Here is a 134,159-nt window from a genome sequence, read left to right as displayed (position 1 = left end):
TGCTGGAATAAAGAAGCCGAAGAGAAGAGAAATAAATCCTGAGACATGTGCAGAGGCTCTGAAAGGAGGAGTGGAGATCTTCTCACACTCATCTTTTCACCCATAGCTAAGGATGGATGGCCCTCGATCAGTCTTAAACTTGGCCTGTCTCGGTTACTAAAACATTTGCATGTTTACCTTGCTAGATTTCTATTGTTATTCAATAAAGCTAATACATTTAATATACAATATCATTTAAAATATAAAAATAGAGAGTTTTTAGCATTAATTGTTTTAGCATTTTTAAAACCATGTCATTTGAGGACGTCCCAAAAAAGAAGTTTTGTTAGAATTTTTTTTTTTTTTTTTTTTTTTTTAGGAAACATTTTTGGGCACTAAAACATTAGAAACAAACCTGATGATTTAAAGGAGTAGTTCACTTTAAAAAAAAAAATGCTGATAATCTACTCTCCCCCATGTCATCCAAGATGTCCATGTCTTTCTTTCTTCAGTCAAAAAGAAATTAAGGTTTTTGATGAAAATATTCCAGAATTTTTCTCCATATAATGGAATTTACTGGTAAGCAAACGGTTCAAGGTCCAAAAGACAGTTTCAGTGGACGATTCCAGACTATGAATAAGGGTCTTATCAAGCGAAACAATTCATCATTTTTTTAAAAAAATAACAAAGTTTAAGTTTTATAAGCTCAAATGGTCGCCTTACTCTGTTCTGTGATGCGCGTTCATGACTCTCCTATTTGAACTCGTTCATAAAAATGAGCGAATCTTTTTCCGAGTCAATACATTAATTTCGTTTGTTGAATGAACCAAATGACACGAAAAAAGATTCATTCATTTTGATAAAAGAGTTCGAACAGGAGAGTCAACTAAAACTTAAACTTTTTTTTTTAATGAGCGATCGTTTCGCTTGATAAGACCCTTATTCATCGTCTGGAGTCGTTTAAAGCCCTTTGAACAGTTTGCAGTTTGCACTGAAAATGTCTTTTGGACCTTGAACCGTTTGGTTACCAGTAAAGTCCATCATATGGAGAAAAATCCTGGAATGTTTTTTATCAAAAACCTTAATTTCTTTTTGACTGAAGAAAGAAAGACATGGACATCTTGGATGACATGGGGATGAGTAAATTATCAGCAAAAGTTTTTTTTAAAAGTTAACTTTTTTCAGCATACATTTAGATTTGAACATGTTCGACATTTTTGCCTATTTGTTCTAAGATTTAAAATTTGTATATACGTCAACGCATTCTCACCCCAAGGCGTCACCTTTGACCATGCTTCAATATTTGACGTTTTAGGCGCCCTTTAGCGTCACTTACATGACGCGATCCTATGGCGTCATCTAACTGACGCTAAAGGAAAGCGTCAGTTAGAGGACGCAGTTAGGTTTAGGTGTGGGGTGGGGGTAGGGTACACGCGATCCTAGGGCGTCATCTAACTGACGCTAAAGGGCGCCTAAAGCGTCAGATATTGAAGCATGTCCAAATGCTTCCCAAGGCGTCAGTTAGGTGACGCCTTGGGAGTGAGAATGGGCTGTATACGTTCCTAAAACGCTTAATTAACTGGTTTTACAAAAATGAAATTTTTGAAATTTTGTGAATTCACAGTACAGATGTCAGATATTCTCTTTTCAACACCCAGTGGTTGTTAGGGCCATAGTCAGTGAAGTATAACCAGGACACATTGGCATTTAGTGGTAAACAATAGGACACCCCGTTCTACTTTCTCTTCTTTTGTCTCACTTTGTTTTGGCTGGATTTAGCTGCACTGATGAGCTGAAGAACGAACACAAAGAGAGAGCAGACCCCTACATTCTTCTCACAATACGCCTACCATCATCAGAGAGAAAGTTATCACCTCAGGAGAGTACGACAGGGGAAGATGGCTTTAAGAAAAGCACTGAAGTGAGGTGAAATTAGTGAGGTAATCTCTTCAAGTTGTCAGCGGACATAAGGCAGCTATATGTAAATGTAAGAGGTGGCAAGTTAAAGTGAGTGTGTGCGTCCTCGCAAAGAGAAGGGTTTTAAGTCGGAGGGTCTTACTTTGATCTTTCCCACTTCTCTGTCCCACCTCTCCCCCCTCTGTACTTCTTTTTCTTTTTTTACCTCCTTGTAAGAAAATCAAGGCCTATTAACCCTAATCTCACTTAATGGCATATACCTCTCCTTTTGTCCTGGGCGATGGGCAACAGACTCTTTCCATTCAGCCTCTCGCCCTCTTTCACGCGCCTGGCCGGACTAATCCCCTTTTTGCCGCAGGGCCGATTATTCCTTGTATTTTATCAGTATTCTTATGATTATAATCTGCATTCTCATTCATGCACCCCTATCCACAAGATGGAATTGCTTTTCCCTCTCTTTCATGGCTTTCACCGTGCCCCGACATTGAAAGAATTGCTTCTTCTTTTTTTTCAACTGCCCGGCCTTCGGAGGGGTGGATGTCAGAGTTTGGGTGCAGGAGAGGGTGTTGTTTGTAATTTAGGTAAGTGAACTCCTTTGGTAGAAACACATTTTCTGGCCGTTTGAATGTGTTGTTCACGGAGAGTAATGAATGGCGCCACACTGGCCCGTGTAAACGCATTTACCTCGACAAGCAGCGAACGAGGGAGTGGATTATAGGCGGTGAGGTTGGAGAAAGAGTGTGGGCTAATTATTATGGGGTTTGTTTGGGGAGTTGAATGGGGTGGGTTCAGGCAAGGCTGGGGTGAAAGAAAGGCTCCGTCCTTGTGCTGCAAAAGGGGTGCACAATTAATTATTTCAATCCGTTTGGATGCAGCCGAGCACACAAGCATGCGCAAGCTTACTCTGATAGAGAACAAGAGGGAAAAACAGGATATGTGTTTAAAGATTAACTTTTGCACTAGTTTTAAACAACAGGCACACACACACACTGTTTCAGTATACTAGTTTAATTCTAAGCAAACACGAGACATTAAGGCTAGAAGATTTTGCAGAAAGATAAACTGATAACACTTTACCAAAAGTTTCAATTTGTTTACATTAGCTAATGCATTTTTGCACATTCAAGTTTAAAACACTTGAAATGTTCAACATGTATTAGTATATGTAGAAATTAACATTGCTTTAAAAGAATTGCTCAAAGATTGTTTAAGAACCTTTTTCTTCTGTGGAAAACAGTAAACGGTGGGTTGGTGGTGATGGTGCAGTGGATGAGACACATGGCTTGGGTGTGAGAGACCCGGGTTTGAATCCACTGTGAGACACCAATGTGTCCCTCAGCAAGACACTTAGTTGCCTCAGAGGTGTGCGACCTCTGACATATATAGCAATTGTAAGTCGCTTTGGATAAAAGCGTCAGCTAAATGTAAATGTAAGATAAACTATCCCTAAGGTTAACAAATTGGACCTTATTGTAGAGTGTTACGATACAATTAAATAACCAGACACCTCAACCTCCTCAGACATTAAAAAACTGCATGTCGTTGTATATCGTTCTTTTTTAGTCTTTCTCCTAGGCATGTTGGAATCACTTTGGGAAACGTGTGGCGGGATTAACATGCACCACACGTGGGGTCCTGCACACCCCACACTGGCACACCAGGCTCTCCGTCATGCTGCTTGACCCCCAAGCCAAGGGCTCCTCCTGGGCTCCCTGAGGCAGGAGAGGGCACTTTGCCACAACCAGTTGCTGCTCAGGGGAGGAAAGCAGAAGCTGTCCCGGCCCGGTGAGAAATGGCCACCCTCCTGTTAGCAGTAGACGTGGTACAGTTCCACTGACGCCCATGCCAATGCTGACCTCGCCCAGCAGACGCCGCATCTCCTGCAAGGAAGAGCCAAGGAGTAGGATGTAGTTACGGGCCAGCACCAGCGTGGAGATTTTGGACAGGCGCCTTCCAGTCGGAGGGGCTCCGGTCGGAAGGTAAGGGTGCTGCAGTGCTCCCCCTACACCGGTGGGAGAAGAAGAGTAAGGCACCATTACTTCCCTTAAAGCATCCATAGCCACGTTGAGGTCCTGCATTCTCTTCCTCTCACGGCTGTTGATCTTTCTCCGCAGCTCCTGTTGCTCCTCCACACTAAGCTCACGAGGGGGTTTCGAAGATCTGAGATGTCCATGGAGACCCACAGCATTGGAGGTCGGTCCTCCTGCTCCGGTTACTCGTACCATTCTTGGCATGAGTTGCTGTAAAGAGTCTTCGCCCTGCTCTCTGCACCTTAAACCAGGCACAGTCTGCATTCTGAAGAAGATATTGAGAAAACATGAGTAAGATAAGTAATTGAATCGAAATGAGGGATTTGAAAATACCTTTGGGATATATGGATTAAAGTTTCTGTTCATTCAAAACAAAAATATAAATTCCATCATTATTCAACCTCATGTCGTTCCAACCGTGTGGGACTATTTATTTTGTGAAGCATGTGAAGAACTATTTTTTTTTCCAAATAATAAAATCAATCAGGCACACTCAAAAACTCAAACACTGGGACATTTTTCAAAATATATTATTTTGTGTTCAACAGAGGAAAGAAAGTCATACAGATTTGGAATGGCTTAGAGGTGAGTAAATGATGACATTTTTATCTTTGGGTGAATAATCTCTTTAAAGTTCAGTTGTCATATTGCTCAGTCTTTCTAGTAGGCAAAGACTTTACCTTCAAGCTTTTGATCCACACACTCCAGATCTTCTTCTGGGATTCCGCAGTTCACTTCTTCAAGTCCATATTCTAGTCATAAGTTAATCTTCCTTAAAAACAATAATAGTTAAAGGCTCAATTAGATAAACTAGACTGTAGTTGTCCTTTATAGAGATCTTTAAACCGCGGCTAACTAACACGCTCCTAACTATTGGAAGAATATGAGAGAAGTACTGCTATAATGAGCTAATGAGTTACTCTGTCACTCTCTCTCTCTCTCTCTCTTGACGCCCCCTCATCTGCCCTCCATGCTAATGATTTGATCATCATTTCCAATGGTTGAAAACCCTGATCGTAAGCACATGCCTCATGTTTGTTGAATGGGATATGATGATGTCTTCATCTCAATGCAATACTGTGAGATTTTCTTGCATGCATAGGACGCATTGTGACATTGATTTTCAGCAACTGAATGGGGAAGCAGATGAACAAGTGAGCCAACAGACAGAAGGCCTAATGATTCTCGTCACAGGTGGCACACCGGACATACCCAGGGCAAGACTGATTGTAAAACATATAAGCGGTGCAATTGTCTCTTTTACCAAACTATTGACACACTTTCAATTAGCCTCCCTCTAACTGTGAGAGGAAGGAAGAGACGTAAACAGAAAGCATGTTGTTCACGTTGAGAGCGGGAGGTGAGAACATAGAATCTCCTGTTTGTCTCGCAGGGGTGAGAGGAGGGTAAGAAGGTTGCGGCACCCGGTCCTGGTGAATGGTATCATGGCATCCATGCGCACATACTCATAGGCTCAGACAGGAAAGAGAATTTAAAAGAGCAATCGCAACGCCAGGCACCTGCAGGGCAACAGAACACAACCTGCCAGTGTGTCGGTGTGTGTGGAATTGTGTGTGCTTCTAGCTGACCTATAAAAGACAGCCTGTGATGGATTAGAGCTGGGATGTTCGTCAGCTGTATGTCTGTGAACGTGTGTGTGAAAAGAAACGGCAACCGAAAGGAGGGAGGGTGAGAAGAGAGGGCCGAAAGGGACACCTGCTCTGACACAGAGACAGAGAGAAGAGATGAAAAAGAGAGGGAAAGAAAGAACCTGGTGTCCACCCGCAACACCGCCCCCCTCCCGCTCACTCCGTCCTTCCTTCCAGCTTGTGGGGGGTTGAATGGGGTGGCGCGGTGCCGGGGGGCTCACATCCGTATCCCCTGCCCCCAGCGCCCATTGCCTCCGTGGATTTCAGAGCGAGGCTGGAGCAGGTCAGGGACCGGTGGAGACGGGCAGCGGGGGAGATGAGGGCTGTCTTTGTGGGGCCCAGAATGTTTTCCGTCTGGGCCAAGCCGGCGAGCTTGGGCTGGGTCTCTGGAGCTGCACCTGGGGGTTCAATCAGCTCATTCACACCAAGCCTGTTTCCTGTAGTTACCAGTAAAACGCCTGGCTTAGGTGGTGTCCACTTGGCACCGCTGGGGTTCCCATCTCTGAGACACACACACACACGTACATACGATAGCTTCATTATGCTTGTAATAAAAAGCTCAGGCTGGGTCTCTGGAGCTGCATACATAAAAATAATACACACACACATTCACCGGCCACTTTATTAGGTACACTTTGGTAATATCTTGTTGGACCAATTTAGTGAGCCCATACTAATTGACAGGAGTGACACCCGGTGTGTTCTTCTGCTGCTGTATCCTACCTGCTTCAAGGTTGACGTGTTGTGTGTTCAGAGATACTCTTTTGCACAGTTGCAATGAGTTTTTATTTAAAATGCCGTTGCCTTTATATCAGCTTTATATCAGAACTGCCGCTCACTGGACATTTTCTCTTTTTTGGACCATTCTCTAAACCCTATAAACCCTATACTAGTTGTGCCTGGAAATCCCAGTAGATTAACATTTTCCAAAATACTTCGACTAGCCAACAAACATTTAAAGTCACTAGAATCACATTTCTGCAGATCGTCTTCTTGACCATATCTACAAGCCTAAATGCACTGAGTTGCTTCCATTTGATTGGCTGAAAAGATATTTGCATTAATGAGCAGTTGAACAGGTATGTACTCTATACCTTTATTACTAATTTATATAAACAATATATGTAGTGTTGAAACCTTTACTATCTATGGATCGTTACAAATATTTAAAAATTTTGAATTATTTTATTATTTACATTAAAAAGTCTTATACGTTTTTACATTTATTTCCCTTAAACATACAGATACCCTCTGAAGTTTGCCAAGTCATATGAGTTACTGCACTCTAAAAAATGCTGGGTTTTTTTAACCCAACTTTGGGTCAAATATGGACTAACCCAGCCGTTGGGTTAAATTTTTACATTACATTTTTAACCCAACATTTCAGGTTTGTCCATATTTGACCCAAAATTGGGTTAAAACAACCCAGCATTTTTTAGAGTGTGCTCCATTCACTTTGTGTATGTATGGAAAAGTGATTGCAGGACATTTCTGAACATTTTGCCCTACAGAACAGATGAGTATATTGGTGAGTAAATGACAGATATTACACTCTAAAAAATGCTGGGTTGTTTTAACCCAATTTTGGGTCAAATATGGACAAACCCGAAATGTTGGGTTAAAAATGTAATGTAAAAATTTAACCCAACGGCTGGGTTAGTCCTTATTTGACCCAAAGTTGGGTTAAAACAACCCAGCATTTTTTAGAGTGTAAGTTTTGTGAGCCAGTCATATAAAGTATTTCATTTTGTAACAAATTTCCCATTTCCTTATTTCTTGTGTTTAGGTGAAGGATCGTGCAGCACAAAGGCAAGACAGAAGAAGACCAAAAAATAAATCTGTGCACCAGCAGAAACATCACAATACCTTTAATTGCCCAGAAACAAAAACACAAACAACAAGGAAACATTGGGCATAAAGAAGTTGGACTACCTGCTAACTTTGACAGCTTGCACTGCTAACTGTTTTTCATGATGTGGAAGGTCACAACACAAGCTGATGCATAAAATCCGCAACATTGAAATGGAGAAGGTCTGCTTCCATATTCATTACCAGACCATGGACTCCGAGAAACGTCTGCTAAATGCCGAGCGTGATATTTCAACCGCCGGCTGGCCAGCCCTTCGCCAGCTTGTGTCCGTACTGCACGTACTGCGGAGCTGTCTCGCACACCAACAAACTTGCATAAAGAAAAGTTCTAATGAGAAATTAACAGATGTCACAACTTTATTCTCTCTTTCTCTCCCCTGGAGGGGAGCAGGTGTGGAGGGCGAAGCTGGAGGGCCTACACCTCCATCAGACGTTTCACGTTCTCCACAAAGTTGCTTCTAAAAATGAGTGTGTATCTGGTGGAGATGCTCTAAAACAGTTGACGGGGGGAGGTGAGCTGTCTAGAGCATCAGAGCACTGCGAACCCTGCTTGACGTGTTGCTGTGGGCCGGCGGCCATGGATATGAGAAGATTACAAGCTGTTAATAGGGCGGAACCAATGAGCTGAAGGCTGGGTATTGTGACTCCCAGCATGCTCTGGGAAAGGTTGGCCTGGACAGAACGGTTGGCTTCTCAGATGGATGAAGTCAGGAGAAGAGTCACCCCATGGGCCTTTTGTCAAGTTGCCCGAAGAACAGTTGACACTGTTTCAAAATCATACACAGTCAGTGACGTCCAGTGTTGGGAATCGTTCTTTAAACACACGCTCTGAAGCGGCCCTGCTGAGGACACACTGATTATAGCTGTCAGGGGCTACTCAGTGCCAGCTGCCATGTGTGTCAAATTTCACTAATAAGAGCACTCACTTTGACACGTCACATTGAACATATGCATTGCAGAACGCCATGCCAAAAGGATTCATGCAACAACAACAAAAAGTAAACCTTTTGTGAGGCAGATTTCCATTTCATGGTTTTTAAAGGGTTTTTTTCTCACCTTTTTGTTGATATCTTTGCAGGAATAAATGCAAAGACCGTTGAGTTTTGTCAGTTCGCCTCATAATTCACTTCTTTATCGATATTGACATGTAAATTCAGTTGTAACAATTTCTAGATCAATTCCCACCCAATGTCCGTTTTGAGTTTTCTACGAACACTGCTGGATCTCCAATCCACCGTTTAGTTTCTATGTGTTATTGTTGTACAGTTTGTGAGTGTTTATTTAAATTAAATTCAAATGAACACAGTGCCAGGGCTATAACCACCATAGACTTTGAAGGGTCCCTCCCAATACTCACATATGGCCTTATTGTCTCCCCAATATTTAATCTTTCCGAAGCTGCTCTGCTACACTTGAGTACTCATGCTCTTATTATAAAACCAAGCGAACATCATAAGTTGACCTCAGACAACAATATAATACAATTTAAAAAGCCAGTTCATGACTCCTTTAAATGAACTACTTTACAATGAATTCTACTTCTTTTACTCTTCATTCCCCTTAATCAATTTAAATGTTCTCCCAAAAAAATGGTTTGGTTGCCAACGTTGGTGATTCGATGTTACTGAAACTTAAGGATTATAAACACTTCTGGTTAATTTAAAGTCAATGTCTAGCCAGGGCCATTGACGGCTGACAAGATGGGCTCATTTGCTTTAAAAAAGACTTTGGATTGAACTTCCCTTCCATAAGGGAACGTGAATGCTCTTGGGATGTGATAGATGAGTTGACATCACATTAGGTTTGAAGAGAAGACAAGGAATAACTCAGTGACTAGCCGAGTTAACGAGACAACATGAAAAGCAATAAGCCAGAGGCCCAAAAAAAAGAAAAAGAAAAAAACGGAAGCACACACACCCACTGTCAAGATCATAGGCTAAAGGGCAGAAAGTCACTGGAGTAAAAGTTAATAGGAAAAAAAATAATTAACCAAACAAAATTCGCGATAGTCAACAAAGCTTTGTGATGTTCCATTGGTTGATACTGAACATAGCATGCGTGTAGAGTCATTTTCAGAGCTAATTTAGCTTTTCGGTGTTGCAACTTCTGCCGTCCATTCAGGCCTGATGAAGGATGGATTCTCAGATGCTTGTCAAGGAGGCTGAAAACGAGTGAAGATAAATGAGAGAAAAGAAGAGTCAGGCGACCCATGCAAACTGAGAGCTGAACACCTCTATCACCCAACCATCCATCAACCGCCCTGACACATGAGCACACACAACACACACCATCTAAATGCACGTGCACGTGAAAGTGTGTGTGTGGCGACAGAAGTGAAAAAGTTTCTCACTCCATAAAGTTACTAATATGATTTTGCAGGAGAGAGAACAGTGTTCCCAGTGGATTGAAACGGAGAAACATATGCCAGAACAGGATCAGATTGCAGGACAAAGTCATTTAGAGTTTATCGGGTACACACAGTTTTTTTTGTTTTTTTTTTCTTCTGAAAGGAGGAACACTGCTCATAAGATCATGTCTCTGAAAGAGTTCAGCTGGACAGCAACAAACCCACAAACAAAAGGTCCAGCAGCCACAAACCCTCATTGGCCTGCGGAGCTCCCATGGTGCTCTTTGATGTTAAGTTGTCCTGGCCCTGTCCTCTTTTCACAGCGCATCCACACTCGGCCAGTCATGAATATCCAAGAGTTCAGCCCCTTACGGGATTATCCCCTCTTTCTTTAACCGCTCAAACATTCCTAATGACACATCTTTCTATCTATCTTACACTCCTTTGAGTCTTTTTTCTTTCTCTCTATTTCTCTGCTCCATCTGTCTTAGTCTCTTTCAGTAAACACATTGACTCTTTCAGTAAACACATTGATCCAGGCTGTAAGAGAGTGCATTGGCTTTAAATCTTGTAGGTGCACACTGGCACCCGAGCTCATGACCTGCAAACAACACATGGGCACGCTACACTGGCTGTCTCTCTCTTCCAAAAGCCCAGTTGCAACAGAGACAACTTCATTTTTTTTTTTTTTTTTACCCAAATGTTCGGTTTAGTCAGTTGGGTCATTTTGCAGGATTCTTTTTTATTATGTTTACCCAGGTGCTGGGTATAATGTTAAAAATATAATGTACATCACACATATTGACGTTTTAACATCAAAAGACTGCTTAACATTTATTCTCATTCTAAACTGAAACAATTAAACAACATCCAAATTAATTAATCAATGTAAAAAAAAAACTAAAATCATAACACAAAAAAGGGAAAAGACAGTTTATTAAGGAAACAATTACAAGTTGCTGTTAATTACAAGTTGCTGTTTTAGCTACACTGTAAAAAACATAATTGTAATTTTAATGATAAAAGACTGTAATGCTACAGGGCAAAACTGTTAATTGTTTAACAGAAAGTTTCCATACAGTAAATAACTGTGATATAATTTTACTGTAAAATGCCATTAAATTTACAGTTTTTGCAAGTGAAAAAGAACCACTCATTGTATAATTTACAGTGAAAAACGTAAATTGACATTCCCACAATTCCCTGCGTCACACTTCACATTTGATGTATTTTTGTTGAAATAACTGTTTCCTCATAATTATCTTGTTTGTTTTTTTAATCAGAATATGTAGGGTTTTAAGGTTGTTCAATTAATGTTTATTGCATTTTTTAATTTCACGTGTTATCATGATGGTGTTTGTTTAATGTTTGTGTGAATGACATTGTGCAGCTTCTTCTTCAAAAAAAAAATATTGACCTTTAATGGAAGACAAGTTCTGTTTGCTCATGTAACTTTCGTCACTACTGACATGATTGATTATTGTCAGTGTATTACAATACAGAACAGAAATACATTTTTCAAAAGGTTGGTATCAACAGATTTCAGAAAATGAAATACGGTCTATTACTGTAAAGGTGATTACTGTTTTAATGTATTTTTGATTGTTCAGGCAACCAAAGTTGCCAGCATTATTCCATAAAAAATATGGGATTTTTTTATTTATTTTTTTTTTTTTTACTGTGTACAGTTCTGATAAAGGATTTGCATGTTGGCCAGTTTTGACCAAAAAAGGCAGTAAATCACAAGTGTATGAGAAATTAAGTTAATGCAGCAGAATGTATTGGCCATTTATGCATGTATAGTTCCAATCAATTTTTTTTTTTTTTTTTTTTACTTATCAGGCTGATTAATTATGCAATCATCACATGACACGTTCCTAATGAATCTCAATGAACTAAAATAAAAATGTCTTTTACGTGAGGATGCCCTCGGCTCCATGGGGTGTGTCGTGTTACATAAGGAAGAACAGATGATGGAGGGTGAGATAAACACTTGTCCCAGGGGACGTGTGGTCTCATATGGCCACTGTACAGGTTCCTCAAATCATCCGTCTGCTTCTCCTCTAAAATGCACTTCTTGGAATGATTACGTGATAAATGACTGACACTTGCAATAACGATGATGGATCAATGAAACTGAGAGGCCGAAACACATTTTAGACTCGAATTCAAGACCGAAAGAATAACTTTACTTCTCTCCCCATCTCTCTTTCTTGTCACTTTCTTTAGTTTTCTCCCAGATGCACTTCGTTTATTTACTCATTTTTATTTGCTGTTTCTTAATTGACATTATTTGTGTTTTTCCACCACCTTGATGCATCTCTTCAATCCTCTCCGTCTAATCCTTTGGACTAACAAGGCCCAGTGTTTGCCTCTGAATGGCCCAACATCTGTGCTGAATCAGAGGATTTAAGAATGTTTTAAGATCTGAAAACCATCACAAACACATAAATATTAAACACTAAACACAATGCTGTAGTTTGGCATGTTATTCAAAAAGTTTAGTTTCGCCTATATAATAACTTTTTCTAATAGTAGCAAAATTGTTACATTATGCAATGCACCCAGCAAACATAATTTAGGTTCTGGGAACGTTAGATTTTGGTTCCCAGAACTTAGAACTAAAGATTAAGGTTAAGGGAACGTTCCCGGAACATTCTTCTTCTCATTCTTCAATCGGTGTGGTGGCATAATAAAGTACTGACACTTTATTCACGTTAGATCTGCGTTATTAGTGATGCCTATTAGTATCTGTAAATACAGTAGGCCTAATGTATCAGTAATCAGAGTGAGAGGAGACCTACGTTAAGTTGTTCTGTCCAGTGGCTCCGCGGGGGAGGTGCTGCTCTGATTAATTTGGAAACGTGATAGCGTGTAATTCTCATTACCTTTCGAAGTAATTGCATTTTACGCGGAGCAAATGGGCGAGGCGGCTGAAGATTACTAACAAGCAGATGTTAGTGAAGGAAGACAAGACATCAGCAGCCTGTTTGCTTTCATGGAGCTCAATCTGGAGTCAAAATTACTATTACACTGACTGCTACTGAAACTTTTTTTTCATTGAAGCTTGAAACTTATGCGTAAATATCTGTTGTTGCGTATGAGCCCTTTTTTTGTTGAATTTAGACTATTTGGTTGTGTAATAAAGATGTTATTGAAATGGCCAAAATTCATCTAGGATTAAGCGGCAAATAAAATTTGCAAATGGAAACAGTTTACATAAAGAAAAAATCTCAAAAAAAGAATCAGTTTGTCCATATAAAATAAAAAATGCCGTTTGAATTCCTAATTCAAAATGAATATGGTTAATTATTATAATAATTTAATTTAATGCATTTTAAAACAAATAAACAAGTTGCAAATATGAATATTCAAAGGGCAGCTTTACTCCGTATCGTTCCAGCTCAAAAATCCCTTGGAAAACATTGCAACAGAAAGAGCAATCTGCCATCCAGCTGCTGGCGTTTAGTTATGTATTCCACCTAATACTCCTTTATTTATTCCCTCCATCTCGCATCTTCTTTTTCTGTATGTTTGTGTAGTGCAAGACGGCAAATGCGTTTTTTGCATTCTAAATAAATGATCGTCTCCTTGAGGCTCAAAAAACATGAGGGTAATCTTATTTTTTCCCAGAATTATGCGCTTCATAAAAGTTAATAAGAAAATCTCCAAGGTCTCATTTGGAAAGGTGCCCAATGCAGAAGAATTGTTTGCTTTGACAGGTAAGGGTGTTCACAGGTCACATGAGAAGTGAGGAAATAAAGGCGAATTCCACAGCACGTCATAGATCAACCAAATTACGGAAAAGGCATTGACACATTCCTTCTATCTCAATCAACTTGTTTTCTATATGACTGTATATATTTAAATTTTGCCTCCTCAGTTTTTTTCTGTCTTTTTAATCAATGATTAGTGTTCCACGTTAACGGGTTAAGACATAATTTTCATTTGAACGCAAATGGACAGTGAAGAAAGCTTTTTAAGTGCGCAAAAGTTATTTGTTTAATTTCGTTAATTAGAATGCACAATACATTCATATTATCTCTCTGTTTTGTATTATTACTGGTATTTGGTTAAACAAATAAATTCGGTATTCAGTTTAGTTTAATTTGTCTGTAGGCCAATACATTCTGATATAATGCGTAAATAACTTTTTATATCAATTGTACTATATAAACTATTAAACTGTAACCTGTGGTTTTTAAAATAACTTCTGCCTCAGATGGTTTAGCGTCTGTCAATAATCTCGGCTCAAGTTATTAACATGCTCACTCTTTTTAGGACATCTTTGTTCTAGTTTACAATAAATAAATGGTGTCGGTCTGAGCACTCTCTGTTTGTTCTGATCACAATCGAATGAGTGGTTATTTGTTTTCGAAAAAAGCATACCGTTATCTAAAAATGTGAAGGAAAAGTTTTTAACTTCTTTCGTCAAAATAATTGCGCTGAACTTTTTTTAATTTTCTTTTTTAACATTTTAAGTGATAGATAGATAGATAGATAGATAGATAGATAGATAGATAGATAGATAGATAGATAGATAGATAGATAGATAGATAGATAGATAGATAGATAGATAGATAGATAGATAGATAGATAGATAGATAGATAGATAGATAGATAGATAGATAGATAGATAGATAGATAGATAGATAGATAGATAGATAGATCGTGTTTCTTTTCATTTTGAAAGTGTAGAATTTATTTGAGCTTCCACTGGGGAAAAAAAACAATTGGGTTAATTGATCAAGCACAAACAAGTAAATAAATGCATCAGTTTAAAACATTTATTTTACAGTTATGACAAACATTCACCGCACATTAATTTGAAAATACCATCAAAATAAGTAAATAAATATCATTTTGCACTTTATTATAAAAAATAAAAGTTGATAATTTTTCGCATCGTCAATGACGGGTAAGTTTGTGCAGAAAGAAGTAGCCTAAATAAAAAACAACAAAGATGGAAAGCCACAAAACTAAAGAGAGAGAGAGAGAGAGAGAGAGAGAGAGAGAGAGAGAGAGAGAGAGAGAGAGAGAGAGAGAGAGAGAGAGAGAGAGAGAGAGAGAGAGAGAGAGAGAGTGCATCTTTCCTGTTAGACAGCGCTTGGCAAATGCATTCTGACCCCGAATATAAACTAGGAAAGTAATATAAAATCTCTCAAACTGTACAAACGCTATCTACATATATACACAACATTTATCCTATTATGTTTTTCAAAACCTTATGACATGTTAATGTATAATTTCGTTTCGTCTAATAGTAGGCTAAAGGCCCAACTATTTAGCCCTCTCTTTAAACGAGGCATGAACAGGTCGGATTTATTTTATTAACTCTATTTCATATTAAACTTCGTTCTTTCGTAGCAATCTCAGGCTTGAAGGCTAAACCATTTTCACAAACTTCATACACAGAAATGCACATGGATAACCCTAATATCTCTAAAGTGTTAGAAACCTATATGTTAGTGGCTTTGATTCATTCTTCTTCGCTTCAGATCTCGTGCTTTCCAAATTGTTCATTCATGATAAACACACGATAATACAATTTTATATAATATATAAAAGTCTATGGTTCGTTCTCAGAGTTCTGTTCTCAAAGTTTTTTATTTTATTTTTTTTATTTTGAGTCACTGGTCAGTCGTGGCATGCTGACGGTGCTCATACCGGACACATGAGGCGGGGGCACCTGGCACATGCTACACGGGCACGGGATCCCGGGACCCCAGTGCTGGAAACCAGCGCCGAGTGGCCCTGAGGTCGATGGTGCCTTGAGGAGTCCGTGATGCGGTCTGACGGCTGAGAGACCCGGGCCGGAGAGAGATGCGGCACTGGAAACTGCTGGTGGTAGCAGAGGATGATGTACCGGGTGAGAGGAATGCGAGACAGCAGCAGGGTGACCCGCTAACGGAGCGGCCGCGTGTGCAAGGGTGCCGCAACCGGACGGGTGGAACCCGGCGTGATGGGCCCCGCTCCCTCCACCGTAGATCTCGCTCACGAGCCGTTTCATCTCCTCCAGCGAGTTGCTCAGCATAAGGATGTAGTTGCGCGCGAGCAGCAAGGTGGCTATTTTGGAGAGCTTGCGCACGGATGGCCCGTGGGCATAGGGCATGACCTCCCGGAGCCCGTCCATGGCGATATTGAGGTCGTGCATGCGCTTCCTCTCGCGGCTGTTGATCTTGAGGCGCATACTCTGCAGCTCGTTCTCGGATAGAAGTTTACGGTCCTTTTTGGAGAGCATCTTCAGAGCCATTGAGTCCTCATCGGCGCTAGAGCTGCCATGCAGATCTGCGCCTCTTAACTCCGGAGGAGAATCGCTCTGCGTGGAGGAGACGGCGCCGGAGAAACCCACGGACTTCTTGACTGCGGACAGGAAGAGATCATCGCCTTCAGGAGAAGAAGGTCTACTGGACACTCGGCTCGTGTCGGAGTCCATGATGTTCAGTGCCCTCGCAGCTTCTCGCAGATGTCAATTCCTTTAAAAGAAGGTAATGATTAAAAAACAAAATAACAACAAAATACATTTTACAACGAAATAAATGTATTAAGAAATTAAAAACTAAAAGTACAAAAGCGTATATGATTTAATTAAATACAATAGAGCAAATTAAGAGTAGCCTAGCCTACAGAAATTCATATAGCTAAACTCTCTAACCCCATAAGTTCCCTAAAGTAAAGCTGTTGAAGTTTGTACACAGTTTGCGAGTTTAGCGGCGAAAAGCAAACTATACACATATTAGGCTATTATGAAAACATTTAGAGATTATCTAATAGCTAAATCATATAATAGTAGCCTAGCATATAAAAAAATATTAAATTGAATCATTGGAAGGAGAACATAATTTCATCATTTAAATCATGCTAGGCGTTTACTAACTGTTGGCTACATTGTGTTAATAATTTTTATATATAAATAAAAGTCACCAAATCATTGCATTTATTTTCTATTTATTCAAACTTACCGGTAGCAGGTGCAAGCGCGTGTTGGTGTGTATTGTTGGTGTGTTATTCCAGTTCACTCGTGGACTGTTTGTGTTTGGCACGCCCGAGAGTGACGAGGGTTATTTTATAGTAGATCCCTCCTCCCCATCACCCGGGGGCAAGTCACCGGGACAATGTCAACGCTTTTCCGACAGCCCGTCAAGAACCAATGAGCTTCAGTGGGTGGGGGTCCGAAAATCTGAGGGAAAAAAAAAACTACCAACCAACCAACCAAAAAAAAAAAAAAAAAAAAAAAAAAAAAAAAAAAACTGAGGCTTCATTAACTGCATTAGACACACTTCGCATATGGTGCATCCTCACAGTCACAGAACATCGTCGTGTTTAGATTACAGTGAGTCGGTTAAACAAACTGCAATCTGTAGCTACCTACTGAAGCTTTTAGTTGAGTTAAGTCAGGTGCAATGAGACTTCAAGATGAAAACTTTCAGGGAACTTTGTTTGACAATTTTGTATTGTGTTTAAAGTCCTGTCCTATATGCCCTGCACATTGTTGGGAAATTTAAAAAAAAATGCACTCAACAAATTAATATTTTCACTAGACTAAAATTAGACTAGCCTATATGTAATAAATTGACATTTAAAAAATAATTATAGGCCTATTTTTCATATAAGGTATGGTCAATTCTTTAGCCATTATATAGCCTGCAATGCGTGGTGTGAAGATGGATGCCGATGCAAGTTGTTCTTCGTGATCGTGTGTGTATTTCCCGCGCAGGATTGAGCGCGGTCGGTTGCAGACACTGTTTTGCGGTTTGAATCATATTGTTTTAACCCGGTGACCCCATGCGGGCGCCTGACAGCTGACTCATTTCAGCCGTTAAACGCATTTAAAACGGTAGGAAACGAGGCGTGCAAAATGTTTTAACGGTTATGATCTGAAACATTTCAATTAGGCCAATATGGACGAACAAAAGTTTTTGTTTGGAGTAAAAGAGGAGGACGTAAACTGGCTACAGCTATACAGTGCCAATATTTATGAGCAAATTTCTCTAATAGGCTACATTGGAAATGTATTGAACATGAATAAACATTTGGCGCTATAGGCAACTAAAGTGTATTTAGATTAAAGTGTATTTAGATTAAAGTGTATTAAGTTAGATAGATAGATAGATAGATAGATAGATAGATAGATAGATAGATAGATAGATAGATAGATAGATAGATAGATAGATAGATAGATAGATAGATAGATAGATAGATAGATAGATAGATAGATAGAGTCTGCAAATGTGTTCGTTCATCTATCTGACTCCACAGGTGCAGATTTAACAGACGTATCAGTGAATTTAGGAGAGACATCACCAGATCAAGGTCTTTAACATATTTTCACTGAAGCATCTATGAGCTGTTGTTGTTAGGTTGTTTTCCCCGTGCGGACAGTCCCGTCTGTCTGTTTGCTTGTTTACTCTCGTTAAATACGCTTATGCAAATGAGATGGTTTAAACCGTCGGTGTCGGAGAGAAGTTGCAGTTCAGTTCCTTCATTATGAATTCCGGTAATCTCACTTGTTAAGTGTACCAAAATGGTAATATATGCCGCGACTGTCTGGATTAGAAACGGGGGGACAGAAAGAGCCCTATTGTCGGAGCTGCAGTTTATTCCTCGCGCATATAATTATCTGAAATGTCACTCGGGGAAGAATGCAATGCACACAAATTCACACACACCCACACAACACACACTGACTGACAACTGTCTTGGGAGCAATTACAGAGAGAGAAAGACAGGGGTTGGTCTGCGCTCCATTCATCCCAACTTTGGTAACTGTAGTCCGCCGAGAATGTTGCCAATTAAGACTAATTAAGAGCATCCATGACTGACGTCATTACCTCTTGATTTAGATTACATTGAGGCAATGAAAAAGATGTACACTCCTTCTAACAGAGCTGCTTAAACAATACTTAAACACTGGCAACAAGAGTGATTCTAAGAAGCCAATAATGAGCAATCAGTTCATAATGCACATTGTCATTGTTGCAATTGTGATTATTGAATGTAATAGGCAATGCATAAAATGTACACTGATGCAAAGTGATGCTTTATTCAGGTTTGGCATGTCGTTTTCGGTTTTAAAACATTTCAATTAACAATTTTCCTGAATTTTGACATATTTGCATTAATGTCGGTTTCCAGACAGCATTTTACCGCTTATTCAAGCTTCACAGTTCAGGTGCAGAGAATTAAATCAACTGAAATGACAGAAATACAGAACTGGCTCCATTTTATGTCGTTCAGTCGTTTAATTAAAAGCTATTTGTTTAACACAACACCTTTCCTGCCTCAGAGAAAGAGGGAGAGAGAGAGAAACGTTAGATACGAGAGCTTTTGCCACCTCAGGGTGAATGAATGTTAGCCTGGCTGTTGAGTGTGGAGGGAGACTGAGTGCTAATTTCCGCCTGTTGGCAAATCCTCTTCTTTTCTCATTACCTTTATGAGATAATGATGTGTTTGCGTGTGCATTCCAATAATGAGGTGGGCAGAGGGTGTGTATATGTGTAAAAACTGTTAACCCCAAGAGCTAAATTAGCCAGTGCTGTAACTGCAGTCATACTTAAGTTAATGAATCCAGCTGGAGTTCACTTTCAGCTTTTTTCTGCAAAACCCAAAACTAAAAACTCAACATAAGCACAGTAGTAGCTACTTTGTTACTTATGTCTCGGCACTTTTTACTTCTTCAACATTTTCTGCTGTTTCATCTTCTTTTTGTGTCTGTTTGTTTTGGAAAATAAATGAAAATGGGGTCTAAAGTTTAAAACCAATAGTGGAAATGATTCTATTTTGCATATTTTTTTAACGGATCCTTTTCACATATCCGGGGTTCTCAGAAGTGGAAGTCGTCAGAGTTGTGTAAAGGTATATGGTGAATGGAAACTACATCTCATTTATCTTCCAATAGCACAAAAAAGGGGGATACCTGTCATGATTCAATACATATCACGATACTGAACTCACTATAGTATTGCGATACTCCAAGACATATGATAAAATGTTCAATTTAGAAAAATGACTAATTAAAATGCTAAATTTGGTATTACATTGGGGGTGTACTGAATGGGCTTGCACAATAGTGACAAAAGAATAAAATGAAATATGCTTGATCTGTCACTGACTAGATATTTAAAATAGTATAGGCCACTTTTTACTGCATAAGACATTCTGCATTATCAGGACCCATAAATATTCCCCATAGCATCATTATATTCAATGGTATATATAATAGTTTAATGTATAATGGCACTAAAATTTAGATTTTTTTCTCACATAGTAATTTTTATTTTGGGTAGACTATCCACATACATATTGTCACTATCCACGAAGCATATTGTTGCATTTTTGTATTGCAATATATTGTGACGCACAATATATTAATAGACCCCAGTTACAGAAGAGTCAAATTTGCTGTCACTCTTTCTGCCATTGTAATGGAAACATCCACACAGTGGTGTTACCTAGTTTTTTTTAAATGTATTGCCAAGGTAATATACTACAAAGTATTGTGTTATAGATGTACATTACATTTTGTAAATTAAAATATAAAAAAATGATAGAATTGCAATATAACTGTTGAAACACATTGTGAAAAGGGTTCATTAAACAAACATTGAATTATGTTATCAGCATTGCAAGTGAAAATATGAATTGAAAAACTAACATAAATTTCATAATTTAATAGTATTTTTGTCCTCCTTTTTGAAGTCGAACTGAACTCCACAACTCAAAGCTGGTCATGTAAAGAAGTTCAAATGATCAGTCACAGATTTGTATAATACTGAAATAGTGCTCAATATTAAATATTTTTTCTCATCATAACTTACAGTTTAATTTAACGAACTTCTGCACCCTCATCCGTCCCGATTCCTTCCCCTCACCATCCAACAGTTACTTTTCTCACTAAACAGCCTTTTTTCTTCCACAATTATTCCAAACAGTTTTGATTCAGAGTGCATTGCTTTAATATCAGAAGAAAACTTTCACTCTCACCCTCTACATCTCTCTTTCTTTCTCCGTCTGGGTGGCAGTTGGGCTTATGTTGTGTTGAATGCCAATAGTGAAGAGCAGCATATGTGAGCTAGTCTTAATCCTGCTAATCTTCCCTCCAACTGAAAAAGAAAGAAAAAAAGAATGAAAAAAAAAAGAAAACCTTTTCTCTCAAGTTTCTGAGCCCAAATGGCTTTCTAAAGAAAATCAAAACACGGATCTTCTTTCTTTTCTTTCTTACACCTCATATACATAGCGGATATATATATACGTGTTGATGGCATTTTTAACATGTGGACATTGCACATTTCTGGCCACAACGTCTCAATAAACAGTTCCCCCCACCTCTTCCTCTCCCTGCTTTTCTCCTCTATTACAGGAGTGTAAGTTGTTGGGGTCTACACAAGTCTTTTGTCCCTACAACAGCCATTAGTAGGTAATTAAGTCTTAACATAGCCTCTGCTCCCCTGGCTACTATTACACCCTGCTCAAATGGAACGGCTTACAAGCTCCTTTACACGGCTGGACAAATTGAATGGTGCTCATCAGGCTCTGCCTATTATTCCTGCCACCCCATCTGGCTGCCAGCGGATAAAGGGGGATTTGCAAGCGGTGGTGAGGGGCATGCAGACCGCTGTGCTCAGGCTGAGAGCAGGAGAAAGACCAGTGGCTTCACTGGAGAAGAGCCCCCCCCCCCCCCCCTCCCCTCCCCTCCCCTCGCCCTTTCTCCCTTTTTAAGGTGGCTGCTTCTTTTCAGGAAAAAGCTGTGGGATTTGCTGCAGCCAAATGCTACAAATGTTACCACAACCTGCTCCCCTGATCCAGCAAGAGGAAAAAAAAAAAGGAGGGGTGTGTTCTTCTGTGAAGCAGGGGGGATGCTGAGATGGACCCTGAAAATGAGATGATGTCAGTATGGATATTAATCAAGAAAAACTTTTTTTGTATCTTATGAAATTTGCACCTAAAGAAACACAAAAAAATAAAACGTTTTTTTTTCCATCATTTACTTTATTTATAATGAAAAATAAATATATCATTGTATGAAAATATTGTAATATATAATATATTATTGTATGAAAAAAAAGTCTAAACAGTTTTCAAAATATATTCTATTGTGTTTCACAGAAGAAAGTCATACAGGTTTGGTTAAACATGAAAGTGAGTGATGGCAAATGTCAGTATTTCAAAGATTTAATTGTGCTTTTGTACAGTGCCAATGATACCTTTTTTTGAGTAAAAATGCTACAATACTTACTGTACCATTTATTAAACATTGTAAATGCTTTAACATCACATACACAAAATAATGTAACATTTACGGTAAAAAAACATTCGCAGAAGTCCCTGCATGTTGTGTTTTTTGTTATTTAGTTTATTGCATTATTTTAGTGCCATGTTACCCCAATGATGTTGTTGTCTTTTTTAGTATGATCCTTCCTGTGCACTGTTTATAAGAAAGTATCTTCCATGTTTTTTGAAGAATGTACACAGTGATTACTAAGATATAAAAATAGGAAGGGACCAAAAGGATTGCATATGAAAAACTGAGACACAGAGCTCTCGTGCACTTAAGTCAGAAAGAGAGCATTCCTGTACTATTGGTTCCTAGTCCTTCACTCAAACACATGCACTTACTCTCGTGATGCCTAACGAGGGGGCTGGCAGCTTTATTACGAGCATCCCCTCCCACGGGCAGGCTGAAGCAGTAACAGGTTGGGGTTTTGTTTTCAAAGCAGGAGAGTTGTTGTGGTGAGAGCTGCCCTCTGTGTCACCCTTCTGTTCCCCAAGTGCCTGTGTGCTGTTCTATTGTCTCTGCCCAGATTCTTTAGTAGGTATACATCTCTCCATACATCCTCTGCATCCCGAAATTTCACAGCAGCCAGGGGTCGAGATCATCTATGTCAGCATTACACTGAATGTTTACCAAAAACCTGAGCATCTTCAAAGCATGGGTGGCACTTCCTGTGGATATTCTGCAGGTAGAAGGAAAGAAAGATTTTACTAAAATTAAATCTTTATTAAAATCGAAGACTTTCCATGCTTGGAAATGACCTGTTTAAAATGACCTGATATTTAATATAAATGTGTTCCTGCAACAGCAAATTCATTGGTTCAGTTCCCAGGAAACACACAAAAAAATCTAACAAAAAAAAAAAAAAAAAAAAAAAGGTAACTTTTCTTGAGGTAACTATATTTTACAGCACTGAATCCATATAAATGCCCTAACCTTACCCTAACCCACATCAAATATGTTAAATTAATATTATTTTAATATATATGAATATTATTATTATTATACATTATTATTATTATTATTATTATTAATATTAATACTATTTTTTAATTAATAATACATTTTTGAAAGTGGTTTTCAAATGTTTTATTTTCATTGTATTTATTTTTACACTGTTTCTTTAATTTTTACATTCTCATGATTTAATTAAAGCTCAATTACTAATGAATTTTTATTTATTTTTTTTCAAATTTTACAAATGAAAATTTTCAACTACTCAAACCCTGCAGTTCCCTCACGAACCCTCAGGGGTAAGCAAACAGGTTTGGAAAACTTTTCAATACCCATAGGTTATGCCAAAAATACCCAGGTTATACAAAAAAAAAATAGGGCTTATATAAGGTAGAAATGGCTCTATACTGATAAAGTATTGAATGCATCGTGAAATTAAAATGAAGTAATAAAAAATGAAATACCTATAAAGATGGAAAACTCAATCTAGTACACTCATTCAAACAGAATATCCAATTCAATGTTTGCTAAAATTCCACAAGTTCATAAACATTCCCTAATTCCACTAAAACATAGCCTAATTCCTCCTTTATTTTGGCAGAACTCAGTGATCATAATGGTGTCATCATGTGTCTTTGCGACTGTGTTTCGCTGCAGATACGAAGGAATGCCGTTGGATTTTCTCACCCCTCTGGCAGCGTCGCTCATTCAATTCTTTTGCCATTACGTTGTCATCAAGCCATTTGGCTGCTCTGGCCTCATAAGTGCGGCAGAAGAAAAGAGCTAGTTGATTCAATTAAAGCCATACCAATTCAACTCCACTGAGAGCCAGCCAAGAAGGTTCTTTCAGAGAGAAAGGAGAGGGAGAAAGCGTGGAAGGTAGAGGAAAGCCTTTTATTCCCGCTTGTCTCAGATTTGAGTGCAGATGTTGTCTATGTAGTTGTGCATTTAGTAGTAGTGATATTTGCTAAAATGGTTTAGCAAATGTACACATGAAGCAAAAATCACGTTATGCTTGTGATGTGATGTCTGTGCATGTGTTGGTCACAGGGGCCAGCAGTGGCCGTTTGTCACCGTGAATAGGCTCAGGGTGGTTCACATCATTGGGGCATTGAAGGTGTCTCCTCCCCTGTTGTAAAACAAGGGTGTGTGTCACACGGGGACACAGGAGCCATTGTGGTCGTCGCAGGGGCTACCGTACCACCCAGAGTGTTCCCTAAATCTAATCCCCCCTAACACCTCCCCACGACCCTGTCCGGCCCACGGCCACAACCCCGTCGTGACCACTACCCGCACAGGAGAGCAAGATGGACTGTGAAGGTATAAGTCAGGGATGGACATTGGGGCTCCGATGCGTACGTTTATAGAAAGAAAGAAAGCGTGGGATGAGATTGAGGCCTAGAAGAGGCGAGGGGGCGTGTCTGCGAGTTTCCCCTAACAAGATAGGTCAATGGGATGATTGATGGCTGCAGAAGTGGGAACAAAACAAGGGGAGGTGATAAAAATCAGAAAAGAGGGGAAAGAATGGAGAGGGACCGAGGGTCTTGTATCCGAGTTAGGGACGTCTGTGCGAGTGTGAGAGCGTGTGGGAATATTTACTGCCCCGCAGAAGTGGGCGGCTCTGACTTGTTGCTAATTAGCGGGGAGGCATCTGAGCTCTCTACTGCGGGTGTATGGAAATGGCAAGTATGCAGGGCTAGAAGGAATACGACAGGATATTTGGGCGAAAGAATGGCTACGCTGACCACCTAAGATGACCCCCCTCACACACTCGCATATACATGCCTAAAGTTACACACCCCTCACTACTTTCCCCCGCCCTCTACAAATTGATGTAAATGAGCAGTGCTTTTAAAATAAAGGCAAATAATTTATGGGCAACTGTCAGTTTCCTGAAACCCACACACACATACCAGCAGGGCTCTTAAACTGAAGAGTTCAGGCTTGTGTTTTTGAGAGGGGTCCCTTGTCATCTGAAGTACTCTGAAGAGGATCTGCAAACTATCGCAAACAGGGACACGGGCAAACAACACATCAGGACATACATTCATAGGTACAGTATGCCCAACACACAAGCTGTTCCTTATTTACTAGCTTTTACTACCTTATTTACTAGAAGTTTCTTGGCACAGTAAACTGGCAACACAGTCTTTAACAATCAGTCAGAACTCTGAAAATCTGACCATTTTGTCAAAATAAAGGCCTTCTCTTTTCTTGTAAAAAAAAAAAAAATTAATAAAAAGAGAGAAAATGACATCGCTTTGATTAAGATGGACAACCCGTTGGACTTATCTTACCTTTTTTCCATTCTTAATTTTGAAGTTTCCATGTTTTGTTCTGATGTTCTGAACCTCCTTCAAATTTTTTTTTTGAAAATATCAAACAAAAATGACGCCTTTAATGTCTGGAATAGGAAAGTTGCTGGTCTTTTAAGGGAATGGGCCATGTCCATTAGACACTTGATCCCAGGCTACTCTTGGGAGCACTGTACCTGTAATACAGTGTAAACCAAGTTGTCTTACATAAATATATCTGATATGTATCATGACAAACTTCTTCATACCCTTTACACAAAGATAGATCTGACATATACCCTGGTACACCCACAATTATACTCTCAGGGCTCTTTTGCAGCAACTTCCTTTATTCTTTTCCATCACCAACCCATCTGCTCTTCTTGGCACATTCAATTACATTTCACCTTGAGAAAGAGAGTGAGAAAAACATCAGGCTCTAGTGAATTGGAACAATTACGATAAACAAAACCCCCCATTGCCAATGACTGCACATTACTACACTGCAGAAAACAACAGGTACAAGGGATGGCGATACGGAGAGATGGCGGTTACTAATAATATATATAAATGTATATATACATATATATAAATATTCATTATTATACATACATGCACAATGGATTTGGACCTGTTGCTCTAAAACATGCAAACACACTAGACAGTCTCTGAAGTGTCAACCTGCATACAAGCTCTAATTGGATTCCTACAGGGGAGTCAATTTTCTTCATAGCGTAGGGTGTTCAAGTCAACCCTTATCCAGCAAGTAAACCAAACGAACCCAAAAAATGCCTCTCGTTAGACCTACCACCACAAAACACACACAGACACAAGGTCAGCACGCATAACAGTTTTTTACCATGTTTTGAATTGGTTTTCAGAGCCAACACCTCACACTGTCATCAGCGAGTTAACACCCAACTCTCAGTGGCCACGCTTGCCAGGTTGAGTGTTTAACTGACAGGTGGGAATGAGGGAATTGTATATATGTGTGTGTGTGTGTGTGTGTGTGTGTGTGTGTGTTTAGCAAGCAATCTGTAATGAGGGGGCAGTGTGTGTTTAGGCCTGTAATGAGGTGTGAGAGAGAAGCGAAGACCTTAATAGGCAGCAATTACTGAGTGTGTTGTCATTGAGCGAGTCTATTTGTGTTTCGGTATATGTGTGTGTGTGTGTGTGTGTGTGTGTGTGTTTGCATGTCCATGTTGCAAAGGTTACTTTGTCACCTACTCTCTAGCAATTCCAGCAGAGAACATTTGACTGACAGCATTTCAAAGACACAGATCCTATTTTAAAACCAACTGTTGTGTGCATGGTTGTGTGGGCATTAAAGAGAAAAATTGTAATTTAGTCTGTCTTTAAAATGACTATATACATATACACTCGCCTAAAGGATTATTAGGAACACCATACTAATACTGTGTTTGACCCCATTTCGCCTTTAGAACTGCCTTAAGTCTATGTGGCATTAATTCAACAAGGTGCTGAAAGCGTTCTTTAGAAATGTTGGCCCATATTGATAGGATAGCATCTTGCAGTTGATGGAGATTTGTGGGATGCACATCCAGGGCACGAAGCTCCCGTTCCACCACATCTCAAAGATGCTGTATTGGGTTGAGATCTGGTGACTATGGGGGCCATTTTAGTACAGTGAACTCATTGTCATGTTCAAGAAACCTGAAATCTGAAATGATTCGAGCTTTGTGACCTGGTGCATTATCCTGCTGGAAGTAGCCATCTGAGGATGGGTACATGGTGGCCATAAAGGGATGGGATGGTCAGAAACAATCCTCAGGTAGGCTGTGGCATTTAAACGATGCCCAAATGGCACTAAGGGGACTAAAGTGTGCCAAGAAAACGTCCCCCACATCATTACACCACCTCCACCAGCCTGCACAGTGGTAACAAGGCATGATGGATCCATGTTCTCATTATGTTTACGCCAAATTCTGACTCCACCATCTGAATGTCTCAACAGAAATCGAGATGTTTCATCTCATGGGGCTGATCCTCTTAATAAATGTTTATAAATACATAAATAAATAAATCGAGACTCATCAGACCAGGGAACATTTCAACATTCAAACTGTCCAGTTTAGGTCAGCTCTTGCAAATTGTAGCCTCTTTTTCCTATTTGTAGTGGAGGTGAGTGGTACCCGGTGGGGTCTTCTGCTGTTGTAGCCCATCCGCCTCAAGGCTGTGCGTGTTGTGGCTTTACAAATGTTTTGCTGCACACCTCAGTTGTAACGAGTGGTTATTTCAGTCAAAGTTGCTCTTCTATCAGCTTGAATCAGTCGGCCCATTCTCCTCTGACCTCTAGCATCAACAAGGCATTTTTGCCCACAGGACTGCCGCATACTGGGCACTGCAGATTGTGAAATACTCAGACTTGGCCCGTCTGGCACCAACAACCATGCCACGCTCAAAATTGCTTAGATCACCTTTCTTTCCCATTCTGACATTCAGTTTGGAGTTCAGGAGATTGTCTTGACCAGGACCACACCCCTAAATGCATTGAAGCAACTGCCATGTGATTGGTTGATTAGATAATGGCATTAATGAGAAATTGTCATGCATGAGTCAGATATGTAAATGTATGTTGTGCTTATTGGGACACAGGTTCCAATCCAGCTTGCATCTTTTTCTGACCCCACTTCCTATCTCTTTCTACACTTTAGTGTCTGCCTTTTTAATTAAAGACAAAAAGGCTATAGAGAGAGAGAGAAAAAACTGAAGTGAAGTTACACACTACGTCATCTCTCTCTGATACTCTTTGACTTTTGGGTGACCTGGCAACGACCTCCCAGGGACACGCTGGTTTTGGGATAGTCCCCAGGCTGACCTCATCAATTAAGGTGACGATGAGTTCAACAGCAGCAAGCCACCCCATCGCCATCTTTCTCCCACTCTTACTCACTCTGTACATCCTTTGTCTCCATTAGTTTCCATCTCTCTGTGAGCATTCCTTCATTAGACACATCTCTCGTGATCTCTGTCCCTGTTGTCCCTTCTTTGACATTGTCCCACCCCTTCACCTCAGTTGAACTTCATTTGCCCTCCATTACAGTAGTTCCTCTGTTACATTCCTTCTGTAGTCATTTCAAAAACAAAATGATATCTATTTCTCTCCTTGTCCGAGAAAAATGAGAAAATAAAAAAAGAAAGAAATGTTATGACATAAAATTTGAAATATTTAAGACTCTGCACTATTTATATGCCCCTAATAAAATAAATACATTTCTGATCTGATGTTAACTTTTAACAAAAGGTCATAACGTTCTTGCTTTAAGCACAAGATCCTCTTTGGATCATTCTCAAATCAGGAGAACATGATCATAATATTTTGAAATGACTTTCTTTAAGGTAAACTTCTCACTTAAATTATTACACTTTAACGAAACGTAACATGTGGAAAAAATAGAAGCATTTTCATAAATGGACATTGAACCTCTTTGCATTTGGGGGAAACAGGGCCCGTCTAATTCAAATTCAGAGACACAGTAAAGTAAGACATCTCAGCATGTTTGAGCATGTGTATGCAGGACACAGAGAAAGAGAAGAGAGAAAAGCGAGAGAAAGAGAACATAGCTCTGATCTCTGATGAATATGTAAATCCTGATAGCAGCTTGCTCTCCAGGGGACCCCCTTCACCCCTGCTTTCCCACCCCACACAAGAGACGAGGGACCGGGCCGCACTGAAGCTTAGCGGCCCGAGATCTTCACTCCCCGGATGATAATCCCACTGTCCAAAGGCACGGATAACGAGAAGAGGACCATAATCCTATTGTCCCTCTGTGTCACATATGTCGCTTAACACACTGTCTCTCCATCACAAGGCTTCATCCAGAGCTGCAACAGATTGGCCCCCTCCAAAAAAGTGCTTGTCTTTCCTACTGTCTCTCTGACTTACTCTAAACATTTTTCACACATAATAGCATAACCCACACACACACACCAAGACCTTTCAGAAAAACCACACAACACAGCATCATCTTCACAAACTCCTCAGGCTGGGTTTGGATCAATATCGCATCTCCATATTGCTGTGTGGGTGGCATACGGTGGGGTGTGTGTGAGAATATATGCGTGTGTGTGTGTGTGTGGACATCCCAAGTTAAGATGCACCCCTCGTCTCGCCCGCCTACCTCAGCCCTACGACGCTTTGTGTCAGAGAGGACCTGTTGGTATCCGCCTTTGTCATTGAGTGTGTATGTCCATGGGCATATGGTTGATCCACCTCCAATAGGTTCATGTAGGCAGAAAACAGCCATTCATACGCCTATTCAGTCAAGCTGCTAGAGACACAGATTACTATGTCATAACACAGAGGGAGGGGGAGAGGGAGGGGTTTGGAGTGATAGCGAGAGAGAAGAGCGAGAGAAAGAGAGATTACTTCATAAACTTACTCTGATCTCTATGTGTGTGGCGCTGCTCCAGCGATTGAAAAGATAGAGCCATTGTCGTTCTTCCAGGCCTCGACTTCAAACACCTAAATTTGTTGCACAAACAATGCCGAACTTGAGAGATTCTGTGTTTGAATGCAATGTTTTTCTGTTGAATAAAACACCTTAAAGGGATAGTTCACCCAAAAATTAAAAAGTTGTTCCAAATATGAATTTCATTGTTATGTGGAACAAAAAAAAATGTTTGTAGTGGGCACCATTGACTTCCAAAGTATTTATTTCCAAACTACTGTATGTAAGTCAGTGTTGGGCCCCATCAACAGTTTGGTTACTGACACTTTTCAAAATATCTTCTTTTTTGTTTAGCTGAAAAATTAAAGGTTTAACTTGAGGGTGAGTAAATGACGACAGAATTAAAAGGCCTGGTGGATTTGCACAAAAACGTTGACGTGCTGCTAGTGACTGCCATTAGCATCTTGTTTAATATCTATATTCTAAACTCTAATATGTCAGATTTTTTTTCCAAATTTAAGGAGTAAAAATGGGAAATATGTGTGAAATTGAGATAACTCACACATTATAATGCAGCCTTCATGTGATATCGTAATGCTTTTTGCTTTTCACTGCATCTAGGACTAGGTACTGTCTAGATACCTCTTGAGGTGTTGTGGGCTAGTCGACGAAACACTGAGGACGGAAGGTGCCCAGAGATGTCCCCTGCTTGGCTCAATCCAGACGGTTGTCGTGCTGGTCCACTAGGGAGAGACCATAATGAAGTTACAGCCGTCGTGTGTGTTGACGCGCCAAATACACTGCAGCCGTTAACGCCGGACAGAAGGGGAGTCACATCACCATATGGAAAGAAGCGTAAATGGATGGAGAAGCATATAGGTTACTGTAAAGCTACGTCTCATTTTGTGCTTATCTTAGCGAAAGTAGATGTTTTAGCATCTACTCTCGTGTAATGGAAATCATGACGATTAAGGAATTTTAGTCAAATAAATGTTAGTTTTGCTACATAAAACCAAGTGGTTATTTACATAAATACACATTACTGCATAAATGCAGAACAGACGTAGTCGGAAAAAATTCCCACATTCCAAAACCTGAATGACTTAATTTCTGCTGTGGAACATAAAATAGAAAGAAAAAAACAATTGCTTATCCTTAGTCCAATCCTTTTTGTTCCTCAACATTCTTCAAAATATCTTCATATACAAAAACGTATTGTAACTGTATGTAAACGTACTGACTTTGGTGGGCTCTTGTGGTGCCTTTGAAACATTGCTCTGCATCCTGACCAGCCTAACACAGCATCCCTGTGGAATCTGTATTACAACCGGCAGTCAAGGAAGGTTTTCAGGAAACCTGTTGTGAAAACAATCCATTACTTTCGCATTTCAGTTTGCTGCTGTTAGAGGCACAGACATCACACAATAACAGAAAAGATTGTGACATGAAAAGTTTCTGATTGCACAAATATCCTTCAAGTGTCCAGATTCTCTAATTCAGTGTTCACTTTCTTGACCTCTGCACTGTCTACTTGTCTCACCGGGTTGTTTGTCTCTCTCTCTCACGGCTCATGCTGTCAGCGTTATTCTCTGCATGTCCATATTCGATCACCTTTTTTGCCCTCCTAGGCCAGAAAGCCTCTCCGTCTGACAGTAATGGCCATCACTGTCTCATTTCCTCTCATTCTGATGACCTCTCGTTCTCAGGCCCCAATCACTTGTTCGCCAACAGTGTCAACACTGTCATTAAAGGCACATTGTCCTTATTAATTAATGAGTGCTGTTGTTTTTTTTTTTTCCCCCTCTCTCCCTGCCTTCTCTACATACTTACTCGGATTAACATATTCATGAGTCGGCCAGCTTTGCAGCAGCTTGCTCGCGAATGGGGCGGCTCTGTTTAGCCCCTGTGTTTTTGTCTTTCTCCATACCTAACCTCGTTTGCTGGGCAGATCCCTGAACCATTAAAGCTCATGATCCCTTTATGCCAGCGAGACTCAGACAGGAGGGTCGGGTTATGAACCCAAACGCTGCGGTTTCACGCACCAGTGAACACACCCTAGATAATAAGGCTCAATTGCTAAGTGTTACAAACTGATTAAAATGTCTGTGTTACAACTTTATCTAGCCACAATAAACAATGCTCCTCCACGAGAAACTGCGGCAGCTTTTGACATTGTCCCAGAACTGCCCAAATGTTCCCAGCCCTGGTTATTTTGCTGGGTGATCACACGAAGAAATGTTTATTTGTTTATCGTATGCAGGAACATAAAGCATCATTAACAAGCATTTAATTATTAAAGACATTCTATGTCAGACATTATTAAAAAGGAATGTTCAAAATGATTACTACAAATATGAACTAATTCTTCACTGCAAACTTAACCTAAAAATCCCTGATGTTTAATTTGCAGTTTAATCTTAGTATGCAAGGATGCAGTATCAGTACCATATCAGTTATCAGTCCATCTCAAAGTTTTTCTATTTATTTGTTAGTATTGGCTATACGTTTATTTGCTCTCTAAATCACATTCATTGTAAAAACTCTAATCCTTTTATAATACTGTTAAATGTAATCATTAACAAATCTAAAAATGAATAGCCATTTTCCATACTGTACATTATCGCCTCATTCACTTGTAGCTTTTCAAATGTTAGATTTTTTGTGTGTGTTTTATTATGAATGAACAGTATTAACACAAACAGGGCCATAGAAGGACCTTATATGTTCCAGTTGAAATTGAGGGGCCCCTTTTGCCCCGCTAGCGACGGCCCTGAAGACAAGTTTGTATAGAATAAGCCAATAATTAGCGGCCATTTATAGCAAATAAAATTCCCTCATTTGATTTATACAACAATCTCAAACAAAAGTTTACAGTTGTAACACACTGTAAAAAAAAATAAATAAATAAATTACAGTAATACACCGGCCAGCTGTGGTCAGAAATTTACCGTATAAAATACGTTAGCAAGACTTTACGGTAACAAGGTTTTACAAATTTACAGAAATAAACTGTATTTTCCTAATGTACATAACTGATTAGAAAAAGACTAAGCAAACTATATGAAGAAACAAGTTATTTCACCAAAAATACATCAAATGCGAAGTGTCAAGCAGGGAATTGTGGGAATGTCAATTTATGTTTTTTCACTGTAAATAATACAATGACTAATTCATTTTCACTCTAAAAATTGTACATTCAACAGTATTTTACAGTAAAACTACATTAAATTTACCATTAGATCTATCACGGTTATTTACCGTATATAGTAAGGAAAGGTTCTGTTACCAATTAACAGTTTTTCACTGTAGCATTTTTACCGCTAAAATCACGGTCATTTTAGTATTAGCAATTAGCATATACATTAATATTGTGGACCAGATATTAGTGACCACATCTGTATCATCCAATAATGTTTTCTTTCAGTTATTTAGACTGATCATGGGATATGAAGAGATCAGGGCTTATTTATTTTCTTCCAATTCAAACATACTTCTGTAGAAAGGTTTCTTAAAACACTAAAGTTTTTTCTACTATACATTTAACAGTTTATTTTTCATTTAAATTCCATATCAAAGCTTTCATTTTAAATTAGCCATAATGTCAGAATGTATTAACTAAATAATTAAGTAAATTAATTAATTAATAAAAATCTGTCAATGTAGCCTATATATGTATATACATAGAAAATGTTTAACAAAAAGTGAGAATGTAGTGAAATTATTGAAAAAATGGGAAGGTTCGTGTGAAAGTGATTTCCATTTTTTCCACTTCCTTTTAATTTCCTGAGGAGTGAAAGCAAGAACCTCTCTTATTAGCTATTATTGGTTGTGTCCACCACAAAGCCTTGCTAACTGCTAAACATTTACCTTACACACACACAGAGACACAGACTGAATCTGCACTCACATGCACATACACACACACTAAAACAGTCTCTATCTCCAACTCTTCGCCACAAACACACACACTGACACACCAATTTGTAGCCTGCACAGTCACATTGTTTGTTGAGGCTTGCAGTGCAGGCCGCTTCGTTAGCTTGGCCTTTAACGAGCTGCTTAATTGAGCTGTCTAGCGGGCCACCTGTCGCCCTGCACCTCATTAGCATACTAATGCTCCTACATTGTGCTGCAGTGACAGCCAGAGAGAGAGAGAGAGAGAGAGAGAGAGAGAGAGAGAGAGAGAGAGAGAGAGAGAGAGAGAGAGAGAGAGAGAGAGAGAGAGAGAGAGAGAGAGAGAGAGAGAGAGAGAGAGAGAGAGAGAGAGAGAGAGAGAGAGAGAGAGAGAGAGAGAGAGAGAGAGAGAGAGAGAGAGAGAGAGAGAGAGAGAGAGAGAGAGAGAGAGAGAGAGAGAGTTGAGGGATAAAGTGGGCGGAATGGAGACAGAGATGTTATGATTAACCAATTTTTTTACAATTACTAAAAAAATGATATATTTAGGTTTGTTAATCTGACTAAATCACGCATATTATCGAACTACAAGTGAAACTCAAATTCTGAAAATTTGAATATCGTGCAAAAGTTTTTCAGTAATTCTACTTAAAAGGTGAATCTAATAAATTATATAGACTCATTACATGCAATGTGAGATATTTTAAGCCTTTATTTGTTATAATTTTGATGATTACGTTTTACAGCTTATGAAAACTTTTCACAATTGTTCTAATTTTGTATTTGGGGTTTTCATAAGCCATAATCATAATTCAATGACTTGCAGAATATTTCAACTTAAATATAAAGAATGACAATGAAATGACATTTCAAAGCCTAAAGGTGTTACCCAAAAAAAAACGATTTATAAGTTAGACGTAGGCCTATGTTTGCAACCAAATGTGCTGTCTTGAGCAAATGATACGGCTTTTAAGAGCCAAAATTATTTTGATCAGCGATTCAACAAGTGAACTGGATGCAATTGGGCAATGCTAGTGCAATGATCATGGAAAGGATTAATAGGCTTTTTCACCTTTGTACTGGCTGCACACAGTTGCTCAAGTGCCTGCTTTCATTCAATTCATGACATGCAGCTGCAGCACCACAGATCTACCTGCCAGAGAGAGAAAGAGAGAGAGAGAGAAGTGCAGTGTTTTTGTTAATGGTTAAATGGCTTGACAGGTATTGTTGTGTGTGATTGGAGCATTCAGTCCAGCCTTGGGCTAAATTTGCCTCTAAACACACTGTAAACTGGATAGGCCTTTGGACCTCACACAGGACACACATGGACATGTGATTCACACACTTGTTCTGCCAACACACAAAATAAACTTTTGAAGACAAGCTCCACACTTGCAGACACTTTTTAGCCCTGACCCTCGGAGGCCGAGTCCCCACCAGATGGAGAACCGTCCACCTCAACCATGATGACCATGAACTTTAACCTGGAACAGCCTGACCATTTGCACTGACCGTCTGACAGATACACACACACACAATAAACAATCGCGCACACAGTTCGTACTAATGTATATCCTGGCTATTCCTCTGGCAAAAGGGACAATTTCAGTGGTGACGGTTCATTAGATGAAGGATTCCTTGCTCCCACTTAACATCCCAGAGAGACACTTTAGAAAGGCAAGACAAACATGATGACACTTACCAAATCTGTTTGAAAGAACAAAAATAATTTAAGAGGAAGCAAGCTAAAAAGCTAAAAGTCCAAAAGTATATTTGCATGTGAGCTTGTGTATTTGATTTGTGCACTAATGTGACAGTAGAAAGCTGGCACGGGGAAACAGCACACAAAAGATGAGAGGCACCACACTGGGAGACCTGCTCTGCTCTTTTGCAGTCCCAGAGAAAAGTGCAAGATACTTTACCTTACTGCGAGAGGACAGAGGCACTAAGGTAATAATAATAATAAAATAATAACAATAATGTATTAATAAGTAAAAGATATATATATATATATATATACACAAAATTTAAATATAATATACAAATATACAATTATAATTGATAATTAATTATATTTGTAATGCTTTATTAAACTGTAGCCAAAACCAAAAATAACAAAATTTATTTTGTGACTTACAAATTTAATTTTAAAAATTTTAATTTTTTTAATTCAGTTTTTATAATTTAAGTGAATAGGTTGTTTAGTGAACCGGTAAACTTTTCTTTAAATCGGTTACAATTTTAATACTTGTAAACTGTAGCCAAAACCAAAAATAACAACATTTATTTTGTGACTTAATACAAATTTAATTATAAAAATTTACATTTTCTAATTCAGTTTTTATAATTTAAGTGAATAGGTTGTTTAGTGAACCTGTTAACTTTTCTTTAAATCGGTTTTCAGTATACTTGTCAAGATTAAAAATAAGTGTCTGATCTTTTCAAAATTAATAACAATAAACCGGCCTGGTCATTGTTAACAACCTTTTTTTATTATACATGCACACCATTGAGAAAGAGGGCAGAAAAAGGCAATGTCCATAGAAAAGAGGTAAGAAAAGAAACTGAAAGAGGAGGTGTGTGAGGGTGGAGGGGTATCTGAAAAGGTGGCTGTGGAAATTTGCGGGGGACAAAGTCACATCCATGCCGCACACGCATTCAATTCTGCCGATAAATACTGGGTCTGAACAAACCATCATATGCTAATCAGCAAAGCATTTTCACATCAAAATCAGCATCTCTGTCCCTCTTGCTCCCAAACTCATTCTTCCTGCTTTCTTTCCTCTCCTCCCCTCCTCCTCTCTTTATGTCTTTCGCTTTGATAGAGAGTCTCTTGCGGGAATTAGTACAATATTGCAGTCCTCTTTAAAGCCCAACCCCCCCAGGCTCCCCCAATCTTGCTGGATTGGGCAACCTTGTACACGTATTGGTACCGGGTTTTTCAGTAGAACACTTGTCAGTGGCATGCATATGGAAATGCGAGTCTCCATTTTAGTTGCTAACTCTGCATCCCCTCTAAGGCCCCTTGCTGTGTGCCACCCACTATCACAACTAGGGGATGCTGGGACCTCATGCTGAGGGCAACAAGGCGTTGTACTATTGAGGGATGGACAGGGGTCAGTGCAGGGGTACACTAACAGACAGGACACGCTTCTCTGGTCAAACACCAGCCCACCCTTATATTCTGGAGCTGGAAAGGTTCGGCACTGACATTGACCAGACCAGCTGTCATATTTATAAAGCGGTTGTGGTTAAAATATGGAGTAGAATTGTGGGTTCATATCTGAAATAAGAACATTAATATGTATTACTTGAGAACAGACATATAAAATATATGTAATGATTTATCATTAATAATTATAAACCAGATAACATTTTTACAAGGATCAAACACAATTATTTCATAAAAATGTGTGTTGTGTTGATCATGTTGTGATCTTTTATGCAAGTACCATAAAACCAAACAATTATCCTTCTTGCGTATTAAAGTGAAAAAAAAAAAAAAAAAAAACAACAACCTTAAAAACCTTTTAAATGGAGTAGGAAAGGGGAATATGATGTCATGAGAAAAAAAAAAACTTTCATTGTATGGACTAGTACGACCTCACTGTAGTAAAAAAGCCTCTCGAGGACATAAGCCAATCAGAATAAGAATAAAAGAGAACACAGAACCTAATCCGCAGCCTGCTATCAAACAGGCCTCTTCTGCACAAGTGTGAGCGGTTGAGAAATGCTCTCTCCGGGCGGACATGTGTGAAAGCGAAAGGTGTTTGTGTGAGAAAGCGGAATGATAAGTGTGTGTGTGTGTGTGTGTTAAAGAGAGTGTGTGAGACTAGCATGCTCTTGACCTGCGGCTGTGTTCTGCTAATCCTCTGATCAGGATGCCAGGAGGACTGCGGGGCCTCAGGCCTCAGTCCGGCCCCTGATAGACTGTCCCACTCACCATAATACACTGAGACCTCAGCCCATTAACATCCCTACAACAGCTTAAGAATGGGAGAAAAGGTAGAATTAGTTATGATTTGGGGAAAACGTTCTTTCAACGTTTCGACCATCTTTTTTTCGACCATTTTTTGACAGTCAGCATAAAGAAACCCAACCCGTCGTCCAAGTGTGTAGAGAAAGCACCAAGTGAGTGTGTGTTTATGAGTAGAAGGGGGTGGGGGTGAGGAATCTCAGACTGCCAGGCAAATACTTACCATTTGTCTGTGCAAGAGCATCTGCAGGCCCCCAAATCCCCACGTTTTGTACGAACAAATTGGCAGAGCGCGGGGTCTTGTTTGCCCAGCCTCTTTGGGTGGCTGTGGGAAGTGGGTAGGGCTGATGAGAAGTGGGTGGGAGAAATCCCCATCAAAGAGTGCCGTGCCTGGGAACAGAAGAACTGGATGCCCTGGTCTGAGAACTGGCCTCCATCAGAAAGAGTGAAGTCTAAAGTAACCAGTGGGGAGACTCATCTGCCTGACCTGACACAAATACAACTGAATAGAGCGAAACCAGTCCAGAACGTGACATTATCAGATCACACAACAGCAGAGGCAGCAGTGGGAAATTATATTATATTATATTAAAAATGTAAATGAAAAAATACATAATTTTTCACTAATGCATTCATTTAATAAAAAGTGACTGTGAAACCCTTTATAAATGTTACAAAAGATTTCTATTTCAAATAAATGATGTTCTTTTGAACTTTCTATTCATCTAATAATCCTGAAAAAAAAGTATGTTTCCACAAAAATATTAACACAACACAGATAATAAGAAATGTTTGAGTTTTAAATCAGCATATTAGAGTGATTTCTGAAGGATCATTTGACACTGAAGACTGGAGATATGATTGCTGAAAGTTCAGCTTTAACATTACATGTAAAGAAAAAGAAACGATAGATAACAATAATTTTTTAATGCATTATTTATGCCTTGTAATGCACCTTAAATGCATGGTACGGTCTCATGAATAATTGTAACCAGTTACAATACATTATAATACTTATGTTACATCTTTATAACGCATAATGCATTAAAACACGACAAACAACCAATTTCAGATGTAAAAAGGAATCTGCAAACATTATGCATTACAAAATATGACATTATGAATACCCGTATAATGCATTATACATAAAGCCTTTATGTAAAAATATCTTTTGAACAGACATTGATGTTAAAGGTGTTACAAATTACCCCAATGTCTATACACAGATTTTAAATCATAACATATTTTAGAAAGAAATATAAGCAGTTATGATAGGATTGTCTTTGTGTTCACAGCCTATAAACTCATACCTCAATAAGATGCGGGTGGCTGCTCAGGAAATGAGTGTGTGGATGGACCGCAGAGGTGCATGATGCCATATGATGATCAGTGCCTCTAGCTAGACGACTACTCCTGTTAGTCTAAACACACCTGTTTCCTTTTATCTCACTGTCTTTCTGCAGTTTCCAGGACACACTTCTCCCTTCACCACCTGATTTCCTATTTATAGACAATCACTTTAAAAATTAGCCATGAACATTTGAACATATGTCAGATGGAGCAAATGTATTAAATGTTATTATAATATTTGGTTTCTTCTCTTTAGGCTAGGAGAGAATAGGTTAAGCTATGCCACTTTTTACATCATACTCTAGGCAAAGAGAAATACAAATATTACAGATTGTCTGCTATTAAATTACATTAAAGGAGTAGTTCACTTTAAAAAAAAAAAAACTTTTGCTGATAATTTACTCACCACTATGTCATCCAAGAAGATGTCCACGTCTTTCTTTCTTCAGTCAAAAAGAAATTAAGGTTTTTGATGAAAACATTCCAGGATTTTCTCCATATAATAGACTTAATTGGGAACCAAATGGCTCAAGCTCCAAATGAGTTTTAGTGCAGCTTCAAAGGGCTTTAAACGACACCAGACGATGAATAACGGGTCCTTGATAAAACCATTTGAGTGATTACTCGAAAAAAGATTTGTTCATTTTGATGAACGAGTTTAAACAGGAGAGTCACGAACGCTCATCACAGAACAGAGCAAGGCGAGCATTTGTGCTTATAAAACTTAAACTTTTTTTATTTTATTTTTAAATGACTGATCGTTTTTGCTTGATAAGACCCCAATTCATCGTCTGGTGTCGTTTAAAGCCCTTTGAAGCATCACTGAAACTCTCGAACCGTTTGGTTCCCATTGAAGTCCATTATATATCAAAAACCTTAATTTATTTTTGACTGAAGATAGAAAGACATGGACATCTTGGATGACATGGGGGTGAGTAAATTATCAGCAAACGTTTGTTTTGTTTTTTAAAAAAAAGTGAACTACTCATTTAAGCACCAAAAATCAACGAACAAGAAATGTTCAAAAACATTAAAAAAACCTTACCGATCCCAAACTTGTGAATAGTAGTGTAGATTCACATTTGAAATGCAATTCTGCATCGTGTTTGTTAACTCAAATCACAATCAGAATTGAAGTGTAATATAAAAAGCATTCTCAATTTAATTCTGAATGGCACACAACCCGTCATACAGTTGACTTTGTCAATTATTAAAGAAAATATTTTGAGTTTGAAATAACTTGATTTTCAGACATTACTGCATTACATTAAGTGCTGACTAAATGACTATACACTGTCATTTTATATATATATTTTTTAATTACTTTATTTTCAATTTCAAAAAGTTCAAACTTCATTTTTGAACACACGGTGTCTAATATATTTAAAGAGCACAGGCATGTTCAGCATTTATTGGTGCATTATATTAAGTTGATACACTAACATGATACTCTTTCCTTTACATGGCAAGTTACATATAAAAGTTTTCAAAATTAAGAAATCACAGAGCTACATTTAGTTCACATGTACTTTTCTCCAAAACAGAGAGTGCCCTCTGCTGGATATTTACCAAAATACCATTTAACACTGTCAGGCAGATACATGTTTGATTAGTAATGTCTGTCAAGTCTTTCACAGTCTTGTTTTGCAAATCACTAAAATCCCAGCAATAAATAGCCTTCTCTTTTTCATTTATGCAGTCTGATACAGATCCTATATGAGTGATAATGATGAAGATACTGATATACTGGTTGAACTTTTACTTCCCGCTGAGCTTTAGGACGTCCCTCACCATAGCACCAATCCCATCAAAAATCAAGTGCAACTTTGTTTCACACATGAATGCAGGTGTGGTCACCACCTTATTCTTCTGGTCCACATGAGCTTCGTAAGGATGGAAGGTTAAGGTTCATTCAGAAAGACAAAGCTCTCATAAAATTAATGAGAAGTAAAGTAAGTTGAAATCATAAAATGTTTAACTTTTTATCTCATAATTATGACATGGTATGTAATGATGTAATGTCATCATTTTGACTTCCATGGAGAAGAGAAGAGAAGAGAAGAGAAGAGAAGAGAAGAGAAGAGAAGAGAAGAGAAGAGAAGAGAAGAGAAGAGAAGAGAAGAGAAGAGAAGAGAAGAGAAGAGAAGAGAAGAACTCTGTACAGGTAGGATATGGTGACTTCTTTAACAGTATGTTTGGCTCCCAGTGCAGTGATGGCTTGTGTAGTACTAGCATATGGCCACTTCCCACCTTCCTCCTCCTCATGACCCACCGTCACATCCACACCAGGAAGAACTCTCGCTGCCAGCACTGGAGATATACAGCACAACCTTAAGACCAGAAGACAAGGAGTCAGTGATTTATAAAAAAAAAAAAAAAAAAAAAAAAAAAAAAACAGATCTTTTTATTTCAAAGCACACCACAACTTTTAGGCCCTGTTCCAAATGTAACCCAAAGATCCTGTGGTCTTCCTCTGAGTGCACACTAAACGCAATATATGTTAATGCCACTTTGACTGTCTGTGGAGCTTGGGTCAGCACAGGCTTGGTAAAAGTGTGCAACAGGGCGCATATCGGCTGCGAAGGGACTGCTCGCAAGCACCCTTCTGAAACATAAAATGAAAAATGGGACAGCCTACAGTCTTTTATATACGTGCTCGCAGTGGCCACTGTAACATAAATGTGCCATTTAGTTACCTATTAAGTTCCGTATCGAGTACTAAGTTTTGCTAATGACCTATAAGGCCCTAAATGGTTCAGCTTCAGTGTATTTAACCGATCTTCAATCGCCTTACAAACCATCATGCTCTTTAAAGTCACAAAACTCTAGACTTTTGGTTGTACCTAGAATATCCGAGTCCATTAAAGGAGGGAGAGCGTTTTAATATTTGGCTCCTAAACTGGAATGGCCTTCATGATAATGTTTGGGTCTCGCTCTCAATGTTTAAATCTAGATTAAAGAGAGATCTTTTTATCCAGGCATTCACATAATACATCTCATAACCATGTACTATACACCAGTCAAATAAGATCAAATGCAAATGATTACACTTAATGTAATGAACAACAGCTACGCTATTTATTTTCTATTTCCTTCTCTGTTTTATCTCAGGATGTCCATCCTGAGGTATCTAGAGAGTACATCAGCTCCGGTTTGGATCCAGCCTCTTACAAAGACTTCAGATGCCCTAATAACTGTGGAGAGATGACGTCATCTCCCGCGAGGACTTCAGAATTAACATGCTCTGAATTAACATGCACCAATGCTAAATTTGTAATAATGACTTAAATAAGCTAATTGTTTCTGCCGTAAATGAATACATTGTTGATATGTAAATGTACTTGGACACAGTCGTCTCTGAAAACAGATCACTCTTAATTGTATTGTAGACGCATGCATTTTTCTGAAAGACTGTTTTGAAATGATATGTATTGTGAAAAGCGCTATAAAAAATAATTGAACTGAAATTTGAGACAGGGCCTTATTTATCATAGCATTTGAATTTTTTTGTAATTATAAACACACTGGTTTGAAGCGCAAATAGTTTTACCCTTTATAGCACTTTGTTATTCTTGTAGTTATTTGTCTATAGAGGATAAAGAAGTCCCACATTAATATTCTCTTACTTCTTTATTGTAAAATAAGGTGAATTTAGTATTATAATTTATAACGACTTACCCAATTGGCTTTCCTGCTTTATGGAAGTCCTTTAAAACCCGCTCCACTTCCTCATTCACTTTACAGTCCTTCCCATCAATAGCAAATGTTGACCTGATGATGGTAAAGATACAGAAGACAATACACAGAGAGATGAGGACTACAACAGCAGCCAGCAGCCATATCACTCCGTAGCCCAAGACTGGTTGCCCACTGAAGCTAAGCAGGGCTGAGCCTGGTTTGTAAATGTAACTGGCCAAATTTGCCCAGTGGCCCCAAGGTCAATCATGGCCTCCCAATCATCCCTATATATATATATATATATATATCAATTGGCTGCTTCACTCTGTCTCCTCTCCACCAGTAAGCTGGTCTGCACATTGGTGGTGGTGAGGAGATTGCCCCTTTTATGTAAAGCGCTTTGAGTGCTGAGAAAAGCGCTATATAAAGGTAATGATTTATTATTAATTAATTACAACAGGAATGACAATGGCAAATTAAAAATATATCTAAATGCAAAAAGGTATTTAGCATTGGTTTTATTTTCAAAGCTTTCTTTAAAAGGCAGGTCCAGTTTAACACATTTAGTCAACTTACAGGTTTTTAGCTGCACCGAAACCACCAGGGAAGATGACCGCATCATGATTACTGGCACTCAGTTTTGCCAGGTCAATGATGTTGCCCCTTGCGATACGCGCTGATTCTGATAAGACGTTCCTATATAAAAAGAAATGTTGAGCGAGTTAATAATGTGTTAATAATTGAACTCCTACAGTTACAAAAACACAAAACTGTACAGGTATGCTAAGGTATATAAGGAATTGTTTTGACAGTGTAATCTTTTACACAGAATTTCTGAGAGGACAATTCACCTTGACTCTGTCTCCACTGGCTGACCTTTGCTGTGGTCAATCACATGCATCTGGGACACATCGGGGGCAAACATCTGAACCTCTGCACCTCCCCGACTTAGATGCACAAGGATTCTATATACACAAACGTACAGCATAAACGAGTATTCACGAAAAAGAAAAGAGTTCAAGCAATAGCTCTAAGGCTATGATGCATAAAGACACACGTGTGGGTTTCATTGAGAGAGAAAAATCTGAAATTATTTCTGACATATTTTACAGTTGTAGCGCGAACTCCTAAAGCAGGGGTGTTCAATATGGAAGGCCACTGTCCTGCAGAGTTAATCTCCGACCCCAATAAAACACAACAGAACCAGCTAAGTAAGGTCTTACTAAGCATATTAGAAACTTTCAGGCATTTGTGTTGAGGTAAATTGATGCTGAACTCTGCATGACAGACAGTGGCCCTCCACGATGGAGTTTGCCTGTCCTAGGCCCTCTAAAGTCAAACTTGGCATGAAATCCAATACAACAAGAAGACCTTCTGTTCCTTATAGAACTAGATTTTTGTGAATCCGCTGAATAACTAAAGAAAGACAAATATTATAGAGACATTTAAAAAAAAAAAAAAACTAAAAAGTTACTCACGCTGATGCCTCGTGGATTTCAGTGCCATCATAAACACCACATCCAGACAACACCTAATGAATAAAAGATTAAAAGTTAGATCACAGAACTCTTCACGTGTGTTTTGTGACGAGCTGGAGAGCAATAAACAAAAACACTAAAAGCCGTTCGGATTACTTAAAACCAACAGATCAATGAGCATCTGTCTTAAAGGGATAATTCACCCAAAAATTTAAATTTTGTCATTACTACCTCATGTTGTTCCAAACCTGTAAGGGGTTCTTTGTTCTGTTGAACACAAAAGAATATATTTTGAAGAATGTTGGTAACCAAAGTCAATGAATGTCATCTACAATTTCTGCTACTTGTACTTTTTAAAGTAGTTTTTAAAATCTGTAATTTTACTTTTACTTAAGTATGTTTTGTTTGAAGTATTGTAATTTACTACATTTTAAATCATATACGTTACAGAGTAAAACAAAATATTGCTAAGAAAATGAAACTACAACATTAATTGATTGAAAGGCATTGAATTGGCACACTTTAGGCCCCTTAGTGCCAATTTGGCATCATTTAAATGCCACGGCCTACCTGAGCATTGTTTCTGACAATGTCCATCCCTTTATTGCCACCATCTACCCATCCTCTGATGGCTACTTCCAGCAGGATAATGCACCATGTCACAAAGCTCGAATCATTTCAGATTTCAGGTTTCTTGAACATGACAATGAGTTCACTGTACTAAAATGGCCCCCTCACCAGATCTCAACCCAATAGAGCATCGGGATGTGATGGAACGGGAGCTTCGTGCCCTGGATATACATCCCACAAATCTCCATCAACTGCAAGATGCTATCCCATCAATATGGGCCAACATTTCTAAAGAACGCTTTCAGCACCTTGTTGAATCAATGCCACATAGAATTAAGGCAGTTCTAAAGGAAAAGGGGGGTCAAACAAAGTATTAGTATGGTGTTCCTAATAATCCTTTAGGATGAGCGTATAAACTGTGATATTTTCGGAGACAGTTATTATCATACTGTGAAACTCTCAGTTACTTGTTACTCAGTAACAAGTAACTGTTAACTCAGGAAATTTTAAATGAGCTACTTTTTACTAAAGTAGATTTTTAGACCACTACTTTTACTTAAACATTTACATTTTAAATAGTAATTTTACTTGAGTAGAATATAGTACTCTTTACACCTCACCTTTAAATTGAAATTTTTGGGTGAATTATCCTTTTAATGATACTGGCGGCTGACTGTACTTTCATGCCACCAGGAACTCAACCCGCTTTTGCAACTGGCACCTTGGTCTCATTTAGCGATTAGTCAAGGGGTTAAACAAGAACTTCAGTATGAATATTACTGTATTGTTGCTGTGTTCATACTCCAATGCCCGTCGGGGTTTATTCTGAAATAATTACTACCTGACAGTGATTATTTTCTCGTAAATTTACTGATTTCTACTGTTTTATGCAAATAAGCAACTTATAGACAGGGTCAGAGCCATGGCTCTGGACAGGGTCACATGAAGCGCCTCTACCAGAACTGAGAAATAACTAACGTTACTTTCAGAACACAGTAAAACCGCCTACGGAAATGCAGTTGTTTATGAAATCTCAATACAGCTCTAAAATGGGACACTAAAACGTAACGTTAGGTATTTTGACATCGAGCGCCAATAACAGTCACGTGCAATGCCAGTTTGGGTCTGCATAACTACTTACAACAGCGACTTTTGCGCTACTGAAGTTTGAAGATGCATGAAACTGAGCAGCAGCCGCCGCATATCTGAAGTGGGCAGTACGGAACAGCGAGCTCAGAGCAAACATGCTGGCGCGGGGCAAGTAGGACATGGAGGACGAAATAATATAGCCTTCTTCGGCTTTACTGGAGGATGGAAAAACATAGAAACATATCGCCACCTACAGTTTACTGTACGTTACCAACCAACAATCTAGATTTTTGAATTTAAAAGAGCTGCATCCGAGTTTAATGAATAACAATAACATGACAACGTAAATAAATTAGCTATATATGTGTGTGTCTTAATCACAATAACAACCTTTCACCATTTTTTTTATTTTCAAGTTGTAAAAGTGAATTCTTAGATTCTTACAAACATAAAAGTGTAATCTTTTGCCAAGTTACAAGCTGTCTTTAAAGATGCATGTACTTAAGTTCCATTTTTCAAAGAACAGCATCATAACATCTTGAGTAAAAGTTTGAAGTTATTATTTCTAGATTTATGTGGTTCTCACTAAACAAACAATTAGGAAACTGGATACACACATAACATAAAATAGAAAATATATTTCTTAAAGTGTAAAACAAACTGTGGGGCACTTTCCAAAACAATGTCCCTACATGGAATTTTAGCAGGGAATTGCCACAAACACCATCTTTATGGTGTTAACTATCTGTACATGAACAAAACAAACTCCAAGACATCCCATTGCAATTCTGCAAAACATTGCAAAACATCTGGGATTGGTGCAGCAAAAATAAACTAATGAACAACAGACACTTAACAATTATACAGATTGCACAAACTTGGACAGGACTTTGCCTGCACTCTTAAGGCGCTCCAGTCGCTCTTTTAGTTCTTTCCTTTTACGTGCAACAGTGGAATCTTCTTGGAGCAGCATTTCTGGATTGTTCCCTCCAATCAAGGCAAGCATTGCATTCTGAAGCTTAGAGATGTACTGGTCCAGCATGTGATACTGGACTATCAGTGGAACTTGATTAGCCAGGCGGTCAGAAGTAATCTACAAATATACAAAGTACTTAAATACGTTCTAAACCATAATAAGCAAAATTAATATTTATTTCAAGACTCTGCCACCAATAATTTAGCCTCTCCATGCATATGTGACATTTGTTTTTGATGTTAAAATCTTTCTGCTATCCCAAGATGGAAGACAGAGACAACTACAAGAAAACCAACCATACGTTTTTGGAAAACAATCATTATTCTTGCAATTGCAAAGTGGCAAAAAGATTATGCACAGAGATTAAAGAACAAAGACTCCTAAATCTTCAGGTATGTGAACCCATTCATAAATGTGTCAAATTATTACCTTAAAATAGGCAGTGAGATGTTGTGTCATCTCGCGTACATCTGCACTGATGAACTTCCTTTGCGCAATAACTGTTAGACTTTGTTTTACAGCGTCAAGCTGATTGCTGTACAGATGGTCTTGGGAGTAGACAATCCTCTCCATCTTAAATTGAGACTGTATTTTCTCCTCAGCCTTCTGAAACTGCTCATCGAGAAAATCTTCAATTGGATCTTTGGTGGCCCTTAATAGGTGAGAGAAGGCCTTGAATTGAGAGCTAACAATGTGGTTCACACAGGAACGAACAATGTCTGTAATAAAGGACACAAGAAAACAAAACAGTCAATCAAGTTAGTTACAGTAAGGCACAACAAAGTATATATGCATTGCATACTTGATATCCATCACCGATTTTGTTTTGATTTTTTTCCAAGCATGCAACACTGCAAACCATCTCTTGAAATACTGCCATTCACCTGCGACATCTTTGAGCAGCTTTAAGGCAGGTTCCTCCAGCTCCTCAATGTGTTTCTTGACAATGTTTTCGAAAGTTCTGTAGTTCACAAATCCAGGAAGCTCCTTTCCTCTACGAGTCCTAACATACTCTTCTACCTCATCTCTGAGGGTTTCCTCCGCTAGAGAGAAGATATAAAAGAAAATCAAGAAGTACACACCCCCGCAGCACAAAGGGTTCAAATCAAACACCATTTATATTGCATGCCCACAGATATTTTGATGCTGCACAGAAGTGGCTTAAATTAATTTATGAAGGAACTCAAGAAACAATCTCACAAGCTTGATGATTTATTGACGTTAATTGTCGAGAGACAACAAGACACACTGATTGTCCTTTAAAGGGGGGTTGACTGCGATTTCACTTTTTTAATTTTAAATAGTGTGTAATGTTGCTGTTGGTGCATGAATAGTAAGTGCAAAGTTGTTGCGCTGAAAGTGCAGTGTAAGCAAAAATCAGTAAGTTTAATGCCTATGGGAATGTGTCAACAACGAGATACTTCCAGTACAGTAATGTTACACAAAGTAACATTACTGTTACTGATCATTTAAATGTATTCTACAATGCTACAATGTAAATAAAATATTATTTATAAACTCACTCTTTATGGTTTTGTCATCCAGAACGCATTTCCATTTTCCAAATTCCTTCCTGATTTTGGTGAAGACCCTCATGTCTGAGCTTAGATCTTCTTCTGCCCTTTTTACTCCTTCAAGGGCATCGCTGAACTGGTGAATTTTCTGCAGAGTGCAAATCTCATCAGGCTATGAGATTTAAAAAAGGCCACATAAAAACATATGGGGTGCAACATGTGCAATTATTCCGTTAAGATTTTTACCGTAATCAGAAAATTGCTCTTCGCGTGTTCATCCGTTGGAACTCCATCTCCCAGTGCTCTAAGATCTGCAGTCGTCTTCTCTAATTTCATCTCAAGTTGTTTCTGCAACTGTGGCAGCGTTTTCTAAAGGTAAAGAAATTACATGGAAATAGAGACATTAGAAAGCTAAAGGCAATCTAGAATTCTGTATCCTATTCTGATTTTAGTCTTCGATGCTTTAAGTCATTCACTCTTTTCTATCAATGTCTCTGCTGTAACTTTGTTAGGGCTGAGTGATTAAATTAAATTTTAGTTTTGATTTATTAGCGGAATATTATTCTGTTAGATAGACTTACATTTAAAACTTAAAGCATTATTTCAAATTGTATATATTTGTTCTGTTTGTAATTTAAATCTGTTTTAATTGTATCATTGATTGTCTCATTGTCTTCAATGATTATTAGAGGACTTCCGCTTTGAGTTTCCACTTTGGTATCGAAATTGGTATAGAGAATTTTGACATTTCAGTGGCATCTAAACTTCTGATATCATAGCAACATCTTTTCCTTGTGAAAAAGAGAAGAAATTCAAATAGGATTTTGGCCTTATCACCCTATCCTAATTATGATAAATAATTGTGATTTCAATATTGATCAAAATAACCGTGATTATGATTTTTGCCACAATCGAGCAGCCTTTCTCTTTATACGCACAGTAATGTGTTCAACCAATTCTTTTGTGAGTCTTTCTGCAAGAAGGGGTACTGTAGCTTTTCCTTCCTCAAGAAGAGACCTGAAAGGAAAGAATGAATTTAAAATAATGACAAGGAAGTTAAGGACTGCAGCATAGCTACAGCATTTTGCATTATTTTTTTTATGTGAAACATGTAGAAATACATCCACAGTGTAGTTGTTGTGAAACAACAGCAATAACACATCCAGAAAAATATTACTAAAATATAACATGAGATGAATGTCATGAACATTGTATATATTAGATTATATTTCAAAAACCTCTTGCCTGCATATAAATCACACCATTGTTTTTCCACCACAGACATGAAATGGCTCATGCTTCAATTTTGAAAGAAAAGACTTGCCTGAAATGAGCATGTTCATCAAAAAAAAGTCGTTCTTTTTCCAGCGCTTTGACCAGATCAAGCTTCTCATTGATGTCTTGCTGGCCTCGGCACTTTACGATCATGTAGCCCTTCTTCAGCTGTATCACCTGATTATTGACTGTTCTGACCACAGTCTCCTCCATGCCTTTGTCCACTAAGTCCGGTTTAGTCAGAATACCTGCAGATATGAATATTTGTCGATACACTCTTATCAGTGTTTTATTTTACTATCAAGACAACAAGAACATTGTATTTGACAATAATTCACTTATTCCGTGAAATGTTGCATACCGAGGGTCCTTTGTCCGGTTGAATCTACTTTGAATGCCATCTGGAGAGCCTCAGTGGTGGCGATGTCAATGTTTGCAGGCACCACAACCAAGCTGATGGTTTCTTGTCTTTTAATGAACTTTTCAATGACATCTTTTATCTGTTACAGGAAAACAACATTAGTATTGTTTAACGGATAGACTTCTTCATGAATATTTTTTTTTGACACACATTTATTAAAAATGGCACAGTCCAACCTGTACATTTATTTGAAATTCCTATAACCACCTGCTCCAGCATTTATGTTTAAAGGAACTGTTATCCAAAATATTGGAATGCTGTAAATATTTCTAAACATTTACATATACCGTACAAATAGTGTCTTACTTGTTTCTCAATGTCTTTTGGCTGGTTTCCAGTGGCAACTCTAGCAATGCCTGGCAGATCAATGAGAGTGAGGTCAGGGACATCACTGGACTGGATCTCTAGAGTGATCATCTCATGACTGATCCCTTCTCCCTTTCCAGCCAATACTGTCTGAGCTATAAAACAATACCATGACACAAACATCCCACAGATCACAAAACAGTTCATTCAACCTTTTTAAAGACTCACAGGGAATTAAAGTTCTCAATAAAATGTATCTGTATATACTTAAATGTGTAAGCTAAGTTAACAGACCATTTAAGACAGCATTCTCTATTTCAGCAGGATCCTTCAGTTGCTTTACTTGATCCTTATATGACAGCAATCCATGCCAGTTGTTGTCCTTTTTAATTTTCTTCAGTTTCAATACCAAAGGACAGCGTGTCACAATACCTGTGTTTTAAATAATAGATGGTCAGCATCTTATTTGTATAGACTTCCTTACAATTGTAATGTAAATAAATTCAGACCTATGATTCAGCCATACGATAGATAGATAGATAGATAGATAGATAGATAGATAGATAGATAGATAGATAGATAGATAGATAGATAGATAGATAGAATGATTGATAGATTGAATGATTGATTGATTAATTGATTAATTGATTTGTGGTCATATTACCTGTTCCCCTAGGCAGTGCCACTCCAGACAGGGCTTCCAACACAGAACTCTTTCCTGAGCTCTGGTCACCTATGACAGCAATAGCTGGCAGGTTCAGGTCCTTTTCAACACCTAAAGACCTTAGAGAGTCCACTAGGTCAATGCATGGACGGACCTTCTCTTCATAGTGCTGGTTAAGACCATTAATCGTATTTCCTCCCTTTGAAGAAACGCGTGGAGACATGTCTAAACTCTGTCTGCAAAGAGAAAAATAGATAGTTCAGCCAGAGTTCTTATTATGTGGTCAACGTTTTATTCAAAATTTGCAAGCGTTGTCAAAAGTTGAGAAATAAGGAAAAAAAAAAAAAACGTTGTTAGGGCATTGTTGTGCGAATACCTGAATTTGAATAACCTCGAGTCGAATGCAGTGTTGACATTATCCATTTTAGAAAGTGAAAGTCAACAAAAAATAAACATTCAACTTATTCCTTAAAGGGTCATGAAACCCCAAACCAAATTTTCTGAGATTTTAACAGAGGTATGTGTGTTGAACACCATGGAAGACAATTTTAGCATCTGTAAAATTTAATAGTAGGGTTGAAATGGTTAAATTTGAGTTTTTTTCCGCTTTTTTCGTCTTCAGGGTTTCAAATCTTCATCGTGTCCACGTCATAGGCTGTGACGTAGCCGTGCAGTGTGAGTGCTTGATGACTCATCAGTGTCTCATAATTATTAATGAGACTAAGGGTGTATTCACACAAGGAAAGTCCAATAGTTCACTTGCTTTGGTCCGGACCAAATAAATATATATATTTTTTTTTTTGGTATGGTTCGCTTTCACACTGCTCTTTTTGCAAGTGAACCAAAATTTGTAAACAAAACCACACGTGTGCTAAGGTCGTCCATTCATTGGACAAGGATTCTCAAGGGAAATCAGGAAGTGCAAAAAAGGCTCAGCATGGAGATATTTCCATATATTTCGTACTGCAATATTTGTTTGTTTACTAATTTTGTGTTAATTCTGTACAAACTCAATATGAAGAAACTAATGAGTATCATATGATACAATGTCATCTATACGATGTTGTAATTCGGATTTTGAGAAGACAACGAGTGTTACGTTTGAGTGGTTCTATTAAACGCGGGGAAATACGACAACTCTCGTCTCTCGTGCATCTTTTCATTCGACCATCTACTGTTTTTTTTTTATCTCTGGGCAACATCTCGACTTTGCGTTACAAGTGGCACTGCACAGAAGACGGATAAGGTATAGTTTCATACACACGCTACTTCATATATATATATATATATTTCTCAGTTTCGGCTCATTTTATGAGTTCAGGCACCGGCACCTCATTGTCGTGATTATGTATTGTCTGCTTAACTTACTGTGATGAGCAGGGGCCTATACCATGAAGCCGGTTTAGGTGGCTAGCCCAATATGTTCCAGTTTAGTTTGTGCCAACCCTGGGTTTTAGGTACCATGAAAGTGATTTGGCTTTTAGCAGTGTTCATCGCCATAGTAACTTACACTCCACGGCTAACCTGATCCGGGGCAGGTTATGTTCCAGGTAAGAGGTTGCAAACCAAACTTGGACTAATCAGCTGTGAGCAAAGTGAAACATGTATGACGCAATAAAGTCACTCCACAGCAAATTATTTTAAAAGACAAAATCATGGCTTTTAGTAAATAAATTTGTATGATTTACAAATTATTTCTGTAATTATTATAACCTAAAACAATCTAATTTCAGTTCATCAATTATTATTACGCAGATTTTAAATGAATACGTATATAAAGGTAATATAAACATGCTTTAGAATCAATAAATGAAGCTATAAAATGACTAAATGTGAGCTTAAATGTTCAATTCTCTCTATACCTTTATCAACAAACTAACTTCACAACTTTTACTTGCACTGATATACAGTAGCGAGACTTTCATTTAGTTGTCCTCTTTCATAGACAGCTATTTTCTTCTTGCTGTGTAAATTTGTCTAAATTCTTAATATTTTAACACTTTTATTTAATACGTGAATTGCACTGCTTTTCTCACAAGAAATTAATTTCAATGAGTTTTGAATGAGTTTCACTCTTTCTCAGCATGTGATTGGCTGTTTGCTACTGATCTCACACCTAAACTCAAAGCCTGAGTTGACAGAGAAAGTTGATGATCAGCATCATTGTACCAACAGAGCCTGGTTGGATTGGTTTGGTTTTGTCAACTCGAAACTAAACCTGCAACCCTGAGTTTGTTCAACTACCATCATGGTACAGGCCCCAGGATGGCCGAGGCACGTGAGAGAAAGTCGCGAGGCCGGTGGTGCGATTGCTAATGAGTAGCACAGCACACCGGTCTCGCATCTCTCACGGAGGAGCGGAAGCATAACGGGGGAGCAACGAAGAGGATGATTGAGCTTCCGCTTCTCCGTGAGAGATGCAAGACTGGTGTGCTTCACAGGTGCTGCTCATTAGCAATCCCACCACCGGCCTTGCGACGTTCTCTCACGTCTCTCCGCCGTCCTGCTCACCACACTTAACATTACCTTTTATTTATTAAAGTGTAAATAATTTATTATTAAAGTATTACATATTAAAAAATTTATTAAATTACCATTTATTTATTAATTATTAAGCGTATCGTTACAGCCCTATTAATCAACATTGTCTATTTTTTGTTGTTCATATATCAATATTTTAGCATTATTAAAGCTGTGTGTATTTTTATGTTCTTTGTATAGTTGGTTTTGTCAACATTATTTTTTGTAGGCTGCAAATTGTGTATTTTCTTCATTGATTACATTGATTGTGCTAAAATGGTTATAACATATAATATAATAAAAGTTCTTCTAATATATTTTATATTGTTTGTTTTTTTGTTGTTGTTTTTTTGTATTAATACATTTATTTATTGAGATGCGAGCTCTTTTCTATTTTGAGGAAAACCTTTAGTTTTTTGGACACCTTTTGCTTGAAAGAAAAGTTGGGTAGCTAGGCTACATGATGTTGAATTAATAAATCAATCCATAACTTTTGAGTGAGTTAAATCAGTCCCTAAGAATTAACTGTCTGTAGGCTATTTATTTCCAGTGACGTTTTAATGTTTTAACGGGTCGACTATGCTTCACAATGGAATCACAAAAGACCGATGTAGAACATGCAGTGTGAGGAACACTTCAAGGTAATTTACATTCAAAGCAAAACCTGGAAACTTAGTGTTGGTGATTTCGGGTAAATGTGTTATAACCAACTGACGACGTCCAGAATGTAAGACGTGATATTTACGTTTTAAGAACGTTGCATTAACAACGTTAAAAAACAACTTTTTTATGACTTTGAAAAAAAAAAAAAAAACCGACATCTGTCGTATTAAAGACGTCGGATAAAAACGTTATCACCTTTTCACGACGACGTGAATAAAACGTTTTTGAAACGTTTTTTGTGTTTGCTGGGATTTTGTTGTGCGTTCAACAAAAATAGGCTACAACTCTTTAACGAGAAAAGTGTCTCCAATTCGTGAACGGGTTAGCTAATTGTCTTATCAACAGGCGGGAAATGGAATGAAAAAGCTAAAAATACATAAATAAATAAATGGTGGTGGAAGATCCATATTAGTGATAGTTACATCAACCGGGCTAATCTCGGTTTGTGTTAAGTGCATTATTAGAGCTAAACATTTTCTACCTAACGTTATCTATTACGTTATTATTCACACTGTCTGAAGGCTGCATAAGACCATTGTCAGGTTGGAAGCCATGTTGAATTTAAAGCACATGCTTCATCATGACTGAGGAGACTTGCTGTGCTGTGTTCGAAAAATCGCCCCCTATCCAACATTCACTATTCCCTACATTAACTTAGTTGCACTCGAAGGAGTGGATGAAGTAACGTCAAGTTAAGCGAATTCGGACACTGCAGTGCGCCGGCCGGAAGGCTATAACGTTCGCTTGTACATATATTTGCTGTTTAATAGTCATTTAAAACTCAGCTATGGAAACTAGACATTAATTAAACAATGAATTAAAAAGTAATTTAGACCTGTACGTATGATGTTTCGCTGGACCGGTTTGGACTGGATGGATGATTGATTCGGCAGCGTGCATCTCCTGACCAACGTACGCGGGAATTCACGACTGGTGGAAAATAAATATGCAAATTCAGTATACTTCAGCCTATAGGCGTTGTTAGATATCCGGATGTTGACCTATTCTACACGCAATCGCCTCTGCCATTCATTAAACCGAGAAAAATAGAATTTTGTTTTATTTGCGATCACTGAGAAATGTTCTATTATTTAAAATGCAAAAAAAAAAAATATATATATTATTATTTTCAAGGTGAAAAGGATTAATTTGCCTGGATCCACGCCGAAGAAAACGTCTAAATGTCACGTCAAATGTCCTAGCCAACTTTCTGCTTTGTATACGTATACAATATGAATAATATATACTGCTCAAACAAATAAAGGGAACACTTAAACAACACTTAAAAAGTAAAAACATGAAAAAAGTATTTAATAAGATTATTTCATTCATTTAAATCTATGATGTGTTATTTTAGTTTTCCCTTTGAGCAGTGTATAATGAATAAAAGAGCAGGTACTATATGCATCATCCCCTAAAATAGCCTATTGCTGTCAAGGCACTATTACATGTGTAAACAGCAAGGAAAGAATTTCTGATAGCTTGTTGCAAAGATTAAGTCAGTTTGAATCAAACATATTAGCATCTTGTATTTTCATCTTGACACATTTTGTGCAGTGTGAGTTTTTCAGTCCAGAAAGCAAAAGGCAAGAAAATGGTCGAGGCACGCAGCACAGGTTCAGAAACAGTCCAGAAGGCAGGCAAACGTCCAGGGAATTTGAGGGAAACACTGAATACTCAAACGGAGAAAAATTGCTCAGAGATGTACACTTGCAGTGTAACAAAACTTCGCAGAGGACACAGGCAAAACTCAGGCTTAAATAAGGAACTCAATCACAGGTAATGACAAATAGCTGAACATAATAAAACATAAAGAGTCCATGGGGAAACATAGCACGGGAAGAGAGTGCCCTCCAGAGGCTCACGAGGGCACTACAGCTGCCGAACATCACAAATACGTTCATGAATTTAGATTTACATTTGGACTCTTTTTTAACGCAGTTCAGGAGCCATGAATGTTTGTTACCAGCTGTTGACAAGACGTGCTGCAGCTCGACCAATATTTTGCGTTAAGCAGGCCTACATGACCGACCGACCAATTAAATGGTGCCATTTAAAATAATAACTAACGTTACAAAAAAAAAAAAAAATACACACACACACACACACACAATGAATGGCGTCGCGACTCGCGGCCAGACTCGTTTATTTTAGGTCCAAAAAGATGACATGTCCGGGAAAAAGAGGACGTATGGTTACCCTAGTTTAACACTTTATAGTAATTTAAATTCACACTGTCGCTCGGATAGCCCAAGTAAACATTTGCGCTATAATGTAGGCACTTATAACACAGCATTACGTTAACTTACCTTCTTCCTGTCAGTGACTGCGACACTGGATGAACAGCTGGGTCTTGAAGCCGAGCGCGTCGGTTAATATTTGGAAATTGGATGGATGGACCGGGCTTCAACTGGGTCTTAAAGCCGAACGCGTCGGTTAATATCTGAAAATATAACTTTACCAAAAAGTATTGGAGAGAACATAGAAAGTTAGGAAGCACAACCGAGTATTAAGAAATTGGCTGGCTGCTTTATAGCGGACAAAAAACAGTCAACAGGAGATACACACATGGAAATAGGCCTAATTGGCTGAAGATTTAGGAAAAAGCGCAAATAATACTTTGCAAGACGTAGGCCTACAACGAAAAAAAAACAACAACCGTTTACAGTATGGCTATAGGCTAGTGTAATAACTCACCCGTGTATCTTCTGTCAGCTGCGGTGCAACCGTTGAAATTTGAACTTTAACCCAACGTGCTGGTTATTATAGAAACAACCCAATAAATGTTCTGAATAACCCAACAGAACGACCCAATATTTTTTTACCCAGCTATTGGGTACACAAAACAACCCAACGTTTTTTAGAGTGTAGTCGTGATCAGAATTAATGGTACCCCTGGTAAACATGATCAAAACTGGCGGTAGCCTAAAAAATAAATCTGCATTGTTTAACCCTTTGACCTTTCATTCAAAAAAATTGTCAAAAATCTAACCTTTCATTGAGGTAAAATAATTGAAAGTGAGGGGGAAATCACATTATGAAATAAATGTTTTTTTTTTTTTTGTTGTTGTTTGTTGTTTGTTTTCTCCAAAACACGTTGGTCACAATTATTTGCACCCTTTTATTGATAACTTTTTGCAATCTCCCACTGCTATAAGATAACAGTCTTCTCCTATAATGCCTGATGAGTTTGGAGAACACCTGACAAGATATCAGAGAGTATTCCTCCATACAGAATCTCTCCAGATTCTTCTGATTCCTAGATCCATGTTGGTGCTTCTTTTCTGCAGTTCAGCCCACTCATCAGGTCAGGGAACTAGGACGGTCATGGCAACACAATTTTTGTGTTGATTTTGATGTTTGTTTTGGATCGTTATCCTGATGGAAGGTTTTGATTTTTTATCTGTTGATATTTGGTTGAATCGACAATGTAATTTTTGAACAAGAAATCCAGGACCTCCAGCAGAAAATATGCCCACAAGTTACATTAAAGATCCAATGGTATATTAAATTGTACACATGGGATAATTTTTATCCCTGTGTGCAAACCCATCTTGGTCATATTTCCAAAAAGAATCTGTTATTCTGAATGCCAGTCTTGACACCGGCTCAGTGATTGACAGCTGCACACTCTCCTCAAAACATTGGATTCATTCGTGCTGTGCCATGTCGAAGTACAACCCACTTAAAGTTGATAATTCCTCGAACGACTGCAATTGCAGATTTCAAACAGAGATGGCGACAAAGAGGAATAGCGGCTTTTTTAGCGGAATTGAGACTTCTTAATTTGTGTCCTGATAGTGGAAATGGGGATTAGTCACCCTGTTGTGATAAATATACTTCAGAGATATTTTACTCATAAAAAATTCTAGAGGTGCCAATAATTGTGGCCAACGTGTTTTGGAGAAAAACATTTATTTCATAATTTGATTTTCCCCCACTTTTACTTCACTGAAAGGTTAGAGTTAAGAAAAAATGAAAGGATATCAAAAGGATAAACAGATATATTTTTACCAGGGGTGCCCATAATTCTGTTTACAGCTGTATATCTAAATACCAATTCAAAAAAAAAAAAAAAAAAAAAACATGGCTGTAGCAGCCTAAAGTTTTATTTCTGATAAATTATATGTTAAATCAAATAAATCCACTTTTTTGTAAAGTCTATTTGATGTTTTTTTCTGATTTAACACAATATGACTTTCTTATTCATTAGATCTTTCGATCAAAGATAATCTATCTGATCTGATCTTTTAATTTCTCAGCCAGATTTAATGTGTGATTAAATTGCAATCAATAAGATTAATTAATCGGCACATAGATATATTTAAAAAAATGTAATTGCTTGACAGCCCTATAACACAACAAAAACCCTGTCAGTAAAATTATGCAACAATATCATCCCTTCCACACTGAAAAAAAAGTCTGTTGGATTTACATGATTTGATAGTGTACATCGGTCCCACATGAACCAATTAAGTTACACAAACATAATTTATTAATGTATCTTCAATGTCATGGAATTAAGTCATTTTAAGTTATCCAATTAAGTAGTCTCAAAGTGATTTTAAAAGGCTCCCTGATTGGCTGTTTCAAGTATTCAAATTCTTATATTCATTTATCCAATTAAGATTGAATGTGTTTGTCACACATCTCAATATCTGGTCTATAGCCTGAAGTTAGTTACCAATAGAACTTAGTGGCATACTGAATGTTAAGGTATACATACACCATCAGCAAAAAGCAGTTGCTATAAATATAGTTGAATCGGTCCACAGCCTAACCAAATCATCCACTCTTCTCCACAATGGTAACCAACTGTAATTCAAATGGTTCTAATAATTCCAATGTAATTGAACATTAAACACAATTACACACTAACCTTTTTCTTATTTTCTCAAAAACATATAAAATAACACTTCATTTCAACATTTATTCTCTCATAATTCAGACATATGCAAAGCATGCTGGGAATTAACATGCACCGCCCAATTTCAGTTAATGCAACACAAATCATTCATGTTATCCAACACAAACGGATTAAGTAAACTTAAATTGTACATATATTTAAGCAGATTGGACACAATCAAATTAAGTTTGGACAAAATGTAAAGCAATTATGTTGCTTAAGCTAATTTTAATTAAGCGATTTGAACAAGCAGCAAAAATCATTTTTTTCAGTGCAGCTGCGTGCTTGGCTCAGCATTCAATCACATCAAGAAACTGATATCTGGCATGTCTGGACTTTGTCTGCTCAATGTTTACATAGCCTTGTGTTAGAACAGTCACCGATTTGATCCTTTGTGTGCTGCTGAACCATCTCTGTTCTGTTCTCTTAAGAAAATATATGTTCTTGCTGTATTGAGCAGAGCTCCAAGCAACAAATGAAAATGCAAAGTTATAGGCGTGTGTGGGAGGGAAAATTGATTCATGTGAGAGGAAAAACAGCTGAATGCTTTATTCAGACCCAGATGCAATCATTTCAACATCTCAGATCAATTTCAATCTATGTTTCTCTGTGTGTATAACCCTTTTATTCTCTTTCTGTATAACCCTTATGATTCCTTTTAGTCAATTAATTAAAATGGAATCTGATCTAGAAAATATAACAATTAGTCTAATCCGTGAAGGATCATTGTAATGACTGAAAACTGTAAATTCTTGACAGTCTGCCAATGGTGAAATGAACGAGAAAGAAAACTTTAAGCATTGGTGCAGGTGTGTTACTGCGGGAAGCTGACTGTTAATTTACTCCAAGCTTTATTCTCAGAATTCCTGGTCCTGCTTTGCCAATGCAAAAATCACACCTGAGGATTTCCAGTTCATCCCAGAAAAAGAAAAAAAAAAGGTTATTTTTGAATCTTGAATATTAAAGGATTGTGCCAGAAAGGTAAAAAACTCAAGCAGTTCATAAATGCTCTGAGCAGGCAAGCATGTAAGCTATAGCAAAATAACCTAATATTTCAAGAACATTTTGATGAGCAAAGACAAACATTTCGGGTTTTATTTCACCCCAAAATCTAAAAAAAAGCCTATTGTGAGTAATTATTAGGATCTTTTTTGCATTATGACATTTTCATGGCACATCAATTGATGTCTGAAACTACTGTGAAAGTGATACACACTGACACACAGTCACATATCTTTTATAGTTGTCTATATTTGAAGAGTTCAGATGCAAAAGCCTCTAAATGCCATTTGAAATTTTCTTCTTTAATGATGATTTTTATCAAACTTGTATATTTAAGTTCAGTAATTTCACTTAAATGGCAATGATAATTACCTATTAATTGTTATTTAAGTGAAATTACTGAACTTAAATATACAAGTTTGATAAAAATCATCATTAAAGAAGAAAATTTCAAATGGCATTTAGAGGCTTTTGCATCTGAACTCTTCATTTGTTTCCATTTGCTTATTTATATTAGAAATATTTCTTAAAGGTGTACCATTTTTAATTACAGCCGAATTAAACTGCCATCTCAAACTACTTGACATACGCGCCCCCTCGTGGGCTACTATGTTCGCATCGGAATAAACCAACCAAGATGCATGAAAACTTGGACCTGACAGACTTCCATGGTGGGCGCAGCGCGCGATGTGCTCTATTTTTGCAGACACATTAAGTGATTTACATTTGTGCAAACTGCAAACTTACAGGAATTATCGACTGACATGGCGCACAACACATCACGCTACATGTAACCAAACACTGTACAAAAACCAACGCGTCGGAGACTGGGTGCGCGGAGCGACACTGTGGATAAGCGTGGATCTGTTGCCATGCTGACGAAAAACGAGATTTTACCGTTGTATCTTGAAGGATTTAGATGCTTTGGGTTTGTGCTGTCAGTGTAGCATGGTGAGTGTCAGGTGGGCGTCGGGATGATGAAGATGCTGGACCTGTAACCTGCCGAGTCTCCGGTTCCAGTCAGTTAAACGGTAGGCGATTCAGAACGCTGGAAGAAAGCGTTGAGGCAAGGGTTCTAAATCTTTTTATTTCGATCCACTGTGTTCTTGAGTTGACTTCCTGGATAATTTATTTTACAGAACTTAGTTTGGACATGGTGTAACGTTAGCTTAATTGTTAAATAGGAACTGAATGGTGATAGTTTCAACTTGATCAAGATTCAGTGTTTTCAGATCCAAACGGGCTGAACGTGACATTTTGATAAAAGCTTATAATTAGCTATTTTATTATAGCTTACAGTGTGATGAAAGTCTAAATGTTATTCCCATTGTTGGGTACATTGCTTCCAAATTGTAGTCGTTTACCTGATTCTCAATCACTACACAAATTGTAGGCTAGTCATTATCGTAATCCGTTACTTAAGGTAATATGACTACTTTTTGATACGTTTTAGATTACTTTTGACCTAACTCGTTTATCACATTGATTTGGATACTCGTGTACCAAAAATACAAAAGAGAAAGTAAATATGTGACAGGGTTTCCCAGAATATTTTTTTTTTCTTTATTAGAAAGGAAATTTAAATAGGCCTAGGTAGGCTATAGTAAGGAGAATCAATCTATTATATAATTTACTGCCAATGTGAGAATAATCATTTAATCAATAAAAATGTAACTTTAGTTATGAGTATTTTAGTATTTTAAGTTAATATAGCCTATCTAATTACAAATAGCCAAATTATTTTTTATGTAATCTGATTATCCAGATTATGTAATCAGTTACTACCTAGCACTGGTTTTTCCATATTTGATGGTGAAAGTTTGATTATTCTGATAATGGTTTTCAAAATACATACTGTAACTTTTTTATAATAGAAGCACATTTTTAATCTACTTTTTTCACATTTTTTTAATTGCCAAGTCACTAACAAAACTTAGTTAGCTACACATACATGTGCTATAGTTGAGTTGCAAATATTGCCAAGTCTCACAAAAGCTATAGAGAGAACAAATTGTTTTATTACATTAATAAGTCTCTGGCTACAAGAAGATCTCCAAAACACTAAAAGTTCCTAGAAACACAGCTGGCAGCCTTATTCATTAGTAAAAAATGTGTTGTACCAGAAAACCTTTGAGAGTTTTTAAGAAAAACACAATATAATTTGGGAATAAAATGTTTGATCAAAGCTACTGAAAAGAAAAAAAAACCCATCAATTTACTGCCAAAGACCGGAAGAAAGGGGGAAAAACATTTCAATGCAGAGTATAAGAAGAACACTAGACAAGCATGACCTTCATTTTGCCTAATGCCACTATTGACCAAGAAGAACACAAAAGGCTGACTTGAATATGCTAAAAGTCATTTGGATAGACCTGCATTTTGGAAGAATGTTTTATGGAGTGATATGATCTGCGGTATGCCTGGTGCAAAAACAGCAAAGTTTATGAGCAGAAGAACACCATCTACATGGTCAAACATGGAGGAAGTGGAAATCTTGAATTTATAAAGGACAACATTAATGATTTGAAGTATATCAAGCCATTTTGGCAAATATGGTGATAACTTTGGTGCTGAAACTGAAGCTTGGTGATCAATGGACTTTCCTATAGGACAGCCATCCCAAAGTATACATCCAAATCTACTTTTTATTTTTCATCAATTTTACACTCCCAGAATCACTCAAATGTGTATTAATAAACTTTCTATAATAGTTTACTGAATGATTAGTTTACTTTTGTTCTCGGCAAAAGGTCACAACCTGTCACTCACATGTGATCACAGCAATAGCAAACCACAACCATCCAATCAATTCCCAATGGACCAAATCAAGTTCCGCACTACATTTTTTTTTCTTTTGCAAGAAGCCGTTTCACTTGGATACATGTCAAAATATGAAAGAAAGGACTATAGCAACTTCCATTTCATACCTACTTTAAATACTTTGTGTAAGGTGGTACATTTGTGATGTGATCTATGAGTAAAATATGTTTGTTTTTTTTGCGAAAATGAACCGTCAACAGCAGTAAAATGGAAGTAAACATATAGTAGTATATGTAGAAGTCTATAAAGCAGCAGATAAATTCAGGACCAATCAATTTTTTTGTATTTTGACGCCTGTGGTACATGCACATGCTGATATTTTATATATTTTTTGTAAACGCATATATTACTTGTTATTCATCTGACTCCTATATTCAAAGTAACCCACAGTACAGTAATTACAGGGAGAGCCCCTCTGGAGCAGTCTTGGGTTGGGCGCTTCCCTTGAGGGCGCAATGGTTAGAGGATTCATGGATCATCTGTAACAATTCGATCCTGCGACCTCTGGGCAGACAGCCTATATCTTTATCCACTCCACTTCCCCTCCCGTACCTCATGTTGTTGTTCAGTTAGTTGTTGATTTAGACACTGTGTAAATACACTGTCAGCACTGTATTTGTTGTAATGAGGTTGCTGGCTGTTGAGGGAATGCACTTCTGTTTTGTTTTATGGCTTCTAATAAATTGCAGACATGTGAAGTGTATTTAGAGCAACAATCTGGATCCTGTCCATGAGTTCTCACTCTCTTAAGAGAATGTGCATGAACAAAGGAAGAGAGACACTATATGACATCATGCATCTGTGTTTAAACTTTGACCCCAAACCCTAACTCCTCCTCCTCTCTCTCTCTCTCTCTCTCTCTCTCTCTCTGTCAGCTATTTCACTTCATGCCCTGACATGTTGAGAAGCAAGAGGGGAGGAGATAAAGGACCAGAAAAACCGGTAAGCAGCTGGGAGCCGGGGAGAAAATGCGAAAGGAGGAGCAGATTTCAGTCTGGCCAGCAGAACCATAAGACCTGCGAGGAGGAAGATTGGAGCAACAGAAAGACGTGAAGAGAGAGAGAAAACATTTGAGAGGAGTGAAGATTACCACGGAGAAAACATAAAGGAAAAACATAACTAGTGTTTATGAAAGGTGAGATTTTGTGTTGTGTTTCTCTTTCACTCTCTTTCTTTCATTCTATCTTTAATTTTATTTCTTTATTGCTTAGGACAATTTAAGTTGAGGGTTGAGTCGGCAACTTAACTTGCTTGAATATCCAAGCTCTCACTTTCATGGGAGTTTGACAGATATGTTCTAACCCTCTTTCTATTTCTGTTTCTCTCTCAACCTTTCCTTCTCACTTGTCATGGGTGAGTTAAATGCCAAGCTTTCATTTAAAGGTGAAGGGTGTAATTTCCTTTCATCACCAAAACGGATTTGCTAAAATAATGACTGGTTTGAATCAGCAAAAGGATCCATGTTTTTTGAGCATAATAGGTAAAACAGCACCACCTGAATTCGGGGGCTTGAGAAGATGTTTTTAGTTAGGGGTGCTGTGTTTTTTTTTTTTTTTTTTTTGGGTGGGGTGGGGTGGGGGGGGGGGGTCCACTCATTTGAATGAGAAACAATATTGAGTCTATAAAACACATTAGACATGAAGCACATCAAGTGAATCAGTGAGAATACTCGTTTAAAACAGAATACAATATGGGACATTTGACTGCACATCACATTTTTTTAAATCAGTGATACTGCTTGCAATAGTAATGCAACGGGACATAATTTAGGCTTTTAAATAAAAGGTTTATTGAGCTGTTTTCACCGTCATATGCAATAAAAGCTCCTGCACAATGACGGGTAATAAGAAAATGAGCACAAAAAAGGAGTAGAGCAGACTAACACTGCAACGGTCACAATATGACGTCCCACTCAAACAGTGTATGAGTGTGTATGTTTTTAAAAAACGTTATTCAACGTATAAACAACACTTTTTAATAGCCCACTTAAAGTGTTTATTATAAATTCTGAACAGCTGCAGTAACCCTACTTCCCACGCCTCTGCCAGGATTGCATGGGATTTACAATACAGTATGCCAGAAGTCATTCATAAAGTGACCCAATCACAAATGAATTTCCCTGAAAAGTTTAAACACTGTGGTGTTATGAAAACATTCACAGCAACGTTGGCTCAACAATCATTAGTTGGGAATGCCACAGTCTGTGTATATGACCAATGCAACAATTAGACCATTTAGGTTTAAGTCATTATACAAAATTTTTATTGTTTTATTTTTTTCCTATATGTTTTTATATGCTGACCTGTTCAGCACTTGTATAAAAGGTGATGTACATAAAGTATTATTATTATTATTATGACTTGTTTCCATATATTAATTTGGGTTAGGAGAAAGTATTTAAACATTGACAGAATTACACCCTTCTCCTCCAGCTTTATGTTTGTTTTGTCTTACAGGGCTTCCGAGTAGCAGCATGACTTGGACCTACGGGATTGCAAAATACAAACACACCTGGAGCCAACAGTTATCTGAGGACACTCTCTCTGACTCCTATCCGGAAACATTTCAATTTGCATATAGCGCGACGCAACCCTCGGCTCCTTCTGTGTTAACTGCAGTGCAAACTTTGAAGGTTTAAAGCGATTCTAAGAGCACCTGCTTCGCTTGTTCTGTAAGGGACTATGGAAGAAGGTACATCCTCATGGTCCGTCCCTGTTTATCTCCTGAGGGCCAGATGAGGACCATGTTACCCAGCTTGTTACGGGGCCGGCGGTTCTACTGCCGTGAATGGGCTCTCGAGAAGCTACAAAGATGGCTGGAGACGCGAGATGCCGACAAGGCTGTGGAGGGAGCGACCCATGTCTCTCCAGGGGTCCTAGTGACTGGGGGCCCGGGCACGGGTAAGACGGCTCTCTGCACAGAACTGGTTTGGCCCCAGTCGGAAGCATGCAGGGCGGCAGGGTTTGCATCACGGTGTTTGGCCTGGCACTATTGCCAGCGAGAGGATGCGAGCAGTATTGAAGTGTGGAGATTTGTACTGGGGCTGGTTGAACAGCTGAAGGAAAGTCCTCTACTGGGACCAAACTATATGAAAGTGATTAGCAGTGCTGCTATTGCTGCTGTCCTGGAGCCCGTTCACTGCCAAAGAGCACCTGATGACACTTTTAAAAGGTTGGTGTAGATCTATCTCAATTTATACATTGCAATGTCACAGAGTTTTTTTTTTTAAAGAGGTGGATACAACAAGAGATGTTTCTTCTGAAATGTATTTTAGGGAAATTGTGTGAATGACGGCACAATTAAAATAATTAATAGTTACGGAAATTGTTAGAAGAACTTGAATTATTAAAGGAGTAGTTCACTTTTAAAAAAACTTTTGCTAATAATTTACTCACCCCCATGTCTTTCTACAGTCGAAAATAAATTAAGTTTTGATGAAAACTTTCCAGGATTTTTCTCCATAATGCAGTTTACTGCTAACCAAACAGTTCAAGGTCCAAAAGACAGTTTCATTGCACACTGTTCAAAGGGCTTTAAACGATTCCAGGCGATGAATAAGGGTCTTATCAAGCGAAACGATCGCTCATTTAAAAAAAAAAAAACAAAGTTTAAGTTTTTTAAGCACAAATGGTCGCCTTTCTCTGTTCTGTGATGCGCGTTCGTGACTCTCCTGTTCAAACTCGTTCATCAAAATGAACGAATCTTTTCCAGAGTCAACGCATTCATTTCGTTCGTTGAATGAACCAAATGACACGAAAAAAGATTTGTTCATTTTGATGAACGAGTTCAAATAGGAGAGTCACGAACGCACATCATATAACAGAGCAATTTTTTTTTTTAAATGAGCGATCGTTAATTTCTTAATTTCTTTTCGACTGAAGAAAGAATGACATGGATATCTTGGATGACATGGGGGTGAGTAAATTGTCAGCAATTTTTGTTTTTAAAAGTGAACTACTCTTAATGCAATATCCTGAGAAAAATACATTTTTCTCAACAATTTATATCAATATGTCATGATGTATAAAACTGATAATTTTTCTGCTTGATTCACAGTAACTATTACATTTCTTCTTGAAAATCATGTTTTTAAATAATGTACAAAATTATACAATTTTAATAGAAATGTTTATATCTCAAATGTTTCTCTTGCTTTTGCTCTGCAGCAAATCACTCCCTGTTCAAGAACTCTTTGAACTAGTTTCTTTCTGTCTTTAGTTCTCCAAGCATTTCATGTTTGCTCTCCAAGCATTACTTCTGTGAGAAATCCCAGATGTTTCACAGCTAGGCCTTTGGTGTACCTTACACACTCCCTCTGTATTTCACATTGTTTGTGCAAGGAAAGTGACGCTTCAGTGGGGCCTTTGCTAGACCAGAAAAAAACTAAATGTTGTTTAGAGTGTCATTTTGCACATTTTGTATTTCAACAAGGAGTTATAAGGTTAAAAAAAACAATCGATTAAACCTTAAATTCAAGATGTTTTGTGTAAAAGGTAAATCGTCATTGCAGAAGTCACTTGTTTTAAATATAAAAAAAAATCTGCACCACTTAATCTTGGTCTTTTTTTTAATTAGTGTGTTTCTGTACAATCCTAACCAGTAATGCATAGATAATGTAAATGCCTCAAACTTTGTTCTGTTATTGAGTAAAGGTCATAAAATCTTGAAGCACAACCCAACTGACATGTAGACATGCACATTACCCCATTGTGCTTTGCATGTAAACAGTTTTGGAGCCATGCTGAGGGCTTTTTGGAAAAAAAGAAATGAAAAGGGGGACAAAAACGGACAATTTCAAAATCACGCGAACACATTTTCTTACATTTTCTGGTTATTTATAATAAGCTGATGTTTTTTTTTTTTTTTTATAAATGCACTCAGTGGCATCTTGCTTGAACAAGGTTTCTTTTATTGTTTCCTACCAAACCCTCCCACCCCCTGTACTATCCTCCTCCAATCGTATTTTTCATCTGGTGCCCCTCAGAAAGACTCTGTCAAAGGCAGGAAAGGGGGCTATTGTTCTGCTTTTCTGCTATTTATTTATTCCTCTCATCGCAATAATGATGCCTATTCACAGTTATCACAATAGCCCAGCGTTCAGTGCAGATGGATGACTCTATTTACAACCTTCAGGGGAAAAATAGGGATAAAGACTGAGAATCGTGCCACTAGTTTCTGGAGTTGGTGAGGTCGCCATGCTGACAGCTTTCTCTATTCTCTCTCTTTTTTTTGCTTTTCAGTGTTTGCTCTTACACTCGTTCTTTCAGCTTTCCCTCACAGATCTGACGTACAGGCCCACATTTCACATTTGCCTTACACATGCTGACAAACTGCTGTGATGTTTTTTTTTCTGGTCCTGGCAAGAGATTGCAAGAAGAGTTAATTTAGAGGTGAAATGCAAGTGCCAGTCCCTGCTGTATTCAGTATGCTCTCTGATGTACATAAGCTTAAAGGTGCCTTCTGGAACTAAAAATCAAAAAATATTCCATATTCCATAACAGATGGGGGCAGTATACCTCCAGAAAATGTGTTGTGCCGCTGCCGCACGCACTCACGTCTTCAAACAACACAAACGAGCGCTGTTTCGCTCTCTTTCTCCGCATATTATTCAAATAATTTGACACGATAGTAAAAGGTTGGAAGACCGCAGTTTCACATGGAGATTTTTAGAGATCAGAGACAATGAACATCATCTCAACACTAAATGATGAAGACCGTCTCATAGACGCCTGTCTCAAAAACAAGCTGTTGCATTTCGACGATATGGGAAAATAAAAGCCTGCAGGCTATTATTTTAAGTTTACGGTATTCGTTTTGTTCATATTACACTTTTATTGTTAGTTTGAATTAATTTGACAGATAGCATTCGCTGATGTTGATCAACCTAGCGCAATTCAGAGCTGCCAGCTCTCACGAATTCACCGTGAGACACATGCAATTAACACTTAGCAAGCAGGTTAGTTAAGCTCTCAGATTCTGTCAATTTTATTATGCAATTCAAACAATAAATACCGTTTTGGCGCTTGTACATGTTACACCACAGATCCCTAGCGCACGTGAACCGATCATCTCTACTAGCTAATGGAAAAAGAACACGAACACTGTTGAAAGATACAGTATGCTACAACTTACCAAAATGTATTCCTCATGCATAATGTCGACCAATCATTTTTTGAACTCTTCCCTGAACTGAAATGTAGTAATGGGCTGTATTTCCACACGACTGACATCAGGTTCAAGTACACACACAAGCCGGCGCGAGCGCGACTCACTCGTGTACTGCAGTTTGGCTGGTGGTAATGTTGCCCGGCCGCATACCGCCTCCCATGGCCGGAACTGGTATTACGACACCTGCCGGGCCGGGGCTAGTCATTTAGCATGCTAATTTAGGTTTATATCTCGGCAGCACTATAACTTGTCAGTTTTTTAATTACATCATTGCACTTATTTCTTCTCATTCTTTTGATGCGTGTAGCTCATTTTTTGGATATTTTTACCTCAATTATTACATATGCCACCTTTAACACTGTCCTCAGAGTGTAGATCACTTGTTGTCTAATAAATAATCTGTTTATTTTATCTGGACATGAACTTTTGTCATAAGGAAATCATTTTGTCTTTTGTCAGTTTGAAGCTAGAGAGTTGTATTAAACAGAAAATGTCTTTAAGAGTATTGTATTGAAAAAGTAGATAGCTAAATGGTTTGTCTAGCGAAATGGAATTGTATTTATGGTCACTGTAGCATATTCTCAGTTTCATTGTAACTCCTGTAATCTTCTGGTCTGACCTTGACCACAACCCTTCTATTTTGTCCTCTACTGAAGTAAAAAACAAAAACAAAAAAATGTGTCGCATAACTGTTCTTTTGAGCTTGATCTCTTAACCCTTCTCTGTTTGACTACTTTAACAAGCATGACCATTCCTGGGGTCAAGACAAGCCAATAGCTTGTCTTTGTGGACAGAATGAGTCAGGAAGTACATTTATTAGGTTGCTCGGCTCAAGCTGTGATCTGTGAGCATGTTAAAAGGGCATTAGCTCAACAAATTATGTGAGCCCACGTGTTGGAGATAAGGAACCGATAAACACAGCATGCTTGTGATTATTAAATTTATGGCGGGAGTATGAGAAAGGAACTTCTATACTGATCCGTTTAACCATGATAGACAATATAAGGTGTGTTGTTTAAAACGCTTTGCTATTAAAGCGAGTGTGGATATTCATTATTAAAATATGAACTGTGATTATTCTATAGAGATCGCAATGCTTCCAGTTTGGAAGCAAGCTGTTAATAAGAATATGTTTTTATAACACCGCTCATTGGAAAATGTTGAGATTTTTTATACACTCACATAGTTCAAATGTGTAGGTAGTTCAAATTGATTAAGTCATTTGCAGTGCTTCAGTAGTAGATGGTTGGTCCTGAGCTCTTTGTCACAATTTACTACACAAACATAGTCCTGTTCCAAACTCATGCCATTGATTTAGGTATCAGGATGCTTTAGCTCGTATGAGGAGGACGCTCAAATTGTGTATATTAGGCTGGGATTGATGAAAGTATTATATTATGTTTAAGTGTTTGCTTAAAAGGGCAATCATATAGTGAGTGAAGTGGGTTAGTAATAAGAGTAAGACAGTGAGAAGTTGCTGCTTGTCTAACTGGTATCTTGAATCGGTCTACTGGTATGCCCTGGAAGCATCAGGAAATCACTGAGCTTCCACAACACTGAGTCACGATGCCTCTGCAACCACACCTTAAGTCAGAAGAAGTGGCCAAAAAGAAAGAAAGGCTGAGGAATGAGAGCTTAATAACTCCCAGACATGTAAAGGATGTTTTTTTTTTCCAAAATTTTTCATAATTTGTCACTTGATTTCATTCTATATAAAACAATTTCTCTTGTTTTGATGTCAGATAAGCTTTGTTTTAGTTCTGAAGTGACTTTCATTCATATGTGATGACATCTCTTTCCTATTTCCAGTTCTTAAAATGATTTTTTTTTTCATTTGCTGTCATTTTTTAACCCCTTAGCTGTCACCCCCCTTTTTGAGAATGGGGGTTAAAATGCACTATTCAAATTTAAATGGTTGTAATTTAAGAATGCTTTGCAATATATACCCAAGTTTGGTCTTGTTTTAAAGAAAACACTCAGCAGAATATTGCTGAAATGAAAACACTTCAAAAAATGAAAGTATGAAAAAGTTATGGAAGTTTAAATTTACAGTAAATTAAATACTTTATATCAGTGTCTTGCAGGTAAAGTTGATTCCATTTAAAAAAAAGTCATTATGTCTGTGTGGTCATATGATGGTTTGATACTAGTAGTGGTAACTTGCTATCAGTGTTCTAGCTGAATACAATCAATTGTGCCGTCATGCTGGCTTATTCCTTAACTTTTGTATAATATATTTTAAACTCCTCCTTTGGTTTTTCTTTAGGGCAGTATTAGAGCCTCTCATGTCCTTGACACCACCAGCTCACAGTGTGTTTATTGTGGTGGATTCGCTGGACTCAGGGTGTTGTGGAGGTAATGGAATTGGAGAACGGTCGATATCAGAATCTGCGGCCACTCAGAGTTCCTCTATTGCAGAGCTCCTGCTCAAATACATACAGCTCTTGCCTCCCTGGATCTTGCTGGTCTGTTCTGCACGCCGACAGAACAAAGCCATATGCAAGATGTTCTCAGGTACACACTTGGATGATTCATAAACCACTTCATGAGCACTGAAATGTGAGATGATTAGCTTTACTGCTTTCTGTTATGAATTGTTCATGAATTGTTCAATTGTTTCGTCTTTAGAAACATTTTTAGTAACACATGAATTATGTTGTTCTCCACACTTGTATGACCACCCAAACATTCAGTATTGCCAAACATAAGGGCTTATGACTGTTTGTTTTTATATCAGTATATTATGGCCGGGTGTTATGAGATGAGGGTCCCATAGCTCTTTGTGAGACTACAATCTGTTATACACTAGTTATGTGCATAGCTCAGCCTTTATAAACAAATTTGAATGCAAGGTTCTGAACCTATAGGCTTGAAAAGCCTTGAGCACTCTCATGTTTTACCTCTACCCACAAGATGAAAAGACTGGAAAGAAACTACTGTTGTTGGTCTACACAATTTGGTAAAAAAAAAAAAAACATATCGCAATTATTCTGACAAATGCTGCAATTGTAGTTATGATAAACATCTCATACTGCTGCTGCTTAGATACCAAGAACAAAAGACTTTGTCTCTGGTGCCAATAGTAAGAAATACTCTAAGGGTGTTCAATCCTGTGTTCTCTTTAAAATTGCTTTTATGTGCTACAGTGATGTTGGTAATTTGCATTGTAACTTAGAGCAGCAAAAACTGTTTAATGCACAAATGTAAAAAATATGGTGAAACTAAATTATCTGATGTCACACCCTTATAGGATTAATAATAATAATAATTATAATTCGTTATATTTATATAGCGCTTTTCTGGGTACGCAAAGTGCCTTACATAGAAGGGGGTAATCTCCTCAACCACCACCAATGTGCAGCATCCACCTGGATTGCCAATCTGGAGGGCAAAAAAGGCTTTCCTCCTTTGTCCGCTAGTCATTTTTACAAGGTTTGCACTAAGTACTAATGTTGCAAGACAGTGACATAAAAAAGACCCAATTATACAGTGTACACCTTATTGAAAAGCTATGTTCAGGCAAGTAGATGAATCCAGAATAAACTCTTATTTTGTCTCTTATTTTGCTGTATACACTGCTCTGATTCTATCTCTTGCTTTTCTACCCTGCAGGTTTCAGAAAGTTGTGTCTAGATGACTTAAGAAAGCCTGCAACTGTACGAGATGTGCAGCAATATATCCTGCGGAGGCTTGACCAGGACGGAGCTTTGAGAAGACAACTTTCACCAGATACGGCTGAAATGCTTAATCTTTTGCACATCAAAAGTGGTGGATGTTTCTTGTTTCTTGAGCGAGTACTAGATGGCGTTGCACAAGGTCTAGTAGGACTTAGAGAAATTCGGGACATTCCTGGCACACTAAATGGCCTTTACCTATGGCTCTGTCAGCGACTCTTTCCTAGAAGTCTGTTTGTCCACATTAGGCCTTTGCTAAATATCCTTTTGGCATCCCCACAACCACTAACAGCTGATCAGCTCTACACTATTGCTAGAAGCCGTGACTCCTACCTTGGGATTGGAGACTTCCAAGCACAGATGGGTGCTCTGGCATCTCTGTTTGTAGATGGCCCCGAGGGCAGTAAACTCCTCTTTCACAGCAGCTTTGCAGAATGGTTAACTGATGTCAAATACTGCACACAGAAGTTTTTGTGTTGTGTGAAGGATGGTCAACTTTCTCTGGCCATGTCCCTCTCTTTTCGAGCCAGTAGTCTGGGTACAGAGGAGACTTGCCAGCTGGCCCACCACCTCCTCAGCAGTGGAGTCCATCAAGGGGAACCATCCCTCTTGGCACTATGGTTGATATGGACTGGAGTTCCATCTCTTAGTAGTGCCAGAAAAGACTGTTCTTCTAATGTGCCATCACCTCCTCATACACCTGTAGTAATTCAGCAAGATGTACTTCAGCTCTTAATGAAAAGTGGAATTTACCCTGCAAGCTGTTCCCCTGACAATAGCTCCAGTGTGGGGGTTCACTGTGTTGGGGGAGGAGGCAGGATAGTTCGACGAGCATTACAGAGGGAAGACTCAGTGAGAGCTCTTCTTGACAGTGGCGTCAGTGTAAACCATACAGACCCATCAGATGGACGGACTTTACTAGCATCTGCAGCCCATGCTGGACTTGCAGATGTTTCTGCATTGCTGTTATGCCGTGGAGCAGACCCTTCAGTGAATGACAACCAGGGACAGACTGCACTGACGCTTGCTGCCAGACAAGGCCATGCTGGTGTACTACAGGTGTTGCTAGAGTGGGTGCAGGAGCAAGGGAGCGAGAGTCCTGCAGTACAGGCCCTGCTGGAGCATGTGGACAGTGAGGGATGGACTGCTCTTCGCTCTGCTGCATGGGGTGGCCACAAGGAAGCTGTGCGTCTACTTCTGGAAGCTGGGGCAGAGATTGATGGGTGCGATTCAGATGGCCGGACAGCCTTACGAGCAGCAGCATGGGGTGGACATGAGGAAATTCTGTTGACCCTCCTTAAACATGGTGCTGAAGTAGACCGTTCAGACCGTGAGGGACGTACTCCACTAATAGCTGCAACCTACATGGGTCACAAAGAGGCAGTGGAAATACTTTTGGATGCTGGGGCTGATTTGAAACTTGCAGATGGCGATGGACGTACTGCTCTCTCTGTAGCTGCAGTGTGTGTGCCGTCGGCAGCTGGAGGACGAAGGCATGGAGAGGTTGTAAATCTTCTTTTGGAGCGAGGTGCTGATCCAGAACATAAGGACAGAGATGGAATGACCCCTTTGCTACTAGCCTCTTACGAAGGGCACGAGGAAGTGGTTGAACTCCTCCTGGAAGCTGGAGCTGATGTAGATGAAAGTTCTGGAGCTCATCCCTCTTCTGTCACTCCTCTTCTTGCGGCTGCAGCTATGGGACATGCTGGCACTGTTAATCGTATGCTTTTTTGGGGGGCAGCAGTGGATGGCATCGATGGAGAAGGCCGCACCGCTCTCTGCTTGGCTGCAGCAAAGGGTAGCGTTGAAGTTGTAAGAGCACTGCTGGACAGGGGTTTGGATGAGAATCACAAAGATGATCTGGGCTGGACTCCACTGCATGCTGCAGCTTGTGAAGGTCACAAAAGTGTGTGTGCAATATTGACAGAGCGAGGTAGCATGGCACGTGTGGGTGAGCTTGATGTGGAGGGTCGGAGCCCTCTAATTCTAGCAGCACAAGAAGGGCACTGCAGTACCGTCAGGCTGCTTCTAGACCGAAAATCCCCCATTGATCATCGTGCCTATGATGGACACTCCGCACTCAGTGCGGCTGCTCTGCAGGGACATCGGGAGATTGTGGAGTTATTGATGCGTAGAGGGGCTGACACTGATGTCCGTGATGCTGAAGGAAGGCCTCTTCTTTATTTGCTGGTCCTGGAGGGCCATTTAGATATGGCCACCCTACTCATAGAAAAAGGTGGTGTCCCCCTGGAGTCAAAAGATGCAGAAGGGCGAACTGCACTCCACGTAGCAGCTTGGCGAGGAGACTTGGAAGGTATTGAACTGTTGCTAAAATATGGAGCTGACCCAAATGCAAGAGATCTTGATGGTCGGCCGCCTTTGCATTCTGTGGCATGGAGAGGTCATGCAGCTGCTGGCAGGCTGCTCCTTAGGGCTAAAGGTCTTAATGTAGACCTGGCTTGCAAACAGCAGGGTGCCACAGCTCTTAGCATTGCTGCTCAGGAGGGGCATGCTGAAATTGTGGCCATGCTCTTAGAAAAAGGTGCAGAACCAGACCATGTGGATCGTTATGGTCGCAGCCCAGTTAAGGTAGCAGGAAAACAAGGTCATTTCACGATTGTGCGACTTCTAGAAAACTATGGTGCAAAACCCTTTTCAGGTCTCATACCATTTTCACCCAGTGGTGCTCCTAACACCTCTTACCTTTCAGCCCTAGTCAAGACCCGTGCATCTCTTTGTTCAGGAGAGGTGGGTGTTGATGGAGTTACAGCCACATCTTCTCCATCCTCATCCTCCGTTTCTGCCTCCTGTTCCCCAGCTTCAACTGCAGAGCGTTTCCACTCTATACCTGCCTCACAGACTTCCTCCTCCACCTGCCACTCCCATGCCACAGTACAGACTGTGCCTGCTGACAGCCTAAATTTCATCCAGCAGATACAACAACATTCACTTTCTCGTTCCCGCAGTCGGCCATCCACCTTGCCTCTTCCTGGCTCCAATCCTGCCAGTCTTCAGGGCAGAGCATCTAGGCATAATCAAAAGGCTGTACCCAAGAGCAGTCCCACACATGAACAGTGCACCTTCACTGAAGTGCCTGACTCAGAAAACCCCTTAAAAGGGCTTGGATCAATGGGAGATGGTAACTACCTCTTCAAACCTAAGACTCCTTACATCATAGAGGATGTGATTGAGAAGAGCCACAAACAAGCTGGAGGAGTTGATCTAAAGTGGAACTCTGTTATGGCATCCTTAGGGGTGATGCCAAACCAAGAGGGCCCAATTAGACAGACAAAAATTAGGGAAAGCCCACCTTTGGGGTATCCACCTTTTCTCATCCAATCCCATGGACAAAAAAATGACTGGGGGGGAAGTCAAAAGACATCTATGTCTCCAATCATTGACCTTTCAGCTATTTCCCCACATAGTGCCTTACCTAATGAGTCTGTGTTTAACATGACAACTACTGACCCTCAGCTGAATCTCAAACAGGCAATCAAGTTGCAGTTTGAAGGGCCGACCAGTGCAGCACTTTACAAGCGGGAAACTCCACTCTGAGGTGAGGCATTGAGCTTCACACGTACAACAACAATACATGTGTCTTGTAATTTGTCAGTTATCTAATTAATGTGAATTTTATTAATTTATTAAGATGTTATATTTGTATGCAGTATGTCCAAAATATGCCTTTTATCAGGCAGTTTTCAGATATGCCAGATTGAAGTAAACCACACTGTACTTTGAGCTTCAGTATTTATGATTGTGACTTGGAATGTCAGGAATTCTAATGACAGCTTTGTCTGTTGTAGGAAAACCTGGGCATTTAGGATTTCAAGGAGGTGAGGGTTGTGTAGGTAATCACTGCACAGTGTGGGAGATGTTAAGAGTAGAGGAGGATGGCAGATGAAAGTGTTATAACACACTGACCTCCACCTCTCTTTAACCAATTGACCCCAAGGCACAAAAGAAGAAGGAAAGGCCTAGAGGAGCCCGAGTTCAAAGGATCAAGCTGTGTACATTCCAAAGCTTTTCCTCCTTATGCCGTCACAATGGAGAGCAGCTGGCACTCTCTCATACTCTCACACAATTACAGGAAAATATATTTACATTCAGAGGGACACTTATGGATGTTTCCTCAAAAAGTTTGCATTGACATATGTACCCCAGGGATTTTTGTGCATATTATAACTCGTCATGAATGACAACTTGGCATAGACCGAACAGCTGTCCACTCTTTTATCTTCATACACACACTTATTGTGCTCAGAATTGCCACCTTTATTTTATTTTGTTTAAAAGAATGTGGTCAAAATTGGAAGGTGTCTACAAATAAAATATTAATTGTCTGTGATTTTCAGTATATTTCTCTGGTTTACACCCAGGCTTAGACTTGCTAAAAAGGGCTTTTCAAAGCGCCACTGTCGCTTTGTGGCTTTATGTGCTAGATAAAGTCATTAGCAATGTTTGTGTCCTTTAAAGATTTTTCAGGAAATAGATGTGTCACTGCTTATTCACCTTGAGTTTGTAATTTTCACATACTGTCATTTTTGTCAACAGTAAACCAGCAAGGCAAATTAACATTTTAAAGCTGCATTCCAATTGAATTATATAGAGAGATGGGAAAAAGAAAGTGAAAAGTTATTGTTCTAAAAGCAGACAGAGGTAGTTAGGGAAGGATATATAAGTGATCTCAAATACACGTGCATGTTTGTCATAGGATGGCTAGATTTAAATGGATGGTCATGAAAACCTTATAGGTGTGACAGGAAGAGATGTGATGTGAATTTAACACATTGCCATGGGTAATTTATAGTGTTTTGTATGTTAAAATTAATTGAGATGCACTAATTAAAACAATGTATATGATTTTGTGTCTGTGCAAATTTCTATGGAGAAGAAACAAGCAAACCTGACCACCCTTTTGGTTTGCATGTGAAGAGTTCAGATGCAAAAGCCTCTAAATGCCATTTGAAATTTTCTTCTTTAATGATGATTTTTATCAAACTTGTATATTTAAGTTCAATAATTTCACTTAAATAACAATTAATAGGTAATTATCATTGCCATTTAAGTGAAATCACTGAACTTAAATATACAAGTTTGATAAAAATCATCATTAAAGAAGAAAATTTCAAATGGCATTTAGAGGCTTTTGCATCTGAACTCTTCATGTATTAACCCGCCTACTCGCCTCCCTCTGAGCAGGACTCGAATTGGTATCTCTGGCATGGGAGGCGATTACCATTTTTGCATTGTCACGATTTCATTGATTTTATTACAAAATCAATGAAATCATAAGAGCTTCATTGTATTAGTAGTTCACCCCAAAATATTCATTCACCTTTATGCCTTTGGAAAGTATGATTTTCTTTCTTACAGGGAACAGAAATATTTAAAGAGGTTGTTTTCTGTATATTGGACTGTAGTGTACATAAATGTAAACACGAATGAATGAGCTTTGAAAATTGTGGAAGGAATTATTTTTAGTTTATAACTTTTAAGTTTTAGTACATTTTACAGAAACATTAATGTGGACAAGGACACGGACATTCGTGATTAACAGAAGAAAAAAAGATTTCAGTCTTTTTGATTTGGTGTGTAGCCTATATTTCGTCTATGGCTTAAATGTGAAAATGCACAAATTCTTCAGTGAGCTTTTCCTTATTTGTTCATTGTTAGTAATGGTTAACTCTTGTTTCTTCTCTCTCCCTCTGTCTGTCTGTCTCTCTCTCTCTCTCACACGCACACACACAGAGACACGTCTCTCCGTGTGAGGGGTATTTTTTATTGCCTCTCTAAAGTTTACTTGCTACTTCCATAAACCCCCTCAAAGCAAATAACTCTGTGTGCAACAAGCAAAATACTGCTACTCTTTTGACATTTTGCCTGTTGGTCATACAGCCACAAATATGGACGCTGCTTATACTGTAATGTACACACAATAGCCACAGGATTTTTACTGTTATTGTAAAACTGATGCAAAATCACACTGCAATGAAAGGTTTAATATTATTATTATTATTATTATTATATGGATAGACCAAAGGTAAATTTCATTAAGACATGCGCAACACAAACCACCGTGACAAACTCTTCCTCTCAAGTGTGTCAACTAGAGAAAAGATCCATATTAATAATTATCTATAAGCACATTATTATAGGTTGCATGAGGATCTCAAATATGCAGCTGCATACTGAGACTTGTGGTAAAACTGTTACTGTTACAACAAGCTAGGACTCATAAACGTGATATCAAAAGGTTCACTATGCCATTATCATCCATTTAAAATTCTCTTTGAAACATTTTAATATCTCAGACTACTGAGACATTTTAAACCATGTCATTTCCATTTTAAAAGTTAGTTTTATGTGTTCTTTCTTTTGTTTTTTCTTTTTTTAATTCCAAGACCTAGTCTTTACCCGGCTGATGTGGTTTGGGGATGCTAGACAAACTGCAAACTCAGGCATTCCTCTATAATGAAGGACAACTTGCACTCAGTTCTTTTATAGGTGGGATTTTTTTTCTCCTGTAGACACTGCAGGACACATTTTTATTTGAGGCGTTTTAAGGGCCATCTAACATTCCTTTATAAATAACATTATTTACTAGATGCTTTATTCATTGCAACCATTAAATGGGATCTCTCAGACAAGATGGCGGTGTAAAACATTTTTACAGTAAGTCTTAATAAAGCACACTATAATATATTTATTAAAATGATTAAAAATCTTAAAATAAATAATAATAGAATTAAAAAATGGAAAATTTACAATTAAAATATTTATTGTTAAAGAGATAGTTCACTTTGAAATTAATTTTTGATACATTTTAGCTTACCTCAAGCGCATCCAAGATGTAGGTGTCTTTGTTTCCACAGCATTTTCAATTTTGACATTTATTGGTCAAACCCTTGTTGTCTGTCAATAATATACTGCAGGTCTATGGGATCTCCTAAAAGAGCAAATTAAACAAGATTTAATGACTCGTAAATGTGAGTACACATGGCCTAAGACACGAAACGAGCGGTTTGTGTGAGAAAACGAACAGTATTTCTATTTATATAGTTTTTACCTCTTGTTAACAGCCGTCCAACTGATCTGAATCAGATGTTCAACTGAACCGTCTCCAAAATTACGCCGGAAGTGATCTCTTCTCTTCTCTACGTCACGCATTGTTTACACGGAGATTTCGGAAGTTTTACCTTTCACTAAACAGATATACGGGAAATCGCAATGGAAGACGTTTTCGATATATCTAAATATGTTTAGTGAAAGGTAAAACTTCCGAAATCTCCTGTATAATCTGCATTATATGACTGACAGACAACAACGGTTTGACCAAAAAATGTCAAAATTGAAAATGTTGTGGAAACAAAGACACCTATATCTTGGATGCCCTTGAGGTAAGCTGAAACATATCAAAAAATAATTTCAAAGTGAACTATCCCTTTAAAAAAAATATGTAATTTCCTATAACAATTCTAGAATGGAGCTAGTGGAACAGGTTCTGCTATCTGGGAAGTTCATCTACCCATGTATTCTTACAAGCTCAATTCCCACACTGATAAAATTAAGCAGATTATATGCGATAAAAGTGTGTCTTAAACCACTGTTAAAGGTCATTCACTGCACATTAAGGGAAAAGGGATGTGTGGACTTGTGATGAGAACCTTAGTTGAATTAGTTCCAGATTCAGTCTCACACAAATTTAAAGACGAGGTTCCGCTTCCTGACAAGGAGACACCACATCCTCTTAGAGCGTAAACAAGGGAGAGGAAAACATATTTCTATTGAATAACCACAGGAAGGATATCACAAAGCATGAAACATATTTCTTTAAAAAATTCTGTATGAAATGAGGAGATAAACTCTTATGTAGACCTTACATTTACATTTTACATTTATTTTATTTTTATTTTTTTATTTAACATTTTACATTTATTCATTCATTTAGCTGATGCTTTTTATCCAAAGCGACTTAAAATTGCTATATATGTCAGAGGTTGCACGCCTCTGGAGCAACTAGGGGTTAAGTGTCTTGTTCAGGGACACATTGGTGTCTCACAGTGGTTTCGAACCCAGGTCTCTCACACCAAAGGTTTGTGTATCATCCACTGCGCCACCACTGTCCCAGCAAGTTTACCTTAAAAGTAAACAGATGTCATTTTGATTCATTTAGTCATTTAGTATAGCCATCCTGGTCTTTGTGAACAAGCCAAAAGAATACGTTTAGCCTATATTCATACTGTCATATCAGCCCGTTCTCATCCCAAGACGTTATCTAACTGACGCTTTTGACCATTAACATCCGACGGTTTAGGGCACCCTTTAACGTCAGTTAGATGATTCTCTCTAACCCTAACCCTACCCCAGACCTACAGTAAACCTACCCGCGTCATCTAACAGACGTTAAAGGGTAGGCCTACCCTAAAATGTCGGATGTTAACGTACTGTATGGTCAAAAGCATCAGTTAGATGACGTCTTGCGATGAGAATGTTTTGGTCATGTTGTCATATGCCTTCAGTAGACTTGGTAAATAGCACACATGTCATATGGTAAGAAAATAGCAACTTGGAAAATATCACACATGCAGGTCATTGGTGGAGGGGGGATAATAACTAAAACATTACAGTGGCGCTGGGTTCACTTTTTAAGATTTCAGTCTTATCAAGAATATTTCACATTCACCAGTTAAATTCCTGTTGCTATTCCAGGTGTGAGCCGATTAATGATGAACAGAAATGGTCAAACAGAAAAGCTTTTTTAATGTTATATCTTAAGAACAGTAAAAGACATTTACACATACTGTATTTAAATGTACATATTTTAGAAAGCAAAGAAACAAAATGTATACATTTGATCATAAGCCTTGTTCATTATATGTTCATCATTCATTATGTTGTGAATGGTTTGATTTACTTTAAGCCATTTTTTAATGCCATTCTTCATTCATGAAAGATCCTTTCCAAAGCATTATAAAATGCATTAACGTGCATGTATCATTACTGCCTCCTTCTGGTAAGGTTCTTTGGTTTCAATAGCATAGTATTGTCAAAAAATCATGTATTGTGAAAGAAATTACAATCTATAAGCAATAGAAGCAACCAGGGATTCAAAACTAATGTCAAGACACTCTATGAAAATCTACATTGACATGCCATGGTCAGTCAACTGTATTCTATGAGTTTTCGTAAATAAAATGCCACACAAAAGTCACACACACACACCACCTTCACCCCTAAAAATATACCACAAAATATTATTCTGGTCAAAAACTGATCACAAGTGAATATGAATACTTAATTATCAAATGGGTCATGCTGCACAGTGCGTGGTTAATTTGTGTGTAGATATTAGGGATTTCGACATTTTTCATCTACTGTTATTGCTTATTGTAGGTTCTCAAGCCCTGCTATATACCATGGATTATGATGTTGCACTAGCAGCAAATATATGTTGCCAAATACTCATCTCATACAGTGACATCTTTCTTTTGAATCATGAGCTTATTGGTAACCTCATTTGTACTGATACATTTTAATGCAGTGGTGCACGCTATCTGACACAACCAGGAGATCATGTGGTAAAAGTGCCAGTCCCCGAGGGCTGCTCAGTCCATCAGACACAATCACTCGCCCTGCCCCTTCAGAAGGATAAAGAATCACTCTATGTTTTTCTCCCCAGTCTGCCACCAACACAGCCCCATCCTTATCAATGCAGAGGCCCCAGGGACAGGAGAGTACAGGCCCTAAGCTGGGACACACACCCAGGATTCGTAGGGTGTCCCATCCTGGTCCTAATATCTTCACACAAGGCTCCAGCCCCGTTTCACTGCCTCGCTCAGACACTGCGACCAGACCAGAGTGCAGGCATGCTGCAACCAGATAAGGCCTGTGGAAACCGGTCACCACAGTGCGTTCCAATCTGGAACCAGTTTTAGGCTCAAGTTTCAGTGCAGTAAGAGTACCCTTTCGTATATCTGCAACTAGGAATTCATCTCTTTGGGTGACTGTCACTCCCCTTGGTGCTTCCAACTCATCTCGAGGCACTCCTGCAATGTAGGGTCCTCCTCCAAATGTTTGGAGGAGACGCCCATGCCGACTAAGGATCAGGAGAGCCCTCTCAGCTGCACAGCTCAGAGCAATCAGACCCTTTGCATTAACGGCCACATCAAAGAAATTACGGCAGCGTCGTGAGGAGCCTCCCAAGTCGTTACTTGGCGAAGTCACTTGTTGTAGGATGTTGCCATGGGCATCAGTTACCTGGACACGAGCATTCCCACAATCCACAATGAACAGTTGACCTTGTGGTGTTGCATGGACACCACTGGGCAGCGTGAGATCAGCACGTCCTGAGCCCTGTTTACCAAACTGCCGGACAAGACGCACCTCCTCTGGTGCCAATGATTCCTCATCCTCCTCTAACACTATGAGGGCAGGCTCACTTCTCTCTCCCCGCATTCTGTTCTCATTTAGAGAATTCTGCCGTCCTGCTGCAAGGTGGTTCAGCCTTTTCTGAGACGGGTTATCGATAACAGACATAGAAAGCGAACGAGGCACTCTACTGGAGAAAGCAGCATGTGCTTGGGTGCTCTTTTGAGAGAAGTTACCATGACTGGGACAGGATTTAGTCCTTGACACCTCACTTTGTTTTTGGAAGGTGGAACTTGAGGACATATGACTCTTGGAACCAGTCCATATGCTTGATTGCGGTGTTCTGGTTTCACTGAGGGGTCTGTTACAGTAGGAAAGGTCAGCAGCTGATCTGGAGAGGCGAGCAGTAGGACGCAGGCAGTTGGAGAAATCCCTTGGGGAGCTGACAATGAAAGTGTACCCAGAATCTACACTGTCTGCAGGGGATGGTGCACGGTTTTGTGGGTGGTCATCTGAGGATGCACTTAATTGGGAGCAAGACCTGCCATGAGAGAAGTGGCTGCTGCTGCCTTGACTAGAGATTCTCTCTCTGGGGCTTTGTGGTGATGAGTTTGTGCCATACCTTGATGTTTCTCTTGAAGATCCGGTCCTTCTGGCATGATTTTTATGGTCACATTGATTCAAGAACCAGCCACCTTGTTCTTGGTGACCTGGCTCTGGAGATGGAGAGAGTTCTGTTTGCCTTTTTGCTCTCTGTGAACCAAACTGTGTGATTGGTTCATTTTGTATACAAGCAAAATCCTCACCGTCTAACTCACCATGACTGAGGGATGGTACAGCCAAGAAGAGCTCATCTCCTTTGCATTCAGATGTAGGCGATTCACACTCATCCTCCTGTGATGAGTCACGTTCACATGGAACTTGTTTAGGGGACCAGTGACGCAGTTGTGGGAACTTGCGTTTTACCTCTTCTCCTGATTCATCATCACTTCGGGCTGACAAACGGAGCTTCCGGACAACCCTCAAGTTGCCACTACTTGATGAGTGCCTTTGATTAAGCCCAGGAATTGTTCCATCAGGCGAACTCTGACCTTCTCTACCGACATGAGCCCCACTGTGTATTTCAGTGGCATGGATGGAACACATTTGCCCCAACTGCCCACAGCCTCCAATAGGAATATGAACATTGTGATCTTGCACACTGATCTCACCAAAGGTTACAGCGTTTGGTTGGGCACTTGGTTTAAAAAATACACGTTTGAGTGTAAGTGAGACTTCCCAAGGCTGGACCAGTTCTGTAACGCCCTTAAGAAGCTGGTCCCGCTTCGGATCCCCCTCTCGATTTTTACTACCATCGCCACCACAACTTTTTCTTATTAGCTCTCGAAGTTTAATGACTTTATATAATCGCTGGTCTACTAATCTTTGTCCAACCCTTATGGCTGCTCCATTCTCCCTCTGCACCTGTTCAAGTCTGCGCTGTAGATCCCTGTGATCCTGTTCTACCCTTTCCAGTAGACGGTGCTCCTCCCTTTGTGCTCCAAGCAGTGCACGCTCCACACCCCGAACTACTGTCTGCGCTTCAGTCACTTGTTGCTCCCGCAGACGCCTGAGGTCTGCTTCACATCTTGCCAAATCACATAGAGCCTGGGTAGCCCAACATGGTAAGGAAAACGAAGATCCTGCAGTGGGCTTTGAGTCCTCATTACCTTCTATATCTGGCTGTGGAGATGTACTACGGGAAGTCTTGTTGCTCACTGGAGAGCCAGCAGACATCTTTGCAGAGAATTTGTAGAGGCTATTTGCAGAGGCTTGTGTCAAGGCCTATTTTGGACCTGTTAAGAAATGTACAGAAAGGGAGGGGTTAATATTGAGGCCATTAGAAAAATGAGCTTCATTTCACTAAATTGTATTTAATATGAAGGTATTTATCATTAAAAAAAGATTATCATGGTACTCACATAATTTTTGAACAATTGTCTTTGTATAATAACTTAATATAACATTCAAGCACAAAACAAACTGAGGTTATGAAATTCATCAAATTTCAGGAGTTGAAAGAAGTTGCTCTGCTGCAACCTATGGCAACCACAGTCATGGCAACAACAGGCATAAAAACCATAGACAGTAAAAGAAATGGACAGAGCGATCTCATTGGAACTCCATTGAGACGATTGAAGCCCGTTTTTGGGGATTTTTTAGCACTTCCGTCCCTGACGCGCAGACTCAAACAGAGCTTGACTACGTAGTTGTGACGAGAGCAACCCGTCTGTCTTCTAGTGCTGTGGCATGAGAAATCTGAATCATTCCCTTCTGAAACTTGCAGAGGCGAAGAGTGTGAATAGGAGCTGTCCATGAGCGAGGAGCAGGAGACACTTTTGCTAGATATTTTGATTAATTATTTTGTAATTTTGCCTCCACGTTTTCCCGATTGCGTGCGAGCTTCTCCTCCTGTCCATACGGTAATCTCTCTACTGTGTGACAGAGAGTCACGTGGGTATGACGCAATCGTTAGCCTACTTTCACTAAAACTGCTTCTACGGGGTTATAACATAAGCTACAAAGTAATGGAGCCTTTTATACATTGTCATATTTCTTTAGAAAAAAACTAAGGACAAATGGGGTCTTCAAACGCCTCAGATGTAAAGTTATTCGCTGTCAAAGTGACGCCAAAATGAATGGGAGTCAATGGGAATGCTAACGCAAGTGAAGTTCTGCTACAAGATGTCAGCTCCCGCGAGGCTTCAACTTCCGGTCGATGGATTACCCCCTTGATAAAAACAAAGATTACAGTAAAAAAGTAAAAAAAAAAAAACAAAAAAAAAAACATAGATTAAAGAATATAGATGTGATGTAATGTAATGTATACTGTAGTTAAATGCAACAATATTAATTGTTGTATTAGTTGCTGTAATATAACTAATAGGGATTTTAAGCAACAGCTGCTGATGGAACTGCAATGGTGACCAAAAGTAAACTGGTAACTCCCTTTCCAACAATGAAAAGGACGGCATAATGGATAAATTAATAATTTCACAAAATACGTAAACAAAAATTGACACTTAAAAAAACAAGAAAAATGGTTGCTTTTGGTATTAAATATTCTAATTGGATGATCATCTTGATTGTTCACATGTGTTTCTTGTTAGTCATTAATCTTTATGTAGCCAATGAACAGCCCTCATGTTTCCATTGTTTGTGTAACTGCTCTCTCTCATGTAACCAAGTCAACTTCACGTTTTTCGTCGTGTCGTTTCGTGGTAGCCGGTATGCCTGTGTCGGTGTCCGTGTGCATGTCATCTGTTCCTTAATTTGCGTTACAATAAATTATACAAAAAAATGGCACATAACTATATAAATATGACATTTACTTATCTAATCTAATCTATGCTATTCTGTCATGTATTAACAACAACAGCAAATCAGCTGTTCTCATGTAGTAGATGGTGGTTGTAAACGATGGTTGCTGTAAAAGAACGTCGCATTATGCGCATGCGCAACAGAATGACGTTCCATCAGCAGTTGTCCCTATTCACTCAATTATTACAATATTATGCAATTAATCTTATGATTGTTAATGCTGTTACATCAACATAATAGTTCTGGATTGTATCCTGAGAACATGTAAAAAAAATTAACAAGCTACACAAAGAAGCAAACAAACAAAATGCATTAGATGAAATATAATTTTATGTTATGTCTAAGATGTTTATTGGAGGCAAAAACACAACACACAGACCATTGTTTCAGGCTATTGTATACTGTCTGAAAGTAAAAAGCTTACTCTGGGAATCTGATATGGTTTGCTGTCTTGAGGACCAGTTGCTGAACACATTTGAGAGTGAAACAAGACCAGAGAACAAAGGATGCACATTTTGCTTGTTTCCTCTGATTGTTTTTATATAATCGACGGAGCAGTTATATATGGAACATTTAGTTGATTAAGCTGATTATTTCTTTATCTTTTATTATTATTTCTATTATTTTGCCTATTTAAGAGTTGCAAAGAAAATATTTCTTTCCTGAGAAATTCTGACAGAATTGAGGAATTGAGGGAAGCAATGATTGGCAAGAGAGACTACAGGAAAACACGTAGAGAAAGTGTGGCAGACAGAGACAGAAGAATGAGAGTCAGAATATTTCTAGCACTGAGATCATTAGCATTTCAAATTCAGGGAGACAGACAGTTGAACAAAAGAGGACAGCATATATGTGGGAGGCAAAAGACAGACTAAAATGAAAAAAATATATATATATGTCATCACAAAACTTGCTCTCCATTGCTCACTTGTATTCTTACTCTGCAGTCTTCTTTTTCGGCATTCACTCCAGCACTTCCCTTCAAGCCAGTGTGACATCAGGCACAACGCTCTAATACTTTATTCATGATGAGGTTTGAAGCAGTTGAGTCCAAAGTGTGCATGTAGTGTGGGATATATTGAAAGTAAAGAAAATTAGGTTATTATCAGAGGACATGAATATTCATGCTGTGAAGTAAAAGTTTATCAGTTACTTTAGTTCATCAACTAAAGTAAAAGCAAATGCTTATATTAAATGCACATACGCTATCTTGTGTATATATATATATATATATATATATATATATATATATATAATCAAGATCTTGTTATTATAGGCCTATGTGCTTTTAACCAATCAGGTATTTCAGTATATATTCACATTCAGACATGCAACCTTCTTTGTATAATGCTATTTTAATGGTACGTTTCCTGACTGGTTCTGTTCGAGAGACAGTGCTAAAAAGAGAGGAGGGACAAGATAGATGTCAGCAAGAAATGCCAAGTAGAAAAAGAAAAAAAATACATATGGGAATGTTTATTGCACTCTATTTGCCAAATCACCAATTCAAACTCTGGGTGAAGTTTTCTAGATAAAAGATAAATGAAAAAAAAAAAAAAAAAAAAAAAAGTGTGACAAATAAAAGCTAAAACTTTATAAGCACTGATGATATTCAAGCGATTTTTTTGTAAGAAGTTGTTGTCCTATAGGTTGCCAGAGTCAATGTGAACTTATGTCTTTTCTATGTTAATCTAGAAAACTGGAGATTACACCAATTCATTACAAATTTTAACAGTCATTTGCATTATTGTAACAGTACATGCAAAGTCATTTGATATGGTGCATTATGTGTTCTCCTGTGTCTTTTCCTCTCAAATTACTTCTTACATTATCTATGAGGGGCTGCTGCAGTTGAACTCTGCGTATTGGCTTTGCACAAGAATGACAGTGAACAACAGCAAAAACAATCATTTTTAGAACACAAATAACCATTATCAAACTAAATCTATCTTTAGGCAAAAGCAATCAAACTGCTGCTGTCCAGTAAAACTGCAAACTGGCAGTGCCAGATAACAATATGAATGATTCCCAACTTATTTATAACCACATAAATGTAACAAGCAATTCACAATAGTCTTTAACTGCACTTTAAAAGCATTGCGAAACATTTAATTTCACTGTATTAAAGACAATCCATTAAAGGAAAAGAAAAAAAAAATGTTTAACCCAAAACTAATCAAAAAAGAACTTGACTGTTTGACTGTTTATTACTAATCAAACAAATATTTTGTCTTCAATTGTAAAAAAAATGTATTCGGTTTGTAAGTCTTACCTGTGTGTCTTTCACCTGCTCTGCCACTGCCCTCCTCCTTTCTCTCACGCAGGTTTTTTCCTCTTGCTAGTTGTCCCACTGTTGCTAGGAAACGGTACAAAACGAATTCAATTAACTACCAGTAATCAGACCCAAAACACCTTTTGCAAAGAATGAATCAAGAGGAAAATTAAAACTATTTTACAAATTTAAAGGTATTTATTTATCACAGCGTGCAATTAAACAAATTTCAGCGACTTCATGGAGCCATCTGTAGTCCTACACTTCTTCTGCACCTTATATGTTCTCGTACTTATATTTTTCAATTCAAACGTATAGACCATACCAATTTTTTTAGGCCACACACACACACACACACACACACACACACACACACACACACACACACACATATATATATATATATACTTTAATTAATCATGCATTTATTTAATAAACAATGAAACACTGGTCTTCGCTCATGGAAAAATTATTTTCCGTGACTGATTTGACATGAGCAGAGAAATTTCAGCTTCTGGATAGCCAGCTCCATGAGTCACTCTAATCAACAAAATGGTAATCCTGTGGGAGTTTGAGGACCTTTGGCTGGATATCAAAGTGTTCTCTTCACACTGTAGGCCTACATGTATGAAGAGCATTTAACTAATCAAGACTTCTGATACAGCACAGAGACTGTAAAATGGAAGATCTAATTGTTTCTAGTTGTTGAAATAACCTTGCTTTATGCACATATCACCTCAGGAGGCAAAGTTACACTTAATAACATAAGTAATCATGTACTAGATTGATTAACTTCAACATGAAATAATGGTGAATTCAAGTCAACAAGCTCATCAGATACAGCTAGTCTCAAGTGAACAATGGCCACTTTAAATATCGAAGTACAAGTGTTATTAATTAACATGTATACATAAATTGGCTCAATTACAAAGCATGAGAAGAAGCTTTGATCATGTTTAATATAATTTAATTAAAAGGGGGCGATTGCATCTCATTGGATTGTCTGTGTAAATGTTGGAGTGCATTAATCCAGCTCCATCCAATTATGTTCATTATGAAACTGCAAATGTGTTTGAGAACAAAAGTGTAATGATTCAAATGATTCACACGTCTTTGTAAAGGAACCCATTTGAACCATGTTTATCCCTAATGCTAATGAATACAATAACTACATGTCCTAATGTAGTTACATAAGTTGGTAATTATTAATGCATGACTTCTTTCATGGGCATGGTTGGCATTTCAAGATATAAGTTTATGCCTTCCTTTATTCAACATTAGATTAGTTCAGGCAGTACATGGATCTATAATTGAGCCTAGGTGTTCATGAATATACCAGAATTTAATTTCATAAACACTGCTGTTCAAAAGTTAGGTTATTTTTTTTTAAATACAGTAAAAAGTTTTCTGTTTTAATATATTTTAAAATGTAATTTATGATGGCATATCTGAATTCTCAGCAGCTATCACTGAAGTCTTGAATGTCACATGATCCTTCAGAAATCATTCTAATATGCTGATTCAAGAAATATTACAATCAAAGCTGAAAATCTTAGCTATGTATTTATTAATTTAGTGAAAAATGCAATACTTTTTTATCTCCCATTATTGACCCCAAACTAACAAATTTAGTGGGCTAATTTTAAAAAATGCATGCAAAGTTATACAAAAGAACATTTTTGTACAAATGCTTAATAAAAAAAAGTCTTAAAAGTACTGGAAATTTGTGGAATTTTGTCACAGCTTAAGAACTTATGCAAAACAAAATAAATAGCCGATAAACACAAATTTAGCAAACTTGTAAAGTAGACTTCTTGAATATCTTTACAACAGAGATTTTGTAGCGTGACCCAATGATTATGAAAGACATGAAGTCTTTCTTCCCTGTAGCAGCATCCTCTGTCTATAATCCAGTGAAGATGAGCAAGACTTCGATCAGAAGATAAGGAAGAGATCATAAAAATACGGGCAGGAACAGAATCTCACTAATGAGCATGGAGACTCAGAGTGAACTGGGTCATTGTTCTTCTGACAATATTTAAGGTTTGTCAAACCAGTCTATGCACCAACCAAAGTGAACTTACTCAGTGTCATTTATTTTTAAAGACCATCTAAGAAAAAATATTCTTCTAAAGTCCAAGCAACAGATCAAAGGTTGAAGTGTATAGGAAATGTGATCACATTTCACATACATTCTTGACCATTATATGTAATGTATTTGCAATCAATCACATCTTATCAAACCATAAATAACAGAGGATCTCACCTTTATAAACTCATGAGAAATAAAGACCAAGAAGCCAAAGGTATTGCCAGGTAAAACATTTATAAATTAATAAAAACATTCCCTTTTAGTGTTTGTTTGTCGTTGAAGGTCGATTTAAATCTCCATTCAGTTCCACTTCCCTCCTCCATTTTAAATATAGAAAAATATTTTGACAACATTCATTATTTTGCATGAGTGTCCATACAGTCCAGTAGATTATTGACTAGATAAGGGATACGTAAATTATTGAAGTGGGGTTCCAGATTGCAAATTTAGTTTGTTTGTCCTAAAAACTTTAACCGTCTTCACTTACTCAGAAACAAAGAAACCACTTTTGCATAGATAACAAGCCACAGAAGTCCTTGTGAACATCAACGTTTCATTCAAACAAATGGACAGAATGAAAAAAAGAGGAAACCAATTACATAAAAAAAAAATCAACTTAAAAATTGTGCAATGTATATTGATCAAACAATCACTTTCCATAAACAATCAATGAGTGCCTGATTTTTCAAAATTTCAAAATCATAAACACTTGAATACATGCAAGTAGAAAAAGAAAAACATGCTATCAGGTATATAATTACATCCTCAAAACAATGGGTGTTTCTTGTGCATTGGTATCTTACGACACAATTGAATAGGCCTATTTGATTTCTAACTTAGAAACTGTGTGTAATTTCCACTGTCTCCATAGAGATAACTGAACACTAACATATATGTACCGCTTTATTCGGCAACCTCTTGCTTTTTATTTTCCTTTTTTATCTTTCTCACCCACACAGACCGAGCATTTCAGGGATGCGAGCAAAAACTATTTTTCTTGACACTAACTCTGCCTAACATTATCCTTAATTATGGAATATACATGCTAAACATTTCAGATATCAACAAAAGCAGAGAATCATCACACTAATGTCCCACACAAACCTTCTGTGGATGGGTGGAGGGATAAATGGGGGATAGATGCATTGACAATTCAGCAGTTAGAGCTAACCACAAAAATGTATCAGAAAAATATGATATTTGATTGAAACGAATCATCAAAACTAAGACAAGTGAAGCAGCAAGATACCAAAAATTAAGTAGCAAAATGAGGTAATGCGCATATGGCTTGTGCATGATAAAAGAGCTCTTAAATGGATGATTTAAGATCAGCAACACTTTTTCTAAGACACATTTGGAACAAGGGGCAAAAACCATACTGTAAAAAAACACCCCCCACACAGTTACTGTTAAAAACAAATGCACATGCATGTCCTTAACTTCCATTCTGAAAATTAAAGTGTCTAAAGTATTTTGGCAATAAACAAATTTAAAATAAACAAATTAAAATTTTTCAATAAAAAACAAAACAACAACCCATCTTGTGGCGGTTTTTCCATTATGCACAATTTACGGCTGATTTCGCTCATACTCATAACACTAGCAAAATCAAGTAATGAACAGAAAGAATGAAAAAAACAAGAACAGTAAGATGGCTTATGATTCACTTAACTTGGCTCACTCCTTAAAGGGACAGGTAATTAAGCAAGCTTCTCTTTGCTCATACCAGTCAAAGATTTAAGACATTAGCACCTAGTCAGACGCCAAAATGGACGCTAACATCCAGGAGGAGATCTTTGTGGGCAGAAAAATCAGTGCCTTTCCAGAAACTGAAGACAAAATGTAATGTCATGCTGGGTGAATGTACCATACGCATTTCCCAGAAACTCACCCGAAAATCTGTCCTAGAAAATAAGCTGCTGCAACCGAGAAATAAAAAAATTCAATTTTAAAATGAAAACTGTCCATCAATGTTTAATTTTACTGGGACAGAGGCTAAGGAAACGAACCCTCTACCCTTTTTACAATCTCTAACATCACTCTAGCTCCTGGACAAAAAAGATGTGTGCTAGAGATCGGAAGAACATTTTGGGAATTTTGTCAATTATTGATTTTTCAGAGATGTCTCTATAAAGAGGCAATTCCTGCTGCAATGCTGAGGACGTATTGCCCAGCATGTGATTGGTAAACAGAATCTGACATCCTTTAAAAAAAGACAAATGATTATTTTCAATATATATTGGTGTGATCTTACCGACCTATACTCTATGAGAGACAAAATAACCACCTGACGTTGCTAAAATGTAAATGACACTTCTGCACCCATAAAAGTTTAAAAGAACCGTGTGTAGTGAGTCTACTTTAGCTAGTCTCCGAAGTGACATAGAAACGTCGGGAGTGCAAGTTTACGACCAAATTCCTCCAGCTTAAAAGATGCAAGTCTCTCTGAGTGTACAAAAATTATTATACACATAGATATTTTATATAGTCTATATACAAGATTTATATGCACAATTTCCTAAAGCATAATGGATAAATGGTCCTGTACAATTAAAAAAATTACATTATGAACATGAGATTATTAACAAGAGATGACCTCTCTTCACCTTATGAGCAATTGATTTTCCTGTCTCTTTGAACGCATCATGTCCCATGAAAAAAAAATAAAAAAAAAATAAAATAAAATTTGGCCTGGTGTTATTCCTCAGTGCCTTGACTGGGTGGGAAGGGTAGGGCTACGGCATGCTCCTGTGCAAGAGCTGCGAGCTCTTTGAGAAACTCGGAGAAAATGACAGCACAGTAGACTGCGTTTTTCACCCTTAGTGCCTCTGCCTGCTTCTCCAAGCCAGAAGCCCCACCGGCCGCACCACCGCGAAACAAAGCACTGTGTAAGGACTGGCCTCCATCCCTCACGTGGGCCAAGGCTAACTGAGCTGCATTTCGAGCTCTCGTAGGACTGTTGGTGTGCCTCAAGATAAGATCGCCCAGAGATGGCTTTCGACTTTTAACTGTTGGAGAGATTGAAAGAAGAAATCAACAGGGTATCTACAGTTTAAAAATTAAATGTAAGACTTTATAACCTTTTTTTTTGAGACCTGCACAAATAAAATCAATATTGTATGTCCATACAGAACAAACCCATACTATCTCATAATAAATAATGTAATTTTAAACAGGCTGTGGCACACATTCAACTGCAAAACTGAAAATTCAAATTAAAAATACTCAAGACAATACATATATACACGAAATATGGAAATACATACGAATTAGAGGTTGATCAATATTGGATTTTGCTGATACAATAATGTGTTCAAAGAAAGATTATAAAAAGATAATTGTGCCTATATTAGTAAAATCTATATACTGTGACAGACAGCCAGAGAGAAGCCATTGTTTTCATTGCCTCTCATTCACCTACTTAAAGAGTCTGATCGACGAAGGTTGGGCACTCCCATGGGTGAGTCGGACCAGTCTAACTTTCCTCTCGCAACCAGAAAGCGGCGAGCCTTTCTTAACAGGGCAGGGAAATCCTCGTGTGTTGCTGCAAATCCCTCAATGCGATTTTTTACTGATCCCAGCACCTGAGAAATGGAAAGTGAAAGTAAAACCAACATCTTGCATATTCGTTTCGAATTGAATCAAATCATATTCAGTCAATCAAACTGTAAATGAATTGCTTACTCAAACTTCACCCTAGAACATTAAACAGATTAATATAATTTAATTCTAAAAGATAGATTCAATTCAATTCAAAATAAACCAAGCAGTTTTTTACAAAACAAACCAGAGTTGTCAAAACAAATAAAGATTTTCAGTCAACATAAAACATGAAAAAATATCTTTGGAATAATGTACACCAATAAAATATCCTCAATAAAAACCACGATTATGTTTTAAGAGAATAAAAAAAATCCATTTTGTTTTGTTCAGAAAATGTACCAACCAATAAAAAGAGCATATTTCATTTCAAGCAGTCATGCTGATAGAGTCATATTTGTTCTTCATTACCTGTATGAGTGATTTAACGCTGGGCTGAAAAACCATGTTGGTGTTGAGGAGGAAAGAGCGTAGGAGTGGCTGAGGGTAACAGGCCAGCTGGAACACAACGCCCGCCAGCAAAATGTTCACATATAGGGAGTTCTGCATCATATTCTCCAGTTTACTGAACAGGACTGTTATAAATGGACCTACACAAAGGGAGAAGCGGAACCAGTGACTTATGGTTAGCTCTTGCTGCACTTGGTAACATAAGCACTCAAATCTTTAATTTGGTCATCTCTACATCGAGAACCTGTGTACGGTTGAGCAAGAGGTTGTCCGAGGGGTCGTGCGGGGCTAAATACCCCAGTGGTAGAGCTGTCGGGCTTTGTTTCACTGGAGCGCTGCTCGGTCTCCACTGGAAGGCAGTCTTCATCTGTCAGGCTGGGAGCAGGAGCAGTGCGGGATTCCCGAGAGGACTCCTCCGAGCTGTGTGAAAGAACCCTCCTCTCTCTTACACGTTCCTCCAGCTCCCTCAGCTCCTGGTGGAAAGCCTCAATGCTGATTCCCTGGCCTTTTGAGTCACCAGGCAACGGCTCTGACGGCGCCCGCTCCAGCAACTCCTCAATCAGACGCTCAACGGACTCTGGAGCCCTGCTCTCATGGGGCACTGCGGAGGTCTCGGTCAAGCCAACAACAGGAGACAATCTTTGGCTCTCACTTTGCAGACACTCTTGTGCAGAGGAGGGCACGGAGGTTTGATGTTGCAGATGTGGCTTCAACTGCACCTGAGATGATTTCAGCGCCGATCCTACGTGGAAATCTTTGAAGTCGACTGGGCCCATACCCATCGACCCGTTCATCGCCGACTCAACTGCACCGCTATTTACATCTGACTCCCTCTTCACTTTCTTAACCTCCATTCGCTCATCCACACCGTCTGTGAAATCCACCTGCCCCATCCCATTGTAGAGTGCTGGATGAGGAGCTGAAAGAGGGTGTTGGGACACGGTTTCCACGACACGCGTTATTTCTGTAGAGACTGATGCAGAAGATTGTAGTGGTACAGTGCTAGGAAGAAGGCTGCGTTTCTTACTGCGGGGTGTCAGACTGATACAGTTCTTGCTGATGGTAACATCCCACTCTCCACTATCTCGATCTGAACTGCTCCACTCGGAACGAGCTGCAGCCACCACTGCTGCCCTCTGCTGAGCGGGGTCCATTACAGAGAAATGCTCTGGTACCATATTGAGAGAGGGATTGGACGTAGGAGGGGGAGGTGGAGGAGGAACAGAGTTTGGAGAAGGATTTTCTCCATCATATGGTGCCGACCAGTCTCGACAGCCCCAAGAGCAGAGCTCAATACCCTTCCGAGCATCACGCAGATACTCCAGGTAGCCAGTCTCTCCTTCTGAAGTGTCTGGGAGTTGGTGCATGGGGCTGTCAGAAGAAATAGGGGAAGAAACACTACCACGCGGAGAAGGGGGAGCATTCTCCGAGCCAGAAGAGTTGGCTTGGCCTCCTGAGCTTTGCTGTCGAATAAAGAGAGCAAGGCGGGACGGAGTGCTGGGTCTGTGGTGAACTGGTGACTCTGAAGTAGGACTACCCAACACTAAAGGCAATAACAGATAGAAAATACATGTTTTAAGTATGAACCTCAGCAATGTTTTTTTTTTTCAGAAGTCTAAAAGTACATCTATTGTGTCCATAAATGTGCCTGACGCATGCTTACTCTTACCCTTTCCCCAAAAGGCAGGTTCATCATCCCGCTCACTAGAGGGTGCTGAAGTGATTCGGCAGCATTCTGGTATGAGGGAAAGGAACTTGTCAGCTGATTTGCCATAGAGGTCTGTTTCTCTGACTGCCCTCCGCTGACTCAGCATTACATGTGTGCATGGCAACAGATACCTGGAAACACACAAGAAAAATCATAGCAGCTTTATCTTGGACACAAAAATGATAATTATTTTATTCTCTTTCCCCAAGTATGAGCAATAGTGACACTTGCCTAATAAAATAATGCACTATAATCCTTTCATTTTTTAAAAACACTTATATATGATCTACAAAATTGTATGCTGCATTTAAAGGGCTAGTTCACCCAAAAATGAAAATTAAGTCATTAATTAATGGGGGTGCATGCTGTACCAACCCCGTAAGACCTTCATTCATCTTCGGAACACAAATGAAGATATTTTTGATTAAATTTGAGAGGTGGATCACTACTACATTGGCTCCTAAGGGAATGAGACTTGACGGCCCAGAAAGTCAATGAAGAAAATGTTTAAATATTCCATGAGACTGCAGTGGCTCAACTATTAGTTTATCAAGCGACGAGAATACTTTTTGTGCGAAAAAACAAACAAAAATAACGACTTTATTCGACTATTCCTTTTCTTCCTTATTGGCCTGAAACGAGACTTCAATAGATTTCCACGAGAACTGAACTAGTTGAAGGAGATCGCAATTTTCGCGCATGCGTCGTGGAAATCTATTGAAGTCTCGTTTCAGGCCAACAAGGAAGAAAAGGAATAGTCAAATAAAGTCGTTATTTTTGTTTGTTTTTTCACACAAAAAGTATTCTCGTCGCTTGCTAAACTTATATTTGAGCCACTGTTAGTCACTTGAATTATTTAAACATTTTCTTCATTGACTTTCTGGGCCGTCAAGTGTCATTCCCTTAGGAGCCAATGTGGTAGTTATACAGCTCTCAAATTTAATCAAAAATATCTTCATTTGTGTTCCGAAGATGAACGAAGGTCTTACGGGGTTGGTACAGCATGGGGGTGAGTAATTAATGACTTAATTTTCATTTTTGGTTGAACTAACCCTTTAATTTGATAAAGAAATGTCCATAATATTTCAATTTACAAGATGCAATGTCCAAATCCATCTATAAACACCCAAAGCTTATATGTGTAGGCTCTCTTGCAAAATTAGTCACACACCCAAGCACACTAAATACCTGAGGACAAGCTGGAGCATGAGGTCTTCACAGTTGAGACTGAGCAATGTCTTAAACAGACTCAGAGAGACCATGCACAGCTTTAGAGAGAGAGAGGGAGGAAAATGTATCTTTAGTAACAATTCTCTATATTTCCATAACCAACAGCACTGACAAAACAGTGTCTTTTCCATCTATACATGCACGCCAGATACAGCATGTGCTAAACTGACCCGTGAATTGCTGCTGATGCGTGTGAGTAGTGTATCAAGGATGGTGTCGTTGTCATGGTGATGCAACAGAATGAAGCGCAAATAAGTCTTAAGGAGGGAAGTTTCTGTGATGCTGCGTAAAAACAGGTCCAGATATGCCGTGCTTGCTATCATCTCATCCACCGACGACTGACGGAAGAACCATAAGAGACAGAGATGAAAGGAGAGAGAGAGGAAAACAAAATAAGAGAAAATAAATTCCATTCAAAACAATATTGGCAATATTGTCTAAGCCAAACTGGGCCCAGATCATTCTGGTTCACCTTGTGCAGAGCGGGGCCCATGACTGGCACCAGGAAGCCGTTGTGGAGGTAGTCAAGGAGTTGGCAGCGCACAAGCGGGTGTGCCACCTGCACTACAGCATTGCAGAATTCAAGACTGTTCATGAACAGCACTAGAGAGGAGACGCCCATCCAGTCCTCCCTCCGCAAGGCGTGCCAGTCGTCACCCCGTACCTCGATTTTACGCGGCAGGGATGAATATAGTGCACTCAGCCCCGTCGCTAGCACCTGGGGGAGGATTTGCCAACATTATTACATATAGTTGACCAAGCAACTATGCTTCGCTCACATGCTCTAGTATGTAGCATATTCATGCATGTGTGCGTGCATGTGTGGGGGGGTTGAATTTCGATTAATAATCTAATACTACCTAGTCTTCGAATATTATTTTTGCTTCAAATTCCCATCCCTACTCCAAATGCAGTTATTCTTTCTCAGACATCTTAACATAGAATAATTGTATGGTCATATGTACCAAAAAAAAAGAAAAAAAAAAAACTTGGAAAAATTACCATCGTCATGTCTGTAGCAATGATTCACTGCTCATACAGAATTCACTAACAAACCTAGAAACGTGTCAAGCCTTTTGTCTGTCAACGTGGCATATTTGCATGACCTTAAACCCTTTACGAATTTTCCGACTGCGTGGATTCCTTTTGAAATGATTGTATTTCGAACATGAAAATTCGCTGAAACATCAGTAAACGTGACCACACCCTAATGCTCAAATATGCTGAAGAACATTATTCATGACAGGGCTGGTTTTATATGTGGAACTTGGCCATGTCTTCTAGAGCCACAAAACAGGCAATCAAAGAAACTGGCAGCAAGATCTAATGCATCTCTGGCATAAAAATAGCTATATGTGACATACAGTAGAAAAAGAAAGTAAGAGAGAGAAATGTAAAGAGACAGAGGCACTGCAGTGGCAGAGAGTCCTAGAGACATCCAGTAGTATGTGTTAAGTGGGTCACATGAAGGTTCATATATTATTCTTGTGAGGAAAGAGGGGAGGAAAGCAGCACATCCACTGGAACCAACACTGTAGTCATAGAGCACAACTACAGATGACAAATGGCCTTTTTCATTCCACAGAAGCCAATAAAAAGCAACCCAGAGAAAATACCACAGTGAAACAGCTTTAAAAGGCACATATGAAATCAACAACCGACATTCAAACTGCATAGCACAGACAAAATCATACATGAACGCATATCATAACATGAATAGAATGGATATTCATAAAGCTTGCTGACAGTGAGAAAAGAACAGAAGGAATATACACATTAAAGCCTGCTTCTCTAACTTTTCTCTGCCCTTTAATCATAAATAATCTATGATACGAGCCCATTTTCAAAAGTAAGAACAGAAAAGATGAGGTAAGCACACACAACAGCAAACACACTCATGCTTACTGGACAGAAGTAGGAGTTCTCAACGATGTAGCGTGCAACAGAGTGGTTGCTGGCAGAGGTTGCCATGACGAGGAGTAGCGCATCACGGGCCTGCTGCCCCAGAGAGCCGTCTCGATGGATAAATGGCACCAACAGTGAGAAGATCAGCAGGTTGGTGGGACCCTGCTGTACCGGCCCACACTTGAATAACAACTCCAAAATGGCAGTTTCTTTGACCATGGACACACATACCTCACACAAACAGAAATGAATATTTAATTATATGCATGAAATTATTGTACATTACATGTTTTTCCCCTGCCGTCTAATTTGGGCTCATATTTTGGCCCATTTAATTCCATCTGCTTTTGTTTCTGTGCTGATTGTAGAGCTGCAAGATTCTGGATTCTGGATTGTTTTTGTTTCAAATAGAGATCACGATTCTGAACAGACAACTAAAAATAAAGTGCAATCAACTAGAGGTTCTGACAAAATATTAATTCATGCAATCTATTTAAAAATGTTTAATTCATTTAAACGATTTAAATGAAGTCGGTTTGAATGAATGATTCAATGACTCCCTAAATAAAGACGTTTTTCATTACTTGATGAATCAGCGTTTCTGAAAGAATCTCAATCGCAAGACCTATTCGATATTCTATAATTAAATCAACAAACCGAATATTCGAAAATCGTGACTCATCCCTACTGCTTTATTATTGTATCCAGTGTAAAACCTGGACACCCCCACACAAATGTGGCTTTTTGTTAATGACTGTCTTACTACAGGATTTAACACAGAGTAACAGTTACAAAAGACACAGTAACAGTCAGTCACAGGCATTTTGGCCCGATGCCAACCTTATTTGCTGACCCTTGACCTAAACTATAAATTACACGGAATTAATAGGTTTCCGTGGTGTATAAGCCACTAACCCAGTGGTAAGCTCAGCAATAAAATCTGATTGGTTGTCAAGGAATGTTGCGAAATTCTGCAAAATTAATTTCCATGTGATTCAAACAGGTGTCAGAATCTGCCTATCAAACACCTGATTTAGCAGCAGTACGAGGCTGGACTCTAGGGCAGAAGGGCAGCCCAGCTGGGGATCCACACATGCTCCCAGCAGGCTTAGCAGCGGCTGGAGCACTGCGCTGTGCCGGAGCAGTGACTGATGTGACTGTCCGATCAGCATCTCAAACAGTTTCAACAGCTCTAGCTGGCTGTCCGGTTCCAGACCATGGCGCACATGCCACTGTACCAACTCTTCCAGTATGTTCTCTGCCACCACCATCTCCAGAATAGGACCCAGTGCTGCAGACATTCCACAATCCATTGTCACATAAAAAAAGAATTTATATTATGCTAAACAGTACAAATGTATGCTCCATCGAGCTCACAGGAGAGTGTTTTAACCTGGTGATTCAATGTCTCCCCCAGCTGGTCTCTCTTCAGCTAGCAGGCACAGCATCTGATCTGTGTGATTGCGAACTGCTGTGAGATCATCGGCACAACCACCCACTGAAGACTCTCTCCGTTTCAACACACCCGACACCTGGCAGGGAGACAGGGAACAGTTCTATTTATGGTAAAGCCACAGAAGAGTAGATATTTAGTATATATACTATATTGTCTATATTGTTCCAGAGTCTATATTGATGTTAGGGCGGTGTTCGATACATCATTAAGATGATGTATCGTCACATAATGCTTGTCGATATGAGTTCCTATACAGCTCCTTCTTTATCAATTCTGTGCTTAATTTGAATAATTTGAGTGGGAATTTTCTGAAATTAATTAATCTAATATAATTTATAGGTTAGAATCAAGTTTAATCTGGCCTACAGAGGAAGGGGGTTGCCTTGCCTGATATCATGGGATGTAATCACCCAATCAAAACTTGGAAATATCTAAGCAATACAGAAATATCTCCTAAGTGTCATTTATCTCAACCTGGCAACCATGTACGTGCTATGTCTTCACTGTGGATAAAAAAGCTGGCTTTCTGAAAACACCTGTAAGCTAACAGTATTGCCATCTCCAGTTTGACAAAATAGTGTGATACATCCGTCTGTGCAGTCAGTCTGTCAAGTCTGTTGTTGAGTCAATAATGCTAAAGTAAGACATATGCTTTTGCAAACAAATAAGCTAACTTTAAAAGGATACCTCATTTGCCTTTCTTATGATAAAAAACAAAACAAAAACAAAAACAAAAGTTTACTATGTATTAACCACACTAATAATTCTTAACCAATATTTTTTTCCTAAGGATATTATTTGCACAATCAGAATGAAGGAAAATAAGTCAATGTGGTGTCACACCTGTCTCCAGTGGTTCTCAAACACCATAAGGCAGGTCTCGGGGTCGGCAGTGCATGGGCTGGACGGGGCTGCATGTCGACCGGTCCGAGTGCCTGGACCCCTTGGATTTAAACGACTTAGCCAACTCATCTTAGCTCGCAGGCTGATCAAGAGGTCAACAGGGAAAGAATAAAGGGGGAGCAAGGGAGAAGCACAGAGAGGGAGAGAAAAGGGAAAGGGGGGAGGGGGGGGGGGGTAAGGCAACTCAAAAAAGGTGTCCAAAAACCAATAAATGAAGAGTCCTGCTTGATGAAGTAAGAGGTAAAAGCATAGAGAGGACGGAATCCTGCCGATGTCTGCAGCAACAGTCACTGTACGCCAGTGATCAATGTGGCTTGTCTGCACTCCCTGTCATACAGTTTGCAATCGGCACTATACTCCATATCGATACATAGACTCCTCCGCACACACCTGCAGAGAGAGAGAGAGAGAGAGAGAGAGAGAAAGAGAGAGAGAGAGAGAGAGAGAGAGAGAGAGAGAGAGAGAGAGAGAGGTCAATGATGACACATTAACACCTGCAGGTAAAACACAAACAGTGAAGCCAGTCAGTGAAAGGTTAGTTTCTGTGGGAGATTGAAAGGACAAGACATAAGGGCACAGCACAATACAAAACTCCGAACTGTAACTATTTTCATAATCAATTAACATGCATGTAAATATTATTAATAATAGAGTACATTACTGTTCAAAGACTTAGGTCTGTAAGAATTGTTTTTAATTTTTTTTTTTTTTTGGGAGAAATATTTTTTTCAGCAAGGACACATTAAAAATCAAGTGACAGAGACTGGAGTAAATGGATGCTGAAAATTCAGCACAGCAAATTCAGCAAAATTATGGTATAGCTAGTATGTGAATATTAATTAAGTTATATGCAGATGTTGCTTGGTAAAGTTCCTTGGATCAGCCAGTCAAGTAATTTAATACAAATTCATGATTCAAGCATTCGCTATAATAGGATTCGTCATCTGATTAATGCACATTTAACGTCTGCCTTCAGTTAAGTTTGGTCTACTGGGAAAATTACATAGTTAAAGAATTAATAGAAAGAAGTGAAAGTTTCAGTCATAAATAAATGATTCAGCACACTAGCATCTCACCATTTCAGATTCTCAGTCTAATCATTAGTGTCTTGAAAAACAAATTTACCCATAATACATCAGGCAGAGGCAGTCGCAACATTAAAACCCTGCACATATTAGCCTATGTCTATCTGCATTTAGGTAGTTTTCTAGCATTTCTGAAAACTCACCTGCAGACAACATCTAAATCAGTAGGCTTCCTGTGAGGTTATACACTCGCACAACTCTTCCTGTGGTCTTAACAAATGCAACAACACTTCCTCTGTTATTATCAGTACCAGTGACACTTCATATTGACTTTAGCATTCTTTTGAGATTACTTTAATTTCAGTACAAGACAAGACAAATGGGTCAAAAAAAAAAAAAAATCAACACAAAATTCAAAAGCCCATTTTTAAGGAACACACACACACTCCATCCACCCTACCATTCATTATTAATTGCTATGACTGTGACAAATAAGGCTTCCATCCCTGTGAGAACTCCATCAACCCAAGAAAGACAGATCACAATTCCAATAACATAATGTTACAGTGGCTGTCTTTTGAGGAAGGGCCCTTGTTCAAGGGAGGAACCATGTGTCACAAACTCAGGGGAATACAAAGGCTTCTTGGAAATAGATTGGATACTATGAGTCATAGGCAATATCAACTACAGCACCGTCACATGTTCCAGACGAAGTCCAACAACATCTTACCACCAGTGCACAGTTTCTAGCCAGCAAAGAGGCGGTACGATAGCTTGGCAAATTGTTTCCTTTAATTAGTTTAGTGCACATTCACAGTCCAGCTGACCACGTCCTATGATACTCTATCTCTCTCCCTTGTAGTTTTTGCTTGAGTTGGTCACTCACTAGTAATGTCAAAGCCAAATCATACTGTGCGGCAGGCAGCTGCAATGAATGTGTTATCGTCAACGCGCATAATGAATGAATTGCTCCTCTGTGCATATGCAAAAGGCAGTAGTACCATGACATGTATTGTCTATTCATTGTCCAGTTTAGGATAAAGAATTCCCTAGTAGTAGTAGGTTCTATAGTGTCAACAAAAGACAGGCATTATACTCAAGATATCATGAAGCAGTTTCACAATGAGACATTTGAGGCTTCAGACACCATGTCAATAGCCTATGATCAGTGTTAGCTGCCACACCAATGCAAATAATAATTTATGACCTTCATCCTGGTCTTAAGTTTAGTGACATTGCCTTTTGCCTGCTTCACAAATCCCAAGATGAATTTTTGGCAACAAAAGAAAACTATCATAAAGCAAGTTTCAACTATAAGATAACTGATTCTGTAATGATTTTACAAATGCTTGGCTGGCTACAACATTCCAGCATAACTCAACTAGTGGTGCTAATCCATAATGGGACAAGAGATGTCTATTATAATGGGACATGGGATAGGCTATACTCGATAATGTCAAATCGCACATTGTTAAAACAACAATTACGATATTATCGCAGACAGGATGCGTTTTGTTGAATTTATTAACCAGCAAGCTAAGTGCTTCAGTTTATTTGTGTTCATTAACACTTCAGCATTAGCTCAAATGACAGTATTGTTATGATACTCATCTGTATATTTCGCATACAAATTTAGAGCCGTCTTTTTTCGGTTTTACGTCATCAAATTGGTATTGGCTTGTGAGATCGGCCAAATTTAGTGACTACCGATCGAGTCATAGAACGTGATTATTGGCCGATACTGTTCTGCGGCAGATCGGAGCATCCCTTCAGTGTTCAGTTTTATCTCTGCAAATTTTCTCAACAGTGCGCTTATGTTTTCATTAAAATTGTCAAGAGATGTCTAGAATCACTTAAAGTAGACGAAAACACAGTTAAGTGCAATATGACATACTGTACTGTGCATAACATAATAATGAGATTTAGTTGCCCGTGTATGAGTGAGTTGTTCTGGGAACAACCCATCCACAACAGGAGTAGCACTTGCAGGCCACCATGTAACTTAGTTCAAGTTAACTTGCATTTGCATCCTTTTGTTCAGATAAGTTGTAATGTTATGTTAATTCCGTGTATCAAGAATATCCGATTAATCTCATATGAGATGTGTCATATAGAAGTCAAAAATTCCCATCCGTAAATGGGACTAAACAGTGGAGATAATCTGAGCAGTCTAGAGAGTCAGTCAGCTCTGCTTGCTTACTGACTGCCTAATGCCTCTGGGAGAACAGTCAGCTCCTTGTGTTTCACTGTGATTTCTTTATCGACCCTGCAACCACAAACACCAAAGATGCACACTACTGGCGTATCAAGATTCAGATCTATGACTTAAAGCATTAACAAAAACAAACAGTTGTTGTGAGTGACTCATCAACACTTGCATGCAAAGTAACTGTAAGAATCAATACATAATCGGTAAGGACAACTGTGCTAACCTCAAGCAAGGACACGTAAAGGAGACACCTGCATCATGTGCTTAAACATGTTTCATAAGTCATTAATGCAAATGTGTACTGCTAACTCTTACTCAAAACAGGGCCCGGGTCCCCAAAAAGTTCTTATCGCCAAGTAGTTCTTAACCTACTCCTTAACCTCTCTCTTAACCTTATGCCACGGTTCTCGAAACGTTCGTACGCTAAGTATATCTTCTGTAAGTCACACTTTCGTAAGGTTGGTCTGGACCATTCGTAAACTCTCTTAGTGTTGTTTGAGCTCAAGGCGTTAGTCGCTGCCACTGTGCAGCAGTCTTTAGAAACTTACAAACATTTTCAAAACTATGTCACCTTTTTTCAAAACTCTAAAACTTCCAAAACTTCACACACAAAATGCCTCACATCTCCTTCAAAAACGTAACTGCATTCAAAATGCCATAAACACGTCAGAATGAAGCATTTGCTTCAAATGGCAAACACTTAAACCAAAAGTATATTCTTTATAATACAGTGAAGGATTGTGTGTGTGTGTGTGTGTGTGTGTGTGTGTGGGGGGGGGGGGGGGGGGGGGTCTCTGTCCATTGTTGGCATCCATTGTTAAAAACAGGTAATCTGACATTTGACCTATTATAGGCTTATATTACAGTAAAAGCAGTGATTGGATAGTGATCAGTAAAGCAATTAGTGTTTGGACATAGGAGTGTGTGTGTGACCTGGTGAATAAGTGTAGCATTTTGATTGGTGTGTTTGGAAAAGGATAGCAAGTCAATTCCTGCTAGATGTTTTGTGTTTTAGGAAGAGAATTGTGTGTAGTGTTTTGGAAAAAAAATGTTTTATGCAATTGAAAACTGAGTCAAAGGCTGAGATATAGCTTATGGTTTTGGAGATTTGGTATAGGTTTGCACTTTAAGTGAGAGGTTTCAGGGCAGGAGTGGGACTCATTTTACCCATATGCCCACTTTAGTTCCCCACTGACTATATTGCAGTTTTTTACAAATCACTTAACCTTGATGTCATTTTTCAAAACTCTAGACACAAAACTCAAAATCAAAACTAATTTCAAAAAACAAATTTACTGTGAAACACCATTGAAACATAACTATACACACACAACAAGCAACCGATAGTTTCACTGTGTCATTGTTCATACAATCATTATATATATTGTAGAACAAAATAGGTGATACAAGTTCCATTATAATACTGCATGTACAGTAACTATACATCTCTGTAAAAGTACCTGCAGTAGTAGAGAATACACACACAGTGGAATCATTGAACAAAGTTTGTAATATAATGATGAAAAGCACTAGTACAGCTATACAATCACAACATACCTGTAGTTTTATTGGAATCAAAGCAAAAATCTAAAATATTACAGTGGGCTACATCCATGGATATTGTTGTCTAATTCGTTCATGCTCCATGCTAATTGGTGACAATGAATCTCGTAATCTTGAAACTTTCATGATTTACTGTAAACATGGAAGGTTGTGTGTCTGTTTCCATACAACTATGCATTAAGAGTACTGCAACAGTTACTTATCATTTTGAGCAGTTCAATTGATAGTTAGATCATTGTAAGGAAATGATGTAATGTGTGAAATGCCTTTTGAAATAGTAGTACTGTGATGTTAAGTTGTGTCAGTTTGTGTATTGTATCCAAGCAATTGAGAAATGGTTAGAGTTTTGAAAAATGTGCATTTTGATCATTGGTTAAAACCTATAAGTACATGTGTCTACAATAGTGTACTCTTCTGTAAAGCCTTGTAATGCATTGTATTTTGCAAAAATATAATTTTCTATTCAGTGCAAAAGCCGTACACAGGGTTTTATAAATGCAGAAGTCCCAAAAGTGATCTTGCTAGGGGGTTCGGGGCATAGCTGTCAACATTGAACATTGAAAAAAAGGGAGATTTCCCGGAATCCGTAGCCAAAATAAGGGATTTTTTTTTTTTTTTTACATTATTAAGAGCATAAGAAACAAATGAAAAAAAAAATATATATTTTATTCCTATGTTATGCTATGACCTCCAGGACACCAGGACTCGATTGTTTAAAAAAATGACATGAAAATATATATAGGCAAAAATAATGGAAATTTTTGACATATGAACATCGTTTTTTTCTTTTTGGCCTGGAAACGCTTCCAACACGCTTGAGTGTCGCGTGGAAAATAGGCATCTGGTTCTATTTCTAGCATGCACGCGTTTGCGCGTGTCACACAGGCAGTGTGCAAGCTCTAATCTGTTAACATGGGAGCCGAAATAAAAACCATAGACAGTAAAATAAAAACGGCCACGCCACGCAGCTGAGACGCACGCAGCCAATGTGTCTCCTGCCAGCGCGCGCGGCGCTGCATCCGAGTATGAACGACATCAAGCCGAATAGGTCCGAGCTTGTACGTCTCACACAATCAGAGCGTAAACATACGGGATATTTTACGGGAAAATACTGAAACGGGAAGACAGCGGGAACAGAGATAAAATACGTGAGAAACCCGGAAAAAACGGGAGGGTTGACAGCTATGGTTCGGGGGCATATTATTTTTCCACTGTAATTGTCAAAGAACTTAGGCTATGTATATTTGTGTTAAATAGGAATCCATTGCAATAAAGTTATTCTTATTCTGGGCACTGTATGCAATAGGCTATTGCTTTACCTGCTTTCCTCTCCTCTCTTATCTCCATCTCCTTCTCTCAGTCTCTTTATTTTTACCTGTAAATATCCCCTTCCTGAACCAGAGCTTTGATGGATGTTTAGTTTTGCCACTTGCATACCATCTCGTGAAGCTTTGCATTGGGATTCGCACGCGGCTCGCGCTTCTGTGAACATCCTGCTTTGATCGTCATAGCAAACATTTTGACATTTCACAATTTGATCATTTAATTAATATTTTACTGATAACTTAAACAATGTTAAAATAAATGTTACTCGAATTATTTGAGGAATGTTTAATTTGCATAGAACGTGTTATCTTTCTTACGTGCGAAGTGGAAAATCAATTCCTGAGCAATCGATGCCAACTAATTCAGCACCTTCATTTGGGACAGCGCCTTTGTAACGTCAAACATAAGAGGAGCGAGTAAAGAAGCTTCCTAAGGGACACTTCGGGAAACACACTTAGGAACATATACAACTTAGGTAAGATGTATCTTTTTGAGTCTTCTTAGCGCACTAAGAGTGAGCGTTATGGGGGAACCGGGCCCAGGTCATTAAAAAAATCTAAAATTCCTAAAGATAAAAATGAATTTGAAGTTTGACAAATCAAAATGTGTGGCTGTTTTGAAGTTAATTGCATTATATACATTGCTTTGGAAAAAAAGTTGCAGCATGTTTCAGATGATAAAGGACAAATTATATTCCAGAAAATACAGTATTTGTCTATACGATGCATATTTAGAGGTGCAAATTTGGTAGTAAATGATATTTTCAAATAAAACACATTTTTGCCAAATTAACTGGAAAATAATTGGTATAGCAATGACTTTGCATGTTGCCCTATTGCAGTGCAAGCCAAGGCTGTTTGAGAATTTGATTTGACAGCAGGGAAAAAATGGGTGGAGAGAGAGAGAGAGAGAGAGAGAGAGAGAGAGAGAGAGAGAGAGAGAGAGAGAGAGAGAGAGAGAGAGAGAGAGAGAGAGAGAGAGAATGAAAAGGGCTCTTTCTCTCTCTCTTTATTTGTCCTGAGGTCAATGAATCATTAGCCAGCCAGGTGTCTGTCTCAATGGCTCACAGGTATAGTCTTAATGGCAGGTTAGCAGATCAGGAGAAGGTAAAAGAGCGTAATAACTAGAATCACATAACTCTTTTAGCTGAAACCTAATGGTTTAGATCTGTGCGAAAAAATTGATTCTTCGATGCATCACAATGTGAACATGGATGATCCTGAATCGATTCACAAATGTCCAAAAATCGATTTTCCAAAAAATATATATTTTTGATATACATTTATAAACACTCGGCTACCAGTCCTTATATTATTAATTTACTACAAGTATGCTCCTAGTTCAGGCACCCATTAATTTTCCTGTTGGTTCTTTGCATTGTTAATAAAATATATTGAACGGTAATTCTTTATGGGTCATTACTTTGTACTTTTAATGCAAAGTATTTATAGTCACACACACACAACGATTCAGATAATCAATTTGTAACATTATAAATAAAAGTATAGATTTCTTTTTTCTTTCGCCCCCAAAAATTAAATAAAAATTCTAACCGACTCCAAACATTTGATCAGTATTGTTTAATGTTACAAAGGCTTTCTATTTCAAATAAATGCTGTTCTTTTGAATTTCTGGGTGATTCTCTGAATTGGGTGCCCTTCAAGTTCCCCAAACTTGCTTCAAAGATTTTCAATTGAAGGAAATCACAAAATGCATTTCAATGCTGTCAACATATAGAACCAGGTGTCTTTGCATTATAATGCAACACAATTGCTTTTGAAAAACAAAATAATTTAAAGATAATGGGTTGCCTAGTAGACAACAAGCATGTTTGCATGTCCTCACTAACCATCCTTATTTTCATTGAATATCAAACAAATAAAAAGTGCAATTAATTCCAAAATGTTGCTGATATAATCATATGTTGGTCTAGTGTAGTTTTGTTTATTGTTGTGAAATGGAAAATCAATAATTGCTAATCGAGAATCGTTAATAATTGAAAAATCGACTGTAAACGAATCGGGAGTTCAATAATCGTAATCGAATCGAATCTGGAAATCAGACAGATCCACCCCTATTAAATAGTGGCGACCCATTTTGGTGACCGGGTGACTGATGGCCGATATAAAGCCGATATTTTTATATATATTATATTTATATATATTTTAATCAATAGGCCTATATGATAAATGACAAAAAGCTGTTAAAAACATTCTTATAGATTAGATGGCAGCAATCCTATTACAGCATTTTTCACAAATAAAATAATTTGTCGTTTAATTAATTATTATTTAATTATTATATTAAATATAATAATTGACGGAGCACTTACTGTCACAGATCGCGCAGCAGAGTATTTTCCAGTCGGGGACACAAGGTGTCTCTAGAATGAATGAAACCCCCTACTGCGCGATCTAGGACAAACAACAGAAGAAGAGCATTGTCGTGACTCATGACTGTTAACAGAGTTGGGTAGTAACCTTAACTGTCTATGGTTATAACCATGAGAAAGTTCACTTTCTACATGAACTATAAGTCAAAGTTCAGTTCACACAATTTAAAATGAACTAGTTCAGTTCATAGTTCATTCTTCAAAAAGGAACTAGTTAATTTATAGTAGTATTATTATAGTAGTATTAATATTTTCCATATGTTGCGAGCTTTTTTTTAAATTATTTTTATTGCCACAGCCAGGGACGTGCACAGACATTTTGAGGGGCAGGGGCTCAAGTGAAAAAAGGGCACTTCTCATAAATAAGTTATTTTTTTTATTTCTTACTTTTTTAACAAAAAAGTATATATATAACACAAAAATATCTTAATTCATGTTCTGAAGATGGATGAAGGTCTTAAGAGGTTGGAACAACATGAGGGTAAGTAATTACTGAAAGAATTTTCAATTTTGGGTAAACTATCCCTTTAATGTACTATGAACTAACATGAAACGCTTTACTTTTTCGCATACAATTTACATTCTTTGGTACAAACCAAATGTTTGTACTTCCTTGCTTCATTTTTTTAGGTCACACATTTACTTCTCTGTTGGCGCATGTTTCATATTTATGCCAATGGAGGTAAAAAATCCAATGAAAGGAAAAAGTGAATCATAAAAACAACTAACTGCATGGGAAGCCAACTAGAGCATTTCACCACTGACGGTTGAGACTAAGAAGGAGAACAACAAAACAGAACAGAGAGAGAGAGAGAGAGAGAGAGCAAAGCAAGTTTGTTTGCTCTACAGGTCACATTCATTCCTTGGGTTTTAATCATCAAGAGTTCAAAGTTCAGTCATTCTGACACTAAAATGAGTGTAGGACTGCCGTGGCATTTGCTGAAGGGGAATAAACCAACAGAATGGGTCAAAATGACTCCAGCAAGTGTATGTTTATGTATGCATAAGAAAGACAGAGGAAGAAAGTCTGAAGTACAACTTCACCAGAGCAAAAAAGGTTGGAATGGATTTATGGCATAAAAATGTTGCTTTGGCAGCTAGCCTATATGGCATGCTATTGAGTTTATGGAGCAAAAGTATGATTAAATCAGAGTTTTATAATTAAAGGTACAATATGCAGGATTTTTGCAGTAAAATTTTGGATATTTTACCACTAGGCCAATGTTATTGTTTAGTTGATAACTTACAATATCCCAAATGTTTCCAACCATTTGTAATTCGTGAGAAAATTACGATTGTAACCAAGGAAACGGGGCGTGTGATCAGGGGTGAGGGAGTCACCAGTCAATGGCGTCATATCTGCGTTAGCCTCGGTTTCCGTCAGGTTTGTGCTTGCGCTGCCACAGTAACCATGGCGAGAGACGTTGACAACTGGGTTATGCCCATTATGCTAGCAGGACACTCACGCTGTTGTTGTTGTTGTTTTGTTTAAACATTATAGACCATGGCAAGCAGACAGTATGACAAAAAGAGGACTAAAACGAAGATCAACATCTTTCGAGATGCCGAGAGCTCCACGTCCGCGACTAACTTCAACTTGACAGAGATGCGAGTGTTACATGTTACTTTATTAGACACAGGTGAGCAAATTTACATAAACCTAATCAATGTTATGTACATGACCAGTTCAACATGATGAAAAGTTAGAATATGAATGATGATCTGTATGTTATTCTAATGTTGATCTAGCTCACTGCTACTCTCATATAACCAACAAACAACCTAACTAACATTCAACACACTCAAAAAAGCCGTTTCGTGTGATAGTGTAGAGCAAGTGAAACAGCGCTGCGTTACCTCAAGTTTAATTAGTCTAATAAACTGACCGGTGTGAGTATTAATTCAGCACTTGAGTTTTTAGATGGAATGGAATCCATCCTGATTCCTTTATATCCACGGGCCTCACATTGCGTGTGGCGGCGTGGCGGTCCATAATTCTGCTTAATGCAGAATATACGTCATCAATATACGCCTTTGTTATTGTAAGAGGTTAGGAGTTAAAGGCATATTGTACCTTTAACTAAAACCAAAACATAAATTAATAAAACATGTTTACTAACTAACCCTTCAAAATCTCCAGGCCACTTCCACTCATAATCCTTTCAATACCTCCCATTACAATTGTGTAGAGCATATTCAACCCAGGAACCCTCCAAAAGCCAAGGACATGCTGTCTACTCTTACATATCATAAACACAGCAACATCGTGCACTACAGCTCAACAGGGTTTTATATGAATAACACATGACAAAAAAAAGACTCAAATGAGCAGCTTATATTGCTGCCTGCCACCCAATGCTGTTGCTATAATCATATTCATAAGAGATTGTTTTCAACCATACATCACATCTGTATTGCATAAACGACCATAAGCAGACTTTAACCACATACACTTACTAGTTCCAAGTAACAGCCAAGTTTTGAGTACTCACGTTACACAACAACATAACAGTCATTTTAAAAGTCTGGGTTCATCACTTATGACATTGACAACGTAAGCATTATGTTACTGTAAATGTGCAGGTGAAAAGCCACTTATAGCAGCACAGGAAACAACAACACTAAATAGGTTGACTTAATCACTGGCTCATTCCAAGAAAATGGCCTACAAATACCAAACCAGCTGCCAATCCCATATTTTAACAACAATCAAGTTTATGTCAATGCAGCTCCCTCTTTCTTGATTTCAATGTGAGTATGTCACGATACACATTCCCACGCAGTGATGTGTCATTTTAAACACACACACACACACACACACACACACACACACAGGGCACTGAACGGTAAAGAACCGTTATGCGATCAATGTCAAGAGGGATAACACAAAACATGCCTAATTGTATCGCTCCCAACATGATCGTGATTTATAGGGTGTGTGCATATTTTCTTTCACAGGCAGTAATAATTCTAGTCTCATCTGTAAGGAGTTTCACCGTTAACTGCACGGAGAGCTCGCAACGGGTCAGATTTGATTTGACGCCGTGCGTTGAGTTCGCGAGCGGAGCGGGAAACGAAAGGTGACGAGGCCACACAGTGAGACTCGACCGATAAAAAACGAGGAAAAAATACTTACGCGAGCGAGTGCTGTTTCCCGCTTCGTCGTCCGCCGTAACCTGGCTATCCTCAAACAGCGATTCTGAGATTTGTCAACCTCTCCCTTCGTCCCGCAGCCATCTTTCTCCTCAGATTCCACGGACACACCCACGCGCACGGGACGCTCTGACGTTACATTGGAGGGAGGCGGTCATGGCGAGAAGTGTGTTGTTTTGCTCGGAGCGCCACCGCAGGCGAAAATGGTGAATTGGTAAAGTCGAGTATGTATATTAATTTAATTATCACGTCGCGTTGCGTTGGTTTGAACCTTTTTTACGGATTGAACCCGTTTTTTTGGTAACCTTTATGTAGCCTAGCGCCCAAACACGGCACGTGACGTAATTAATATTGATGCCTTGGCCATGATAAAATTCGTCCGACCACTGCTGTGCTGAAAAACACAACTTTGATATAAATGCTGCCATCAGGTGGTAATAGATAGATACTTGATAAATGATTTTGGAAGTAGCCTATTAAAAAATATTTTTCATTCCGTTACCCTAGTTTCCTGTTACCCTATTTCTCCCCCAGGAAAATTGTAAAATGGCAACACTAGCCAAATAAATATGAGTGTCTGTGAAATGAAGACACTAAAAGGTTAGTTCTAAAGTTATTCCAAATTTGCAGATATCATTTGGTATAATTAGTCATTATAAAAATAGCTTTCCAAGTCCAAGATAGATAGTTGACATATTATTTTTGAAAGTAACCTGGGCTATATTTTCCATTCAGTCACATTCTGTTCTTCTCCTTAGAGTTTTTTTTTTTTTTTTTTTGATTGAACTGATTGCTTTACGCAGATTGCTGAGCCAGGAGGAAACTGCTTACCTGGTTCCTCTGGAGAAATGTTGTCATGGCAATGAGCATCACATAGTACCTGTGCTATGGGTGGGGTTGCTTGTTGTTGTGACAGCTATGTAGTCAAACAATGGTTGTTATAAACTCACTTACCTTCATAATCTTTTGTAAATATACTAAACATGAACACAAATCGCTGGACAAGGCTTTTGGGATGGCAAAGCAAGATCAAGAAAGCTGATGAGGAAGAGAATACGGCAAAAGAATCAAATAAGACAAAGAAAGAGGAGACTCCAAAAATAAAGTGAGTTTCAGTTCATTATATTTATTTTATAGTCACATTTTGTTACTGTAATGTTGTAATGTTATGAAGTTTAAGTCTGACACCAAACTCCAACCTCCAATACACACAAATGAAATGAATAATTGTAGTTAGTTTTTTTTTTTAAAGCTATAAAGACTAACACAAAATGTTCTGCTGTCAGCTGGAAGGAATGGATAATCGATCCATCTGAAGAGTTTTACTATACATGGTTGCAAATTATGATACTCCCTATCTGCTACAACTGGGTCATCATAATATGCAGGTAGGAAAACATTAAGTGAGGTTTGACTGCTGTACACTTTAAAAACTTTTATTTCATTTTTACATTAATATGATAGTAATATATTTCATGAAAATTGTAACTGAAATGGCAACATTAACTGTATCTGTGAAATGAAGACACTAAAAGTTTAGAAGTTGGAGTTAGATATTTCAAGTCTAACAATTGTTAATTTGCTAAGAAAACATTATGCTTGTGCACCTGAGAACTGAAGTTAAATGGTCTTTGTTGTTAAAAGGACATGTTTCTATACAATTGAAGAGACATATTTGGCAACATGGCTAACCTTGGATTATATCTGTGACTTGGTCTTTGTGCTTGACATGATTGTTGGGTTTCGCACAGGTAAGTGTGCATCTTATCTCCTTTTTTATTTATTTTTATTTTGTATGTCTTATCGTTGCAGGCTACTTATTTAACTTTGAACTTAATTAAAAATGTGCTTAAATACAGATTGTCTTCACTTTGGATTAATATCTAAAATAAAAAAAAATAGAATTATTTTTTTTTGTCACTATACTAATGTCCATCCACATTGGACGTCTGGAAAACCCAGACACCCTTTTTAAAAAAAGACTTTCTTTTTAAAGGTTTTCTGGAGCAGGGCATCCTGGTGCGAGACCTGTCCCGTTTGAAAACGCGTTACCTACGCTCCTCTCGATTCAAATGCGACATTATCTCTCTGTTGCCCACTGATCTGCTCTATCTGAAACTGGGGATCCACACACCTCTAGTCAGGGTCAACCGCTTCCTGCGCACGGGCCGTTTGAACGAGGCCTTGGACCGCATGGAAACGCGCACAGCCTATCCGAACACCTTCCGCGTCGCCAAACTCATGTTGTATATCTTCGTGCTCATCCACTGGAACGCCTGCATCTACTTCTCCCTGTCTAATTACATAGGCTTTGGTGCGGATCCCTGGGTCTATCCCAACATCTCCGACCCGGAGTTTGCTTCCACGAGACGCCAGTACTTCTACTGCTTCTGGTTTTCCACTCTCATCCTCACCACAGTGGGGGACACCCCGAGGCCCGAGCGCGAAGAAGAGTTTCTGTTTCTGGTCGCTGACATGTTGATCGCAGTGCTGGTGTTTGCATCCGTCGTGGGGAGCATGGGGGACGTGATATCAAGCTTGCGTGATCGTGACAACGTGTTTTTCCCCAATCACGAGCTGGTGAAGGGTTACCTGCGCAGCCGACGCATCAGCAAAGAACTGCAGAAACGCGTCAACGACTGGTACCAGCATCTGCACATCAACAAGTGGGTCTTCTTAATATAGCCTGTGTGAGCCCAAACAGCAATATTTAAAGACACCAAATCCACATCTACACAACTGTTTAAAAGTTTGGGGTCAACAGGGTTGGATTTTAGGCACGTGCATGCTCATAAAATGATTTCCCTAATGCTAAATCACTGTAAGACATATATAAATGAACACAATAAATACAATTCATCATTCTACATCCGACTAATCTACATTGGGCATATTTAACAGATTTGCTAAGAAGGCCTACTATAATACTGGTATTAATGTTAATTAATTAATGACAACAACAATAATTTTATTCAGCTATCACAGGAATAAAATACATTTTAAATAAATGAGAAAATGGTTATTTTTAAATTGTTATAATATCTCAGAATGCTTCTGTTTTACTGTATATTTGTATCAAATAAATGAACCCAGATTTCATTATCATAAATGATCCCAGATTTGAGCGATAGTGTAAAAAAAATTGCTGAAATACATCTGCAAAAAACAATGCTAGATTTTCTCAGAACTAAATCTTAGCCATTTTGCTTTAGTCATACTTTTAACCAGTTGTTCCCAAGTTGATTAAAAACCATTTTTACTGTTTGTTTACACCCAAATTATGTGCCTGGAACAGAAAGATCACACGGGAAAATGAGATTCTTCGACATCTTCCTATCACACTTCAGACAGCAACTGCAGTGAGCGTGCATCTCCCCACTCTGTCTAAAGTCACCATCTTTCAGAACTGTGAGAAAAGTCTGTTGGAGCAGCTGGTACTTAAACTCACCCCACAGGTTAGAAAACAGATGGCACACTTGGGGCCTGCTCTTCATACGTGGACTACTCACTTATCTGGATTTACTGTTAACGATTTGACATTATCCAGGATTGTAGGTTCTTCAAAGCTCATCCCGGAGTTGCTGTCATAGCAACAGGTCCATACACTCGAACCTACTCAAGAACAGGCTTATTTATGTTAGATTGCATCTTTTTAAGCTTGGAGGTGATGCTTAAAGTCTGTCACAGCCACTTCTTTTTTTTTTTTTTTTATATAAGAGTACTATATTGAACCAGGAACAAACAATTTAAAAACTAATTTGAAAATAATATTATAATGTTGTGTAGTATATTATAATATAGACACAGCTAGTTTAGTTTTACTCATTGAGAGTACACTTTGCTGTTTTCTTATAAAGAAATTCAGTAACACTTTATTTTGATGGTCTCTTTTGAACATCCTGTTGACTATAAGTAACTTTGCAACTACATGTCAACTAACTATCATTAGAGTATTAGTAGACTGTCTGCTTAATATCTGCCAACTCTTTATTGTGATGTTCCTCAAACAGACAATCTGACTATAAGTACTGTAACTTTGCAAGTACGTCAACTTATCCTGGCCCTAACCCTACCAGACTACTAATACTCTACTAACGCTCTAGTGAGAGTTAGTAGAGATTTAGGTACACGTTACTTATAGTCAATTGAATGTGTTAAAGAGACCATCAAAATAAAGTGAAACCAGATATTCAAGTTTTTCATCTGGTGTGTCATGTTCTTTTTTTAATATTATATCATTATGTTGCTGTCTTGCTGCCAGCAAATCGCTGCATTGATGATCATGGTTTTAAGTATGGATACATCTGCTCTTTCCAATGAACACAAGGGTTGTGTCCAAAAATAAGTATACTTATTTTGAAAAATGCACTAGTGCATTCCACTACCGCTAAAAAAGTATGTTATGTAGTATGAATGTAATCTGGATGTACTACATTCACCATGTTGTCATTATCCTGTTATCATGTCATCTACTGGTGTCAGTTGCCTTGCTTCACTGCCTTTCACAAATTCTCTCCCGAGGCCTCATGGGATAGTAAAGTATCTATCATATGCACACTTCAGAATCTCGCTGAAGAAATAGCTCATCCGGGTACTTTTTGCCTACTCTTTTATGAGTCATGTGAATTCAGACATAGGCTACTTCATTTTTCACTTACTAGGGAAGTATGTGATTATGGATGCAGCCTAGAACACACAGTAATCCAGATATTTTACTCAAATCAACAAATTTGTTTTCAAGAACCAAATTATCCAGAGAGATCAGTTATCATGATTAGAAGAGCTGTCGAGCGATCTCAGATGTATTAACCGAGGTATAAGAATGGACCCCTGGACAAGATTAAGTCTAACATTAGAGTCAGTTCAATCTAGTCTTGCATGCTGACCTTAGCAATATATATATATATATACAGTATATGTTACATATGATATATGTTTGCTGTTGTCGTTAATATACATTTTATTTATACTTTGCTTGTAAATCTTACAGTATTATACCAGAATCTCTTCTACCATCTTTAGGTGTATAGCCCAGGAGAGTATGTATGCAAGAAGGGTGATGTAGGTCATGAGATGTACATCATTAAAGAGGGGAAGCTGGCAGTGGTGGCTGATGATGGAGTAACTCAGTTTGCTGTTCTGGGGGATGGAAACTTCTTTGGAGAAATCAGTATCCTGAATATCAAGGGTATGAAATGACCAGTACAGCACTGTAAAAATATAAGTAGCTTCTTTAAAATTTGTAAGTACAATCAACTTGTACTTGTTAATTGCTTAACTTAATTTGATGATATGTAAAACCATATGTTGGCATAACTTATTGATCATGTCATTTCAGCATAATCATAATACTGTAATTCTGCCCTACAAAGCAAAAAGGCACAGAGTGCAGAACTGAGAAAAATGACTATAACTCGGGCTTTTTGCAGTTACCGTACAAACAACTACCATTTTTCTCCCAAACGACACACATTTGAGATAAGATGTTTTGTCACATAACAAAGGATGCCTTGAATGTCATGAAAATGATAACAACAAATGTTTGACCGAAAATGCATTTACTGCCTTTTTGCTTTGTAGGGCAGAATTAGTATCCACTACAATAACAACATATATCCATCATGATTCAATTTTTATTATTTCCTTTTCCCATAACAACAACAAACATTTTTTATGGAATAAAAAGTGTTCTCACTTTCCTTTGAGGGCTTAGTAATTCCCTTTTTCTATATAGTTGACCTGAGATAACAACACATTCTCAATGTTTCAGTGGAATAATTGACCTGATGTTTTTATATATAATTTTACTCAACCCCATGCGGTTGCCCCCTTGTTTTTTTTTTGTTTTTTTTTTCTTTCTTCCATGAAACACAAAAGGGGAGCAGAATGTCAAAACTGTTTTTCATTCAAGAAATGTGGATAGTAATTTATACAAAGAAAATATCATACACTAAATATATAACACCGCTACCTATATTGCTTCAGAAGTCTGGATTATTTATGGAGCTTTAGTGTGTTTTTGGTGCTTTTGTTGTATAGAAAAAAAAAAATTGAGACTCTCATTTTTTGTTCCACAAATTAAAGAATATAAAATGGGATTGTATGGGAGTAAATGATTAAAAAGTACAGTATATTTTTTTAGTAAACTATTCATTTAACTTTGTATAATTATGAATCACTAACACAAATTCATCACAACTCTTATTAATGCACAGGTAACAAATCGGGAAACAGACGAACAGCCAACATTCGCAGCATTGGTTACTCAGATCTGTTCAGCTTGTCGAAAGAGGACCTGACTGAAACACTTCATGAGTACCCTGCTGCCAAGGGCTTGTTGGAGGAGAAGGGTCGTCAAATCCTGACAAAGATGGGGATGCTGGAAGAGACAGATGAAGGGGAGGGAGAGGTAGAGAAAACAGAGGACATGGTGAACCGTTTAGAAGCCAACCTCGAGACGCTGCAGACCAAACTGGCTCGGCTGATAGCTGAACTAGAGTCTAGTGCCCGCAAAATGATGCAAAGAGTGGACCAACTGGAACTGCAGACAGAAGAATGGGAAGGCATTGTGGCTGAGGGTGCACAGGGAGAAACAGAAGAGCAGGAAAAAGTAAAAGAGAGGGAGATTGGCGATGGGAAAGGAGAAGGTGAGAAGGAAGATGTAGAGGAGCCAGTGGTTGAAGGAGAGAGAGGAGAGGGTGATGGAGGAGAGGAAAGCCTGGGAGAAAAGAAGAATATTGGAGGAAATGAGATCAGTGAAAATGAGAAAGAAGAGACCGAGGAAGAGCTTATAAAAACAGAAACACATCAGGATCAGAAAGGAGATGAAAAGTAGGTTGAAAATGTATGTAAAATATTCATTACCATTCAAAAGTGTGGGGTCAGTAAGAATAAAAAAAAAACATTTATTCAGCAAGGATGCAAGTGATAACAAAGACACTTATAATGTTATGGGATTTCTACTTCAAATAAATGCTGTTCTTTTAAACTCCATCAAAGAATCCTTGGTTTCCTATGGTTTTTAACAAAAAATATTATGCAGCACAACTTTTTTAACATTGATAATGATGAGAAATGTTTCTTGATCAGCAAATCGTCTTATTAAATCGATTTCTTATTAAGTAACACTGAAGATTGGAGAAATGATGCTGAAAATTCAGCTTTGTCATCACAGGAATAAATTACATTATTTTAGGGACGCAGATGGTTTTGATAGTCAGTTTCGGACGCTGCTTTTGTCTTGAATAAAATAAATGTATTGTCCATACCTTCAGAATAATGATTCTGATTCAAAACAAACGGTGTCTTGCACAATTCAACGCTCAACACAGCACGGTCAAAAAGTTTGTTGACCTTCCATCAGCGCACCTGTAACTCATCACCTTATTTGAATATACTCAAAATACTCATACGCCCTCTAGTGTCAAAAAAAGAAGAAAAAAAAAATTCAAAATAATGGCTCCAACAACTATTTTTACTATTAAAAAGCATTAAAAATTACCCCAGACCTTTAAACAGTAGTGAATATCATTGTACCATAATATGCATCTAAAAACCTGTAATGTAACATCAAATCTGTATCCTTATACGTTTAATGTGATAGGCTACATTAAAGGAAAGTGTATGACAATTTGAGAGCATTGTTTTTTATTTAACAAAGAGAAAAAATATATTTTTGAATATTACATATAATTTTAATTTAATATATATGTATAATGCTTCAACTGCAGCAAACATCTGGAAATCAAAGCTATATTATGTTCCCACTATTAGAGTTGCTAAGCTCCATTCAGACGCTAGGTGGCAGCACATACTCCAGTTTCACATTTATTTTGATAAAAAACATGAAACCAGAGGGCATCAGTTTGGAATTAGAACCAAATGTCTTATACAGTTTCTAGGAATTGAAATCCATATTAAAATGCTTAAAAAAGAGAGAATTAATTGAAAACACGTTTTTTTTGTTTGTTTTTTTCATTAAATAACACCTTTACGGAGGGGCCATGGTGGGAACTCCAGGAACTGTTCGGCCCAACCAATGGCTAACCTTACATGTGACAGCCTGGTTCTCATGGTGTGAGATTTCCTACCAGGCAGAGTTCATTGTTTGGTTTCTTTCCACTTTCTTGTTCATTGGTGAAGAAAGTGATCAAAAAAATCTGGATTCTGTGTATTCAGTGTTGAAGTGGGTTCAATGCTGTTTATCTTAGCTCAATGTGCTTCTGTGATTGCTAACTCCATTGGAAAAGGGAAAGCTGCTGTCAGCAATCAATATACTGCAGTGCAGTTTATTCTAATTGTCGCACCCTCTTAATTAAGTAAGTCTGATGATGTTCTTCTTCGATTAAGCAACAAATTAAGAATACTAATTGTGTTGGCTCAAGATAATTCTTATGCACGCCTAACTATGTTGTGTGTATTATCTATTTAAATTGTTAGTGTTGACATGACTTTCAACTTGGTTCAGTCTCGCTCTCGCACTCCTCCTTTGGGCCGACACACTGCGATGAAATCAGTAAGTGTGTTTGTTTTGAACCCGATACAGAACATGTGCATGTCTTATCTTGTTTAATAACAAATCAAGTGAAATCAAACACAGAAACAGCTTATTCTTCTCTTTCCTCCTGTTTGTTTCTGGTGGTGTATCAGGGGCCTGTCACAACTACACTCCTGCGCAGAGTCCTGCTGTGGTAGCAAATTACTGGCCCTACCACTGGGTCCATAGCACTACCCACTAGTGCCAATCGCTGCTATCCTCAGGTTAGTCTCTTAAAGAATATAACTGCACAAACAGCGAAATTAGAGCCTATAGTTCTCATATAACTGAAAAAAATCATTAGAGGTCATGAAAGTGATTAAGAGGAAATTAATTCTCAGCTCAGCCATCCACCTTATTTTTAAGTAAGAGCAGGCACGGCTAACTTGAATGTGCGTGTCATTTGCTTCCAGTTATTTTACCTGTACAAAAAAAGTCAAACTGCAAACTGATATTTGTTATTATGTTATTTTAATTTATTATCGTAATCATAAACAAGCGCAAATAGTTTTTTCAGCACTTTGGTATTCTTCTTGTTATTTACCTATAGTGGCTAATGAATCAGAAATCTCACACATTCAAACAAAATAGCTTACTTCCATGTTACAAAATAAGGTGGATATGTTACACAGAATGCATAGTATTCATAATAGAGTGGTGCAGGGATGACATTAAAACCCGGAAGACTGATTCCCTTGAGATTTTCCTGTTTTTTTTTTTTGTTTTTTTTTTTGTTTGTTTTTTAAGATATGAGGTTATATTCAACACATTCTCATCCTTTGGCGTCATATAGGTGACGCCATATGATATTTCGTTGAAATACTACGCACAATGCACCCTTTAGCATCAATATAACATGCACTGTTGGGTAGGTTTAGGTCTGGGGTATGTCTGTGTCTCATATTGACGCTAATGGATGCCATCAGTCACCTGTATGACGCCTTGGGTTCTGTGTGTTATATTGACGCTAAAGGGTGCTATGTGCGTAGTATTTCAACAAAATGTCATATGGCGTCACCTATATGACGCCAAAGGATGAGAATGGGGTCTTATATTACATCCACCAGCTGGACTGCCCTTGATTTCCACCAGAGGGCACTCCTTTCTAGTCCTTTGTCATTCCATCACCAACTACTTTTCCCATAAAACTTTGCCTGGACTCATTATATTCTGATTACTGCCACCTGTTTCCCATTGTTTATTCAGTCACTCTTGCGAAGTCTTGTGCCGCACTGCATTTTTGAGCGCTCTCTTTTCTCTCCTCTTTTGGTTCTAACCTTCTGCCTGATTTCCTGGATTCCCCTGTTTTCCTGTACTTTCTACCCTGTTGTTTGTTTTGGATTGTCTTCCTTGTAGTTTTGAACCTTGCCTGTCATGGATTATGATTGTGGATTACCCCTAATAAAAGCTGTGTTAGGATCCTCAACCTGTGTTTCAGATCAGTTGGTGACTGGTGAACATAAGTCAGCGATACTTGGACGTTTTGTTCTACAACATAAATTACACACACCCATATCAAAAAACGCAGTTTAATAAAACTGTAAATCTAAGTAAGAAGATAAGAATGCGTAGTGTGCAGTTTACATTGTTGAGCAAAATGTTTCATCAACATATGTTTATCCTACCCTATCTCACGACCAATTCGTACGAATTCGTACGAGTGATTCAAAAGTGGCTAATTCGTACTAATTCATATGACCTCACTCGTACAAATTTGTACGATTTGTCTAAACCCACGTGACGGTTATGTTTAGGGGCGGGGTCAGGGGTAGGTCATTCGTACGAATTCATACGAATTGGCTGATTCGTAAAATATGTACGATTTAGCTAAATCGTACGAGTGAGGTCATACAAATTGTTACGAATTAGCCACCTCGTAAAATTCGTACGAATTCCCGTGAGATCGGGTTGGTTTATCACAGACCTTGATGCTCATTAAAAAAAAAAAACATTATTAACTCTAGACCTTATGCTCCAGAGAAACAAGCACACAGCCAACTTTAGAATTTGTTTTGTGTGAACTTCCATTTTTGCAGTAGAAAAAAGTTTGTCACAACAAACGCTGAGGTTGGATTGAGAAAACCTGACCGGAAAGTTTGAAAAAGTTTGAAAAGCTTGAAATTTGAAGGTTTTCAGTTTGAAGTAGTTTGAATCCATCCACCACACTATAGACCTCGTGCTCCAGACAAACATGCGCGCATCATTAAAATTGTGTGTGTGAACTTCCATTTTAACGGTAGCTCTGTATATTTCTTTTGGCATCGTTGAAGAGTAATAGCTGATGATAGAGTGGATTCACTTATTGTAGAGTTAAAGGGATAGTTCACTTTGAAATTAATTTTTGATATGTTTTAGCTTACCTCAAGGACATCCAAGATGTAGGTGTCTTTGTTTCCACAGTAGTTTAAATTTTGACATTTTTCGGTCAAACCGTTGTTGTCTGTCAGTCATATAATGCAGGTATGGGGGTCCACATCAAAGAGCATGCACAGAGAAGTCAAAATTAAACATGATTTAATGACTCGTAAACGTAAGTACACATTGATGGCCTAAGACACGAAACGAGCGGTTGGTGTGAGAAAACGAACAGAATTTATATCGTATTTACCTCGTGTAACCACAGCCATGTCCAACTGATCTGAATCAGATGTCTAACTGAACCGAACTGAACCATGTTCAACTTTCCGCCGGAAGTGATCTCTCGCGCGTGTCTACGTCACTCATTGTTTACACAGAGATTTCAGAAGTTTTACCTTTCACTAAACATATTTAGATATATCGAAATTGTCTTCCATTGCGATTTCACGTATATCTAAATATGTTTAGATATTCACAGTGAAAGGTAAAACTTCCGACATCTCTGTGTAAACAATAAGTGACGTAAGCAATCACTTCCGGCGGAACGTTGAACATGGTTCAGTTGGACATCTAATTCAGATCAGTTGGACATGGCGGTTAACAAGAGGTAAAAACAAAATAAATACTGTTGGTTTTCTCACACAAACCGCTCGTTTCGTGTCTTAGGCCATCAGTGTGTACTTACATTCATGAGTCATTAAATCATGTTTAATTTGGACTTCTCTGTGCATGCTCTTTGACGTGGACCCCCATAGACCTCCATTGTATGACTGACAGACAAGAACGGTTTGACCTAAAAATATAAAAATTGAAAATGCTCTGGAAACAAAGACACCTACATCTTGGATGTCCTTGAGGTAAGCTAAAACATATCAAAAATGAATCTCAAAGTGAACCATCCCTTTAACAAAAGGTATAATTAGCATTGAAATGTTTGAAGCGGATATAACAAATGTCAGTAGATTGGGGAGATTCTAAAATGAGTGTTTCTTTCATTAATCTGATGATCTTACCTTCATGCTGTGGAAATACAAAACAGAAGACAGTGTGAAAAGGGACGGGGCTACATAAAGTCAATGAATGACTTGAACAACAACAACAACATTTATAACATAACACTGAGAATCTATTTGTACTTCTTCCCGCATCAAAAAGGAAAATAATTACATATTCAAATGAGATAAATCCAATATATTCCATTCATACATCTCAGTGAAATTTCACAGGTGTTTGAGATACAAGTGTAAATGTTGCTATTATTGCTTTAGATGCCCAGATGTTCTCTGCCAAAAGAGGCTTGATATCCAATAAAACCACAATTACAGCAGAAGACGCAAAACCTTGGAAGGGGAAATCAGAAAAGAAAATCTGATGATCCCTGTCTTGCATAAATGTGCAAAATTTGAAATAAAAAGATCAAATCCTTCTAAAATATAAAAGAAATAAATAAAATCCCAAGCTGTCCACAGAATATAAATAGATACCATCATATCATGTTGTGTCGTCAACTTTGCACTTTTGGCTGATGGTATGCTCTCCAGGTGTTCATTTTACTCGCTGAAAGTAACTGACCACTCGCTTTAGCCAGATTATTAATTTTTCGCCTGTCAATCACAATCTGTCATGGATTATGTCAATTTAAAGCGCGTAATTCTACATCAACAACCCGAAAAACAAAGCGGCCCTGCGCAAATCAGACTTGAGCAGATGGCACATAATTGCCTTGAGGTGGAAACGGGGCGTCCATTTTACAGGTCTCGCGGGAAAATACAGGTGCGTTTGTTTTTGTTTATCTCTCTCTCTAATCAAAGTATTGCCACGATCATTGGAAAACTGTCAGTTTAGAGCGTCATACTTCACACCGAGGGACGTCAATTCATGCTCCACTTATACTAGGGAAATGTGAGCAAACCAGGGGAGGTTAACCCTCTCTCCACAAACACCTCTCTGTGTTAGATACATCATCTGTTCCTCAGATTGGAGGAGGAGATGCCTATAAATAGCCAATTGCAAGTTGTGATCATAACAGCAGCCAGAGCTACAACGGCGCAGGTGTGCAAATGCTTCAAAATGAATTTTACCCACCATACACACAGCTTTAGTGCTGTAATATGTTCTATAATTTCATTTATAAATGTGTAGTTCTGAACTGATTGGCAAGTGTGTGGATGTGTGTCTGCTGCTAAGGCAGATGGGAGGAGAAAAACTTTTTCTGGACTTGGTCTCACTATCAGGTACAGTGGTGAATGAACATGGTCATATCATATATTTGTCTGCTTGTTTACCACTTGTAATGGCTTGTAAGTTTTGTTATGTAGAACTGGTTCCACGGCATTTCCCAGTAATTAATTATCTAAACAGGGACACGCAACTGACACTCAGGGGAGGATGGCAGAAATCCCTGTGCTTCTCTGCTTGGCTGTCTGTCACCTTCAACACTCACGGACTACATCTGTGCACCTACCCAAATGCCAGAGTATGTGTCTTTCTGGCATTTCACAACCATGCTGCTTCCAGATCCTTGGCACACTTTCATGGAGCATCCACACATACAGCAATTTGCAGTGACCGGAAGTCATTCATTTTCAATGAAAGTTGGCGGTTTATGGCGACATGATCGACAGCAACTGTTGGTGATGCAGTATCAATTCAAAAATCCCTATTAAGGCAAGTCAACACCCCTGTGGGCATTTTTTTCTTCTTCTTTCTTTCCACATTTCCACCATACACTCTAAAAAATGCTGGGTTGTTTTAACCCAACTTTGGGTCAAATATGGACTAATCCAGCCATTGGGTTAAATTTTTACATTACATTTTTAACCCAACATTTCGGGTTTGTCCATATTTTACCCAAAATTGGGTTAAAACAACCCAGCATTTTTTAGAGTGTAGGGGGAAAAAAATCATGCTTTGGAAAATCATAAGAAAAAGTCATAATTATGGCATGAAAAAAAGATAAAAAGTCTTAAATGTGATGTCAAAAGATTAAATCACAATTATGACAATGTAACAAAGGTTCGAAACCCGATTTCACTAAATGCGTCTTTATAGCACGCATGTGTATTGTCGTGTAATTTATGAGTATTTACGTGCATATGATACGCATTGGTTGGTTAGAGTAGGTTTAGGTGTGTGTGTGTATTATACGTTTGGGTAGAATTAGTGGTGTGGGGTGCGTGTGTATTACACGCAAATGAACTGCATATCAAATGCACGTGAAAAACTGTGTCTCACTTCAACCCGGTCTCATCCCAAGACGTTAAATGACTGACGTTTTGGGACGTCTTTTGACCATTCGCCTTTTTAGGGCCCCCTTAAACGTCGGTAGATGAGGTTATGGGATCCTAACTCTACCCCAGACCTAAACCTAACCCTAAACCTAACCCGTCACCTAACTGACGTTAAAGGTAAAGCGTCAGTTGTATGACGGCCCGGGATCGCCATCTACCGACGTTTAAGGGGGCCCTAAAAAGGCGGATATTGATGTATGGTCAAAAGACGTCCCAAGACGTCAGTTATATGACTTTTTGGGATGATACTGTGTTACTCACTTGCACGTAAAACTAATTTTTGCGTAGAAATTACACGACAATACACGATGCACGAACATAACACAACATAAATCCAGGCCTGGCCTCTCTCGATCTTCCCTGTCGTCGCTCCTTCTTTATGCTTCCGCTCCTCCGTGAGAGACAGAGACCGGTGCTCATTATCACTCGTGCCATTCTCTCACGGCCCTCGGCCTCGTCCTGCTCGCCACAGTCATAATTAATAAGTCAAAATGTTAATTGTGGCTTAAAGTCATAATTATGGCATAAAAATGTTGACATGTCGTAGGCTACTTTTCATGCCATAGCCTAATTATAACTTCTGTCACAATTATAATTAACCAAAGCACTTTTTTTTTCTTTTTTTGTGTGGCAGAAATTGGCTTTCATAGCCCTTTACAAAATATCCATAAACATGGTTTTAGTTAAAAATATTTTTTCAGGCTGAAATGCACATTAGACTGACAACTTGATTTTAGAAATATATCAGCTTAACAAATTATATAAAGCAATTGAAGTGCTGTGCAACATACCTGATACTCAAATTTTGAATTTGAAACTTGGAATGGTATTGTGAATTATAAAATGTTTTAGATAGCATGTAAGCTAATTGATCAAATGAATCAAAATTTGCTTTAAAAATCCTTTAAAAATATCTGATTCCATTAAGCTACAGCACATGTTGAAGGGCTATCCAAGCCTAGTGCATTTCCTTCCAACTGAATATGCAGAAACCTGGCTCAGGTGGTCAATTTAAAGATGAATGGCTCAGAGATGCTGCTAGGAATGCACCGGAAATAGGATAGGGCATGAATTCCAAACAAGCTCTGTGGAGATTGGCGGCGCTGTATAATACCTTTCTCTTTTTTATCAAACTAATAAATTACAGCCCATCTCTCTGATAACTAGGAAGAGAAAGTGCTCGATTTAGACCCCAGATGTGACCCAAGGTTACCTGGCAACTGGACAAGCTCAGGAAGAGGAGGAAGAAGAAAAAAATGAAATTTTGAGCTATATTGGCTGGTAAGGGAAAAAAAAGAAACCGAGTGGGAGACGGAAAAGTAAGTACATAGAAATGACCTTTCTCTTTCATGATAACCTTCTCTTGTTGACATTTCTTCGTATGAAATGAGGCAGATTTAAATGTTACATGTGCGGTTTGTCACATAAGAGTGTTGTTGTTTATGATGTCTAACACTGTCGCCAAGGTGCACTGCAAATCATCCAATCCCATTTTATTTAAAATGTCAATACTCTACATGAACATGTGTCATTTTTTACATTCCTTTCCTTTTCCCCATGTTTCTACACCCTTAAAAAGGCAATACAGTATTTAGTGCTGCATATCCACTGGTGCATGTTTAGTTATTCTAGAAATTGCAGCTTCTTTGTTAGGTACACATGTTGCCTGAAGCCTCAGAGAATAGAAAAGCTCTCTGAACGCAAAAGGTCGGGCTATTTTATTTTAGATAAATCTATCTATCTATCTATCTATCTATCTATCTATCTATCTATCTATCTATCTATCTATCTATCTATCTATCTATCTATCTATCTATCTATCTATCTATCTATCTATCTATCTATCTATCTATCTATCTGTCTGTCTGTCTGTCTGTCTGTCTGTCTGTCTGTCTGTCTGTCTGTCTGTCTGTCTGTAGTTTATAATTTAGTTTTTTTAACTATATACTGTATATTGCACATTCTCAAACACAAAAGAATTTTTAGTTCTAAAAATATAGTTCTATCTATCTATCTATCTATCTATCTATCTATCTATCTATCTATCTATCTATCTATCTATCTATCTGTCTGTCTGTCTGTAGTTTATAATTTAGTTTTTTAACTATATACTGTATATTGCACGTTCTCAAACACAAAAGAATTTTTAGTTCTAAAAATATAGTTCTATCTATCTATCTATCTATCTATCTATCTATCTATCTATCTATCTATCTATCTATCTATCTATCTATCTATCTGTCTGTCTGTAGTTTATAATTTATTTTTTTAATTATATATTGCATATTCTGTGTCACTTAATATTTAGTCATATTTTAAGTTGTTTCTATTTCTATATATGGAAAGCAATTGGGGTTTTTTTTTCTTTTTTGTTTCTGAGCAAATAAGTATAAATGAAAGTGAGGGTGTTTTTCCAATTAGCCAGCACTCATAATCTCAAGAGAGAGCCAATTAAGATTATGGACTTTGAGCAGTCATGTCCAGACATGCCGTATAGTCTGATCTGTATCATAGGCACACATACACACTCACACAACAAACACAGGCCCTGTTTTCTCTTTCATCTGGGAAATTCAGCATCTTAGACCCTGAGCGCCTGCAGGACATGACCCCTCTCTTTCTTTCACTCGATCTGTCTCTCTTACTCAGACTCCCGAGGTACATTGCAGATTTCACTTTACGTTCTGTGATGATCACCCAATTTACATCTTACCCCTCTCCCTTAGGCATCATTACCACGGCAACCTGTCCCCTCAGAGACAAAAGAAAACAAGACTCATATATTTCCATCATAAATACACACCACACACATTCGCACAGTGTTTCAGTTGTGGCACATCCCTCGAGGATGTCTAAACTACAGGGAAAAAGCCATGTAAAAGTAGAAAAGAGACTCTAGGCCAGTGCAAACCAATCACGTGACAGCTCATCCATACTATCCCGCAAACTAGAAGAAAGCAGCTCCCAATCAAAACACCCAGTCACCTGTATAAAAAAAAAGTGGACAGACAGTAAAATTGGGGTTGGGTAGAGAAAGAGAGAGAGAGAGAGGGACGAGGGGGAAGGGCCTTCATCATAGGGATTGCCATTCTTCATTAGAGGGATGATTATGGTCGTAGAGGAAAGGCCCAAGGGAAATACTGTGATTTTTTTTAGGTGAAAGAGGCAAATGAATTGAGAAAGAAAGAAAGAAAGAAAGAAAGAAAGAAAGAAAGAAAGAAAGAAAGAAAGAAAGAAAGAAAGAAAGAAAGAAAGAAAGAAAGAAAGAAAGAAAGAAAGAAAGAAAGAAAGAAAGAAAGATGGGTGAATACTACACACAGACAGACAGAGAGAGATATGTCTATATCTATCTAAGAAAAAGATATCACATAAATTTGATGGATGGATGGATAGAGAGACAGATCTATCTATAAAATGTAAGAAAAAGAAAGAAAGATATGAATTCTAGACAGACAGAGAGAGATCTGTCAATATCTATAGGAAGAAAAAAAGAAAGAGAAAAAAGGAGAGATGGATGGATGGACACAGACAGAGAGATATATCTACAGCATCTATCAAGAAAGGATGGTGGATGTAGATAGATAGATAGATAGATAGATAGATAGATAGATAGATAGATAGATAGATAGATAGATAGATAGATAGAAAGAAAGAAAGAAAGAAAGAAAGAAAGAAAGAAAGAAAGAAAGAAAGAAAGAAAGAAAGAAAGAAAGAAAGAAAGAAAGAAAGAAAGATGGGTGAATACTACACACAGACAGACAGAGAGAGATATGTCTATATCTATCTAAGAAAAATATATAATCACATAAATTTGATGGATGGATGGATAGAGAGACAGATCTATCTATAAAATGTAAGAAAAAGAAAGAAAGATATATGAATTCTAGACAGACAGAGAGAGATCTGTCAATATCTATAGGAAGAAAAAAAGAAAGAGAAAAAAGGAGAGATGGATGGATGGACACAGACAGAGAGATATATCTACAGCATCTATCAAGAAAGGATGGTGGATGTAGATAGATAGATAGATAGATAGATAGATAGATAGATAGATAGATAGATAGATAGATAGATAGATAGATAGATAGATAGATAGATAGATAGATAGATAGATAGATAGATAGATAGATAGATAGATAGATAGATAGATAGATAGATATACAGATAAGAATAGAATAAGGAATAAGATGATGGATAAGATGAGAAAAAAGAAAGAGAAAAAAAGGACAGATGGATGGATGGACACAGACAGAGAGATATATCTAGTATCTATCAAGAAAGGATGGTGGATGTGGATGTGGATAGATAGATAGATAGATAGATAGATAGATAGATAGATAGATAGATAGATAGATAGATAGATAGAAAGAAAGAAAGAAAGAAAGAAAGAAAGAAAGAAAGAAAGAAAGAAAGAAAGAAAGAAAGAAAGAAAGAAAGAAAGAAAGAAAGAAAGAAAGTCAGTCACACGGGCAGCTGCTATTATAGCTCTCCTCAGGCAAGATACCAGTTCCTCATATCCATGTGTCCACTCCACTCCCATCATCCACAAACACACACGGCCGTACAGACATGACAGAGACGAGACATGATGTGAATGCAGAGGGAAAACCAACAGTCTCATGGTCATGGACAAAGCAGATGAGGTCGAATCCACATCAAATCCTCAACGATAATACACAGGTATTGAGGCACAGGCATCACTGTTAAGTTTATGTGCCTGTAGGAATCTGTCACTTTGCCTTAAAATAACACGGATCTGTCCTCGTGAAGCTTTCACTTGTGATCTGTCTGTTAGATTCTCACTATAACCACTGCAGTTGCTTTCCCTTCAGTTCACTTTTTGAACTCTCCCTCTCTTGCCTAGTCACCATGACACCAAATCTGATCGATAGGATGCAGTCATATTTCAAACTCAAGGAAGAATATTGCAGACGATGGCGACCAGCCCGCCTGGCAGAGTTTGTGCTTCATTAAATATGAGTAACAGCATGTAACCACAAATATGTTTTAGGGGTCAGTAAGATTTTTTTTTTTTTTTTTAATAAAACGACCAAGCCTGCATTTATTTGATAAAAAATAACAGCAATGTTGTGAATTAAAATACCTTTTTTTCTATTTAATATATTTCAAAATGTAATTTATTAATGTATTCTGTGACGACAAATCTGAATTTTCAGCATCATTACTCCAGTCTTCAGTGTCACATGATCCTTCAGATACACTCTAAAAAATGCTGGGTTGTTTTAACCCAATTTTGGGTAAAATATGGACAAACCCAGCCATTGGGTTATTGGCTGGGTTTGTCCATATTTTACCCAAAATTGGGTTAAAACAACCCAGCATTTTTTAGAGTGTATCATTTTAATATGCTGATTTGCTTATTATCAATGTTGAAAACAGTTGCGCTGCTTATATGTTGTGGAAGCCATGATACATTTTGTCTGTATTTTAATTTTTTATTTTTTTTACCTTCTGTGCAATCTGTTGTAATCTATTTTAAGTGTTGATCAAAATGTTATTCTTGCTGAATAAAAAATTAATTTCTTAAAATTTGGCAAAACAAATAAATAATCATATTAAAAAATATGATTTAATGTTAAGTTGGGTGAATAAGTAGAATTTTATACATAAAAAATGTCTTTATTAATAAGAGGAATAGGTGATTGCTTTCATATATAATTAAGATAAGACAAAACACTGTCTTTAGGGTTATCCTCAGTAATTAATCTCTTAGATTAGGTCTTGATGAGACATTAAATAACCCCTCTAATGTCTCTCTCTCTACACATGCCAATGACAACACTACAACTAAAAACGAACATATTCCACTCTCTCTTTATTGAATATAATATTAAACAAATGGATAGCACATAAGCAGAAAATCTAGCTTTAGAATATAATAAATTGGCACATTTTATCAGACATAATTTAAATGCGTTTGTCAATTTCCCATACCCTCTAGCAGCTTTGAAGCTAATAAATTATTCAATAGAATAATTAGCATTTAATAGAAAATATTTAGCATTTACATTTACTGAAAGTTCTATGAAATCTGATACTGTGTTTTGTGCTCCTATGAAATTCAGCATATACCTAAAATATGATGATAATAATTCTTTAATTACAGTAATGCCTTATTTGTTCTCCAGCACTGTCCGTGGTACTGAATCTCACATTCATCTTAACCTACAGGCCTAAATCACTTTAATTTGGATCACACATAACTTTAAACAAATAAAACACAAGGAAACACAGCTAAAATAACAAAGAGAAAAAGAGAAAGCTTGTTAGAGAAAA

At 38.2% G+C, this 134,159-nt stretch overlaps 8 protein-coding genes and 1 long non-coding RNA gene across 13 annotated transcripts; 2 read left to right on the top strand and 7 right to left on the bottom strand.

Annotated features, from left to right (window-relative positions):
• Window positions 1-2,893: 2,893 nt before the first annotated feature.
• olig1 (oligodendrocyte transcription factor 1) lies at window positions 2,894-4,945 on the bottom strand. Its single transcript, XM_039655907.2, has 2 exons — window positions 4,607-4,945; window positions 2,894-4,191 (listed from the first exon to the last, which is right to left on the bottom strand). Exon 2 carries the CDS (start codon window positions 4,188-4,190, stop codon window positions 3,483-3,485), a length of 708 nt encoding a protein of 235 aa, XP_039511841.1. The 5' UTR covers window position 4,191; window positions 4,607-4,945; the 3' UTR covers window positions 2,894-3,482.
• A 9,619-nt stretch (window positions 4,946-14,564) lies between these two features.
• On the bottom strand, window positions 14,565-16,850 carry olig2 (oligodendrocyte lineage transcription factor 2). The gene is made up of 2 exons (XM_039655318.2): window positions 16,754-16,850; window positions 14,565-16,267 (listed from the first exon to the last, which is right to left on the bottom strand). The coding sequence occupies exon 2, from the start codon at window positions 16,225-16,227 to the stop codon at window positions 15,412-15,414; it is 816 nt and encodes a 271-aa protein (XP_039511252.2). The 5' UTR covers window positions 16,228-16,267; window positions 16,754-16,850; the 3' UTR covers window positions 14,565-15,411.
• Window positions 16,851-21,818: 4,968 nt separating this feature from the next.
• On the bottom strand, window positions 21,819-26,327 carry LOC148978327 (uncharacterized). The gene is made up of 3 exons (XR_016169399.1): window positions 25,314-26,327; window positions 24,930-25,017; window positions 21,819-22,744 (listed from the first exon to the last, which is right to left on the bottom strand). It is a non-coding gene; the product is annotated as an uncharacterized LOC148978327 (long non-coding RNA).
• Window positions 26,328-40,321: 13,994 nt separating this feature from the next.
• On the bottom strand, window positions 40,322-45,969 carry gatd3 (glutamine amidotransferase class 1 domain containing 3). 2 transcript variants are annotated; one of them, XM_039656093.2, is made up of 7 exons: window positions 45,807-45,969; window positions 44,096-44,148; window positions 43,469-43,582; window positions 43,194-43,313; window positions 42,618-42,710; window positions 41,113-41,269; window positions 40,322-40,826 (listed from the first exon to the last, which is right to left on the bottom strand). In XM_039656093.2, exons 1-7 carry the CDS (start codon window positions 45,933-45,935, stop codon window positions 40,698-40,700), a joined length of 795 nt encoding a protein of 264 aa, XP_039512027.2. In that variant the 5' UTR covers window positions 45,936-45,969; the 3' UTR covers window positions 40,322-40,697. The 2 variants fall into 2 exon arrangements, with proteins under 2 accessions (XP_039512027.2, XP_088989299.1); XM_089133173.1 differs by having other exon boundaries at window positions 40,322-41,269.
• Window positions 45,970-46,087: 118 nt separating this feature from the next.
• LOC120466685 (interferon-induced GTP-binding protein Mx) lies at window positions 46,088-56,622 on the bottom strand. Of its 2 annotated transcripts, none has more exons than XM_089133172.1 (12): window positions 56,403-56,622; window positions 50,911-51,146; window positions 50,541-50,678; window positions 50,247-50,401; window positions 49,881-50,019; window positions 49,569-49,767; window positions 49,183-49,261; window positions 48,491-48,613; window positions 48,254-48,392; window positions 47,615-47,773; window positions 47,160-47,449; window positions 46,088-46,847 (listed from the first exon to the last, which is right to left on the bottom strand). In XM_089133172.1, the coding sequence occupies exons 2-12, from the start codon at window positions 51,131-51,133 to the stop codon at window positions 46,614-46,616; spliced, it is 1,878 nt and encodes a 625-aa protein (XP_088989298.1). In that variant the 5' UTR covers window positions 51,134-51,146; window positions 56,403-56,622; the 3' UTR covers window positions 46,088-46,613. The 2 variants fall into 2 exon arrangements, with proteins under 2 accessions (XP_088989298.1, XP_039511187.2); XM_039655253.2 differs by lacking the exon at window positions 56,403-56,622 and adding an exon at window positions 54,929-55,062.
• Window positions 56,623-60,635: 4,013 nt separating this feature from the next.
• Window positions 60,636-77,526, top strand: ankrd50l (ankyrin repeat domain 50-like). Of its 2 annotated transcripts, XM_089133171.1 has the most exons (7): window positions 60,636-61,032; window positions 63,697-63,956; window positions 65,278-65,992; window positions 71,256-71,503; window positions 72,602-76,219; window positions 76,470-76,499; window positions 76,619-77,526. In XM_089133171.1, exons 3-5 carry the CDS (start codon window positions 65,523-65,525, stop codon window positions 76,216-76,218), a joined length of 4,335 nt encoding a protein of 1,444 aa, XP_088989297.1. In that variant the 5' UTR covers window positions 60,636-61,032; window positions 63,697-63,956; window positions 65,278-65,522; the 3' UTR covers window position 76,219; window positions 76,470-76,499; window positions 76,619-77,526. The 2 variants fall into 2 exon arrangements, with proteins under 2 accessions (XP_088989297.1, XP_039511626.2); XM_039655692.2 differs by having other exon boundaries at window positions 60,637-61,032; window positions 76,470-77,526.
• A 3,879-nt stretch (window positions 77,527-81,405) lies between these two features.
• Window positions 81,406-85,056, bottom strand: LOC120466734 (uncharacterized). The gene has a single exon (XM_039655320.2). It carries the CDS (start codon window positions 84,808-84,810, stop codon window positions 82,180-82,182), a length of 2,631 nt encoding a protein of 876 aa, XP_039511254.2. The 5' UTR covers window positions 84,811-85,056; the 3' UTR covers window positions 81,406-82,179.
• A 5,917-nt stretch (window positions 85,057-90,973) lies between these two features.
• fhip1b (FHF complex subunit HOOK interacting protein 1B) lies at window positions 90,974-113,799 on the bottom strand. 2 transcript variants are annotated; one of them, XM_089133170.1, is made up of 14 exons: window positions 113,662-113,794; window positions 110,466-110,547; window positions 101,951-102,400; window positions 101,045-101,183; window positions 100,680-100,942; window positions 99,652-99,882; window positions 98,219-98,464; window positions 97,917-98,084; window positions 97,705-97,784; window positions 96,478-96,647; window positions 95,053-96,351; window positions 94,770-94,948; window positions 94,180-94,342; window positions 90,974-93,766 (listed from the first exon to the last, which is right to left on the bottom strand). In XM_089133170.1, the coding sequence occupies exons 3-14, from the start codon at window positions 102,077-102,079 to the stop codon at window positions 93,456-93,458; spliced, it is 3,378 nt and encodes a 1,125-aa protein (XP_088989296.1). In that variant the 5' UTR covers window positions 102,080-102,400; window positions 110,466-110,547; window positions 113,662-113,794; the 3' UTR covers window positions 90,974-93,455. The 2 variants fall into 2 exon arrangements, with proteins under 2 accessions (XP_088989296.1, XP_088989295.1); XM_089133169.1 differs by lacking the exon at window positions 110,466-110,547 and having other exon boundaries at window positions 113,662-113,799.
• A 3-nt stretch (window positions 113,800-113,802) lies between these two features.
• On the top strand, window positions 113,803-120,794 carry cnga4 (cyclic nucleotide gated channel subunit alpha 4). Its single transcript, XM_039653094.2, has 7 exons — window positions 113,803-114,783; window positions 114,965-115,066; window positions 115,323-115,429; window positions 115,675-116,344; window positions 116,974-117,133; window positions 118,701-118,866; window positions 119,894-120,794. The coding sequence occupies exons 1-7, from the start codon at window positions 114,662-114,664 to the stop codon at window positions 120,511-120,513; spliced, it is 1,947 nt and encodes a 648-aa protein (XP_039509028.2). The 5' UTR covers window positions 113,803-114,661; the 3' UTR covers window positions 120,514-120,794.
• Window positions 120,795-134,159: the final 13,365 nt, after the last annotated feature.

This window comes from Pimephales promelas, chromosome 7 (genome assembly GCF_988280905.1).
Source record: "Pimephales promelas chromosome 7, fPimPro1.hap1.1, whole genome shotgun sequence".
Taxonomy (NCBI): Eukaryota; Metazoa; Chordata; class Actinopteri; order Cypriniformes; family Leuciscidae; genus Pimephales; species Pimephales promelas.
The sequence above is the reverse complement of the archived record's forward strand: the minus strand, read 5'-3'. Positions and strand labels throughout refer to the sequence as shown.

Coding starts and splice junctions, on each gene's coding strand:
- olig2 (XM_039655318.2), bottom strand. CDS start 16,227: ATGGACTCCGACACGAGCCGAGTGTCCAGTAGACCTTCTTCTCCTGAA.
- cnga4 (XM_039653094.2), top strand. CDS start 114,662: ATGAACACAAATCGCTGGACAAGGCTTTTGGGATGGCAAAGCAAGATC. Junction 115,067..115,322: donor TGGGTCATCATAATATGCAG/GTAGGAAAACAT, acceptor TGTTGTTAAAAG/GACATGTTTCTATACAATTG. Junction 118,867..119,893: donor CAGTATCCTGAATATCAAGG/GTATGAAATGAC, acceptor ATTAATGCACAG/GTAACAAATCGGGAAACAGA.
- gatd3 (XM_089133173.1), bottom strand. CDS start 45,935: ATGTCCTACTTGCCCCGCGCCAGCATGTTTGCTCTGAGCTCGCTGTTC. Junction 42,711..43,193: donor TTCGGTGCAGCTAAAAACCT/GTAAGTTGACTA, acceptor TACCATCATCAG/GTCAACATTTGCTATTGATG. Junction 41,270..42,617: donor AAAGCAGGAAAGCCAATTGG/GTAAGTCGTTAT, acceptor TCTGGTCTTAAG/GTTGTGCTGTATATCTCCAG.
- fhip1b (XM_089133169.1), bottom strand. CDS start 102,079: ATGAGTTGGCTAAGTCGTTTAAATCCAAGGGGTCCAGGCACTCGGACC. Junction 97,785..97,916: donor GCATCAGCAGCAATTCACGG/GTCAGTTTAGCA, acceptor CTCTCTCTAAAG/CTGTGCATGGTCTCTCTGAG. Junction 94,343..94,769: donor GCGTTAAATCACTCATACAG/GTAATGAAGAAC, acceptor TCCATTTCTCAG/GTGCTGGGATCAGTAAAAAA.
- LOC120466734 (XM_039655320.2), bottom strand. CDS start 84,810: ATGTCTGCTGGCTCTCCAGTGAGCAACAAGACTTCCCGTAGTACATCT.
- olig1 (XM_039655907.2), bottom strand. CDS start 4,190: ATGCAGACTGTGCCTGGTTTAAGGTGCAGAGAGCAGGGCGAAGACTCT.
- ankrd50l (XM_089133171.1), top strand. CDS start 65,523: ATGGTCCGTCCCTGTTTATCTCCTGAGGGCCAGATGAGGACCATGTTA. Junction 65,993..71,255: donor CCTGATGACACTTTTAAAAG/GTTGGTGTAGAT, acceptor GTTTTTCTTTAG/GGCAGTATTAGAGCCTCTCA. Junction 71,504..72,601: donor CATATGCAAGATGTTCTCAG/GTACACACTTGG, acceptor TCTACCCTGCAG/GTTTCAGAAAGTTGTGTCTA.
- LOC120466685 (XM_039655253.2), bottom strand. CDS start 54,993: ATGCACGCTGCCGAATCAATCATCCATCCAGTCCAAACCGGTCCAGCG. Junction 49,768..49,880: donor AACCGGACAAAGGACCCTCG/GTATGCAACATT, acceptor TCATATCTGCAG/GTATTCTGACTAAACCGGAC. Junction 47,450..47,614: donor GCTGCTCAAAGATGTCGCAG/GTGAATGGCAGT, acceptor CCTTTATTACAG/ACATTGTTCGTTCCTGTGTG.